The sequence below is a fragment of the Oculina patagonica genome, chromosome 3 (genome assembly GCF_052425735.1).
Source record: "Oculina patagonica isolate OP01 chromosome 3, crgOcupat, whole genome shotgun sequence".
Lineage (NCBI taxonomy): Eukaryota > Metazoa > Cnidaria > Anthozoa > Scleractinia > Oculinidae > Oculina > Oculina patagonica.
The window spans coordinates 14,639,933-14,761,276 of record NC_135760.1 but is presented as its reverse complement, the minus strand read 5'-3'; the positions used below and the strand labels follow the sequence as shown (position 1 = coordinate 14,761,276).

Genomic DNA, 121,344 nt, shown 5'->3' with positions numbered 1-121,344 from the left:
TCCCATCGTGCGCTGCGATCTTATTCTCGATGAAATTTAGTAAGCGTATTTTCTATGGCATGGTATAAAATAGTTACACAACACTTTCTCGTGGTATACTATGGAATATCCCACTTGTCACTTGTATTTTCTTCGTATACACACTCGCCTAAAGGCTCGTGTGTATACCGAGAAAATACAAGTGACTCGTGGGATATTCCATAGTATACCACTCGAAAGCGTTCAAAACTAGTATGTACACTCTCTAGCTCGATCTTACTCTCTTATACTTTTACTCCCTTAGACTTCCCTACCTTCTGTACTCTGTTATTCCCTCTTTCTCTTTCAATTTGTCAGACCTGGCCGGCCGGTCCGGTGGTTTTGAATGTGAATTAGACAGTTTCCACGAGATTTTCCCACAAATCCACCACAACAGTGTATAATGTTTATGCATTGACTGATTTGACAGGACAAATCTCACTAACAACAGAATTCTGTTCTCCAATATACCGGCAACAGAAAACTGTATCTTCATAAGTGCTTAGATTTTATATATTTTTGCGGGGCGTTTTGGGAATAATCCCTCCATCAGTCATTTCCGAAACTTTTTGAAGAAGCATGCAGCTTTGTTGTGCCTATTATGATACCGCAACAAAAAGGGTTACACAGTACCCATTTATTATTTCATTATCATTGAGAAAAAGATCGAGAAACCTGGGAACCAGCATCCAGCCTCGCGCGCGCGCTGCGTCATAAACGCTTCTTATGATGTCAAATTTTCACTTTGCTCTTTTTCGCGGAACGAGCAAGCTGTGCGTTCATCGCGAGAGGAAAAAGGTTTTGTTGCGAACATGAAGTTGGTATATCTGCTTACGGCGCTGACATTTTTCTTGTTGTTATCATATCTTACGTATCCTGCTGAACGAGAAGGTAAGAGTTTTCGTGTTTTTAACCTTTAATCTCGTTTTTTAGTTTTTTCTCCCACTCGAAAATGTTAACCGGATGATCTTAAAAATGCATTTTTATCATCATGAAATATTTTCTCTTCTTAGCAAATCATGTAACTTTTATTCGATTATACCAAAAAAGAAGTTGAATCAGTCTGTTAAAACAAGTAGTTCTTCACCTTATTAAGGCCAGCAAATCTGACTAGCAAAAAATGATTGATTTTTCGGAAAACTAAACAACTACGGTTGCTATGGAAATCTTCATGGGTGTTGCGCGCGTGCGTTCTTTTCTTAATTCTTTGAAACGCGCGCGCTCTAACGGTTATTTTACTCCGTTACTTTTTGTTTTTGTTTTTATTTTGGCTTTTTAAACGGCCAAATCAAGTCGGCTAGTTTATTGTTTTAAACTGAAACGTCATACTAGTTTTCGATAGTTTTTGTGACAGTTATGAAATTATTTCCGCAGAAACTTTTAAAACTCAAGAAAAGCAAGACTTCTTTTTCAAAGACTTCACCCACGACACGACTGTCACAGGGAGCTGGGTTGATAAGGTGGGTAAATAAGAACTGGATAATTAAAGCTAAGCATGGCAAACAGTTTTAATAGTTTGTTTGTTTATTCAATCTTAGTCACTTTAATCAATTAAGTATTTAAAGTATATCAAATATTTTCCACTTTATCCTTTTGACAAAGGTAATCAATTCTTCAAAGGTTGATTAAAAGAGATCATCATAATTAGTCTGACAGTCGACAATAATTTACTAATGTTAGTTTTTCATGTTGTAGGATTATGTTGTTAAGATGGAAATCAATTCCATCAAACTCAACATGAAATTGGTGTTCGAGTTCACTGAGAACAAAAACTCAGCAGATGTCAACAGCACACCCAATGGTAACAGGACACCCAAATACGGCAAGGTATTTTAGTAGTTATCTTTGCGAAGTGAAGTTCATGATGCGTTAAAGCTTCTGTTTCCGTTGATATGTTCTTAGTTTACAATAAATTTTTAATGCTTTTAAGAGCTTCTAGAATAATATCAATCAATATTATCAATCTACCCATACTAGTTCTTCGTACGGGAATTTTCTCATTCTTCCGTTTTATAATTTATTGTCAGATCCACAAGGCAAAGAAATACATGTACGGTCGAAATGACAGTACATGTCCCGAGTACAAACCATTCATACCCAGGCTCCCTGACTTGATTTATCCGTTATCTTGGCGTCAAGACATGACCATAAAGGTCTCACGGCTGGCTGATAATCTCTGGAATGGAATTCAGTGTTTGACCGAGTGCATTTGGAGTTGCGTTACATGGATTGGCGAGGTGATGAGAAATGGCGTTACATGGATGGGCAGGTCGATTTGCAATGGCGTTACATGGATGGGAAAGTCGATTTGTAATGGCGTTACATGGATGGGCAGGTCGATTTGGAATTGCGTTATATGGGTGGGCCAGTTGATTCGCATTGGTGTTACATGGATGAGTGTGTCAATGTGGAATTGCGTGACGTGGATGGCCGAGACAATGTGGATTGGAATTTTATGGACTGGAGAACTGTTTATTCCTGCTTTCAACTATGTTGCTGATGCTGTTGTTAAGTTTTACGATGAATATCTCGACGGTAAGTTAAGAATCTATTTTTACCCGAATCAAACACTTACATTTTGGACGTTTAACTTTCAGACACTTTTTATCTCATTTTCGGTACTGACCAACTGGTCATAGAATTAACTAAAATATTACAATAACGGTTTAAAACTGTAGAAGAACTCAAAAGAAATACAGAAAAGTCAAAACGGGCTTGGTTGGGAAAAATTCGGGAAGATTAAAACGGATTGGGTAAACTTGAAGAACGTCGCCCCGGCGGTTTTTTCTTTGTCAAGTTTTTTCCTAATTTGTATGAAAGTACCATTTACAATGCTCGAAAATCATACTTGTTGTTATGTGGCCGTTATTTTGCCAAAATTAGACTTTTGCTCTGCCAATTTGAAGTTTGGAGCTATTAATTGACGAAAACAAATAGAATTATCTAACCCCCCTTTAAGTCGATATTAGACGAAGGGAAATGAGTTTGGTCAACAAAAGCAAAGAATTTTATCTTTTTTCGAAACAACATAGCGAGTCGGCCTGCAAAACTAGAAGAATTTTAAAACAAGTCTCCCTTCATTACACCTCATTCTGGTTTTCTTCCGCGGTTTCCATTGCCTCATTATATCTACCGTTTTATTCCAACAGACTTTGTGAGTCGTATTCAAGCGTACATTGTTGTCTTAATCTGGAAGGATGTCCTTTACACGATTCTCACCGTTTTTGCTATGAATTTTACCCTCTATGTCGTTTACCTGTTGATTAAATGCACCGTCAACTTCGTCCGTAGAAAATGGTGAGTTATATTAATTCATGTTCCAAGATTCTACTTTGTTATCGATAGAGTGACGTCATAGATTTTTCCATCATCGCTCTTCGCAGACCTTTAAAAAAATCATAGACCTCGAACCAGTGGCGGATCTAGGGGAGGGGCCCCACCTTATTTTTAGAACAAATAGATACCCGAAGGTCGGAGAAAAATTATTTTCGAGAGCGCCCGCCATCCCCCCTTAGTCTAGGGTCTGGATGAACTCACCCCCCCTCCCCTCCCCCTCCCCTTTATCTAAAGGTCTGGATCCGCCACTTCGAATGACACTGCAAATGATCATTACTCGTGCAACGATAATGATTTGATTTGCACTGAGTATAACAAGGAACAAACCATTTGTCTAAGTAAAAACGTGCAACCACTGCTAAGAATGAGAGTGTTCATAATTACCACTCTGGGCTTGGTTTTGATTTCTGATTGGTTATTAAAATCTAGCGTGCCTGCTACCACTGCCCGGGCCAGGCCGTGGGTCAAGTCATCCTCGTTCCCAGGGACTTCCCTTTGACCAGCGGTCAAATTTGCTCAGTAAGGAACAAAGGTTCCCAACATGGGGTCAATTCAAGTCCGAAAATGTCGCTCCGATTGGTTAGAACAGGTTGACTGTGTGAGTTTTTTCAGGGAGTGATTTAGTTTGGAAAATTAAACACCACAATAAAGACTTTAATTTATACTACTCGAAAACCATATCGTTAAATTAATATTTACAGCTTTCATTAAAAGTGAACCTATTTTAGTGAAGTAATTTAGCCGCGTTGATACAACTAACTTATTTACTGTTTTTGTTTTTGCAGGCAAGCTCGCAAAGACAGAATAGCTGCTGCCAACTTGCCTCCTGCTCCAATTAAGCCAATTTGGCGACCAAAGCCGAAGAAAAAACGAAGAAAAAATAAAAATGACTGGTAGATATTTGAACTGTTCGTATTTCTCGTTTGAAAATAAACCTTTCTGTCATCAATAATCATTTAATGTGTTTATTAACCGGTCTGTTAAACAAACTGGAAGTCTGTGATTTTGTTTTTATTAAAGTTGGTTGTATTTTTTATCGTTTGGTCGCATTTTTGTTAATACGAATTTTTTCAGCTTTCTAACAGTTTAGAAAAACTCACTGGTCCATTTTAGAACTACTACATTTAACTCTCCTCCCCCCCGCCGGGGGAAGGGTAAAATTGTTCTGACGTACAAAAGACAGTCAAACCCTATAAAGGGTGCGGGGAAGAGTGAGTTCGGGGACTAAGTCAAACCCAAAAGCGGCCAGTTTGCGAAGTCCTGAAACTATTGTCAGTGTAATTCTGTAAATAAATCCCTTATTCATCACCTGAATCTAAAGTAGAGGTTGAGGACTTTTTAACACATTCAAACACACATTTATTACACGGTCTTGACATAATTCCTTTGTCACTAATTAAGTGACGTTTTTTGCACATCAGATGCTAATTTAGGCGCTCCCAAGGGCGTCTTGTTAATGGGCGTGTTAACGCCCATTAAAATGATCAAGATAATGCATTTATATAGCGCATTTTTCATATGTATATGTTCAAATATGCTGTATACCGACATACTGTATTTTTACAACACACAAAGGCTAGACTACAACACCAGGAGCATCGTGCCCTACTCTTTGCGAATAGAGTGTGGGTTCTTTAACGTCCCCTGCTATAAAACTGAGGATACAGAAGAAGGGACCTACGGTTTATCGTCCTTTTCCGAGAAGACTGGAACATCTAACCATTTGCAGATGAAATTACAAAGGCAGCACGTTTTCCTCAGTTATTTACAGACCCTGAGTGTTGTTCCAGTCCGGGGTTCGAACCTTCGACCTCAAGCACGGCAGTCCAGCGCTCTATTCACTGAGGTACCCAGGAGGCGTTCAACTCAACATACTTTCAAATTGAAGGAAACCTCCAAATAATAGTTTCCTGAGAAAGGAAATCATCAATGACGTAAAAAACAAGCCGAAAATATGCGAGGATTGTCACGCCTAATAAAGATTAAGACGAATTACGTACAACAAACTTGGAAAAAAAAATGGGCCAATTTTTTCAAGGTGCACCGTCTGTAATGAAGCTGCTTTAAATTCCAATTACTCTGCTAATGACTTCAGCTTGTTAACGGATTAATTTTGAGATGTTTACAATGTAAAGGCTTTCGAGTTGACGATATATGCGAATCAGAGTAAAGAACAAAAATTGGATCAAAATTCATGAAATATTCTTGGCTACGTTAATGACAGGAGTATAATATGATCAGAAATGTGTTTCAGATTTGAGTTTCAATGCCAGGGCCAGTACTGTAGGTCACGTGAGGTAGATTCCTCTAGCATCTAACCTAAAAAGACGAGCAACATCGCAACATCGTAAATGTCTGCCAGTGTTGTTACTTATTGGGGGTCCTTATTTTCGCGGGGTCGTGATTTCGCGATTTAGTATAATACTCGTGTTAAAAGGAGCTAACGAAAAGTTTTTTAATGCTGACAAACAAGCCGGGCCTGAATTGGCGCTAGAGATTATAATTTTACAGCAACAGTTAGCTGATCATATCGAAAGAACCAACAACAACTACACGGAGACGTCGACATTGTCGTTTGCATAACTTGTTATAATTCACGCGTACGATAGCCTAGTGTTTCTTCTTTTTTGTATGATGTTACAGTAAATAAATTGGTTTGATAGGTAGTGAATTAAATTTTGCGTTGTTTATTTCCGCGACAACTTTTTTGGCTTTGTGCAACTGCGAAAATCTGTGTCACGGCTTAGTTAAGTTTATTTTATAAAGTTTTGCCAAATACTCACTATGAGACTTAATGTTTACAAATTAAAGAAATAACTTCTATTTATTACAACCAAATGTGTCTCCCGAGCGTTATAATTTATAGTTACAAGCCGAGCAAACGAGATTAACTTTGAAAACTGTTCAGCCCAACAGTTATTTCTTCACTGTTTTAAGCGGTTATTTTATAAATATTTCACCGAATTTGATGGCCATTTCCCATGCATGCCTAAATTTGGCTAAAATTTGGCTAAAATCTGTGACACAGTTCCTTAAGTCCCGCGAAAAGGAAGTATCAATAAGATGTTTCACGATAAATCCGGCAATATTGGCGAATAGAGGTCTTGCTAATTTTTTTAGCCTGCGAATACAGCCATTTTTAGCTGCCGTCCCGTGGCGTCGACAACTTCGCGGTGGTCCAGGTGGTCTTTCGCAGCGCACCGAGAATTTGACCCCAAAACACTGCAAACAGTGACCGTGGATGTAAATGACAATGTTAATTAGCAAAGTAAACATATAGATGCTTTTAGCTATTTGTATACTTTGCAAATGGATTGATTGTGTTAAACGGTAAACAGCAGATCACAGCAGGAAGAAATGTTAAATATGCAAGTCGGAAAATGTAAACCTTTTATGACGGAAAAGGTATAATTTACTTTAGGCGTCCTTTAGTAAACAAAAAACGTTGTTGGTAAAAATGTATTGTGCTAAAGGTAGGTAAAGAAAACTTTTTTATGCAGTTTATTTGGTTAATTTGACGTAAGAACCTCTAATGTTGTATTTCTGCCGTACACCCCACCCATTTAATGCACTGCTTTTGTACATATTATATAATTAATTTTGTCAGATGCCAAACTCTTTTTTTTTAACAAAATGACAACCGCACGAGTTCACGGTTTAAACTCTCTTGAAGTTGACACCTCGGAAACGTATAATGAAACAAAAAAAGTCACTTTCGAATTTCCACGTGTTGAACTCTTTTGAACAGCAACGTTTTGTAAGGGGATTTGTAGGGGGGGGGGGGTGCGGGGTGGGGGAGGAAAGGGGTTCCTCAACCCAGTTTGCACTTTCAATGTTTTTCTCATACAAAATGTAGCGGTCCATTCAAATTAAAGTATTCAGTACCGAACTCAGTGAATTAAAAATCATTTTTTTAGCGTTAAGGTAAAGCAAAACGCCTTTTTAATTAAGTTCGGAATTGGAAAAAGACTGTCCGCAGCAGCCAATATTTTAAATACATCTTAGGGACGGACCATTATTTTCTTGGAGGGGGGGGGGGGGATGAAAAATTTTCCTCTGCAAACTTTTTTTTTTAGTTTATGCACCTCTGCAAACATTTTTTTTCGAAATTCTTACTATTTTGTGTTATACATATCGTGCTTGCAAACAATTTATTTTGTCTTTCCAGGCCCAGCTGCAAACAATTTTTTTCAATATTTTTCATCCCTCCCCTCCAAAAATATAATGGTCCGTCCCTTAGTTTGCTTTTTGCTGGGTGGAATAAGGAAGTTCTACCAGCTAAAACCCCCTTTGAACTCAAAATACAAGATTATAACCTTAATGCCCCGTGTTGATAGCATCACCATGTACAAATAAAGATAATCAATCATTTTCTTAGCCTCCTTCGCCGACGTTCTTTAGGCTCGTCACGTGTTTCTGCCCCACCAAACAACGTCTGCCAAGGAGGCTATCCTTTTCTGTGGTCTGAATTTGTTAAGTACGCATGAATGAAATTTAAACAATGCATATTTGTTTTTTAAACTAATCTTATTTTCAATTGTTTTAGGTTGTTAATTGACACATTCTTGAAACAATGTTTTATTTTGTAGCTTTGTGGCGATATGTTAACTTTCCATTTTTACAGAAGTGATAACAGTCTGTCTTACACGCTAAACTGAGCTGTTAAGAAAGTGAAAATAAAATAATTAGTGTTTTGAGCATAAAACCAACGTTTTTGTTTCTTGAAGCGTGTTTCCTTTTGACTCGTTTAGTTATTGTTCTCGACTTAAATCATTAACACAAGCCTCTTTTGTTTTGCGTTGAAATAGCCTCTAGCCAACTATTGCTTTTGTATCACCACGTATAAGATTAATCCATCTTTTGAACAAAACGAAAATTGCAACAAACTTAGTTTAGTATATTTGAGCTGAAAAACTTTGTTTTGCATACGTAAACTATAAAATTTCTTTTTAGTTAGGAAAGCCATAAGAATTATTACCTTTTTGTCTGGGGTAACAGAATCCTGTTCGAGTTCAGTGGGGGACACAAAAATACACTACATCGCTACGTTAAAATAATCATGCTATTAAAGCAAAATACCACAAATTCATTACTCAATTATATGCAAATGAGAGGCTCGCCAGAATTTCCTGCTACTGAGATATTTCTTGTTTTTTCACGGCCTGGTGAGTCTGATATAATTAATTGACAGGAAAATGTTAAGTTTTTTCATTTCCCTCCTCAAAAAAGCAAGGATTTGTGAGTTTGTATGATTTGTTATGATTGAATTTTGCTAAGTAACTTGTCCCATTTGAAACGATTCATGTGTGAAGCTGTCAGTTACATGCTGTGACGTCACCGGAAGGCTGGGCCGAGTTCTTTTACCAAAATCGTCTCCAAAATGGATGACTCACGGCGCTTGTCCCGCGACGTAACGTAATGGAAGGCATATTTTGGATTGTATCTTTGGCTAGATCGAATGTTATACACAGCAAGAAATACCTTAAAGCTTCTGCCTTGCTCCCCAGTGAGCTAGATGGCTGAAGCCTCAAACTACGTCAAATCGCAGGTTTGTGAAACTCGTAATTCTGTACATATTTCTTGTCGGTCTCCCGAGTAGCGAAGTTTAACGGATCATTACAGCTAAATTGTACCAAGTTTTTTCTAAGTCTTTGCACATGTCTTGTCAACAACTCCTACGCTTTCAACTCCGTAACAACTGGTGAAAAGTTAGCCTGGGTTTTGTCGTCAGCAATGCCCATGTTGTGGAAATTTAACAGCTCTGAAATTTCATACGCAACTACAAGTTATTGGTACAGCGGGAATTTATAATGCACCACAATCAGGAAAGTGGTGTGATATTGGTACGATCGTTTTGCAGGTCGCTAAATTGCAGGCCATTTTTATCCTTAATGTACCTCCTATGTTCTATGGTAAATGTTTGATAGTAGATTCGAGTGTTTTTTGAAGTAGGCGGTCTTAATTTTACTTTATTTACGTTTGATGGTTTCTTTCAGACGCAACCCACAACAAACGAAGCCCGCTCGGTGTTTTTGGAGAAAGCTAGATTAGCTGGGGAGGCTTGCTCGAGGGGACAGTTTGATCGTGCTGTTGAGTTGTATACAGATGCGATAAATCTTGATCCGCAAAATCATGTACTGTATGGAAACAGATCGGCCGCGCTCATTCGAACACGACAGTTCGAACGAGCGCTGGAAGATGGCAGATACGCTGTGCAGCTACAACCAAACTGGTCAAAGGTAGGGAGTTAGTAAGGAAATAGAATTAGCAAGATGTCTGAACAATCTTATCAGACCATTATAAGATTAAACTCAAGCTACTAAGGAACCTAGGACATTCAAAGATTGCATGAACAGGTTAGCTTTGTCAAGAACGATTTGCATAGTTCGAATGTTTGTTAGCTTTGCCTTCGACCTGCCGAATTTACAACCGATTGTGGCGTTTTCAATAGCCGTGAGCAAACAATCAAAAATGGTAATAATTTCAGCTTTTACGTGAAAAGCAAAACCAAATACACTTTGAAATAGAATCGCTTTTACAGATGTTTTCAAGTTTGCTTGTTTTTACCTCGAAGAGATGAGTATATGTTTGTACTTTTACGATCGGTAATTCTTACGATCAAGTTTTCCTCTCGACGAAATATACACTTATCTTGCACGGTTTTGTAACATTTTGCAGTATTTTGTTATAGCATGCCCGTTCGTGTTATTTCATCTGATTTTTTCAAGTATTAAAAACAACCTTCTTTCAGCGGCCTTTGCACGATAATCTTAGGAAGATGTAAACAGAAATTGTAACACGCGATGCGACCACTGTTTAAAGTTTGTTCTTCTATCGATCAATTAATCGGTGCTTCGGAAATCAAACATGCTAAATTATCCAACAAAGGTCGTGAAATATTTCTTGAATTTTCAGTGTTAATAAGATTACGGTTCCATTCGTGATCAACGAAGAATTAGATCGCTCTCAAAAAATGTGTCGTTGGTAAACATTCATTTCCGTTGTTGCATTTTCTACACAGTAAATGTTTATGCGGGAAATTGTTCTCCATTAGGCCGCCCCCATGTGGCATTTATTGTTGAACGAATCGAAAGCTACTCCGACTTTTTGCGGATTTGACATTACCTTTTGTAAGTTTAATTGAAGTTTCGTGAGTGAAAGAAATTGGATCAGAACCTGATAACCTACCTGTCTTGTAGCTTGTTTGTAAGTTACTTTACGCAAATATTTGATGAAGAGCTCTTGTTGAGAACATATTTCCAGCTTTTGTCCAGTAACTGTGCAACTTGCATGTATGATAACCTGATAAAAAACCAAGTGAGCAGCTAGAAAGAGCTAAAAACTGTGCATGTAAAAATGATTACCGTAGATTATTATTTAATAACCATCCAAAAATTATGTTACAGTCATTGAAATGAACAAGGATGTCAGTTTCAATCACCATTCATTAACCATGCAAAAATACATGTTGAGCAAAATAAAACCCTTGGCTAATGATAGCTATTTCCTTGACTAGCAAGGTGGGTTTTCTAAACTTAAGAGTGGGTTATCAAAATATTTTTTTGCATTTTAAAATAATATTGGTGAAATCTGTTACAGAGTGCAATTAACTGATATTGCCCTCCTACTTCAAAATTTTTACATATGAGCAATTTTCAGGTGAATGTCCTTTTTTTTATTTTGCTAGGTTTGAGAACTCTCTGGTCTCGGAGAGATCAATCCATTTTAAAATTATTCTGTGAATAACCACGGGATATCTTAAGCAAGAGGGATGTTTGTAAGAAAAATATAAACACAGCGAAAATCATATCTTAGCAACCATTTTGCTTCTTATAAATCTTTCAGCATTGGATCTATGTCACACGACTGCAACAGTAAAGCTTATCTCAAGCTTGTTTTAACTCCATTTTCCAATGCATAAGTGAGTGATGTTTTTAATCAGAACTTAAAAGTGTTTTGCACATATTTTGCATAGGTCTGGCTCATTAGGTATACAACTCGATCACGCTGTTTTGATCAGTAAAGTGTTTTCATCTTGTATCAGGTTGAATGGTTGCACAATATAAAACTTATCATGTTTCTTGCAGTCAACACTCAAGCTATTTTAGGCATTTTTAAATTTAACCATCCATCATGGTCTTGTGTCATGTACGGAGGTCAGTATAAGCGAAAAAAACACTTCAAACTGATCAGGTAAAAAGAGTGTATTTTTTATTTGACCCACAAGTAATAGGAATGTAGTGTTGGATATACTTTAACACTGACAGTGTCAGCTTTCTGTATACCTGATCATGATTAATTACCATTTAGATACAAGGTAATATAACATGTTTTCTGCTTTGCAAGAAGATTCAGTGAAGTGATAAAGAATATTCCAGAGCTAATTTATTGTGTTCCTGAATAGTTTTCCTATGACTTGTATTTGGCTCGGAAAACAATTTGCAAGTGTGACTGAGATATTTTTCATACCTGAAATAAATGTATCACTTGACTTGGACGATAAGAAAATAATCAATTTTCTTTATAACTTGCTCAAAGTTTGCAACAATTGCCTTGCTGAAACTAAATTGAGTTAAACTTATGCAGCAAATGAATTTGCATGTATCAGTCTTTTTCTGGAGAAAAATGCCTTAAGGGCAATAATTGCCTGCAGGGTGGTACTTAATTGTTGTTCTGTCTTGATTGAAGTAAGTGGATATAAAGTGGAACATTCTCTCTAATTATAGTCAGTAGCAAGACAGCAAGTTCAGTGAACATGACTGATGACATGTATATCCCTGTGTGTACAGGCTGGAAGTATAAAAGGGCTTTTGAACTGCCTCTTTATTGATAATTTCAATTTTTTTATTCATATTTTTATTTTACAGTCCACCATCAGGCCTCAATATTATTGAGTGCTAATTTGCTGTAACTGATCCACACATGTTCAGAATCAATATAATTGCATAAAATCTCTGCATCAAAATCAATAATTCTTCAAAGCTGGTATTAATCAAATTTTTGGGGGGGGCTTTTTTTTTTTTTTTCTCGCCCCTTTTTTTTTTTGTTAAAAAAAAAAAAAATAAAAAAAAAAAAAAAAAAAAAAAAAAAAAAAAACAAAAAGCACCATGATGTATGCGTCCGGTATAATATATATTGTTCCTTAAATATGGTAGAAAATGGACAACTTTTTAGAGTGTTTTGTCTTCAGTTATATATGTGGCATATTTTGTTCAAGAGTTGTGTACATTGAATAATGCATCCGAGAACAGCATTGAAAGTATTGTCAAGCTTGCAAGCGCTAAGCTAACCATTGTTTTTTTGTTATAGGCTGTCTTTTCTCAATTAACATGGTCGAGATCCAAATTATTGATGATAATTGATTATAAATTGAAAACAAACTGAAAGCTTTGTAAACTAATAAAAGTAAGGCAATGATTGATATTTAGTGGCTGCCAAACTGTGGGCTAATGTGATTGTGGTGCCACAGGTTCAGTCGTAATGCAATTATAAAAATTAATCCTCTCTGTTTTCTACAAATTCAATTATTGTACATGTATTTAAATGCAGTCTCAAAAATTCCACTTAACCACGAAAAATTCCTTCTTGCCCAAGACTTATTCACGGAGACTATTTACGACTGTTACGCCTGTCACTATTCGCGACTATTCAACAACTATTCGTCACTATTCGTCACTATTCGCACTATTCACGACTATTCGCTATTCGCTATTTGGGTTTTCCAAACACCCGTTTAGCCACTTAAAATAATGTGTGCACCTCATAAGAAATAGGACCAGTGGTGTTGGCCCCTGTATGTAATTAACCTGCTTAATACTTCCACTGGTTAAAAGGGACACTTTCTACATGGTTCCTAGTACGGTATCCATATTGAATAGGTTTTACAGAAGAATCACAATTTCTTGAACCTTTGGTTTCTCGAAATTCCTGAATTTCTTGAACCAATATTTATTTTTATTTCCTTTGCTTTGCTTCCTTGAAGCAATTTTCGTTTCCCCTGGAGGTTCAAGAAATCGAGATTCTACTGTACTTTGTTGATTGGGCCCTTCATGACTTGTCTAAACACAATCATTATAGGCTGATTGCAAAGTTAATGTGATTTTGTAAGAATTCCCAGCTTGGTTTAAAAGCAACAAATACACTAGGTTTTATACAGCTTTTCATTTTGCCCAATTATCATGAATTAGCATGGCCATTTTATGAGACATCGTGGCCTAATCATTAGCACTGAACTTGACATCAAGCCGTCCAGCTGGTTTAAGCCCTAGCTGGGTCATTGCATTGTGTTTGGGGAAGGCACTTGACTCGCACAGTGCCTCCCCACCCAGATATGGTATTAATGGGTACCAATGAATTAACCTTAATGCTGGGAAGTAACCAACATGCCTTAATCATACCTGCCAACCCCCAGAATACAATGTACTGGTATGAGTACTCTCCGAAAATCAGACCGGGAGATTAGATGAAAGACTTGGAGACTCCCAGGAAAACCTTGAGAGTTGGCGGGTGTGCTTAATAAAGGAGGGGGAATAGCAAAACTTCTCAAGATTTGCTTCGTGCTACTGACAGAAACTGGGATAAGCTCAGGCAATATGGCACACTTGACCTGATACAGACTTAACATAATTTTTACATTTTATAAATTACATATTTAACCTTTTGAAATAAAACAAAGAAAAATGTAAAAGGTTTCACACAATCGTAGAAGTGCTCGATGCAAATACATGCAGAGCGGAATACAATAATTAAAGATAGAAACTTCACGGACAGTTACTCAGAGTTTCACGCACGAAGCGATCATCAGACTGTGCCGTTAGATGCGGTGAAATACAATTTAAACTGCGTTCATGGAGGACGGTTGGAACGATCCTGTCTCTGATTGGCCGCGTAGTACTTGTTTTCGTGCCTGCACTTGGTAACAAGCTCAGATCTTTTGTTCAAGAGGGTGGATCTGTCAGCTGATAGTATGCAGAGCTTCTCCGTCAGACACAAATTGCAGCGTGACGGGTTTCCCCTGTAAGCCTTGCTCTCTGACAATGGACCACTTGATCGAAAATTCGGTGTTGTTGTCTTTCAGGTCCCAAATGTACTTTGATAGTACAGTGTCGTGTGAATGCTTGCAATGTTTGAACTAGGTTCAATAACCATAAGCTTTCCTTCAAACATCGCAAGCATAAAAAAAAAAAAAAAAAAAAGGAGGGGAAAACCAATGTGTCTGACGGAGAAGCTCTGAATACTATCAGCTGACAGATCCACCCTCTTGAACAAAAGATCTGAGCTTGTTACCAAGTGCAGGCACGAAAACAAGTACTACGCGGCCAATCAGAGACAGGATCATTCCAACCGTCCTCCATGAACGCAGTTTAAATTGTATTTTACCGCATCTAACGGCACAGTCTGATGATCTCTTCGTGCGTGAAACTCTGAGTAACTGTCCGTGAAGTTTCTATCTTTAATTATTGTAACCTTTTGAAATATGTATGGTAAATTGCAGCAAAAGTTGATGGCTTTAGGAAGTATCAAATAGAACTGCAATAGCATACCTTTTCAAAAATGTAAATTTTATGTCTCATTTTCAGTAAGTAATCTAGGTTTGTTTGTCATGTAGGGACACTTGATTTGAATTCAATAAATTGCAGTGAACAATACAGCTATTTGAAATAGGGCAAAGGCAAACTAATTAGCTGGAAGCTACATACAAGAAAGCTAAAAATATTAAAAACAAACATTGTTTTTAAATTCTGAACTTTGATATTAAGCTAGAAGGCTGTTAAAATTTTTTGCACTAGGAACCAGACTTCTTAGATCAAAATGATGTTTTATTTTAAATTTGCCTTGAGGAAATTCGACAAAGATAATTGGAAATTTTGATATACACCTGTGAACTGCATTTATGAAAGAAGTTAAACGTTTGTTTACTTGTGCATTTAAAAGTGCATATTTGAGACAATTCCTCAAATGCCATTAACAATACAATGTATATTTATTGAATATCACAGTAATTAATTAACAGTCTTTGCATACTCTGATCTTGAAAAATGGAAAGCTGACCTCAAACAACCACAACAACTATTTGACCTTGTACACTTGTGGTTAACATGCAGTATTGGTTCAGGTGACTGACTGCCTTCAGTTGTTTATGTTGGTCAGGCTGCCTTTGAGTTGAAAGATCTTTTGCTTAGCCTTATAACAAACTCTATCAAGATTTGGGTTAGTTTACATGTCTGTTTGGTCTAGATATGGAGGTTTTTGCTTGTGTGGCAAGCCTTGGACAATAAATTTATGATAACCTATCTTTTAATTCTGTCAAACTTGCAATATATGCAGGAATTGTAATGGGTCAAATGCAATATGATTTCACTTTTTTCTGAAGTTTAAGAGCAGTTTCATGTTTCTGCCCAGTGTTTTTGTTAAAATAGCTCTTTGCTGACAGTGAAAACATGTTTCTGTGTACAATTTTGTCCTCAAATTGACAGCTTTTTCTCTGACCCATTAGTGATAGCTTTAGGCCATAAGGGAAGAAAGCTAGAAGTCTTCTGTCATTTTGTGATTGTGTGGTCACTAAATGGGCCATGACTGAAGACACGAACTTTGCTGCTTTAAGTTTATGTTTCAAGATCCAATTTAAGATTTCCATGTCTGGTGGAAGAAAGATTTAACTTATGGTTAGGTTGCACACAAGAGACAACTAGCAAACCAAATTTGAGCAAGGAATAACTTCCGTAGTTTTGATGACCTCTTTGATGGATTTCAATAATTTAGCAACCAATGCCTACAAGGTAAGACACACTATATTCTTGAAGCAAATTATTCCTACTGTAAGTAAGAGGTTTTTTTACGCATTCCTTTGGGCTCTGTGCCATCTCACAAATGACAGTCTGTTAAAATTTTGAGTGTAGTAAACCCTCCTTAGTTATATCAGCATACAAATTTTCCTTGTCCTGGTTTCTGTCCATTTCTTACATTTATTTGATTCTCATGTAATCATGGTGCACTTATAGTGATTATTCAGTCTGTATCTAGTTTGGGGAGTAGCTACAAACTTTAGTCGATGGTAATGACCTTAAAATGTGCATCTTGATTTCATAAAACCAAAACATCATATTAAGGATTTGCAGATGGCTCTGGGATTATGCCTTTCGTTTTGCATTCTAGCAAAGTTGTAGATTTGTCCATGACGTTTTAATAATTTTCATTAGGATAACTTTGTGTCTTTTTGCCTGTTCCTGCAGAATTAAGCAACTTTCTTTTAATTACTTCCTAGACACAAATGGGTTCACCACATTGCACAACCACAGGCACTACACTTTTTAAATTACTCTTGACTACTAATATGCACGGCATAATGTTCAGTACTTGAAAAGGTCAAAATCCATACAGCAGTGTATGGGTTCATTTGAAGCTTTGAAACACGTTTTTTTGGTGTACGTGTCCAAGCTTTGTGCATGACTGACTGGACTTGTGCACGTTCATGTATGTATGGTGTACATCATCTATAAAACATCTGTTATCTTGTTCTGCTTTGGATTGCAAGTAATAGCAATGCCTATCTTTTTATCTCCTTAATTAAAAATTTACCTATTTGCTTTTGAATTCAGCTGACCTCAAAAGGCTTCATGTGTACAGTTAGAACTTTGATTCCTGGATTTTCTTCTCAGCTTTAAAGGCGGCTTTTCTCCTTAATCCATATAGTGACGGCTTCTTTTAAAACTTCTCCAAGGCCACTTCCTCTTTCTCAAATTGCCAAAATAGTGAATTGAAAAGTGAACTTTAGAATCATTGTGTGTGGCCAGGTTCTATATGACTTTCAGCTCCTGTATTTAAAATTAAAAATTCCTTGTAAGAGAGAATGTACTTTTTGTTCTTTCTTTATAAACACAAGCTTTCACATTTTTATCCATTAGTCCAGTATATTTGCTAAGTTGTGACTAAGTTTCTCAACTGTTGCAAGCTCAAGGTATGGACCGGAATATGCATCCTGCATCCTGAATATTTTTCTTGCAAAAAAGATGTAGAACTGTCTGTCAATCGGTGTTCTTCTTTCTTTATTTTGAAAACAAATTTGCTTTTAGCTCAATTTCCTGTTAATCTCAATGAATTATTGGACAAGCACATTATTTATAAGTAATTCACATTCCTTCTTATTTGTTAGTTATTTACAACTGAGCTTCTTATAAAGTATTAATTTGCTGTTAGATGATGCATGAATATTTATATAACTTTGAGAATTGCTAAGCCACTCTCTGACTGAGGTAAGCAGATCACCTGCTTTACAAATTAAGATTTCTGGTCCTTGTTGTCAACAGGGCTATATTTTGACCAAAATAATTCGAATAGCTTTTGCTATTCTTGGATCTAAGCTGTGTATTCAGAAAATATCTGCACTTCAAACTTAGTTTTTGGCAAAGAGCAAGTTTTTCCGCTACAAGCAAAAGTTTCGACAATAAAGTATGTTTCATTTGTAGTTGAGAAATCAGTTTATATTACACTGATAAAGGTAAAATACATGTATCAATCAATTGTCTGTTTTCAAAATTAAAAATTGTGCAAAACAAACATTGTTATCAGAGTTTTAGGTTGTTGTTATCTTATAATTAATTCTGGTCACGGATTGATTGAAATTTTATGGCATGTAGGCTAAAAAGAACATTATTTAGACTGCAGAACCTGAGCTTAGGCGTTTTTTGTTTCATCATTTAATTAAGAACTACCGGTAACCGAATCTCAACAAAAATGCGCGTTTTGGAAAGAGTCGATCCAGTACAGTCAACTCTCGCCTTGCGGCCCCCGCTTTGCGCCTCGCTCGGCTCCAGTCCCCGGCGTGGGTCTGGTGACTCCGCTCGCTCCGCTTACGGACCTCGCCCCCGGCGGTCCGCTCGGCTGAACTGGAGCCGAATGCTTCTAAATTGTTTGAGGTATGTTGCTATAATGTCTGCCATTTCGTCGAAAGGTCATGTGTAATAGACCCCTTGGATTTAAAGCGTGGAGTTATTTTGTCACGATATTTTAAGCTATTTTCCTGATGTACAATAAGGTACGTGTATTACAAAAAGAAACGATAAACCGAAAATAGATAAGGTTGATTACGACATGGGGAAGATTAAGGTCACACAAATTGGCCAGTTGCTTTAAGATTCTTAGTACTGTATAGCTTAATCACGATATTTCAAGTGATTATTTTTGCAATGTGCCAAACTATAAAATAATGCAATACCTGAGAGGAAACCGCAAATAATAGTTTACAAAGGTCGAAAAAAAAACGACAGAATTGATAATACAAATTTTCAAAAGGACAAAAAAACAAAAAACAAAAATTTTTTTTTTTTTCTTCTTCTAAATAAAAAAGATTACCCCAAAATTTTTTTCGCCAACTATACGGGAGTCGAAAACAACTCAAAACAATTATTTTACTGCTCCCTTGCAACGTTATACGGGGTTCCACTGTACAAATGTAAGCCAAGTAAGAAAACGCCTTGAGATGATTGCAAGATAGAAACAGATTACAAAACTCAAAGCTGGCAGGAAATCTAGAAATACACCACAACATACCGAATTTCACATCTAATCTTGAAAGCATCCAGCAGTATTTTAAATTTTAAGCTGTAAGGCCAGGTACTTTGTGGCCAGGCTCCCAACCCTCCCCCACCCCACCCCTAACACTCGCTTACCTGGTGCATGTTCATTTATTCCAGCTATGCATTCTGGGTACAGTAACCCACGGACCCTCGGGCGTCGTTTAGTGTCCGTTATGCGGTCCTTGCGGGCTCCGACCTCTTCGCCGGGGATCTGGATTTTGTCCGTATAGCGAGTGTCCGCATGCGGGGTGTCCGCAGGCGAGGTTGACTGTACTTGACTACTTCTCCTTATGAGGGGTGGGCAAAAATCTTCGCATGCAAAGCTCTGCAAGTGTGAGTGGAATGCTTGATTTGCTGTGCCCTGGGGATGAATATAATGCCTGAATACTTGAATTGATTGATATGCTTTGTGATAACTGATTACAGATGTACAGCACCAGGAAATTTGTCACTGTTATTAAAATGGATGTGATATTTATACTGTCGAGAATTGATCATGATATTTCTGTATATGTTAGAAATTATGTTTGTACGAATAAGCGAGTTTTATACATGAGCCTCTGGCTCGGACATTGAGGGACCTCGTCCCACGTGGACAATAAAATTGTATTGTATTGTATTGTATACGTGTGGAGGAGAAAGGATAAACGATCAATGAAATGATAAATGAAAGAAAACTTGTCAGTTAATACAAGCGCTAGGGAAAAGTTTCTGAGTAATCTCGTGTACAGCTATCCTAGCGTATGGTCACCTATAACCAGTTATGAAATAGTCAAACAGTAAGGATTTGCATTTTATTTTATGGCACTCATTACTCTGATGAGAGAACTTTGATTAACTTTTTAGGGTTTGTATGGGAACGTTAAAGAAAGTTCACGTTTTGTAGCCAGAACTAAAAGGAATATTTTTTCCAATACGTATGATATATTTAATGTGTTATATTGACGCTTTTTTCTTCATTTGGTTAAATTAAAGAAATTCCATACGAGTTTTAAAGTTACAACAGGAGAAAATTATAACCTTTTTATTAATAAATCGATTTTAACAATTAACACAACGATCAAAAAGAAGCATCAAAACGAATTTCGTTGATTTTTAATCAAGTTTTTAATATTCTGTGTATTTCGTGTAAGCGTGAAGTGCCTTCAGCTGAATTTGCCAGTTTTGTTTTATCAGCTTTTCAAAGGTTAATGAGCTGTCTTGATATTTTTCATCCGGTGAATATTGTACATGTGAAAAACGACAGGACAAAGATGCCGGCTTTGTTGTTGTGTTATTCTAGCGTGATGCCTCCTTGAATTTGCACAAACAGTGAGCAGTTATAACTCATGTGTATTTGTTTTGATTGTAAACTGAATCAAACTTTAACCGGCGGCTATTTGCGTGCATGGTGGTTTTTGTGCTCAAACGAATTGCCAGCTGCCTAAACTATATATGACTAAAACAAAACTATTGTAAAGAAAGTGTCATCTAACATGAATATTGAAGTTACACGAAAGAAGCTCCTTCAGATATTGAAGACTGAACAACACAAAATACATTTTTTATAATATTTAAACTTTCATTCAGACGTTCTCGATAATAGTTTTTCAGTCTCATTGCGTGGAGTTATTTTAGCGGGACGAGAAGTAGTATTTAGTATAACAACAGTCGCTCTAGGTAAAAAGAAATGCAAATTTAAAGCAACCGTTTTTCAGTTTTTGGCGAAGTTTCACGCTGGGAGAAAATAGCAAACAAAGAAGTGACTTGAAAAGAAACTGCGAACAAAACGTCATCTAACACTCGATTAACTTTTGTCTTTTAAAGCAGCTGCAAGTTATTATTTTTAAAGACAATAAAAAGGGATACCAAAAATTTTGGACAATAATTGAACTAAAGTAATCAAAGATGGCCTTAGTGTGAAAAATATTCCTCCAGTTATTTTTAGTGTGAACGTTTTTTTCAGCGTTACAGAGAATATTTTATTATTTGCCTTTGTTTCTGCCGTTATTGTTAACACGACCAGTGGACACAATGTTTATTTAGTTTTCTTTTGAGAATGAGCGTTTAGGATGAAGTTCTTTTGTCTTTTGTGCCAATTTTCCACCCTCGCTTTATCATTGGTTCATTGGCGACCACTGTTGACAATTTTTTGACTGCCTGCGAAGTTCAAATGGAAATATAGCAAGCGGCTATAAATACCTCCGGAATAGTTCAAATTATGATTTCTGTCATCAAGCTCTTGTGCTCTTCACGAACTATAAGTACTTCGTTTCGGCTCGACATATTTTCCTCGGAGCAATGAGAAATTAATATCAAATAGCAGTTATTTGCTTTGGTTGTTTGCCTACGGGGTAACTGGCCTATAGCGTTTCATTTTACGGGCTCGAGTCCATACGGATTTCGTTGTTTAAACTAGGCAGTATTCAAATTAAGTCTCGCTGAGTCTTCCTCGACGCTAGCTCGTATACACTGTGATAGGTTTCAGTGTTTTGAAGTATCTTCTATGTTTGGTCCAAAGTGTTGAAGGGGAAATCAGCGTTTGATTTCGACAGTTTCTAGTAAGACGCGAGTGTTCTTGTCGGCGGTGGAGAGACTTGTAAATACACGCTCCAGTTTAGAAGTCATGGCGTTGTTCGCTCGACTTGTTCGACGCACTAATGATGGATGCCACAGGGAACGTATCAGACCGTTATGATCAAGTTCTAAGTACAGCATCGATTTTCCTAAGAGGGACTTCCTCTCTGTTATCTATATGGTGATTTGGCGCACGGCTCTTTCACCTGCGAGGTCGACAAAGGATTAACGAGTGGAATTGCACTAAATCAGCTATTAAACTTGGACAGCAATCAACATTTCAAGGTTGTTACGGCGAAATAATCTACCCCAAGATAAGATTACAAATATTAGGTACTCCTCGAAAAATTGTGCGTAGCGACGCGTCGATGGAATGACCGCTTGCCATATTATGTAGGCTTCAAGACGCATGGAGTCATCACCGAGCACATGTAGCTACTGAATAGCTTGCCTTTTACTTGAGTTAGCGTCATGGGATTAGAATGAAACGCCATGCTTTCGTCAAGAAGAACAAAGTTCCTTCACCTAAACTCGAACGAGGATATGTTTTCGGCGTTAACAGTTGGGTAAGTCAGAACAAAAGCAGTTAAAATGTAATCATGGGTGATGCTTTTAAATTGCGCAGGCGGGCTTCGATTTAATACAACTTAAGTGTAAATAACCAGCGAAGAAAAACCCACACAATTTCAATTTAATGCTGATACATTTAGTTGTAGCTTTTTATCGGTCACAGCCGGCCTTATTGGTCTTTTTATTATATCTTATAATTTTGTTATAGTACACTTTTGCTCCTTAGGTTCATCGTTATTCAATTAAACAGCGGTGTCATGTATCTACTGAATTATTCAAAATGTTTTCATCTTCAAGCTTGACCGACCAGCTTGTTTCTTTATACGCGGGAAGATTGCTTCACCTGCGTAAAAGCTAAATCATTCTAATTTTAGAATGCGGTGTATGTTGAGGCAACACGGAATATAACTTTCAACCCTTCCATAACCTTATTCCGCAATGCCAAGCCAAAATTGATGTCATTTTATTTTTATAATTTTTTAATTTACGTATTTAATCAATTCCCTTTTGGCCGACGTGGCTTTGAAGAAACTATTAAATTTTCAGATTCATAACGTCTCACTTTCGTTGTCAGAACGACTTCTTCCAAAATATGTATGTATATTGCGTCTGAAATAATTCAAAACGTTTTAAATTATAGAAATTATTGTCTTGTTAGAAGCGTTGATGTGAGTTCTACTTCAGTTGTCGTTCAATAACACTATTCTTTTCAAGTACCCTGCTCTTAGAAATGATTTCCGGCACAATAAACTTTATGTCGATCGATCCGTGGCATGCCTTGTGAATGCACGTAAATGTTTTGGCTTTATGAATAAAGTCAAGAAAGTATGTGTAAGTATTTTAGTCGTGGAAAATAAATGGGTGCTGTAAGGTCACGCTTTTTGAGGCAATTTTTTTTCACCCACAAACTGTTGTTATTATTAGAACCAGTGACGATTGAGAATGTCCAAACGCATGAAATACTAGGTGGCCTTTCTATTTTGATTTGTACTCGACGAGGTTAAAAACCATTAAAAATTCGTAACTTTAAAGACAGTTTGTTTGGAAAGGTGGGCTGTAAAATAATTTCACATTATTTGTGTTACATAGCAGAGATTCCATCGCCAAAATGAATACTTCGCTCTTAACGCTAGAAAAGACAAGAACCTTATCTAACCAGTATATAAAAGGGCCCGATCATGCCTTTTATATTCAAATGTAGTATCATATAAAGATAACTTTTAATCATAAATTCAAGTCAGGTAGAAAAGTTGATGTTTTTATTGCTTTGCATTGAGACAATATCGAGTAATTAACAGATACATTGTATAACAACACGCAAGTTTCACCACGACACTTATAAAACACACCCAGTCTTTTAAGAGGTGTATTTTTTAGTGATCAATGTATTGTTTGTTTTTCAAATGCATTATTACCACTGCAAACGTACTAAAAGACCGCCTAGTTTTGTTGTTGTGGAGTGTTATTTTTATCCACTCATATTGGATTTTAAGTTCTTCAACGGGCATTATAAGTTACCACAATATCAGAATTTTGGCGCCGTTTCAGTTTTTTAACCCAACATCGTGCCAGTTTTCTCAGACAGAAAAATCGGACGCTACCAGAATACAAAATGAGGCAGTGATTGCGATCATTAAATATTGGTGTTATTTTATGCACCAGATTTCACCCTTACTTCATGAATTATTACTCGCTCGGATGTATCGAGTATACACGTATCAAGTTAATGTCTTTTGCTTAGCTTATCGGTAACTATGTAGACAGGACTATGATATACCAAGCGATATACTAGTACCTACGTTGTGTATATGATCTGGAAACTCTTGTTGTTATGAAAAAGAATTCTGTGCTTACGGCTTTGAAGGTAAGAATAACAATCGAGGATTTGTACCTTACATTTATCGTCCATATTCACTGAAAACTTTTTTCGCTTCAAAATATTACCTCCGGCTTTTCAAATGTAGTTAGGTTTTTCTCATTATCAAAGATTTCTTAACGACGTTAGGAGATAAGTAAGGTTAATTGATTCAATACACACAGTTTGCTAAGCAAACTGACTGATTATTTTAGTCATTAAACATTCGTAACTGTAACGAGCTCTAGAATGCGGGCAATCTCTTTCTTTTCTTACGTGTTGCTATGGCTCGTGAAGAAAGCGAAGTGCGAAAAATTTTAGCACCATTTTCGTTTTTTTACCGTTAATTGGCATAATTAACAAATTTCCGCTCGCGTGTACAAATATTAGGAAAAGAGAACGACTTGTTCCTGTCTGAATGAGCTCAGGTACGCTTGTTAGTGAAAGAGGAGGTTGGTTTTTCCCGTCTGCTCATGCGGTATAAACAAATACGTGTATTCCCTGTATTAATAATGTTTTGATACACTCCGCTTGCGTGCACGAATTTTAGGAGAAGAGAGCACCTGGTTCCTGTCTGAATGAGCTCAAAAATGCTTGTTAGTGAAAGAGGAGGTTGGTCTCTCGTCTGCTCGTGCGGTATAAACAAATACGTGTATACGTACCTTGTAGTAATGTTTTGATACATGATCTGTGCAGGCGATGTTTGTCTGTGAGCGATTCCGGCGGAATCCTTAAGTCGTCTTTCCGATCTCCGGAATAATAACATTTGCAAACCTCTTCGGCTTCCCTGTCATGCGACTTCTAATATTTTAAAATTTCGCAACGAGACAGTAGTTTAAGTTGTCGTGAGGTAAATTATGCAGTTATTTTCCAGCTTAGAGGTCTATAAAGACTTGAATTTTAGCAGTAGAGATCTTTTTATTTTTCAGAACTTTCCGTTCTAAAATTATCCTTCGCAGCAATGCGAGATTAAGGTGTCACGGGTTACTTTAGGTTTCACGTTGCGGCGGGAATTTCCTTGAACAGGAAATGCAAACTAGGATCAAAACAAATACGTAGTGAAATCATTTTACCCACTCGAAGAAATTACAGAGATCTGCCTTGTTGTCCTTCGTGTTTTCTATTCCGCTAATAGCTATACGTCAAAACAATCGCAAATTTAATTAAAATTCCCCGTTATCTTGTGACCGTTTGGGTGGTCGGTATGCTATGTTATATTCCAAGAACTCAGTTGAAAATACTTTCAAATACTGGTGTCAGCTTTCGTGATGTGATATTGATCGTGGCTTAAATCACAGAGCGTTCATTCAGTGATCAATTGCTCAGTAACACTCGGTCAGTGTAGTAAAGTTAGCGGCAGGAGCGGACCGTTATATCAACATTGCTGGCAGGCTTTGGAAATGGTTACATGTACTAAGGTTTGTCTTGGAAACTGAGGCTAATTCAACTTATTAAAGGAGTAGATTTTGTGGATTTTCATCAGTTTATTGCATTGTCAACGAGTCATAATATATTTATCTAGAAATAGGAATTATTTACAACGGAAATACTGTACGTGTTTCATACATTTACATCAGATTTTGTGCGTATTGTACATTATCGTACACCAAATGTTGTTAAAAGACATTGAACTTATAGAAGAAAGTTATAAATAGCAGCATCTAAGTATAATCTGATTTTTATTTCATCGTAAACAAGTTTTGTCTTCTCATTCGTGTTTATCATAGAGAAGTACGAATACGTTTAACGCATTGTTGTCGTTTCCAGGCCTATTACCGGCAAGGTGTGGCGTTGCAGTGCCTGGGTCGACATGCAGATGCCCTGGGAGCCTTCGCCTCTGCGCTTGCGCAGGATGACAAGAGCCCTCAACTGCTGACCTCGCTGCTTGAGGCCGCGATGAAGTCCCCGCTCAGAGGTAAACTTTTTAGTTGATGTGCGATTTTTGTTAAGGCTCCGATTAAGTGTCTCAAAGAAAGGAAAATATCATTTCTGCCTGTGTAAGTCTGATACTTAGAGCGGTTTTCACTTGAGTGTCGAAAGTAAATTGCGTTTGCTTTGGTTTTGCATTGCTACGCTTAGTGATTGGCTTAAAAATCTCGCGCCACTTTCTCAGCCAATCAGAAGTAAAACCAAAACCAATCGTGACTCGCTCGCGCACGTTTTCCCGCGCTTCGTGCCAGCTACATGTATTTGCTTCGAGTTTTGATTGGTTCACTGGATTGTCTGTATCCTTTGTGATTGGCCAGAGTAATTACTTTGGTTTTGGTTTTACGACACTCAATTGAAAACCGCTCTATCCGTTAATAAGTATTGACAGCAAGAGTAAGCGCCGGGACGAAATCATTCCGTCGATTTGAGCCTGGGTACTTCTAAGTTCGCATCGCGCGTATTCTTTTGTGAAAAGGAAATATTAACTGCAGTGCATGGTGTTTTAGTAGACTGTGATTGGATTAATTGTTTGATTACATTTTCGACTAACAGTTATAAAGAATTAACCAAGCTTTCAATATATCCTCTTGTTTAAGTGTTTTTTAATGGGGTTAAATGAAATTTTCAAACAAAAAAATGCACACCTATTCATGGATTAGATTTGGTTAATCCTCTTTGAACAGCCGAGGCTCGGAATGCAAAAAGACGGAATGAGGGTCGTAAAAACGGCGTAAAACGCCATTTTCTTTCTCAATCAATACGTGGACCTCACTGATAAAAAAGATCATTTCTCGGGTAAAGAAGTTTGAACTGAAATAAACAGTTTTGGGGAAAAGCTTCTTCACAATTTTCTATCTCAGCTGTTCGCTCTGTGTTATGAGCTTCAGGTACAGGGCTTTTTTTTGCTTCTATATTGCCGTTTGATACCTTAAACACTCCGTTGTCAGCGAAGATTAGCCTCTTGCATGTGTAAAAGGAAAGGTGATATGCGACTCCCTTCGTGCATTCGATACATAGTGGCATATATTTGATAGTATGAGATGCTAAGACAGTCTGGAATTAAGTAGTCAGTGTTTTTCCAGGATATCTGATCTTAACGCCCTAAATGAGACTGAGTGCCCTTGTTTTGCAAGAGGATTTATAAATATCGTTCGCAGGTCAAACATGAAACAAGCCGAGAAAAGTATGAAAAGTATTCAATTGGAACGCAATTCGTTGCTTGACCTTGACTTGGTGAAAGTAACCAGTTTATAAATAACAGTTTGATTTTGCCGCGATGCCAACATTGCGCTACATCTGCTTAAGTCGTAAACATTCATTTCAATCGGAAATATCCTGAATCATTTAATGTACTGAAATTGCGCGTAGCTTGTAAACTCATCGCTTTACTGCGTCTTGACCTTGTCAGGACAAGATCAAATTAGCAATTCTCCCTACTGATTGTCGAACTTTTGTTGTAATCTTGTTATGAGAATTTGTGGGTTGAAACTATGTCCCTTTCTATTTAACGATTAGACTACGAGTCCCAGTTTTCTAATAGCGGATAGTGTAACTGTTTTAGAAGAAACTCTTTTGCAGTTCAAAATATACAATTTTATGCTCTTTTAGGCCAAAAATTAAGAATTTCCAGTAAAACACGAAAGAATTTCCACTAATCGCCGGTAGAACACGATCGCGTACGCATTGCTCTGTAGGGACAATTCTTCTTGATTTTTGGCTTAAAAGTACATAAAATTGTATCTTATGGACTGCAATCCTTTAGAGTTTCTACTAAAAACAATTAGACTACTGTACTCGCCCTCGTTTTCTGTGAGGATAGTCAAATCCACTGCGCTAGTTGACTATTCGCTCATAGAAAACTCGGGCTCGTAGTCTAATTGTTGAATATATTGACATTGAAATTAGATGTTTCTCATTCGTGTTTTCGTTCGCTTTAACAGCTACCTTGGAGCCAATCTACAGCCAGCTGAACAAGATGAAACTGGACAAGAGTCCCTTTGTCATGATCTCTGTTATCGGCCAGGAGCTGTTGTCTGTCGGCCATATAACAGCGGCTGTAGATTGCCTTGAAGCAGCTCTGAAGGTAGGCACCTGCGGCTTGCGTCTCCGCGGCTCAGTCATATCAGCGCTAAGCACAGCTTACTGGAAACTCGGTAATGTCAAGAAGGCCGTGGAGTATATGAAGCAAGATCTAGAAACGGCGCAGTCTTTGAACGATAAAGCTGGCGAGTGTAGAGCGCACGGGAATCTCGCTGGAGCTTACTATTCGCAGCGCATGTATAAAGAAGCGATTGATCATCAGAAGAACCAACTCGGTATCGCTATGAAGCTTAAAGATCGTAAAACTGCTGCCAGTGCGTTGAGCTCTCTGGGGCACACGTATGTTTCAATGACTGATTACTGCAAACGCCATCTCCAGTCATAAGCAGTCCATGCAGATTTACAAGGAGTTGAAGGATAAACAAGCAGAAGCGAGAGAACTTGGCAACATTGGTGCTGTGCATGTCTTGTTATCGGATTATGACAATGCGATAAAATGTCATCAAGAACATTTAAAAATCGCTGTTGAGCTAGGAGACAAGGCAGAAGAAGGCCGAGCGTACAGCAATTTGGGAAGCGCGTTTCATTACAAGAGAGACTTTGATAAAGCGATTCAATTTCACAGACAAGTTTTGGACGTGGCAAAGAAGACCAAAGATTCTTTCATGGAGGCGCGGGCGTATGCCGGTCTGGGACATGCGTTGAGGTGCAAAGGTGACTTAGAACAGGCCAAAACTTTCCACGAGTATCAACTTGCGCTGTCGATCAAACTCAAAGATCGTCCGACCGAGGGGCGTGCACTCTCGAACCTGGGAATTATTTTTCAGCAGAAAGGGCTTTACGGGCAAGCCCTAAAACTTCACAAAAGGCACCTGGCCATTTGTAAAGAACTGGAAGACCGAGCGGGACAGGGTCGAGCCTATGGTAACATGGGCTGTGCGTATAGCGCATGCGCACGTTACGACCAAGCTATTAAATTTCACAAGCAAGAACTTATGATTTCCAAAGAAGTGAACGATCGGCCTTCAGAGGCCTGTACGCAAGGAAATTTAGCAGTGGCTTATCAGGCTATTGGAAGCCTTGACAAATCACTAAAACATTATCAGCAACACTTAGCTATTTCACAAGAAATGGGCGACCAGTCGAACGAAGCTATCGCGTTGAGTAATTTAGGAAATTTTTACTGCTCTTGTGGGAATTTCAACAAAGCCATTCCGTACTATGATAACTTTTTATCGATTGCGAGGCATTTGCGTGATCGAGCAGGAGAGTGCAAAGCTTGCCACAATCTCGGTTTCGCTCATTACTCGCTGGGTAATCACTTGGACGCCGTGCCGTATTACGAAAGGAACGTTGAGATAGCTAAAGATCTGGAGGACAGAGCGAGTCTCGGACGCGCTTACTGTAATCTTGGATTGGCGTACAGTGCGCTCGGTAAACAGGATAAAGCGCTTGAGTGTCAGAAAGAATTCTTGACTGTCTCGCAAGAAGCAATGCACGTTCAAGGCGAATTCAAAGCTTGCGGCAACATTGGGGATATTTATGTAACGTTAGGAAACACCAACCAGGGCATCCGGTTTTTTCAGGAGCAACTACAAGTCGCCAAGAAGGCGCAAGATATTGCCCTGGAGAGCGAGGCGCATGGAGCGTTAGGCAGCGCATTTAGAACAGCGGGAGATTTCGAAAGAGCGTTGGCGTGCTTCCAACAAGAATTAGAACTCAGAAGAACTGCTCACGATTCTATCGGCACTTGTAAAGCGTTAAGCAATCTTGGTTCGGTTCACACAAGCTTGCATCAGTACAGTGATGCTTTCAAGTGCTATTCTGAGCAGCTTGCTCTCGCTAATGAACTTGACGATTGCATTCTCCAAGCGGAAGCCTGTGGCAATCTGGGCATCACCAAAATGAACGCAGAAGATTATCAGGAAGCGCTGGGTTTCTTTGAACAGCAGATCGCCACGTTAGAACAAGTAGCTGGCGCCGTGCTAGAGAGCGGTCGATGCATACGGGAATTTAGGCGAGTGTTATCACTTGCTGGGTGATCACGAGGAAGCCGTCAAATGTTACGAGAAATACCTCGCTGCTGGGCAACAAATGGAGAGCGCCACTGACCAGGACAAGGCTTACCGCGGGCTTGGAAACACGCACAGAACCTTGGGAAATCTCCAGCAAGCCCTGGTGTGTTTCGAGAAAAGGTTGGTCGTGGCTCATGAGTTAACTGATTTCCGCTCTAAAGGAACAGCTTATTGCGAGCTGGGGAACATGCATAAGATTCTCGGGAACTATGAGCAAGCGCTTGCCTGCTTCCAGCAACAGTTGTCTTTGGCAAGGGAGTGTAATGATGCCATCAATGAAGGCGATGCTCTGTGCGGACTCGGGCTGGTTAACCAGAAGATGGGCGAGTATGAAAAGGCGTTGAAACTTCACGAAGAAGAAATGGCAGTCGCCGACAAACAGAAGAATCTTGGTCGTCGTGGCCGGGCTTCCTTCCACCTCGGCATGACGCACGAAATTCTCGGAAATTACGAACAAGCTGTGATCTACCAAGAACAACATCTCAACATTGCCTCGCAGATGAACGATCAAGCCGCTAAAGCACAGGCGTACAGTTCTCTAGGAAGAACTCATCACGCTCTGGCTAACTACCCACAAGCAATCTCATATCTCAGACAAGGACTTGCGATCGTAGAGGCTCTCGGGAAGAGCGAGGAAGAAGCACGAATACGTCATCGCCTGGGCTTGTCGCATTTTGCTGATAATCAGCTGGACGCATCACAGGCTCATCTGTTCCGTGCAGCAGAATTATTAGAGAAGTTGCGCGAAGAAGGAATTTACAGTGGCGACTACAAGCTCTCTCTGTACGAGCTTCAAGCCGCGACATATCAAGTGTTACAGCGTGTTTTAGTTACTATAGGCAACCACAAGGAAGCATTGGCAGTCGCCGAGCGTAGCCGCACCCGAGACTTTATCGATTTGCTCCAGGAGCGGCAGGGTAGTAATCGATCAGAGAACGGAATTTCGAAATATTTGGAGAATCCGTTGACAACACCTGAACAAATCACAGACTTGGTAAAAAGCCAGAAAGCAAGCATCTTGTACTATTCTATTGCCGCAGGACACTTGTACAGCTGGCTCATTACTCCGAGCAAAGGCATTGTCAAGTTTCACGACTCTCTGCTGTCAGATGGTGACCATGACAACGAAATGACAGTTGATTTGGATCAAAGTAGCAGTGCTGCGTATTCGCACACGTCCACCCTGTTAGACTCGTACATCACTCAAGTGCGAGATGCGCTCGGCGTTGAACCACATTTAAACTTGACCCGTACAACAAGTATGTCCGAGAGTGAAGTCGATGATGCCTGGGAACGAGAGAGTATACTCAGTACGAGCCATCTGTCGTACATGTCAGCGGATGATGATGACGCAATCAGCGTGTCGTCATTATCGCTTGGTGGCCACAGTTTCCGCTCGACCCCGAGGAATAACTTCTTGTCAAAGAAAAACGTTAGAAAGTTAAACGGTGTGAGAAATAGTAACAAGAAGCTTGGCTGGTCTGGCAAGCCACCGCTTCGAGCATTGTACGAGCTGTTAATCGCTCCCATGGAAGACGCCTTGCCGGCTTCGTCGTCTTTCGACGGCGAAGATTCTGAACTTGCGCTAGTGCTACAAGGAGATCTGTACCTGGTGCCGTTTCCTGTTTTGAAGGGAAGCCTTTCTAAAGAGTATCTCTTCCGACGGTTCAGACTTATTGTTGTTCCTTCACTGCAATCTCTTGCTACCAACATCAGAGCTCTAACATCAAGGAAGACTGGTTTAGATACGTCTTCGGTTATGGTGATCGGAAACCCGAAGGTCCCAACGACTTTTGGTCAATGGGAGTCGAACCCGAGCGCCGAGCACGAAGCTAAGATCGTGGCTGAGCTGTTCAACACCAAGCCACTCCTCGGCAGTGTTGCGACGAAGAGCGAAGTCGTCCGAAAATTGCCGAAGGCGGAATGCGTTCATTTTGCCACTCATGTCTCGTGGAAACTTTCGTCTCTTATTCTTGCGCCTCAGAATTCCGACGACAAACTCGTCACGCCCGCGGGATCACCCGAAAGAGCCAGTCTGGACTTTCTCGGTGATATGAGCCCGGATGAAGCGCCAGCGCTCTCTGAGTTCCTCCTTACCGCTGCCGACATCTTGGACCAGAAGTTATCGGCTAAACTCGTAGTTATCGGCGCCGCGCACAACCACTCGTCGCGTAATCGGATAACTTCGGACGGCGTGATCGGATTAACGAGATCGTTTCTGTCGGCCGGTGCTCAGAGTTTGTTGGTAGCCCTGTGGCCTGTGCCCGACTTAGCCTGCAAGTTACTACTAAAAGCGTTTTATGGTGGTCTGCTTCAAGGGATGCTAGCCAGTCAAGCGCTGTGTCAAGCCATGCAAGTTGTACAGAGCACCAAGCAGTTCTCACACCCATCCAACTGGGCAGGGTTTATTCTTGTGGGCGGAGACACAGCTCTGACGAACAAAGAAGCTCTGATGAGCGGCGCCATCGCTCAACTGTTGGATAATCCCGTCAATTGCAGAGATGCGCTCAAAGTCCTTGTTCATCTGGTATGTTAAACCTTTTTCTTTGCCGTGTTATGCTTGTATTATGGTTGACTATTTTCACGAGCATCTGACGCAAATTTTTGTGAAGCAATTCAAACTTAGCGTACAAACCTTTCGATAGTGCGTCTATTTTACGCCCGATCTTGAAGTGTAGTTATTGGAGATTTTGCGAATGGAACATAAAATGTTTATCTTCTGTGTTTTATAATAATTTATAAGGCCTGTTACCAACAAAGCAAAGAGAAACGGCGCAACATGAAAGCAGACTAAAACGCATATAATCCGTCGTGGGGATGCCTCCTAACAAACAAAATAAGTAAAAGCGAAAGGGCCGTGATGTAAACAGCTGTTCTTTGTTGTTTTGGTTGTTGTTGCAAGAGCAGAGGGTTTGTTTAATACACATGAATCGTTGTTCGTTTCAGCAAACCAGCGAACCAGTTTTCCACTTTAAACTTTGAATGATTAGGTTTAATTTGAACCTTTCTGATCAAAATCTACAAGAAATTAGGACTAAAAAGTTTAACAATAAACTGACTAACAGTAAATAAAAATCGTCCACAGTGTCGTGTGTTCTTTACGTTTTGCATAAGGTTGATGGTGCTTATTGACTCGTTTTCAGGTGGACAAGGCTCAACAACGCATTCGTCAAGGTCAGCGGTCGTCTATGTACACAGCAGACGCGAGCATTAATGCCAAAGTCAAAGGTGCCAGCGGTTGGCGCGAGCTGCTCAAGCTTCTCGGCTTCCGGTTTCAAAAGGCTGCCAACGGAATTCCGGACTCAGTTTTCTTTCCGTCAGTCACCAGTGGAGTGGCAGATAAGCTGTCTGCTGCAAGTGACCATCTGCATGCTTTACTGGGTAGGTTTTTTAACCCCTTTACGATCTTGCATGTATACTGAAATATGAAAAAATAAAGGGTGAAAATCTGGCAACTTCAAAGTAGTCTAACTTAAACAATTTAATGTATTTGACTTAAATTTTGTCAATCAATCCGTTAGAGATTGTTGTAATATATTTGAGCCCTAAAAACTTCTAGCTCTTATTCTCTTGATTGTCAAACTACAAATAATTTATTTTTATAGGTAAAATATTACCAAAAATGCAAATTCATGACGTCACAACTCCATATGGGTTCACCTGTCAATCAAAAGCTCATCAACTACGGACACTAAATTAGGTGCTTTTAAAAACCATAGTTTAGCATGCTTTGATTTATTTTTTATTCCGTTAATACCAGTGACAACAAGCCTTCTTAGAAAAGCTTACAAAAAAAAGAAATGTTAAAGGTTTAACCTCTGGCAAAAGATTTAAGCTGGATAACTTATAAGAGATTACACTTCCCCGATGTATACCTGTTCCTGTAGTGCAATTGTATGAGCAGCGATCGTGGTTTGTATTTTTATTTTTAATCTTATCTATGTAATTTATTGGATGACTTAATTCCCTCAGGTCTAAGTCCTACCACCCTGCAGGCGCTGGCCAAACTCGTAAATGCACACGCAGTGAACACAGCTTTAGTGGCGATGGTAAGTCTTTAGTCTTTTATAAAATTGGCTTGCAGTTAACTTGTGCGAGCAGTTATGCCTGCGTTGCAGACGAACTAAATCCCTAAATAGGACTATATCGGGATTTAGTTTGTCTGCAACGCAGGCTAGCAGTTATATGCCGTGTAAAAAGCTAAGCTTTTTACAAAGTATAGATAGATTAGTCAAAATCGTGGTCGGCTAAGGCTAAGTGTGCCAATGTTAGTTCTTTTAAAAAAGCTGTAGTTAATACAAATCAGTGTATGGAAATAAAAATAAAAATACAGGCATTTTTCGACAATGAATGCGTCATTTTGTTAACTGCCTCCTTAAATAAAGTTTAATACTGCGAGGCCTAGATATCGTACAATTTTAGGTTTCAAGTAAATTCCTCTTATGATATCCTCGCATTTGATCAGTACATTTAAAGAATAGTTTATTGTAGGTATAAAGATAAACCACGAAGCAGCACTCAAACGAATATGAAGATTATGAAGATTCTTTCACGGTGTTAATTCTGCTGTTTTTGTTATCTTACAGTTCAGCCAAGTGTTGTCGTGTTTCGCTCAAGCCATGAACAATGTTCAAGTTCCGTTGAACCTCAAGTTATGGCGGACATCAGGCTGCCATGAGCTGCTTGCTTCACTCGGCTTTGATCTGATCGGTGTTGGAAAAGATGAGGTCATGCTGCGATCTGGCAAGACCAACAGCAGGCGTGCTGTCCAGTGCACAGTGCAGGCTCTGTGTGCCCTAACTGGTAAGCTTGTCATTAACAACGGTTTTGACAACGGTGCAACATGCTGTGACTAACCAATCAGAGTAAAGGTGTTCAGTTTTTGGATCAATGAGGTTCCACATGACATCTAAGCCAGTCATATTTGGCGTAGCAATTTTTCGCGTGCTAGGCACCGTTTGCATAGTTTATTTCTACTTTGAGTTTTGTGGACTGGTTGGATTTGTCCTTACGTTATTAGAATGGTCAAGCATACAGTTGATGAGAACAAAAAAAATTATCAACTATGGGAACAATTGATGTTTGCGATGCGCAAAATTACTTTTTAATTGAAGGTAAATTGTAAGAGAATAAATTAGTTTTGTGGCTGGTCAACATCTGGTCGATCGTATGAATATTTGTACGAGTGTAGAAGCTCAAGTTTCAGTTTTGATAAGAATTCCTTGTTGGCGTCGAGTTTTGTACAAACACTTGAGTCCTGCAGTCAGGAATTTAAGGACTGATATAGGTAAGCTTTCAAAAAATGTAATTATTGTGGCTACTTGGGTCGTCACGCAACCGTATTGCACTCACAGTGGTTGAGGATTACGTGACAATCAAGTGAACACTGCGAAGGAGACTACACTGCATATCGTGCATAACCTTATGGATTTTTTTTCTCTCAGATTCAGAGAACCCAGCGGAAAAGGAAGATCCTACCTTCAAACTGCAAAAAGTTCACTCAGCATCAACTGTCATCTCTAACCTGTCACTCAAATCAGCTTCAATGGAATCCGACCTGGATGATGTTGGCGTTCGTTCTCGGGATGTTTCAGGGGGCTCTAGTATGAGGACCAAAAGCAGCATCATCGCAAGGCCCGTGAAATCCGAGGCCCAACCTTCAAGTGAGTCATATAATTCAACGAGAGTTGAAGAAGCCGAGAGAAGAAGCTTACGAGCTCTTTCCAAATCACAGCCCTTACTTGCCCACAGAAATCATTCGAACACAAACAATGCGTATTCAAGTTTTAACGGACATGTTCGCAGTGCGAAGACACAACCTACAACTTCGTCAGTCGTGGATCACTCGCGGAATTCTTCGCTACCCGATCCGTCAGATTCGGATGTCGATAGCTACTCGGACATTGTCGGACAACGTTCGGTAAATCATCAAAGTGTTGATCTCTCGGTGGTTAGCTCTCGTCCTAATTCTAGACAAGCAGTTTCAAATGCTCAGCCGCGGTCATGGGCGTCCAGTTCCAACCCAGCAGGCAGTGTAATTTCCTTCCCTGTTCAACAGCGTCGAGTCATTGAAGATTCAGGAAGAACTACAAAACAGTTGACAACAAGTACGCCGAAACAGAATTACGAGCCAGTTATGAACGGAACCAATGGCACTGCTATTAATGGGAACGTAGTGCAGCAAGGGAGATCCCACGAGAATGGAACTTCTCAAGGACGGCCTCAGAGAAGAAGCCGTAGTGAGAGCCAAGATCCAGCCCTTCAAAACGGCTCTCGGTATAGCCGATCAAAGTCGTTGCCGAGGCAGAGGGAGAATGGATCGAGTGACGAAGAGGAAATTGCGCATGTGCGAGAAAGACGATGGTTGAAAAGTAGTACGGACTTGAGAAGTAATCTTGTGATAACCGACATTAATATTACTGACAATGATACAGTCACTGAACCAGCACGTTTGAGGGTTTCCAATGTAGATTTACCTGCCAGGGCTGATGTGGTGAGGTCATCCAGTAATAGAACTACACCGCTGAGAAATGGAGAATACAAAACAAATCACGCCGATCAACTCGCAGCTGAGATGGGAAGGAGAGATTCCCTCCAAGGTAGAAGACAATCTTTACCAAAGTTTCGTGACGATTCCCAGTCGTCTCAAGACAGTACCGATTACGAGTCACGGCAGACTGCGGCAGAGAGGGCAGCGGCTGCCTTAATGAGTAATCACGTGTCGCACGTGCAGGCACCGCTGATCAACAATCGAACCTCTGCGCAACCGCTCGAGATGAAAGACATGGCCGCGGACAATAGGAGACTGAGGCGAGAACATCTGGCAAACCTGGCTCATCTCCAGTCCTCCTCCTGCTAACACAGGCTGGTAAGAACTATGAACACGTAGCTTTCTTGTTCACATATAACAACATTTCCAGTTTTACAAAGAGTACAGTCGAAGCGCGAATCGATGTCATGATCTTGATTTCGTTTTTTAACTCGGAAAATTCCGAGTTTTGGTGAAGGGCCAATTTCACTCCTTCCTCCTTCACTCCCTCACTCCTTCACTCGTTCCTGTTAGACATTTTAATTGAATTAATTAATTATATCAATTGAATATCAATTAATCTTGTAAAGCGGGTAGGGGGTTGGCTAAAATGCGAGTTTATCTGTGTTACTTTATTGATGTAAAAGTTTTTTTCTGCATTTCTCCTTGTGGTATGCTCTTCCACGTAGACCCAAGCCCATTCTCTGACGCATCGCATTGCAAATAATTTTCACAATTTACTGGAACTGTAATAAAATTGGGTTCGTTCCCCGAGTATTCGAATTAGATGGTACTAGAAAAGAGTTCAATTTGATGAAAATTCATCTATACGAGCGGTCATCAACAAACAAAATAAAAGCGTTTGATTTCCTGGTGATTACCTTTTATTTTACGCCCCTTTTCCATTTGTTGCGCAACGTAGGAGTTCTTTTTTCGCTTTAGCTTGTCCTCCTCGCTCGCTCTGATTTTCGGCCGTCGTCTCTGTGGGCTTCCCCGCTCTCTCTTATATTCTTTTTTTTTTTATCTTCGCCTCGTCCGCGCTGAACATGTCGTTTCCCTTCTCACTGAGGGGGGATAATGAATTCACCTCGTGCGACGCGGAAATCACTTGGGCGACATCTTCTGGCACACTTCGGGAAACAGTAGCTTTTGGCATGTGATCGCTTAACCAACCGGCAGATTTCTGCTTTCAACGTTTTCTGGGCTTATATATTCTGTAGAACTTCGTGATTGCATTAAAGTTCAAGATGTGTGTTTCAAACGGGCTCAATTTTATTGTGACGTCGTAGTCGGCAGTGCTTCTTTCGTAGGCGAGCTGTTGGGCTTGGATTTGGCTCGTTGTGTGTGATTTTCGAGTCATTTTCACTGCCCCCAGGCTGGCTCACTGTGGTGGGGGGCCAGCATCTGAACAGGGTGAGAGTGATTTTGTCTTGATTGGACGCGCTGAGTGGCGGTCTGGGGTTGTCTCTCTGCCTCTGGGTGGATTCAAACCTGCCAAGGCATTTTGGACGAGTTCACTTCAAAAATCATCGGTCATTGCCGGCAGGATTGGGTGGCTCTACACTTATAAAAATATGAATGAAGGTAGGAGCCTTTCCCGCCCTCCCCCTCCCTTCGGTACAACGAGGAAATAGGTGCAGCATAGCTCTTCGTAGTATGCTGTCTGCTGTGATGTGGGAAATTTCCTTGGTGAACGGAAGGGAATAGGGTTGAAGTTTGCTGCAAATGTATATTTTTGAAGTCAGAATATTTTTTCATTAAAAAAATGGAGGCAAAGATGTGTGTTTTTTGTTGTTGTCCTGTACGTAGAAAACGGGCATTTTCGTGCTGCTGAACAAACAACCATATGCAACAGAAATCAAGAGTTGTAGTCAGTTAGTTGGCTTTTAAAGCTATGAAAATTATCACTTTGCCATAAAAAGCAGTCATTACTATCATGTGCCCAGATATGTAAAAGCTAGAGATTTTTCAATCACTGCTGGTGTTTATCGTACATATGTACGATTGCCGGTTAGGGTTAATTCTTCAGAGAATGCGTGTTTGTTTGAGATGGGATTCTGAACTCAGGTGAACTGATGTTTGTCACGCGTGTGTACGGTCTGACATTCTTTTCAGTGAGTTGTTTTCAATAGTGTGATACGTGGGGGGTCTCGGCAGCCAGGGGATTTTTGTCACTCCTGGTTCAATGTCTAGGGTCTCGGCAGCGAAATACGGTACTGCATGTAACTACAGCCGAAAATTGTTAGTCAGTTAAACAAACTTATTTTCTGTGAAATATTTGCCCCTTCAAAAAAAAAGAAGAATGCAACCGATGGGAACTCTATCACTATTCGACGCTGGCAGCTAGATGACATGAAATAAGTGAAGTGATCTGAATTGTGGAAAGTTAAATCATTTGTTTTAGCAATCTCATTTGTCAGTTTGTTGTTTTCATTCTTGTTTCATAAAAATTTTCCGGTTAAGTGGCTCATAGCCACTTTGAATAGTTATTCTTTTCTTGCATTGGCCGGTCATAAAGCAGCCAGTTCTGAGAGAACTCATACTCGATAAGTTATACATGCAGTTGTTTCTTTAATGATAGGCTAAGAAAATCGGAAACCAACTGAACTATCTTTAGCGGGTGGAGATGGTACGACGCGCACCGCTGTCAACCCGACCCAGGTCCTCGTTGCTGGGGTGGAACGGGCGAGGGTTGTGTTAGAGGGGTAATTTGAACTGACTAGCTGTTGCAGTCTATTAATTTATTGTCGTATTGTTTTGCAGAATCCTTGGAATTGATATTCACGCATCAGTTTGCTGAAGACCTTCAGAGAATATCTTACAGCTTCGCGTGTTTGTAAAAGAATCTATTTTCATAAATATTCTGGACCACATTGGTTCCTACATTAGGAAATCAAATTGAAATAATAATAATCATACTGGAAGAAACCTTTCAGTGTAGAAAAAGGATTAGGATTTCTCGAGTGTTAAGTCCTATGTATAGATGATTTATTTTGGTATTCGTGTTTTCGAAATAAATTGCCGATTTCTAAAAAATGAACCTCGCAAGAAAAACGTGTTTGATTTCGTTCAAATGGAACTATTGGTCATTACACCCTGATTTATAAATCAACCAATATAGTGATAAATTTTATGCTTGTGTGCAGCACTCAACATTATATAGGTTCAATATTTCCTTTTTTATCTTCAGTTAATAATACCTCAAACGTAAATTCATAAACGTACGCTTAACCTGGCAGTCTTAGCTGCAGTGACACTTTAGGGCTTGTATAAATATTAACAATTACTGAATTGTTTGTTCGAAGGTAAACGAATGCCATTTGTTCCAAACCTTATTCAGATAAGAGTAATGACCTGGCAGGAGAGTGGGTGCGCGACCATTTATAAAACTGTCTGGGGTGAGGTGGGGAGAGGGAAAGAGAGATTTAAGTGTGGAAGATTCTGCACACCCTTGTACCACGCCATGTAACTCTCAGTGATAAAGACAACCTTAGTGTAAGTTAGGTACTCTTCAAATTTGTTGATTTTTTTCCCAGGACCTATTTTTCCCCTCGCATTTCTGTTGGAGTAGTAAAGAAAGAGCTGAATGCAATGATAGTCTCAACAATATATGCAAGAGCGCTAAGATGCGCTTCAGATTAGTTTGTAGGCAATGACAATGTGTTTCATCTTTTAGTGAAATACGCCGCGCGGGTATATCCAAAAATAACTTCTGCTCTGTTACTTTTGCAGTAATCTAGAATTGTGAATATTTGAGTCAAAGCTAAAAGGCAGCAAGTTTATGCTATACAACTGTATGTTAATTGTCGACGCGATTCTTTACACAAATCTGTTTTTTTTTATTGTCAACGGTCACGCTTCGTTGCATTACACTAATATCCTGTCACTTGTGTCACGCTACGATGCCGTAAAAAAAGGAATACCTGGCTGCCTTTTAGTTTATTAGAACCGTGTATTTCAATGGTAGAATTCTGACTGGCCTCTGATAAATATAATCACGTGGTGTCTTCTGGTCTCTTATACTCTTGAGGCCCGACATGCGGTGCAACATTGCGCACGACAAAGTTGCAGCATGCACCCACCCTATTCTGCATTTTGCGCACAACAGTCAAAGGGGTGGATACGTGCTGCAACTTAGAAACTGTGTGCGACGTTGTTCGGTGTGTCCGGCCTTTAATCACAATTTACTAACTCGACCTCTATAAGCCATTTTTGAGTTTTTTGCTTTTGTTTGAAAACGAGACCTGGCGCAAGGCCTTGCACGTGAAAACGTTTGCTCCCATATTGATTTACAAGAATCATTTTCGCGTGAGGTTTTGTTCCATGTCTTGTTTTCAAAAAGAAGTCGATGACAAATGGTTATTTTGCCTCATATAAATCCTGTTAGGCTTGTGTGGCGTATTGTAGAGGTGTTATTTATGAATTTTTGTTGTCTAAATCATGTACATAAATCTTTGTAATTCAGATTTATAAGATAGGAGGTTTATAATATATATTTAATGGACAGATACAGTAAAGTGTTGTATATATTACACCTCCTTGCAAATATTTTTATTGCAATGAATAAAGCTCGAGGTTTTCAGACACTTTTGTCTATTGAGTGCGTTCCTTTTGCGTTTCCCTTCCGTTCTGCTATTCACAACCCTCGCCGTTCCCCATAGGTACCCAGTGATTTTCCCTCCTAAGAACCTCGTGGACTCTGCTAGACTTGCCCCAAGTCGCTCGTTTTTTCTTTGCATCTATAGTTACCAGAAAGAGTTACTTAAATAAAATCGCTTTGAATCAGCGCGAAAAACCACTTGAGTAAAATCGCCTTGGAAATCGCGCGGGATTCATTTCTGTGCGCGCGCGCGAAGGAAAACAAATGCACTTGCCGAGGAATGGCTCTGAACGGCGCTCGTTCCGCCACGATCCTCCGCCATTTTGTTTCTCACGCCCGCGCGCCCTTCGTTTCCGTATCCAGCGGTCTCCTGCGTCAACGAGCGACTTGGAGCAAGTCTAGGACTCTGCGAGTCAACCCATTTGTCTGATGAGCCTACGATAAACCATTGTGTAACATCGCCGCCGAAAGGGTGATTTTCCAACCAATTATTTGCGCCTTACAAGGAATGTGACCACGTGTGCATGTGGCAAAGTCACTTCTATTTTAGATCGGCCATTATTCAAGTGAAAATAAAATGAATTAATGTTGAAACAGCCTCAACGGTACTGTCACTAATCAAGGACTGTTTTTGTTTCCGTATTGATAGTGTAACGTTTCGGCAATGAAGGGATCTGCCAGGAAATACCACGTTGCAAAGGGTGTGACCACGTGTCTATTGCATGTGTCCAAGTGTCAACGTCACACCTTTTTGATCGGCTAAAATTCGCGCAGAAAAATTTAATTGTTAAAACAATGGACGTCCCTTTAACACAATAGAAAAAAAAAAAAAAAAAAAAAAAAAAAAAAAAAAAAAAAAAAAAAAAAAAAAAAAAAAATGGAGTCACAGATCTGAAAACTGACAAAACTGGCTCAAGGTGGACCATTTTGCTCAACAGATTTTTATAACAACACAATAGACGTGGAGTCACACTCTTAAACATGCACATAATTTCCCGGGAAATCCCCGTTTTGACGGAGATATTTTCGGATGAATAATAAAACAATAGAAATTTGTAATGAGCTAAAAACAGCTCAAACTGACCATTTTCAAAGTGGACCATTTTGCTCATTAACGGATTTCTATTGTTCGAGTATTCAAAGGACATTTTCTTCGCGTATGAAAGACTTGTGACTTTGACACTTGCACACAATAGACATGGAGGCACACCCTTTCAAACGCGCACACAAATGTCCCAGAAATTCCCCTTTCCGGAGATACTCACGCATGAATATTGAAACAATAGGATTTTTTAATGAGCTGAAAACAGCCCAAACTAACCTTTTTCAAAGTGGAACATTTTGCTTATTAACTAAATTCTATTGTTTAAATATTCAGAGGGAATTTCCTCCGCGTATAAAAGAATTGTGAATTTGACCTTTGCACACAATAGACATGGAGTCACACCTTTCCAAACGCGCACACAATTGTCCGGGAAATCTCCCTTTTGACGGATATATTAAAAGGCATGAATATTAAAACAATAGGTTTTGTCAATTTTGAAAACAGCCGAAACTGCCCATTTTCTAAGTGGACCATTTTGCTCATAAACGGATTTCTATTGTTTGAAAATTCATAGAGGATTTTCTCCGCGTATAGAAGACTTGTGACTTTGACACTTGCACAAAATAGAGTTGGTGTCACACCCTTTCAAACGTGCACATAATTAATCGGGCGTGGCCGATTTATAGTTTACCCTCATTCTCGTCCCCATAGCCCTTTCGTTTCTCTTAGCCGGCTTGGCACGAGAAAACGGAGGGCTCTGGGGACATAGGATTTTTGAATTAATTCGAATTTTTTTGATTGGCTGTTTGGAACAAAAAATTCCTAAACGGAAGTCAAAAACATAACGACTCTCTCATACATTCTTTTGAAACGTCATGACTGCATACATGAAGACCGGAAGTCCTAGAATCTAGGACTGGAAATTCTCTGTCCCCAGAGCCCTTCGTTTTCTCGTGCCAAGGCTCAGCCGGCTAAGAGAAACGAAAGGGCTATGGGGACGAGAATGAGTTTACCCTTTGGTCGTCCTAGACGATAGTCTCCTGTCGGCTAAAAATGACGGGGATAGCCTGGGCCAATCGGTTTCATTTCAGTTTTGACAGTAAATCGTTGTAGGAACACTGGGTCGACTTTTGGGCTAATCTGCAATCTGGTTCTCTTCTTTGCTTCGGCGGGAGGACAGAGAAAAAAGCTTAAGGGGTAAAGTACTAATAATCACCATTGTGAAACTGTAGTTGCTTTGACAAGTTAAAGCTATTTTTGTAAATAAAAGGGGTAACGTCATTCATGTCACGCAATGTTTTTGTGGGAAACTTTGAAACTAGACGCTTTGCTGGTTTCTACAAATAGCAGTGTGATCTGGCGGTACATTTTTTTGAGGCGGACTCCACTTTAAAACTATTTTTTATATATTTAGCAAGAAGTATGTCGATTTTCATTTCCGCACAGTTGGGCGTCAAAGTCGCCTGTCACAAAGAGTAGAATGTTTGCACAACATGGTTTAGATATATTTTAGATTTGACTAGTGACGTTAGTATAAGACACTTCTCAAGACGTCAGCAAAACATTGGCAATGTACAGTATTGGTGTGAACTTGAATGGAATTTTTTACGAGATCAGTAAAGCTATCGAATGAAAAGATGACTTGAAAATGAAAACTTCGAATAATTATAATTAAATACCAATTGAATTTTAGATGAGAAATTCCGGAAGTGACATCTGTGTTCAAAATAGGAATTTTTGTAAAACTTAAAGTTCCGAAAAAAAAGACCACATGTTTTGTAAAAATCACAGACAAACATGATCAGGAAAACAAAACAGGCCAATGGGTTTTATTCACGAAAATACAACTTTCTTAAGAAAGAGTTTGTAAACAAGACAATGGAATCGAATTACATTTCACACGAAATTTGCATACATTTGAACTTGCAAAAAAGAAGTATCTCTGCCGAGACATAATAGCGAGACCTTACATTAATAATTATTGTATTCTGATCTGATTGTTATTTTTTATGCATTAACTATTTGAAAGTGGTTCTCATCGATGAAAACAAAACGGTTTTTCATTCACTGCTTGAAGTATTTATAGATGTGAAAACATTCGCTTAATCAAATTACATTCTGCACGAAATATTTTGTATCCATTTGTCCCGAAACTTTTGAGGAAATTGAAATCTTTGTGGACAGTACTGCATAAAAGCAGTTCATAGAATTGAATAAAAAGATAAGAACCATATTGATAAAGGAAATTTTAAAACTTTATTTTGGCTCATTTTGACGAAATTCAGGATTTTCAAAGACTGCCAGTAAACGACTGTATCTTGTCTGTCTCTAACGATTTTGCTAAGGTTTCGAACGAGCTAATTTTTGTGTTTTGCTGCAGCCGCAATGGCTGCAAGCAAAACACATTGAGAGCTGAAGTTTGTGCCGTAAGGTGTAAGTGCCGTAAGGTGTAAGTGCCGTAACAGAGGAGAAATCTGAACTACCGATGTCAATCAAATCCATGAACAAACAAAATCGAAACCAATGAACCGTAGCGCTGATCGCATTCGAAGTTACGGGCCAAAGTATTCGAACGCAAACCACGTTGGACACGTTGGAAAACAGAAAACCGATTTAAAAGTATATCGCATTGGGAAAGAAAACAAACTGTGGCGCGACCACTCCAGTTTTATGAGAAAATTATTCTGCAGTTTTCATCATTTACGAAAAGAGCGAAGACTTGGAACCTCGCCGAAGGTCATAAATATTTTCTCCAAAGGACCGGTTAGTGCACAGTTTGTAAACTTTCGCTTTGAAAATAAACTTACCCTCACCTTGTCTACACTGTCTACAGCATACTAGTACTGTATTAACTCTGAACTTCATATTTTAAAATAAAATGTATGAACGTGTAACTTGTCACGCAAAGACAGCTGGAAAGGAATATACCATGCTGGTAGGCTGCACCGCTAATTGTAGCTGTATTCGAGCTATATAAAAGACAGCTAGAAACGAATTAATACTAGTAACATCACAATGGGAAAGAAACTTATTCAGTGGTTCACACCGTCGAAAACAAAGAAATATTAAAGGAAGTTCTCATTCACCAGATTCACTGCATCAGATGCAACATTCGTCAGTTCGTGTTTAAATGCGTGGCGACCAGTTTGTTTACTAGTTATTAAAAAATAATACGGTCTTCATTTAATAAACAGTTCATCCTTAAATTTCAGCTTTTCTACGACTGACAGGTAGGTACTATAGTATAAGCCCCGCTAAAATAGCTGGAAAGGGAAAGTTTTTTGAAAAATGAATTTTTGACTGCCAGACGCGCTGGCGCCACATGTTTATTTTGTGAAGATTAATTAAACGCCGTGAAAAATAGAATTTGATGTCCAGCGAGCCACTGCATCTTCGGCTACGCAGTCCTCAGTGAATCCTCCAACTTCACAAATTTCTAAAACTTTAAGAAAACGAACTTTCGCAGAATCAAAAATTGGTCCTTATCGATCTTCCGATCTTGTTGTGAAGACACTGAAATTCGACGAGTGTTCATGCGTGAAGGGATGACTGACGAATGATAATAATTATTTGTAAACTTTCGCTTTCAAAATGAACTTTGCGTTACGTTCAACGCCGTCTTTCTGTTGTTGTACGCCGGTGCGCGTGCGATTATTTATAATTTCTGAATTTTGCATATTTAACTCAGGGTGACACAACAAGTTTGTTAAGAGTTAGTTGTTCCAGTGTTTAATTTGGGTGAAAGTGGTTAAAGAACCACTGTCTTGTTAAATATATCACATTGAGTTCTTATAAGGTCAATAGATTCTGTCTTTTTCGTTGTTGTTAAAACGCTACCATTGTGACAATGATTCCAAATACAACTAACGGTAACCAGTGAGATAACGCCACTAAAAGAATCACATTGAGTTCATTGAGATTTTTTTATAATGTTAAGAGTTACTGTTTTTTATCAAAGAGACAATCATGTCAGACATTACGTTAACTTACTAGTAATTAAATTATGTTTGCTGTCTTTGATTTCAACATAACATTGATCAGTAAAATTATCAGGATTGAATTAACACAAAGTGACTACAATATAGTGCAATTATTAACCTGCACACAAGTGACAGACAATAAAAGACGTTGGATTTCAATCTCGACTCACTTGTCTTTCATCAACATGTTCCCTAAGACTTTGCTCTAGCAGCAAAACACATGGACCCATTGGGGCCCTATTTTTCAACATGATATCATGGTAGCGGGCAGAAGTCGGTTCGTTCTGAATTTTTCAATACAGTATATACAGACACTCTGTACAGTAAAAAACGTTTTGGGAACAAACCATTGTGAACTTATTTTCTATGTTGATCAGTAAAAATCCTTAGTACGACATGGGGTTTGTTATCAAGTTTGTTAGCACGTTAATACTGCAAGGTGTATAACCTCAGAGAATTATTATCAAGTGTGTTTTGTTTTATTAGCGGTTTATACTCTATGGTCTTGGTATGGGAGATCAAAATTAAGGCAAATTTCTGTTATTATCTGATTGCTTGGCACAGATTAGTACGATACTGAATTGGTTAGGAAATGTAAACAAACATTAAATTGAATGAGAGTAGAAAGGGAGGGACAGGTGGGGGTGAAAGGCTAAGGAGATGGAAAGGGAGGGAGAATCCATGCTTGGTTATATCACGCAACCTTTGACTTCTGTTGTTTTCTCACAAGAACAAAACTTAAGGTGGGGTTCTACCTGAATTTGAATGGAACTTTAAGAGATTTAAAGAAGGGATTGAAGAAAAGAATGGAAACACCTTCAAACAGTTGACCCCCTCGCAAGAGCACTCCGGGTTATCAGGAGACTGTTTGGTGTCCGTCCACCAATTTTTAACTTCAAATTCAAATTTTAAAATCACATTAAATCTCCAATATTTCTTATTTGTCTAAATTTTACTAATCCTTTGAGAAAAACTATCGCCTCCCAGACATCCCCCAAAATCGTCCAAAAATTAACAAAATACTGCAAAATAAATATATATGGGATAAGTAAAGCTTTCTGGATTCCTTGAGACGCGGCTGAAATGGTTTTCAGTGTTTTCCAGCCCTTATACTTTGGGTCAGTACTACTATTCTTCACCAGTTGCTATAACAGAAATGGTATGAAACAAATACCTAATCATTGGTCAATAAGTTGTGATCATTTTCTTGACAATAGTAGTTACCTGATTAGGAGTTGTATACTGTTCCATTAAAGTGTAAGGGCTGGAAAATACTGAAATGCATCAGCCACCTAAAGCGTCGGAAAAATTGGTCTTCAGGTAAAAACCCCGCCTTTATTAAGTATTGCGAAAAAGCTGCACTTTGCTAAGTGTTACGAATTTATATTTTCTAGACGTCTAGTTCAATCGTTTATTTGTATTGTGCGAAAGATATTTTTATAAATTGAGACCATTATGTCATTAAGTAATAATGCAATCTTAAAAACATTCCAGATTTTCATTATTAAATAGAAACACGAAAAATTCAAATTTGGGAAAACAAGCCTGTCAAAATGACGTTGCCATGGTGATTTCAAGTAACTGGCACAATAACTAATCCTACCAAATTATTGCGAGATAAATTTTAGATAAACGCGCAAAGTTTGGCAGCGTTTGGTTGAATCTTGAAAACGTTATAAGCGTCCCGGCAAAGTCAGCGCGGGCCTCAAAAGCCCCCCCCCCCCCCCCGGCCCCGGCCTGAATAGGTTTAAGTGACTGTTTTTCCAGTGATTTTTATTGTACTGTACCCTGCCTTTCAAGTCAAAACAGATAGCTAATTATTAAGCGCCCGATTTTAAGCTTCTCAAGCTTCTCAAGCTTCTTGTTGTCTTGTAAATCCCCCTTTTGTCGAAGATAATTACGCATGAATATTGAAACAATAGGAATTTCTTAATGAGCTGAAAACAGCCCAAAATGACCACTTTCAAAGTGGACCATTTTGATCATTAACGGATTTCTAGTATTTCAATATTCAGAGAGAATTTTCTCCTCGTATAAAAGATTTTAATTGTGACTTTGACACTTAAGCACAATAGACATGAAGTCACACCCTTTTAAACACACACGAAATTGTTCCGGAAATCCCCCATTTGACGGAGATATTTACGCATGAATATTAAAACAATAGGAATTTATAAATGAACTGAAAACAGCCCAAACTGACCATTTCGAAAGTGGACCATTTTGCTCATTTACGGATTTCTATTACTTCAATATTCAGAGAGGATTTTCTCCTCGTATAAAAGACTGTGACTTTGGCACTTGAGCACAATAGACATGGAGGCACACCCTTTCAAATGCGCACACAATTGTCTTGGAAGTCCCCCTTTTGACGAAGATATTTACGCATGAATATTGAAACAATAGGAATTTATAAATGACCTGAAAACAGACCAAACTGACCATTTTAATAGGGGACCATTTTGCTCATTTACGGATTTCTATTGTTGAAATAATCAGAGGGGATTTTCTCCGCGTATAAAAGACTTGTGACTTTGACACTTGCACACAAACGACATGTCGTCACACCCTTTCAAACGCACACGCAACTGTCCGAGAAATTCCCCTTTTGACAGAGATATTGATCCATGAATATTGAAACAATAGGAATTTGTTAATGAGCTGAAAACAGCCAAAACCGACCATTTTCGCAGCGGACCATTTTGCTCATTCACGGATTTCTATTGTTTGAATATTCAGAAGAGACTTTCTCCGCGTATAAAACACTTGTGACGTTGACACTTGCACACAAGAGAAATGGAGTCACACACTTTCAAACGCGCACGTAATTGTTTCGGAAATCCCGCATTCGACGGAGATATTTACGTATGAATATTGAAACAATAGGAATTTGTTAATGAGCTGAAAACAGCCAAAACTTACCATTTTTAATGTAGACCATTTTGCTCATTAACGGATTTCTATTGTTTGAATATTCATATGTGATTTTCTCCGCGTACTAAAGACTTCTGACTTTGACACTTGCACATAATAGACATGGAGTCACACCCTTTCAAACGCGCACACAATTGTCCCGAAAATCCCCCTTTTGACGGAGATATTTACGCATGAATATTGAAACAATAGGAATTTGTTAATGAGCTAAAAACAGCCCAAACTTACCATTTCAAGTTGGATCATTTTGCTCATTTACGGATTTCTATTGTTTGCATATTCAGAAGGGATTTTCTCCGCGTATAAAAGACTTGTGGCTTTGACACTTGCACATAATAGACATGGAGTCACACCCTTTCAAACGCGCACACAATTGTCCCGAAAATCCCCCTTTTGACGGAGATATTTACGCATGAATATTGAAACAATAGGAATTTGTTAATGAGCTAAAAACAGCCCAAACTGACCATTTTCAAGGTGGATCATTTTGCTCATTAACGGATTTCTATTGTTTGCATATTCAGAAGGGATTTTCTCCGCGTATAAAAGACTTGTGAATTTGACATTTTCACACAATAGACATGGAGTCACAAACTTTCAAACGCGCGCACAACTGTCCGAGAAATTCACCTTTTGACGGAGATATTCACCCATGAATATTGAAACAATGAGAATTTGTCAATGAGCTGAAAACAGCCCATTTTGAAAGTGGACCATTTTCCTCATTAACGGATTTCTATTGTTTCAATGTTCAGAGGGGGTTTTCTCCCCGTATAAAAGACCTGTATGTTTGACACTTGCACACAATAGACTTTGAGTCACACTCTTTCAAACGCGCACACAATCGTCCGGAAAATCCCATTTTTGGCGGAAATATTTACGCATGAATATTGAAACAATAGGAATTTATAAATGAACTGAAAACAGCCCAAACTGACCATTTTCAAAGTGGACCATTTTGCTCATTTACGGATTTCTATTGTTTGAATATTCAGGGGGAATTTTCTCCGCGCATAAAAGACTTGTGACTTTGACACTTGCACACAATAGACATGGAGCCACACCCTTTCCAACGCACGCGCAACTGTCCGGGAAATCTCCCTTTTGACGGAGATATTTACGCATGAATATTGAAACAATAGGAATTTGTTAATGAGATGAAAACAGCCCAAACTGACCAATTTTCAAAGTGGACTATTTTGCTCATTGACGGATTTGTTGTTTGAATATTCAGAGGGGATTCTCTCCGCGTATAAAAGACTTGAGTCTTAAACACTTTCATACAATAGACATGGAGTCTTCTCAAAAGCGATTTTGATCCAGGACATGTTTTGAGAAAGAAGCGAACGTCAACTAGCGATTTTGTAGAGAAGTAAAATCTAATTGCCCATTTTATAATAAAGATGGGGGTCTGTCATTAATGTTTTTATTTAATCGGCACACAGTAAAGCGTTCTACATATTACACCTCCTTGCAAATATTTTTATTGCAATAAATAAAGCTCGAGGTTTTTAGACACTTGTCTTTGGAGTCTCCCTGTCAGCCCGCTGTCATTGAAACAAAAAAGAAACACGCTTGGAGAAACGGCAAACTCATTGCAAATACCTTACAACTCTTTAAAATCACAAATGCCTGCGAGCCATTTTTTTTTATTGAAAACCGATCGCTGACCAGTACGTTGCATATGTAAAATATCCATCTCCACCAATTTAACGAGCCAGCGGTGGTTGCTAAGTAACATGTCGTCATGACGACAAGATGATGTGAAATTTCCCGGGACTGACTCCTCGCGCAAGTAAATCGTGGAAAACAAATTTCATTCCGCAACGTTTACAGTACTCAGAAAGTTTATGTAAATGAATCGGCACCAGGCATAGCGGCCCTGCACTGTTAGAACACGTGACGATCAGGTGACGGTGCACTGCACTGTTAGAACACGTGATGATCAGGTGTCTGCGCTGACGAACTCCTCGTTATAGAGAGCCTCGGCGAAATCACCGCACACATGGTCAAGCTCATCGCCAACTTCTTGTAATGTGTCTTCTAACAAGTCTTCACTGATTCTGAAACCAATCAATGCAAACAGATAAGAATACCTAACAATAGACACAACTATATTTACGTAGTCTACACACCCGTGTTTACTTATACCCCTAGAGTGCCTAAGGTGGTTTTCTACGCTCCGGATCGAGCGGTCCTGGTTCGAACCCTCGCCGGGTCACTACGTTGCGTTCTTAGGAAGAGTTCTTAGAAAGACCCTTAAGTCTCATAGTGCCTCTCTCTACCCAGGTGTATAAATGGGCAATGGCTATTTTTTGCTGGGCGTAACCCTGTGACGGCATAGCATCCTATTGAAGGGGTGTAGAAATATTCCTACTCGCATTATGCTACGGCAACTGCGATAAGCTCCAGCCTGATGGGCCACTAGGCCAAACGCAGTCTTAACTCCCTACCATTCCATCACCCTGCACGGTAATACGGTGTAATAGTATGTATTTTTATTTTAAATTCTGTATTTTATACTGCATAGGAAAGGGTGGTATCTCTAAACGTACCTATTCACAAGTCCCCAGGGGTCAAACGTTCCTTGCTCGTGAGTAGAACTGTCCCGCAGATACTTGTTAAACCGGTTTCTATAGGACACTATACTGGCTCTCATCTCCTTAGGCACACTGAGGAGCACTGTGGGCCGAGCGCCAGTTGCGAGGGGCCGGTTTTGTGGGGACCGTATCTTCTCAGGACCTTTATAAACGGAGCTTTGAGCGGACGAGCGTTCAGTAGATGCTGAGGAACAAACAAGAAAAAGAATAACCACTGTGTTATAATCAAATTAGAGCCTTTGTTTTATTTATTAAAAAAGAAAATTTCAACAGTAGAACTAACCTTCCATAAGCGAGGAAAAGCTACTCGTTTCGCTAACTTCATCCAGTAGTCGGAGCGGCTTTCTGTCGTCTGATCGGTCTTCGTCGGGAACTCCTCGGGTATTTTCCGGCAGTAACCGATTGCTTTCGGTCTCGTCTGGTCTAGTAAACATGATAGGTTTGGGCTCCCTGGCTTGTCGAGTACTTTTCTCTGGTTAAAAAAGAAAAGTTTCACCATGATAAGAAGCTAAAAAGGTAAATTCTAGTTCTAGTTGAAACAAGGCTTCTACAAAGGCTTTCAAATGTCGTAAAAAATCTAAAATGTGGCGCATATTCGAAATGATTTTATCTTATTATAGGAAATTAACGCTTCATGAAATTAACGCGAATTTTAAAAATTCGCGTTAATTTAAGTCGCGTTAATTTTTGTTAACGTTAATTTTCGCGCCGTTAATTAAGTGGAGCGCTAATTTCCTTGACCTTAATTTCCATTATTTTGGAACCAATTTCTCGATACAGTCCAGCCGTCTTTGACACTTATGAAAAGACATTATTTCATCAGGGTGGAAATCTGTCGGATCACTAAAACTGTGAAAAGCGCTCAAGGTGGTCAGTTTCCTTTGTGTTAAAGTAAACTTGCTCCTGTTGTCTTAACAAGTCTTTTTTTTCCTTTTTGTTTGTCGCGTTAATTTCCTTCATTTTGAAATGTTACCCCCTCTTTCGCGTTAATTTCCTTTATTGGGAAGTAATTTTTCCTTCAATTCGCGTTAATTTAAGTCGCGTTAATTTCAAATACCTTAATTAACACAAGCGTTAATTTCCTATAATAAGGTAGTCGGAAAAAAGGTAGGGACAGCGGGTGTTACTTTTGGCAGGAAAAATAACGTTGCACGTGGGCGAGTGGCATGCGCATAACTGGCTCGGAGTGACACCGCCGTATTTGCAGGCTTACTCTAACCATTTTTTTCTCGTATGCTTGTAAATGATAAAGTATCATTGACGGCGCGTAGTATATACCTGCGGTAGGTTTTTCAGACGATTTCTCAACATCAGCGTACTTCACATGAGCCCAGTGGCGCCTTATCTCCTCCTCGACTTTCTGCAAACATCAACTATCTATTAATAATTTATTTAGCAACTTGCTATCTATTAACAATTTATATGAGAAACATTCAATCTCTTATTCATAAAAGACAGTTGTCGCAGTAAGCAGGAAAAAGGCTTTTCCAATGGTTTCGAAAGTAACTGTGCCTGCTTTGGTTTTAACGTGCGGCACATTACCTCGAAACTCTGCAGTCTCTGAAGAATATTTTCTAACGTGGAGCTGTTTTGTAAATTGTCAGCTTGTATTTCAGCCTCGCCCTCTACCTCTAGCCTGAAAATCAATAGGACAATACCAGTTTAAACTTTACCGATTGGAATCTATGGGTCCAGAGCTCAAGTCGCCAGTGCATTATCTCTACAAAAACAAGAACATTAATATGGTTTCCGCACAATTTTCGAGCAATACAGGGAAAAATAAAGTTACCAAAAAGACCTCTTATCATGGCAACAGTTTTAGTACAGCTAACAAAAACCTGCCAAAAATTTAGCACTCAAGCTGACCCCGCGAGAGAAAAATAGATTTGAAGTTGTCTTTATTTCAGTTAAAACGGACGTTTCGCGCCAGTTCAAAACAAAATGGCGCGTGTTTTATACATTTTTTCGAGGTTTGACTTTAATTTTCTCGAGAATGCTTTAGAATTTAATTGCGGGGTCACTAAGACAAATGAATTTCGATGAGATCTTTTAAATAGTGTACAAAATGTTGCCGTGCAATGAGTAGATTTTTGGTACTTAATTTTCGCACTCATTGCTCGAACTTTCAGCGGAATCCGTCTTAATAAGAATAACACAGATCCAACCATTTTCACAGGCTTAGCAGTCGACACTACATTCAAATGCAAAGTTGTCTTAACAGAGCACGCGTAAAAACATTCGCTGACTCACCTTTGCATTTCGAGTACTGTTTCCTCCAAAACATCGTCCAGGACTTTTTCTGCTAAAATGTCCGCTTGATTCATTGTCTGTTGAAAGGTTTTCAAAAAAGAAAAAAAACCGATCCCATTGTTAAAGGCCCGCACTATAACTAGGCGTTAAAACTTAAAGTTTCCTCAAAGCCAAGGAAAAGTTGCCCATAATGTTAAACTGGTTTCTCTGTCATAAAGCAAATAAGAATACAGCCTGATTCTAAGACAACCTTATACCCCAGCGTTATGTCAGATTGCCCTGCTGGTAGGTGGGGCGGAGAAGTACTGAGAGAATACTAATTGAACTGTTTAGTTTTAAACAAGTGCACAACACAAAGAGCCTGGCAAGTCTCGAGGCAGACGTCTAACGCAGACGTCTAACGCAATGACCATTGGGTACCACGCCCACCCAACTTAGTCCTTTCTCTCAATGAACGCGGACTCAACAGAACTAGAGACTGGTTTGCAGTTAACTCCTTTCCCGGACAAATGTTAAATTCAAATAAAATAAAAATAAAAAACCCTCAAGGATCGTTCGTAAACTTACTGTCTGTGAGGCGAGTTTACCAAGCTGATGCTGCAAAGATTTCTTTTGCTCTGTTTCTCTTTTCACCTCCGTGTCCGCTATGGCCTACACATGAAAGAAAAACGTTACTATATAAATCTAAAATATAAAAGGTTTTTGGTCAACTGCTTAAGAACAAAAGCCTGCTTTTTCGAGAAAGGAATGTTTGTACATCAGATAAATGAATTTATATCTTGCTGATCCTCACTCAATCAAAGTACAGTTCACTGCATTACATACCTCGGCGCGATCCAACAGAGGTTTCAACCGAGATCGAATGGCTTCTTCTGTCTCGGATACTAATCGCTTCGAAAGTAAAGCTTCTGGGCTGAAATAAAAAAAGCTCGGAGTTAGCCAGACAGTATACAGTTTCAAATACGGCCTTGTCGGGTTCAAGAATAAATGTATACCTTCTTCGATCCCGTCGCATATTCTCTAATCTTCGCAGTCTTTCCAATTCATGAATCTGGTTTAAAAAGATATAAAAGTATTTGAACTGGAAATGTCATTTGATTAATCATAAAAGCTAATTAAAAAACTAAGATAAACAGTATAAAGTGACATGATAATAAATCAACGTTACCCTTCTTTCTGCTTCTTCGTCAAGCCACCTTTGCCTGTAAAAGAAAACGGTTCACAGTTAAGAACTTGTTTTTTCCCTTTATTCCAGCCCCAGGGGGGGGGGGGGGGTACTCCGGGATCAAAGTGACGGGGATGATCGAATGGAGGCAAAACTCAGGACCCAAAAAAATCCCTAAGGAACCTCACCAAGAAGAACTGTCATAAACCTTTAAATCTGTTAAAAATTCGTATTCCTCATTGACACAGTTAGCCCGGAAACCAAGCTTAGGGTAGGTTTTCCTTCCTTTTTTTGCTTACTTATTTATTTATCATGTTAAATAAGAGCAAAAACAAACTGATGTGTGTTGTTTCACTGACCTCGCTACTTCTCTTTCTATCAGCTCATGGTCCACAGGAAGCATTCTGCGAGCGTACTTCGGACTTCTTGGACTTGGAAGCTAATTAGGAGGCAGGAAAACAGACTTTACGCGGCAGGAAAAGAAACAGTTTATACGAAGTACGTGATCAATCGTTATCTTTCCAGCATCCAATCTCTCCCAAAACTCAAATAAAGAATGACTGGGTACAAGACTGAACTTCGTATTGAGCTAAGATGAGATAATACGAATGAGAAAAAAGTCGAACACAGGGTCCATATAAAAACTTGCGCCATCAAAATTTTGTGACCTTGTTATGACCAAAAGAAAAAGAAATAGCTGGGACTTTAAAAAAATGAGACTCTTAGTAGTTCCTAATTTTACCCAGGGTAAGTCTAGCGCGCGAAATCACACGAGATCTCGCGAAAAAAATTATTTTGGGTCTCCTCATGAAAAGTGAGTCTCTCGCGTGATCTCCCACTCGACTGACCCTGAGAAGAACCACGAGTAGCCTATTAAAAAATGTAACTGATTCATTTATTTATTGATTTTCGCCATAAAAAATCTCTAGTGATAACTTTTTTGATGTACTTTGGAAACGGTTTATTAGAAAATTAAGTGACTAGTTTCAGTTTACTATCTAATGATGAGTTGCTATCATGTCACTCTATTGTGAATAACGTGGTTCACACCGATCAACACACAAACAAGAAACAGCATAGCCTGTTCCAGGCGTTCGGCTAGTTGGGGAGCTGTAGCATGAAGAACGGCCAGTGATTCCCCGTTCTTTGCACTTATCCGACCCCTTTTTGCACTTCTCCCTAACTAACCGAAAGTCTGGAAAAGGCTAGAGACACCACTGCCAGATTTGTGATTGATAGCAAACCTTTTGTTCATATTTTCTCCTCTGGGATCTAGGTGAAAGATATAAGTCGCCCATGTCGTGATAATGAACTCCTCTCTCAGGAGTACGAGGGCCTTCCTTTGTGGGTGTCCTGGGCGGTGTCTTTAGTTGTGTACCTGGGTGAGGTTTGTCAGGCCCTTCTGCAGGGGCTTTCTTCAGTATGGAGGAAACTGTCTCTTTTGCAAAGTGAGCCTGATCCACGGGTTGCACCAGTTTAACTCTTTTGGCTGCTTGTTGAGCTCTCTGGCGCTTTAGCTGATAGAAATTATAGCACTCATTTATTCTCCATACAGTGATTCACTTTGACTCGATAATTAATTATAAAAGTAATTTACTATTCTGTTGACAAACGTTTCTTCTGGGTGACAAAAATTAATGGCACTCATTTTTGCATTGGGTCTAAAATAATAAAAAATTTAAGTCAATAGTTTTGAGAGAAAAACACCAGCCTGAACAAGACTGAAATGGATTACAAATAGTAGATACAGTTAGTGTGTATTTACAACAAGCTGTGATAGACTCATCCATACACAAATAGTTCTAAACAAAATATTTTTTCATGACACACTACAATGATCTGTGGTTGGGGAAGTATGCCCTCAGCTGTACAGAGGAAGAATTGCAAATGAAGAGAGAGGTCTGTTTCTCAGGCTACAAAATCACACAAATGCGTCTAACAATTACATATAAGAAATAATATATTGATTGAGATTCTTTTACATACATGTACATGTACACACCTTAAGTTTAGCAGGAAGTAGCAGTGATTGCTTAACTGGTATTACGGCTGGTCTGTCTGGTTTTACAGCTTGAAGAGCAGGTCTTGGCTGGAAGTTTGGCTTCACCTTATGCAAGGAAATATAAATAATTATTATAATTATTTAATTATAATAAATGCAGTTAAATGCAAGTTAACGGAGTTAACAACTGTTACAATGCAATTTAACGGAGCGTCAGTGTTTGGATATGCTCATGCGCCAGGGCTCCATGTGCTCCGGATTTCAGGCATGTGTTTTTAGTGTTGGCCAGGCCAGTGGAGCATTTGCCCGGAGTTTAGCGTTGATTGTGTTCAACCCATTCCCTCCCTCCCTTTCCATTGTTTAATCAGTGTGACGGGTGCCTGTCTTCCCTTCCCCGTGGGGGCTCATTGGCTGGGTTGCCAGGATTTCCCAGCCATGGGAGCAGTCTTCATCTAGGAGCTGGCTGCCAATAGTGGAAGTTCCTGGATGTCCCAGGCACCCAACCTCCTCCCACCCAACGATGCAGTTGTAAATTATAGTAACTGTTAAGAAATTCATACTAAAAAACTTTCTGTGGGAGCAGTATGGATATTGGAACAAGGAACAACACGCTAAAAAACATGTCAACAGTGTGGAATAAAGGAATAAAATATTGACATACCACAGGTGTCTGAACTGGAGTATCTTTAGCTCGAAGTAATGCAGTCAGCCCAGCCTGAAGCACAGCATCCCTTTCAGGGGTGGGGTCTGGAGTACTTGTTATTGCTGTTAGGTAAATCATTGTTATAGTAATTACTTATATTATAAAGGAGCCACAGTTTAGAATCAAAGAGAGACAATCAGCATACAAAGAAATTAGTTTCTGCCCTACTCTCCTCCTTATGTGTACTATAACACCTTATGAAATTGTGTGACCCTGGGTTATATGTGCAGAATGCTATTGCAGCTATTTAAAAAAAAAATAGTTAAGTGTATTGCATCAAGCTGATTTTTATGTCCAAACCTTGTTTCATAGGAGTTTTCAATGTCTGTGTTTCCTGAGGTTTTCTGTCAGCTACTTCCTGAACAAATGCACTTGGTTTTTCTGGTGTTTTGTCTGCTTCTAACAGGCGCTCTTCACTTTCAAGCTGAATAAAATAACATGGAATTAATAAAAGCAACTACAACTTAGTAAGTCAGTCGGTTAGTGGGTAAAGAAAAGGGTGGCACAAGATAGTATAATAAATAATATTATAACATGAACAAACCCATTGCCCTCAAACCTAACACCAAATTAACCACTGCCTCGTGAATATGGAGGATGGGTGCCTGGGATACCCGGGAGGGCCTCCACTGAGGTCAGCCGGCCCTCCCCAGATAGAATAAAGCTGCCAAGGCTGGCAATCCCAACAAAACAGCCATGAGCCCCCACACAAAGACACCCGTCACACTGATTAAATCAGTGGAAAAATGAATTTATAACTAATAACAAGAAGCAGGGAAGGGAGGGAGGGAGGGGAAAAACTTGCAAAACATCCCTGAAAACCCTCCATGGAACGAAGACCTGACACCATGCTGTCATGTCCCATCCTCGTACCCAGGGTCTTCGTTCCCTTTGACCAGCGGTCAGGAAACGAGCGACCCTGTCCGAGAACGCAACGCACTGAGCCTGACAAGAGCTAGTAACCGCTGACCACCAGGACAGCTGACCACCCACTCGTTGTGGTTAACTTGGTTAATTGCTTTATTTAACTTGGTTAAATCGCATTTAACCTCATTTAATTTGAACACACTCACTGAAACATTAATTGATCAATGAATATTTTATTGATATTACCTAACATAAATGCAATATATGCAGACTGCAATTATGTAGCCATACTAGGTATTATGAAAAAAAAAAAAGCGAGAATGACAATATTTACTTGTCTCAGGTCTTTCTTTGCTATTACTATGATCATTTTCTAACATTTCACTAAGCAGGAAAATAACAGGCTTAACCTATACAACTTATAAAAAAAATCAACTAATTTCTGGGGTCGCCCACTACCTCTCGGAACAAGTTAATTTATTGGTTCTTAAAACAATAGATAACAGGTGACAACAATGTCCCTAGCCCTGAATAACAATAGAGGTAGTGTTTACAGCGGGCAAATGAAAGTAGAGGTTTCAGAGAGGTAGTGTCTTACTGAATTTCTGCAATGAGTGGAAGAAATAGAAAAAGGAAGGGATAGTTATCAAGGAGAGTTTCATGTTGGGCTTTGAAGGATTTAACACACATGCAAGGTACTGGCAAAGGGCACACCCACCTTTCTCCCTTCATCCTCTATTCCTTTCTGTTTCACGTCATCAGTGGGATCGTCCCCACCAATGTGCAACTGTGTCGCCAAAAGAGACAGCTGTCTAATGAGGGCAGACAGCTCTTGGTACATTGGTGGCAGGCCATGGCCAACCTTTGGCTGAAGAGGGGCATTGCTGACAAATGTCTGCAGTGCTCTGACGGCTCCTCTGTGCGCTGCTGCCAGACGACTCAAGGTCTGACTCTAAAAATACATTTTTTACAGTGTTAATATGGCAATAAACTGGTAATTCAGGAGAGGTGAAAAAAGAACTTCTGGGCTTGTATATGTCTTTAATGGGCAAGATAATAATCAAATACAAGAGTCCTCGTAGGCTCGATGAGGATAAGCAAGTAGTAGTACTGTACAGTTAGAAATTTAAGATGTTGTGATCAGCCCAGAATACAACAAAAAAAGCCATTGTTTCTTAAATTGAACTTGATTGAATTGAATGTGACGTCCAAACCATTAGATAGTGGGGAGGGTCTTTACACTGAAACACACCACAATGCATAAATTTGTACAGTTATTATACTGAAGATAAAAAAACCCAAAGACATTGACCTTCTTGGTGTGCTTGATTCCTCTTCTCTTTTTGTTAAGCTCATCCTCAATTTCACGAACCTAAAACAAAGAAAAAAAAGACACCTACTTGAATTTGTTTAAAAAATGTTACTGGGAATGCAAGAAGGTGGATATGAAAGTGCAAAAAAAAAGTTTGCCAAGAAAGTAAAACTTGTAATTCTTGGGTAATTACTAATAAGTCATTAACATTCATCACTCGCTGTATAATTATGAAGTTTAATCACCTGTCTCTGTAGCACATAAAGCATCCTTGCCGACCTGGCAGCCTGTTCTTCAGCTCTCACTACTTGCCGTTGGTCAACATCCTCATCAGAGAGTCTCACGTCTCCATCCCTCCTTCTCTTTAGCCTTTTATCTTTGTTCTTCAGGACTTCAGGTCTGTCATTTTTCAATCCTTCCATTTGTTTCATGTACTGATGGAGCTCTTTCCGAAGTTTCCTGATTTCATTAGCCTGTGTCCTTTCCCCTTCTGAATCAAACTCATCATCCTCCTCCCCTGGAGCTGGGTAAAAGTATAATTTATGCTGTCTCTTAGCTGCCGCTTCCTGCTTTTTTACAGTGTTATGAACTCTTTCACGCAGAGTCACACTTTCTTCTGAGGCAACAGCCTGAGATTTCGATTTACCACTCTTCACTCTAACTTTCTTTCCTGAAACTCCTTTTTGCTTTCCTGTAGCTGTAACATGCCTGTTCTGTGTCTCTTCTTCTTGTGAAACTAAAACATTATCAGTTCTGACTTCTTTTACCTTTTTAACATCTTTCTTGGCCAGATGAACGGCAAGTGCAAGCCGATCACTTGTTAAAGAGGAAGAGACTGACGACATGACAGGATAAGCGACTGGTGTGGTTACGTGATTGTTTGGTACTATATGCGATGTTTGAGTTTGCTCACTTATTTTTTCGATAATGATAGGCTGTGGTTTTCTAAACCTTGTTGTAAATTGCTCTGTAGATGTTGGTTTTCCTAATTTAAATTGTAGTTGATTCATTTGATGAGAGGCAGGTCCTCCATGTGGTATCGGTATTGAACGTTGAGGGACAGTGACTGGTTGACTCAAGCCCGAAAAGTTAAAACCAGCTTGGGTTGGTTTCCAGAGAACACCAGCTGCCATGATCCTAAAAGATATATATTCATGAAAGGCATGAAAGAATGTCAGTTTAATTAAAGTTTTTTTTAACAAGTTATACTTTAGAAGGATTTTAAGAAAACTTTCTTTTTTTTTTTTTTGAGGGGGGGGGGGGATGTAATTTAATCTTTAACAACTTTCATCCCGGCCTTACCAATCGATCAAAATCGATGATCGCAAATCAATCAATCAATCGATATCAATCGATGATGGTTAGTTAATTGATATCGATTGGTATCGACCAATCGATCACCAATCGATAGTCACAAATAAAATTTCCTTAATTACATTGATTGCTATCGATTTTCATCGATTGTTATCGATATCTTGCGGCGTACTTGGGCATCCCAAGGACAATTCTCCAGGTTATCCGGAAATAGTTTTTCGCAATCCTAAAACGACATGTTTAAAGAAGCGGATAAAGCCGGGGACAAAGCAATGGACGTTATGGTCAAAGGCTACCATGCCTGCTACTTCACCGTTGAAATTGGTGAGGAGTTTGTGGCTACGAGAAAACGGGGAGAGCGTGGGAACGCGTTTAAAGTTTCTAATCAGCGTGAACAATTAGGCCACCTACAAACTGAGCTGGTTTCTCCTCTCTGGCCTTAAATTGTCAATGGAGGTCGCTACTCGAGAAATAGACCCGGCAATGAACATTCTACAAAAAAAATATCCGTGGATTATTTTTTCGCTATCCAGTTTATTACTTCGATGCGAAGAAAGATCGACTGTGGTATTTGCTTGTTCACTTGGTTTTCCTTTTAGAGATTATAGGAATCTACCTAGACCAAGCCACTTATCTCCAAGTTATTTTCCTGTTGCTGTTTATTCAAGTTTATATTTCTTTGGCTTGTTTAGCTTACGTCATTTTATACATGCACATAACACAACTTTTGCTGTTGTATTTCTCAAGTAATCTACGCTGGTGTAAACCTTGCCCCATTCCTTAATAGAGTTAATAACGTTGTTTTTGATGCATAACAGGCACAAGTACTAGTACTGATCACGAAAATGTCGAAAATGAATAAATGAGGTATTGATCGCTTTTAAGAGCCACTGAGTTGATGTAATGACACCCATATTGAATCAAACCAAATGAAAAACGATCGATCGATGAAAATCGATGACAGTCGATGAAAATCGATGAAATTAAAAGTCACAAAGTTTTCCGTCATCAATTGGTCATCGATTTCCAATATCAATCGATTAATTGGCATCGATTATTATCGATTGGTATCGATTATCATCGATTATCGGTTTCATCGATTGGTCAGGCCGGGCTTTCATTGACATACAATCTGGCTCATCTTTCTTATATACTCAGTACAACAGTATAGCCACTATAATGACATCTAGGAGATACCAGTTGAATAAAACTTTTCTAGCAATGAAGATCTTTGTACCGACCGTCAATCTTCGCTAGAATAGCCACTTCTCTCTATCTGTCTAGAAAAAGTTCGAAGCGGTACAACAATAATAATTGATCATCTTTTATACTAGCTATCTAGAACATCTGTTTTTGAACTTCTGACAGCTATTAATAAACAGTAAATGACTAACAGAACGTTTTAGCTTACACGAGTTTAGTTTTCAGAGTTTTACCTCTAAAATTACAAAAAAATTCGCTAAACAGCTAGCGCGAGCAAGAACCGTCAGCTCAGTTGTAGCGCAACCGTGTTTATGCTTGTTTTCGTTTATATATATTTTTCACTAACGCTACTTACCTGCTTATTCTTGGAAGTCTCCCCAAAAACTTTAGTTTTGATGGAATGGCAATTTGATTGGAGAAATCAGAAGAAGTTTTGTTAAAAGGACATTCTAGCAAACCGCCATTTTGTTTCAAACAATCACGTGATCAATCTTCTCGGTTTCAGACTCTCTCGACCAAACAAGAATGCGCGCTGAGCACAAAGAAAAGAGGAAATAAATTACGTTTTTTCCGGCGTTTCTCTCAGGCAGCTGATCACAGTTTATATGTAAAAGTCCGATATTGCTATATCCTTGGACTCTAAGTTATGTCCGATTTCTAATATTTAAGTTTGTTCGAAGGGGGGTATACCAATGGGGTGTACCTTGATGGATTCCCGGGGGTACTCCCCCCAAAATACCGACCAAACGGAGTCGTGATTTGGGGTTTTCGATGAAGAACGGAGTATCCATTTTAGAGACGATTCTTAGAACGGGGTATGATATTTCGAACGCGCAAAAGTTTCAAAGCGGGGTTGACCTGTTTCTAGAAAGGGGTATCATTTTGAATGCAAATTGTTTCTAAAACGGGGTACTACTTTCCCTACTTTGGAGACTCGAGCGGCACATACTGCCCACCCAAAACATGCCTGAGTATGGGGGATGATGTCTAGACAACAAACTTTCGCGAAATGTAACAAAAACCCTTCTATCAGCTTAGTCCTCGAAGTCCAAAGACGGGATGCTTCTGAAGCATAAGTCTCACTTCCAAGACTTTTCAAAAATGTCTCAATCAATATTCTTGTGGCGGTCGTGTGCAGCCACACGGGAATTCGTTGTCAATAAATGAAACTTTTCCGAACTTTACACGGCTTATGTTCGGAGCTAAAAGGGAAGATAATCTTGACATACAAAAAAAACTTCTATTCGTCGATTTAGCTTTTTGCGCCGTGGGGAATCTAATGTGAAAATGAAGGGGTTCTTTATGTAAAACTTCACATTCTGGGCAAATGGTGCCAGGATGGTGTCCTATGCATGCAAAAATTCCGACGTTGTGCACGAAGTAAGCGATACCAAAACACATATTTTTACACGCATCCTCGTCAATGCCATGTACGGAGTTCCTTTCGGAGATCTCCAATAACCTCCAAACTGGTCTTTCTACTGATAAAACAACACAAAGTCGCACTCAATTGATAAAAGCCAAATTTGGCTTTCTCTGACAAATTTATTATTTCATCTTATATTATCGTTTTAGAGTTACAAAATACAAGTAAGGAGTTTACAGAAGGAAGAAAATATCTTTACAAACCACAACCTTGAGGACAAAAAATAATAAGATAACCGCTCTCTTCGCTTTAAATAATTTTATTAAATAATTCTTCAACCCCATTTCGTGGCTGTTGTGCGTTTAGTGTTACGATAGTACGATATGTAAAATAGAAAAGCTTAAAGAAATATAATAGAACTAACAGAGATTAAAAGTTATTTACAATTTTGAGGAATAAAAACGACTATAACCTATGTGGGTAGTCATTCTAGCACTACAATAAAAATGTGTCCTCTCTCGACAACAGAATAATTATTGTGTAAATTTTTTATATCAGTACAAATCTTTTTTGCCTCTTCCTCTAACTAATGCCTGCTGTCGACGTTTCCTATCGGCAACATTTGCAGCACCGTTTGGGCGCAAAACTGGCAAAGATACACTATCATGTACAACATGCATTCTCCCAGGTGCCAACCTATGAAATGAGAAAAGAAATGTAAAAATTAATATATTGAAAGCAGTTAAACAACGAAAGCAAGAGGGAGCACGTAACATTTCTGTCAAATCATCAAACTTTAAAAGTTTAAAATTCTCATTCTCCAACAAAAAAAATACGAGCACCTAGAGTACTTCAGTCCGAAGTTGTCTTTTCAGTATGGCATGATAAGGTTGACCCTTTAAGTCGCAAGAGTGTCCAACATCAAATTTCTCCTTACAATATCAATACTTCATTAAGAGAAAAGGTTACGAGAATTAATAAAATGAGCACTTAAGGTGATTCCACTGAAATAGAAGGAGTATTAAAAATTTTCTGAAACTTGATCCAGGTTACAATTATGTTATGAGCTTCAAAAAAATGAAATAAAAAATGGGGGTCACCGCGCTAGTTTTTGTGTAAATGGATGGGCATTATAGTAAATATACGACCCGCGCGGTAGATATTAGGAACCCTAGTAATTCGAATGGGGAACTATTGTTTCTAGAAAAAAATCATTTTTGATTTTAGGAACCCTAGTAATTCGAATGGGGAACTATTGTTTCTAGAAAAAAATCATTTTTGCATTAAAGTATTAGTCTATTTCAACAAAATAGACTTTGATCTTATATTAAAAACTATTCTTATTGTACAGGAATTAAGATAACGAAAGAAATTAAAGATTTTGCTTTGTGCGCACGTTAACGGCACTACCTAAAAACGTGTTTTTTACGGCATTAAAATATAAATATCTCAATGTAGAATTTTAAACTTTTCTTTAAATCGCGTTATATTGTAGACAACCGTATGACATTTAAATTAATGCATTAAAAAGTGGGGGTCACCGTGCTCGTTTAAGAGAAAACGACCATTTCTTTCCCTACCGAGCGTAGGCTGAAGGGAATCTCGTAGTGTTCTGTGTGCGCGCGCGCTCGTGCGCGCGCTAAATGACGCGAAAACGTATGCGCAGCAAGGATGCACAATGCAATTCCGTGGAATCACCTTAATGGTGGATTTCCACTGACGCGTAAATTTTTACGTGCGTGAAAAAAATTAGAGACAATGTATGAACGGCCTGCGTAAACGTGTACGCAAGCCGTTCATACATTGTCTCTAATTTTTTCACGCACGTAAAAAATTACGCGTCAGTGGAAATCCACCATAAGGGAAATTGCTTTGATCTTTTAAGGTCATCGCCCTGTATTGCATTGCGCATCCTTACTACGCAGAATTTTACGCGTAATTAGCGCGCGCACATAAACAAAATGGCGGCTTTTTTTCTATTCGCTTTTTTCACGATCCCATAATACATCTTGTTTTATTTAAATAACCCCCCAAAATTTTTGCATAAGCATTGTTTTCAATTTCTCTGGGGACGATTGCACGTCACTGTAAATCCCAAGAGAAATTGAAAACAATGCTTATGCAAAAATTTTGGGGGGTAAACAAGATGTATTATGGGAACGGTGAAAACAGCGAATGCGGCTTAGTCTGCGAGAGAAGTAAACTGTCGCTTTCTCGTAAACGAGTCTGGTGACCTATAAATTTTGTCTCATAATTTGGGTGTAGCGATCAAATTCGTTCTGTAAAATGAAAACAGATTAATTCTTGTGTTTGAAAAATAAATTATCGCTAAAAACGTGTACTTTGCTAGTACTCGCAGAGGAATTTTAAAGGAATTATATGGAATATACATGGTCTTCCCGCTCCTAAACGAATCTGGTGACCCCCCTTTTTTATTTCAAAATTTACGTTCCCTAAAAAAAGTAATAAACCAGTAGGCGAAGTTTGGTTAAAAATCTATGTTCAGTTCTATTTCAGGGTAATGACCTTAACAAGTTCTCCCAACTAATACTATAATCCTATAAGAAAATGTATGGAGATCAGTCAGGAAGTTTTTATGTGGATATTGGGGCTAAAAGGGTTAAATTCTGTTGCTAGTCAAGAGGTACATATACCTCCCCCCATCCATGCTCAAAACTTACTATTTATAATAACTTACTTATTAATAAATCAAATCAAATTTTATTTATACAGTCATGCAACACTAAGAAGTACAAGTTAGAAATCTCCACCTTTGACAACAAACGGTCAACAGTGCAAGGTTGTAATATTAGCAAACACGTGGGAAATATCATCTTCTTCTTACAGTTTTTAATAACTTACCTTCCTGAATTTGTTTGTTCCCTTGAATGAAGTCGTGGAAGAGATCTGGTGGCAGGTGTGTTTTGTCTGGAAAAAATCAACATCAATAAATATTGTGTGTGTTAAAAATTTCAAAATTCATGGGTGTGTGAAAGTGAGAATGTAAGGTAAGGTAGGTAAGGTAAGACTTTATTTAATGATGTACGACCGTCACGCACCTTGTATTAGTCGGCATGTCGTCAGCCACATAGGACTTTGCTAAGAGATATGCATCTGGTGTCCACTTGTCTGAATACAGTGCATCATTTAAGTCTGACTTTAATTTGGAAAGCTGAAAAATTAATGATAAATTTACTAGTTACATGGAATACAATGTACAAGAGCATTCACGACACTTGACTTGCATTACAATTAATTTTCCTTTTGAAGAACAACACACATGATCATAATCTATCAAGTTATCTTCTGAGCACTTTGTGAAGACATAGTCTCCTATCCCCCTTCAAAATAGAAAACTGGGTTTCAATAGTTTAAGAGTGGAGTTGATAGAGTCTATTTTTTCCCAAACAATAGGTTGTACTGTTGCCTGCCAAATACAACAAAGCTGAGAAAGTTCCAAAACTATGGGTGCTGGACAGAACAAGTCAACAACTTTGTTATCACTGTGGGTGGTCTCACCTCTTGTTCTTGCCTTTTGTTTGTTTCCTGTTGATGCTTGATAATAGCCTTGCACTCCACCAATGTAGGTGACCTTGGTGCGCTGTCTGTAGGCATATGAACTTTAACAGTCTTATCCTTGATTGTAACAACCAGAAGTGATTGTCCCAAGGGAATGCCTTGCTTTGCCGCCGTCGCAGCAGGTGGTGTCGTAGATAATGAGAAAGAATATGGTGAACTCAGATTAGACTGTTTCTCAGGCTGTTGATTGTTAGATTTTGTCTTGTGTTTTTTGCCTGAACTCTTGGGCTTTGTAGTTGGTCCTTTTGCTGACAAGGGAGGGGTGGGTGTAGATGTTGCTGTGGACCCCATTTTTCCAGACCCATATCTAAGATGACAGATAAAACAACAAATCATTGTTTCCCAGATGAAGTAACCAATTACTGTTTCCCCAACGGCACTAGCTAACACTTAAATTCAACATCAATGATTCTAAATTTCAAATACTGAGCCTCTTTATGGCTAAAGACTTCCAATCTTCACTAGCCTTTTCCAGGCTCTCGGTAGTTGAAGGGGAAAGCGAAAAACGCAGGCGAGCGAGAAAAAAACGAGGGGGGACAAAGGCGAGTGAAGGAAAGAGAGCCTGTAAGAATTTCTTTAACGACCCTCTTCCGGTATAGCAGGAGCTGCTATACCCTCTGATTGGCTGATTTTGACAGTAATGTCAACACCTAGGAACAAGCGTCAGTCAGAAAGATAAGCGAGCGCGGTTTACGTGCGTGATTTCGGGGAAGCCGAATTGTGTTCTAGTTTAGAAGGTTGTCTTTGAGATTTTCTTGATATTCAAACGTTTAGAAAGGAACAAGAAATCTGCCTGAATTGTGAACCAAGCTTTATTGTGGAAAAGAAGTTTTCTCTATTTTGCCAACTGGATTCAGGAAAAGTTTGGTTTCCTTTGGTTTCGGTGATAAGTTGAGCAGCTGAAACAGCTTGGATTGTCGGCGGAACTCAATCATATAGAAGCAAATATAATGGGCAAAACAGGCAACAGGCTTGTGCCTGTGAAAATCTATATTTGAATCATGCAGTGCCAGAATGTAACGCAACGAACACGGGAGGTAAAACCTTGACATCATCGATCTCAAGAGACAAAGCGCTTGATCAAATTAATGCAAGAAGCATAACCTTTACAACACAGAGTGTCTCTCTGAAACCAACTTTAATTTTTCTCGAAGTAAAGCCTCAACAGTCTCTGGAGAAGCCGCACAAAGATTTACTTAATTGTCATCCGTGATATGATACAAACAAACAGACCCTGCATCGCAATTATTAAATGCAAGTAATCACGGATAAATTACTGACCCTGTCCTTCCAAAACAAAGATCTTGAGAGCTTAAAGCATATCTTGCAAATAGAAATGAGCCAAAACAAACCGCACAAGCGAAACCTGTAGCAAATATAATTCATGACTCAGTACTCTACAAACAGGAAACCATGCGGCGCAGACCTTTGGCCTTGCGCGAGATACAGGAGAACATCTCTAGCTAATTGACAGGATGTCACTTTTACTTCTCAACACCTCATTATCTGAAAAGTGGGCGGAAGAGGGTCGTAAAGAAATTCTTACAGGCTCTCCTTCCTTCGCCTTCGTCCCGCCTCATTTTTTCCTCGCTCACCCGCGCGCGTTATTCGCTCTCCCATAACTACCGAGAGCCTGGAACAGGCTAAATCTTCACATGTATGGCATCCATTTGACAACCAAATCATCACTGTTTTAGACAAATTTTTGCAAGTCTGCTTTATTTTCAGCAACTAAATCAAGATGACAGCAGTGAGGCAATGACTTGACCAGGGATTTATCATTTTGTCAGATATTCTTTAGCAAACAGCCAAGACTTCAAATTTGTCAGAAAAAACACAGAGATTTTTACATTTATATTACTTTTATTGTGAACATGTACATATGTACAGTCAAAGAACAAAATATCTCCAGAGGTTCCAAGTGCGAAGTAAGAGACTAACCAGCCTAGACTTGACAAAATAAACATGAAAAGCCTATGCTGGTATAGTGTCTTACTTCACTGGGCCACATTGTTTTAATCACAGGTCTGTGCTAACAGGCCAAGTGGGCCATGTATAACCAGAGGTAAACCAGATTTCTTAGTACTGCTACTCCCAATGCATGACATGCAAAGTCCGTCAACACAGCGACCTTCCAGCCTTATTGTCACATAATTTGCCCTAACAGTTCTTAGTATACTGGTAGGGATTTTGCATTGCCTCAATACATGCAGTTAATGATAATCAATTAATGATAATCAATTTATATAGCGCATTTTTCATATGAATAGTGTGTGGGTTCTTTAACGTCCCCTGTTATAAGACTGAAGATACAGGAGACGGGACCTACGGTTTATCGTCCTTTTCCGAGAAGACTAGAATGTCTAACCATTTGCAGATGTAATTACAAAGGCAGCACATTCTCCTCAGTTATTTTAAGACCCTGAGTGTTGGTCCGGTCTGGGGTTCGAACCCACGACCTCCCGCACAGCAGTCCGGCGCTCTACCAACTGAGCTAACCAGGCGGCAGTTACAATCTATTTGAAATTATATTAAAATAAAAACTAATCAATGTAAGAATTGGGGAAAGTTATACTGTCTAGTTAGAAATTCAATGGTTAAAAATACAATGTGTTGTTCCAGAAAATACATGTACCTGTACCCCTCCCATGGAACGTTTTTTGGTTTGAATCCCCCCCCCCCCCCTCTGGAAATTCCAGCTAGGTCCCATACAGGTCTTTTAAAATTTTGGCTTTTGAGACCCCCCTTCCCCCTTGAAATTTCCATTGATCTTCCATGGGGTGGGTATGGATATTTTCTGGAGCTGCACAATAACATGAAATATTGGAGTAGTAAGAATAGATGGATAAAGACCTTTTGCTTTTCTTTTCACTTGAGCTTGAAGCTTGCATAGTGCTTTTACTGGAAGACTCCTTTATTGGCTGCTGGGAAGGCTCCTTCTCCTCCTTCTTAACCTCTTGAATATTTTGGACTTCACCTAATGTCTCACTTTTTCCGGTCTCATCTGTAAAAATAAATGAAATTACATAACAATGTTATTAACACTTGCATATATTTTATGATGCCCAAGAGCATACAGTACTGCTCAAGAGTAAGTTACCACCCTCTCATGAGACAAGAATCACATCTCGCATGACAAAATTCTTGTCTCAAGAGACGAGACTCTCATCTTGTGAGAGATTTTAATTGCATTTTGGGAAAAAAAATTGAATGCTGTATAACGAGAATGAATTGATTAAAAGCAATTGTATAGTGTGTAACTTGCTGAGATGTAAAGAGAAAACATAGAAATATAAATCACCTGGGCTGGCAGATTGTAACACATTACTTTCTTCTGGGCTTGGAGATGTCACTCTATCTGTTGACAACAAGAAAAGAAAGCTTGTAATAAATTGGAATACATTATTGTTTTTCCAATCAAGGTAGGATCAAACCAATGTGCACATGTCGTTGAGATACTTCAACATATTCTGATTGGAAGAATGGAATTGAAGAGGGCATTATAGATGAATTTGGGATAGAAGTTGTTAAGGTAAGAATTCTAAACAAAATAGGATGTAAAGCTTTTTTATTCACACCATGTATCCACCAGCCTAGAGAGCACATCAGTGCTCAGTTGGTCAAAGAATGGAAAATGCTATCCACTAGATGAATTGTTATCCAGTGGATAAGTGTTGACAATTGGAAAACAAACTACATGTAAGCCAGGCTGCATTCTACGCAGGTTAAGCTGAAGATCTGCGGTGTGGAATTTAAGATTGTGTTGTACACTGTCGTGCGATCATAGTCCGCATGTTTTAACTGGCGTCCAGTTGACTTATTTAAAGGTAAATAAAGGACCCTGGCATAGACTTAGAAAAACCTTGGCATATCTTCGGCATGGCATGTACACATGCACACTAGCATGTAAGCTATCCACTGGATCATAGTGATTTATAGTACAGTGTTATCCAACCTTTGAACAACCAGGGAGATTACAAGTCTATTTTGGTATTCATCTAAATTAATTATTAACTTGTAATTATTCAATCTGAATTAAATTTTCATTTGCTCGTATTTATGTATTTTAAATGTACTAATCGATCTGCCATCCCTTTCATTCCTTATGTAACATATTGAAAATTACAAAACCTCCAAGAGATCAGACAAAGAGTCAGTTAATGCTAAAATGTAAGAAAAACATGGTATTTACATATAATATCCACTCAGATCATTAATTCTCACTGTGAAGTGGTGGCAGACCAAAGGAATGCAATCAATTAGACATGACCACTCTTTGACCAAACACTCACTGGTTGTGTTTTCACTTGGCCGATTAACTAGCTGAACATTCTTTCTAGGTGTTTGCTTACAGACCGACATTAACTAGTTAAACGTGACAACTGTTTTTACTGTGAAAATTTAAGCCGCTAACTCAGAAGATTCAAATTACAAAAGCGCGCAACAGTCAGAAAATACGGGAGACGAAGCGCTTTTAATGACTTCTCGTGCAATATTTACGCAAAGGAGAAGGACTCTCCTTTATAGGATGCAGTAAACGACTCAAAGTATGCGACGATATGCTGTTGATCCAGCAGCAAAACAACATTAAACAATCCTCGCCGAAAGCGCAAGACGCGGCGCCGTGAAATAGGAAAGGTCTTGACCTACGAACTGGAAAATGTAACGGAGCTAGTGGAATTGTAAATCGAAAGAAACGGGAACAATTTTTGAGCTCATTTGCCGCTTAAAAAGTTTTGTTTTGCAAACTGAACCATGGGGAGAGCGTCTGGCAAATAATATTTGGCAGATCATTTGGCAGGCATCTGTCACTGCACGCAATGCGATTGGCTGCGGTATTTACCGGGACAAGTTAAACCATCTTGCGAGGTAGTATAACTCTGCATGAATTTCCTGTAGAAAAGGCGAGAAAACCCTCTGTTTTTCCTTGTGAAAACAGTTTGCATTTTTAACTCGCTTAACACTAGACAAAGTGTTTTCACTGTATTTCCGGACTTTTCCAAGTTTATCTAGCTAAAATTGTCCCAGTGAAAACACAACCACTGTTGCTAAGTGCCTCACGTATGCCAGTTGTCATTAATTACACAAATCCGAGAGAATGACAACAAGTTATACTATATGCACAAAGATCTGCAATTTACCTACCCTCATTCTTGTTGACTTAAAACTAAATCTCTCTCAGTAACATTAGAACTATGGTGCAGCAATCTGCCTTAAATTTAATTAGGCTATTACAAACTGACAGATAGATCACAACTGATAAAACTTACTCTAAACTCGGGTTCGATCAAGGAATACCTCACTTTTAATATTAGGTTACATATGTAATTGTAGTTAGCACCATAGTAAAAGATTTAATCGAGAAATAACACCTTATTCGCACCCGTTTTATGAACATTTTTAATAACGATGGAGCGAAAACATCAAATGGTAATTTCAGCTGTCAAAAATATCAACAAACCTTTAGGCAGATTAACTCCTGTTCGAGCCATAACCAGTTTGAAATTCAGCTCTGAAAAACGAAGTCAAACCATATTGATAAGCAGGATTTCAAGAGGACGAGTCTTTCCATATATAATGTTAAGCTAAATCAACTATTCAGAGTACAGAAATAAGATCAAAACATTAACCTTAAAGTGTAATTAAAGGATGTGTCGATGAAAACATTATCACATTTCCCTCAGCTGAAAAAATATTCGACGTGGATGCCTTATTATACGACTGATCTTGTTTTTCCATCGATCCAACATTTCGCAAATCTGATCAGCAAAACCGAATGTTGTTTTCGGATATACTCACCCTTGTTTTCAGCTTTTAATTGTTCTATTTCGCTGTGTAAATTAGCCAATGTTTCGGCATGTTGAGTGCGTAGATAGTCTAGTCTTTTTTCTATATTATCCATTCTTTGAGTCTGATCAAGTATATGCCCTCGAGAAGGGGCAGAAACAATCCTGCCGGAGAAATTAGACTTCTCGTTCGATTTCTCTTCCGTGCCTTCGTCCATTTCCTCTCTAATCGATTTTATAGGCTGTAAGCGGTCACGAACTATCGGCCGCGGCTGTTTTCTTCTTCCCAAAGCGTTTCTAGACCACGAAGGAAGATTTTGGAGAGGAGGAAGGTTGGCAGGTTGTGTCGGAGCCTTTGACATGGCTTGTAGAGACTGCATTGCGGCTAAAGATAGTAGTCTTTAGTAGCACAGCTGGCAGCCAATGGCTAGAGCGTGAAGTATAAAAGTGCCAACCGTTTGTGACGCACAGCGTTCATATCGACGAGCATTTTCCCTTTACAAATGTTCGCCGTACATTGGAGACGTTTATATTCCTTGCAACACTCCCTTGAAAGTGAAAGAACGCAGATCGTAGCACAAAATGAATGGTGTTATTTCCTCAATTCAACTCAACAGCGAACAGTGAAAATTTCCCAAAGCCGAGAACCAAAGCACGCATGACTACCAAACAGCGTTACCATGGTGAACATCTGTTGAGAATCTGTATTCCAATCACGCGGAACAATTAAAAAAGAAAGAAAACAACAGATTTTGGCTTGATTTCCTGACTAAAAAAATATTTGAGCCACAAAAGAATGATATCTTTGGCTTGGCTATAATAATATTTTTCTAAAGCAAGGGATTAAGTTGCAATAAAGCCTGGCGAAAGCGTTTTAAAGCATAAACAACAAAAACACAGCAGGGTCAAGGAATATTCCCGAACAAGTGGAAACAACGGAAAGATTCAACGTGATATATACAACGTTCTTCTTTTATAATCAGTTGCGCGAAAAAAAAAAACCAATGTATTCAGTAGTCAATTAGAAAAATTACGATATTAAAGTACTAAACTGAATTGCTTGAAAAGTTCAGTTTTCGGGATCCTTCAAGATTCAAAGCGCCTGTATTTTCTATTTTAGGATTGTTATAACGAATTTATATCTACACCGCAGTGTCGTTTCCATTGAAGCGTATATGGGACCAGGATGGAAGACGGGGGGGGGGGGCGGCAGATTGACAAAAATACCTTACTAAAAAATTCTTTGCCGAGAAGGTCGGACCCCTCCCCGCACAGAGCAAACCTAACAAGCTGGAGGAGAATGATTATAACATTTTTTTCATTTCGTTCTCTATTCGATAGCCTCAGAACTTGGGCTGGGCTTTTTGCTTGTATCTCAAATAATGATTCTATCTAAAAAAGAAGAATGAGCCTACATGTTCTTAATCCGTATTAATCTTCGCCAATCTTCACCACCTTTGTTCCAGTTTTGTTGATATTCACTCAGTTTGTGCTTTTTTACCTTGGTGAACTATTATTTTAGGTTTATCCTTCGATTCGTTGGATTTAAAGGTATTTTAATACAGTCATCGCAAAATAAAACTTATATGCTATGACATAAGGTTTATACTAGCATCGTCAAAGACGCTTGCCTTTAGACGCCGGCTGATACAAGAGAACCGCCGGCTTTGATAGCTGGCAAAGCCGCGGCGAGCATGTAGAAACCTTGTCTTGAGACGCAAATAGACGCAAGCATTCAACCTGCGTCCACTTGTGTCTCCGTTTGGCCAGGTCTTGCGTCCACTTTGTTCGAGTTCAAATTTGCACGCAAGTCAACGCAAGTTTTTCACCGTTTGGCCACCCAACGCAAGTCAATGCAAGTTTTGCTGTTTACTTCAAGTACTGAATTGCAGCGCACGCAGTAGCATTGAAATGGCTTTTTCCACAACTTGCGTGCACTTGCGAGTGAACTAGCGAGTCCGTTTGACCACCCAACGGAAGACTGTACGCTAGTTCAACTTGGCCAGAGCTTAGGATCACAATCAGGTGTAGAATAAAAGCAATCTTTGCGCAGCGCAACAACTTGTTCAGACGTTTCCAAAAACAACTTTTATTATTATTTATATTTGTTTTTATTATATTCCTAGCAAAGTAACAGGCCCCGCCCACGTCAACGCGGTTTTGTTGATGTGCTTTCTCTGTCCACACGATATGATAGGACTCCGTTTATATAAATGCCTCCACTTTGAACTGAACGTTTCAAATGTTATGCATTTTCGATGAAAACGAAGGGCGTTTTCTATCGTATCGGTGAGAACAGGCGAGAGCGATAGGCGAAAACGCATTTGTTTGGAGGGGGGCTAGATTTTGCCGTTTCTTTGATTTAACCATCAGGTTGTTTGACCCAGCCTTGCTCCACAAAAAAGTTGTACATCTTTCTTGTCTTGTTCACGTCAATACGGATAAGAGTGCGAGCTTGTGCGAGTCTCAGTGATCCTAGTTTCTCGTATTCCTTGATCAGTATTGATTTGTAGTTCTGATAATCATGCGGCAACAATCGCAAGCTACTGCACAACTGTTTGAAGAAAAAAAAACAACGGGAAAAAGATTAGATTGATAAGCCAGAAAGTACTCACAAGTTTTAAGAGTGCACAAAAATTCTGTGTACGAATGCATTGAAGAACAGACAGCCGATAAGAACACGAAAGACAAAAAGAGTACACAAACAAATGAACAAAGCGATTACTTTCTAAAGGTGGATTTCCACTTACGCGTAATTTTTTACGTGCGTTTACGTGCGTGAAAAAATTCAGAGACAATGTATGAACGACTTGCGTTATCGTTTACGAAAGTCGTTCATACGTTGTCTCTAAATTTTTTCACGCACGTAAACGCACGTAAAAAAATACGCGTCAGTGGAAATCCACCTTAAAAAGCTGCTGTGGTGTCGGCGGGGCACGTGTCCCTTCACTAAACGGCAGAGCCCATTTTAGCAATACTTACAAATTTATTTCACTATCATCGAAATCCTTTTCTCGTAACAAAAATGTATGTCAGCGAGCAAAGAACGAGAGAAAGTTCTTTGCCCGCCAACTCGTAACTCGTGGCTTTGCTGCTGGCGCGGTGCACCCGAAGAGTGCCTGCTCGCAGGCTCGGGTTCGCCATAACACGTGATTTTACCCACCTCTCTCTCCATCGGTCTGAGCTGTTCCACTCCAGGGGTACCACTAATGTCCAAACGAGCTGCAGGCTTACGACCTTCGAGAACAAGAACACAAGCACTTGCATTTGTTGTACGGGAATTGACTAGTTCGCGAAATTATTTCTCGCAATGGAATGAAGATGTAGTGTGTTGAATACGACACATAAGTAATAAAATATGCTTAATCCAAATATTATACTTACCTAAGCTAGGGAGAGGAAGGGGCGCTAAGCTTTGTCCTGAATCTCTGCAAAAAAAAAGGTTGATAAACGTTTTCAAAATGAAAAAGGATAAACTAAAGCGCAACAAAATACATTCGATAAGTACAGACGAACTGATCTGAAGGACCGAATCGGACCGACAACGGACGGACCAACCGACCGAAGATTGACGGACTGACTGACTGACGGACTGACTGACTGACTGACTGACTGACTGACTGGACTGGACTGACTGACTGACTGACTGACTGACTGACAGACTGACTGACTGACTGACTGACTGACTGACTGACTGACCGACCGACTGGACTGACTGACTGACTGACTGACTGACTGACTGACTGACTGACTGACCGACCGACTGGACTGACTGACTGACTCACTAACTGACTGACTGACTGACTGACCGACTGGACTGACTGACTGAATGAATGACTGACTGACTGACTGACTGACTGACCGACCGACTGGACTGACTGACTGACTGACTGACTGACTGACTGACTGACTGGACTGACTGACTGAATGAATGACTGACTACAGTAACAGTAACAGTAAATCTTTATTGTGCCTTACACTCCAAAGGGAGGTATTGGTCTAGTTACAATAAAGGTGTTATAGCAACTATGCTAACAAATTACTTAATAACAAACAATGAAATTACAATGCAAACGTTTACGGTAATTATTGGACTATTACTTATACAACTATTTATTGATATAACTTTCAATTTAAAACTTCTTTTCTTTTTTGAAACATTAGGAAGATATATTTAGCTATGATTCTAGAGGTAGCATAATTATCTAGTTTAAGAAGGTACTTTATTTTTTCATGATCAGTTAAATCTACAAAGCGAGGATCAGTTTGTGACACGATTGAATGAAGCTCTTTTCTAATATCATTATACCCTTTGCAATACATTAAAAAATGCTGTTCGTCCTCTATGTGGTTTTCCTTACATACCAAGCACTTTCTTTCTTCAACTGGTATGGATGCTCCTGCATTTTCATATTTACCAGTCTGTATGCGTAGGGAATGTACCCCTAATCTTAGTTTAGTTATTTTTATTCGATGCGCTGGATTTTTAACTGTAGTGAGATACTCTTCTAATTGGTAATCTTTTTTAACTTCTTTGTGAGTGAATTTTTCTCTAGAGCTAACTGACGCGCAATTTCGGACCTTTGACCAATTTTGGAAATAATTTTTTCTTAATCTATGTTTAATTTTAGAGCAAGAATTCGTTGAAAGTTGTGGGGTTGATGTGTCATTATCGGAGAGAATTCCTAATGCTTCATCATCATTTAATAAACTAACAGATTTAGTATGTTTTTTGGCGTAAAGAAATGCATGATTTAATATGGGATTGGTTATCTTATGTTCTAATCTTTGAAAATAGCATAAGATAGATGCTTTAATGTCTATTCAGGGTCCGAAATTGCGCCTTCCTGGTCGCCAATGCGACTAAATATTGAGAGCTGGCGACCAGAATTTCACAACTGATCGCCCACTGGCGACTAAGTTGCTTTGTAAGAGTATTCAGAGAAATTGATTAAAAATAAAATTCGGAGCCGTTTTTTAACAATTTATTGACTCACTTTTTATCTTAGTGATGTCCTTGAGATAACACTGAAGTAAATTTCTCGCTACATAATGTATAAACTCCCCAACAGCTCAGCCAACAGCTGCGATCAACACGATTCGAACATTGCAAGCCGCCATGTTGTTTTCCTCAGCGGTTTTCCCCATGACACTATTGCGGGCGCGCCCAGACATGTGCTTTCTTTCGCATGCAATGGTCCATGCAATGAATATTCATTCTGGCGATGTCATGTCCGCGGACACGCTGAAATATTTCCGTCATTTACTTGAAAGTGGTAAGGCTACAGATGCAAAAAACTTTGTGGAAGATTTAGATTTTTCCAATTACATGCCAGGCTACTAAGCTACGACGTTCCACGAACGCAACACGTTCTTGTTGTCACTGTGTTGAATGAAAAACTACCTGTCGAAATATGTCAGAAAGTTGGTGGAAATGATGTTTTTTTATATTATTAAAGAGCGGCATGTTTGGGTAAGACTGTAAAGTATTTTCCGTTTAAATGTTAGAGACCCCGTTAACATTCGATAAAGAAGACTTTTTAAGACTCTACTTATAGGCGGGTACAGCATTTCTTTGAGTGATTGTCATCGTTGTTTTGTGGTATAAGTAAGCTGTTTTTGAGCATATGAATGGCCAAAAATACACAAGAAGAACAAGTGTTTCGTCTTTTAAGTGTAAAAGGAAAGTCAATCGAAAAACATTGGCGACCAGAAGTTGCCATCTGGCGACTAAAACTTTCGGTCCGGTCGCCAGGTGGCGCCGATGTAAAAAATTTAATTTCGGACCCTGCTATTGCTAAAGGGTATCGACCTAGTTCTGCTCTACTGACTGACTGACTGACCGACCGACCGACTGGACTGACTGACTGACTGACTGACTGACTGACTGACTGACTGACTGACCGACTGGACTGACTGACTGACTGACTGACTGGGCAAAAGCTTACATTTGAGCCTGTCTGTGTAGCCATACTTGACAAGCTTTTTCATCCTGCAAAAGAAAATATAACAAAAGTGTTATTTAGTGCTCGTTCTAACATTTTCTAAAAAGATTGCTAGCAGTGAAGCTGTTTGATGATTGCTCAATGATCAACAAAGACTCTCAACAACACCGGTATAAACTTTGCAGGAGCAACTCAAGCTAAATCACAAAGTTAACCTTCAACATCAAATGCCACCATTTCTATGAACAAAGCGATTTGATTTTTAAGAAACTTGCGCTGCATTAGCAGACAAGTGAAACACATACCGGTAGTTGATTTTCAAGTTAAAATTGATAAAGGTTATTTAACCGCTATAGCGAATTTGATAAAGGTGTCGTTTTGAGCGCCGGTTAGCTCTTCACTTTGTTCCGTTGAAGGGCCAGCACTTGAAACGTCAGCTTTTCCAATACAGCAGTTCGCTATAGCAGTTAATTTAACAGTTAACGTTTCTTAGAGTTTGTTCCCCTTTCAGTGCATTTCTGCGACGATAAAACGAATTCAACGTTGTTGTTTTTCTGGACATTACCTGAATGTGAACTAGAATATCATCCAGCATTTTCCTACGCGCTTTATCTTCTTGGCGATGTCTATTCAGTCGCTCATAAACCTCAGCACCTAATAAAATGCAAGTTTGGTATAATTTCAGTAAAGAGGCATACATAATGATCACATCCAAATTCCTCTTAATGTTTTCACACTTTTTTTATAGTTTTCCTTGAGAGAACTTTATTTTTGGTCAAGATGTTTTTTTCCCAAGATGATTAAAGCCTTCATTCTCATGCACTTGCTTGCTTGATTTTATTATAAAAGGTAAAGAGAAGTCAGATTATAATCACTACCTGTTAAGATCTAGTTTCATAGGCCCACAATGTGTGCAAAGGCCGTCAGCAATGTGGCCTTCTGTATGCATTGCGTGCCTAATAGTTTTTTATGCTGGTTTTCACTAGCGACAGAGTCGGAGTTGCAATCAAACGCGCAGAGTGTTCCATTCTATTCTATTACAATCTAGTTAGGCTCAAACTGAAGGAGCCTTAAGCAGAGTTCTGATTCCGCTTACGACTCTGCTGCTTATGATCCAGTGAAAACTAGACTGACAGAGTCACAAGCAGAAAGAAAGCACTCAGAGGGCGAGGGAACTAGCATTGTGATTGGTTTGTTCTTCCATTTCTGCTTGTGACTCCAACAATCTAGTTTTCACTGGATCATAAGCAATGGAGTCATAAGCATTCATGGAGGAAAATGAAAACATTCTGATTCTTTCAACTCCAATTCCATCGAGCTAAAAACTCCAACTTTTGATTTTCACAAGGTCTTGAGACATCAATTACGCCTCCGACTCCGTAACTAGTGAAGACCAGCCTTTATTAGGGTTCAAGAGAATCAGCCATAAAATACACTTGCATGTATGTTAGAGAGATGCTGAAGGACAACCTGAACTTTTCAGATTCCTTTGTCCTAAACCAGGAAGCAACGAAGCAAATAATGTATCACGATAATTATTGTCTTGCTGATGAACCACTATATTCTCACTTAGAAAAGTTTGAGAATCAGTAATGAGAATTGATATTTTTGATCTTGGAAATTCTGCACATACCTTTTCTGGTGCAAATCCCTGCTGACCTGTATTCTTGTAAGCTGACAATTTCTTTTTTAAGAAAAGATTCCACTGGAAAAAAAAATAATGAAATGTAACATGGTTTCTCACCCTGGAAGGTGCCATGGTTCTACCCTTGATTACTGAGTTCACAATATATGCACAAGTGCTATGCAGTAGTTAGCAGATTAACGAATGCTTATGGTAAAACAGGATCTGATGGAGGGAGCAAAGGAGTGAAGGAGTGAAATTGGCCTTGCTTACCAGAACTCAGAAATGGCTTTGCCATTTTCCAAGTCAGTAAAAAACCAACAACAACATAATCTTTCTCTCTTTGCATATAACATAAAGATGACGTATTACTAGCCTGCGTAGCTAGCGGTTTGTGTTTGGGGTTTAAAAAGCACACAAGCAAGCGGTGAAGCTGCAACAATGAGCGGCGAAGCCACTCACAGCTTCGCCACTTGTTGTCGCAGCTTTGACACTTGCTTGTGTGCTCTTTAAACCCTAACAGAACGGTCAGCTATGCAGGCTAACATATTACACTCATCTTTTTGATATCAAATACAACTTGTAGAATTTCAAATCTTACTCAGTAATCCTTGGACAAACATTTCATGTTCATCAGGTGAATGAAGACGAGCAAATGGCCTGAGGCTGTCACGCAAGTCCCTAAGGGGAAACAGAGAAATTAGCTAACAACTAAAGGAACTCAATGACAATTTTATTTTTGCAGGTAATGGCAGGGGACAAAAAGAGAAATTAATAATAAAATCATTGCAGTCAAGTAGTCTCATTATATCGTTTGGTAAATTGGTTGAAGGAGTATGACAAATACTAATAAAGTACAAGGAAGGGTTACTATGTGTAACACAAGTATACTATTCAAGGCATTTTACAATACAGTCGAAGCTCTTGTAAGCGGACACCCTCGGGACGTGAGAAAAGTGTCCGTAACTGGAGCTGGCCGCTTACGAGAATGGTTCTCGTAAGCGGCCACTAGAGGTGAAGGGGATAGTTGGCCGCTGACCGGAGCTTGCTCAGCTAACAATAACTGGAAGCACCTGGATGACGACAAAACAAGCACCGAACCAGTTGTCCTATAATTACTGTAAAATCATTGTCACGAACAGCGATGTGAAGTTGATTGATAAAAACAAGATACAGAGGTTGTTAGTAGGATTTTCTTTGGGGTGTCCGCTTACGGGAGCTTAAAAACAAAGAAAAAGTCTAAATCGTAATCACTGCAAGTGTCCGCGGCCGCTTACGGGAATGTCCACTTACGAGAATGTAAAAATACAGAGTTTGTATGGGAGTTAAAACGGGGTTTCAAACAGGGCGGCCGTAAGTAGAGCTGTCCGCTTACGAGAGTGTCCGTTAAGAGAGCTTCGACTGTATACAAAAGTACAGTATGCAATAGCATGAGCCATCTGTAAGTTGCCTTTTCTTTCTGTTTCAAAAGGGATTTCTTTCATATGGATGCATATTTGATTTGCAAGACAGTGAACGTGCAAGCAAAACTCATTTCCGTATGGAAGGCTGTTCACTGTGACTCATTTTGTAACAGAGAAAAAAGTTATCTTGGAAATGGCGCAAACATAGCTGCTATTCAACTGATCTGTTGTCAACGGCTTTCGGAACTAGACCATACTAACAACGGCTAGACAAAGGGAGTGGGCCAAGAGGGTGGGGATTCTTAAGTGATCTTTGACCAAGTCTGGAGTGGAACATACCTCTCCGCTTTGGACTGCCTTCGTTCTGCAGCTAAGTAAATATAAACAAAGAAAAACTTAGTTTTTTAAACTCATTTAACTCCCAAAAGAAAATCTGTCAAAATAATAATACATACTTTGTAATTTTCTGATGTTGATGAGTCCATATTTCCTTACAATGCTGTTAATAAAATGGAAAAAATGTCACAATGTGCTAAAAACTGTCCTTTCACTGGTTTAACCAAACTTGACCCCAGGAAAGAGGAAAGAGGAACTCAGGGAGGGGGGGGAGGGGGGGGGGTGAAAGGTGCGGGGATCCTCATTCAAACAATTTAATTAAACCCCTTAAGGGAGCAATCTGTTGTACTGATCCTATATTTAGTTGAGACATGTTGCAACTATAATTTAACAATAACAAAATTTGTTGGAATGTACTTTAAACAACCTACTTACTGTTTTCTATAGAATCTCTGCCGTAGCCTTGACAGAAAGATTTCAACAGCAGCAATTTTAAGTTCTGCAGTAAAAACAAAAACTGGACTTAATAAAATTTGGGTTGGGTTACCAACATTAAATTGTAAAGAACATAGAAGTGTAAAGTCTGTGGTCAAGTCTCCATGTGGTACATCACACTAGAGCTTATTCCAGTTTCTATAGCATGGAGTGACTAGGAGTATTTCTACTCCCAGCAACAGACTAGCATCCCATATGGGGGGGGGGGGGGGTGTTATCCTACAGCATTACATTTGCTGGAACCTGAGTATATGTACACCCCAGGGGGGGGGGTACTCAGGAGTTAAAGTAACGGAGATGATAGAAGGATGTTTTGGGGGTTGAAATTTTCGATTCCGGGATTTTTTGGGTAGGAAAACTTGGCAAGTATTTTTTTGATTAAAGCAGGGATTTTTTTGGGTATTTAAAATGATCTTAAGATTTGTGGTAGTGCTTTTGCTGCATAGTTCTGCAAATCAACAGAATAAAGTACAAACAAACGCGTTTTGCTGTCGATTTCTTGGGGGTTATTTTTTGGTTAAGGGATTTTTTGGTGTAAGCCCTAGGGATTTTTTTGGGTCTTGATTTTTGCCCCCATTCGATCATCCCCGTCACTTAACATCCCGAGTACCCCCCCCCCCCCCGCTGGGATGTACACCTGGGTGGAGAGAGTAAAAAATATTGCCCAAAGACACAACACAGTGACTCCAGCCAGGGCTTGAAACCAGAAAGCTCAATCTGGAGTTCAGAGTGCTAATCATTGATTGGGTGACCATGCCTCCAATACACTCATTTAATTGTCCTTAAAACGGCAAATTATTTATGATTTACTTTATCGCAAAGCTTTAAGGGTGGTACATATATACAGAGGAACCCCGATATAACGATATGCCAAGGGAGCAGTAAAATTATATCGTTATATCGAAGTATCGTTATATCGAAACTCCCGATATAATGATATGGCCATAAAATAACCGGAAATATAGTTATATCGAGGTAAACCCAACATATACTTTTTAACTGGATAGAGAGACTTAGAATACAGTATCATTTTCTTATATCATCGTATAAAGCTGTTGTCAGAAACGTTAGAGATTACTCTATTACTTTTATGCTATTGTAGTAAATTCAATGTTTTGCTTAAATTGTGACTGTGTACTGATAATATCGTTATATCGGGGAAGATTTTGCGCTCAGTCCGCTAAATTCTCATCGTTATATCGGGAATATCGTTATATCGAAGATCGTTATATCAACGTTCTGGTCCATACATTTTACTGTAACTTTTGCTGGAACATAGAATATTCATCATTATACCGGGAATATCGTTCTATCGAGGATCGTTATATCGGGGTTCTATACTGTATTGGATGTTGTCATATGCATGTATCTCTTAGTTACCTTGAAGAATGTCTGAATCAGAAGAATCAAAATCAATGTCTTTTATATCAACCTCTGCATAGTTGTCGTATTCCTGAAGGTATAAGCAAAAGGTAATGTAAAAACTTTTATTAAATATTTATAAAGCAAAAGAAAGTAAAGGAAAAACCAATTTAGGCTACCATAATACTATGCATAACTTACATAATTATTACTTTGAAGGTTTGAATATCAATTTCTTACCACATCAAAATCTCCCCTGCACGGCATGTAACCTGACATCTCAAAGCTTCGTGCTGAATCCATTGGAGGGCGTGGTGGGTCATCCATTGCTGTGAATAACAGCAATTATTTCTTTAGAGTGATAGGGTATGTTTAATTTATTCCTTTCCAAACCACAAGTCAAGGAAATGTACTGCCACCAGATCTGGTATTTATCCATAGTTTTAAGAACAATTAAAACATCAAAAACATTGGAGCTTGCAAATGTGCTACCACAGGTACCCCAAGCTCTATGGGAGATATAGACCATGTGACCTTTGTTCAGCGTCGTGTGAGTGTTGTAATTTGAGCTAGTTTTTAATTAACAACACCCTACCTAAAGTCCCCTGTCTGTTGTTCTTTCTCCTTTGTGGTTTTTGGAACGATTCAGCGCGATTCCAGTGAGTTTTAGTTCCATTGCCTTTCTCTCTATAGATAAGACAATGGAACTAAAACTTACTGGAATCGCACTGAATCGCTCCAAAAACCACAAAGGAGAAAGAACAACAGACAGGGGACTTTAGGTAGGGTGTTGTTAATTAAAAACTAGGACGTTTCAAAACCCCACGGCCGCCGTGACCTCAAATTACAACACTCACACAATGCTGAACACAGGTCACACGGTCTATATCTCCCATAGAGCTTGGGGTACCTGTGGTGCTACGGCATATTTTGACCGACATGTTAGTGATCCATTGAACATATCATGCAAAACTGAAAGCAGATGCATCACCTTTAAATGGAATGCCAGCAGTGGATGGTGAGGGTGTACAGATAGCAACTGGCTTCAGTTCTGAAAGAAAAAAGGGAAAGAAAATTAAATCAACAATACCCAGGTTAGGAAGATAAGGTCTTCGAGACAACGCAATTCATAGTGACCGATTAGGTATACTGTAACATGACATCAGCACCAAGTCTCTGCATAAGCCAGTGTCTGAGCTCCTATAATCGATTCAGAGAAGTTCTCAGGAAAATAAGATACAACAGAGTCGGCCAGGCGATAAAGTGCTATACCAATATACTTGAAAAACCTATATACCCAAAATTTCCCTTCAAAATCATACAAAATACCAAAATTTGAACAAAAAAAAACCAGTATACTTTATACCCATAGAAGGCCCACTTTAGGCATAAAAATACTGTATACCCAATTTAAAATCCCCATGTATACTGTATCCCTAAAAACCCTGGCTGACCCTGATACAATGTATCTTTGATTTGTTTTCCCACATAATTATGCTAATGTTTGAGAACTTTAAAAATGCTCCAGTGCATGTTTTGAATTCATTTGTCTGCTACTGTAAACTTAACATTTTCTTCAGATGACACTGACTTTACTTTTTCACCACCTGCAATGCTGTATCAATTTTAGTAAAAATTATAACATCATCGACCGACAACAACTTTTCACTTGACTGTGAAGATGACTTCCACTCAGGTTGTCGAAACGTCAGTCACCAACAACAGTTCTTCTCAGAACTACTCTCACCCAGACAATCTCACTATACGACCTATATTCACTTTCATGACTATTTTATTGAACCAACATGAATCCAGCTCAAATATTCCAGCCTGTAATATGTCCTTCTTCACTGAACCAAAAGCACAACAGTGCCTGAAGTCCACTGACAACAGTTTCATGAGCTTGGAATGAATGTTATCACCTCTTGTTTTTTTAATTAGTTTAAGCAGTTTTGTCATATGTAAAGTTAACACACAAATCTGTTAAGAATGAGACACAGTCGTACCTGGAATCAGAAGGGCTTCACAGGGCTCATCAATGTAACACCTCATGTAATGATCCTCACATTCTGTAGGATCACATTATTATCATGATGTTAATCACTGGATGGAAAGCTTAATTATCAAAAAACAATATTCAGTCTTCCCAAAGAATTGAATTTTCTAGTCTACGGATATTATTTAACAAGCGACAAGTGTAAATAATTTTTAATTAATAAATATAAATCTGTGAAGGTCTGATAACATTGGCTTTCCATCTTTTTTCTATTATTTCGCTGATAGAACGTGATCGCAATGTTTGATTTTTTGTTTGAAATATAGGGGTGTCGAATGGTAGATGCAACACTTTGCGAGATGGCGAGACTGATATCTTTTCTGCGAGCCCAAGATCTTTTTAGCCTTGAAAAAGAAATCAAGACTCCGAGAAGACGTCAAAGAAAAATTCGAGGCGACGAGACCCATGAAATTTGGCTAACATTTTGTCAGTTACAGATTTTTTGAAGGACCATTTACCACCACTAAATATTTTGCTCAGACAAATTAGATTTGTGGTCTTGAAATATTGTAACAAATGATAGAATACTTTATAGGCTTCTGTAAAGACTCACAGAAGAAAGATGAAGGACAAACTTTAAACTTGCCTTCTTCTGTTTTACTTTGAACATGCTTGGCAACCTCTTTCCTATAACAATCCAGGAAAACAATGTCTATTTAACACCGTGACTAAATACTACGTTTAGTTTTAGGAGATGCACTATATACCATAGACTGTACTTCTTGAAGATGTTAGCTACTGATATCTGTTAGCTACTCTAAAATGTGAGACAAAATAAAGTTGATGTTATGTTATGTTAACACAATGTTAGTCCTTAATGTAACCATTATTAATAGTGGATAATTACAGTGTTTCTTCTGAGAAGTACTACCAATGTAAGCAGCTCTTATATAGTAGTTCCCAGGTGTATCATGGGTACAGGCAAATTAAATGTTGGAGAGTAACCCATGCAATTGGCTGGCATTCCTTTCAGGGGAGTAGAAATACATGCTGCGGAAACTAAGATAAGCTCTGCCTATAGTATACGATCCACTTGGCCAATCTGACACAGACTTAACCTTATCTCTTATCTTACAGCCTGCTTGATGGCGCAAATAACTAATGTAAGGAAAATTCTTGAAGTCTTCAATCTCACCAATTTTGAAAGCCACAATCAGAAATGCCATCTAGAAGATCAATTTCCTCTTGAGCATTCCAGTTCTTTTCCAAAACAGGAAAATTGTTGCTCTAAATAGTCCAGTAATAAACAACAGACAAATTGTGTTCAGCATATATTTCCTGCAACTTCAGCAAAGGTGAATGGGGGGGGGGGGGGGGGACTCCCATATGAAAGGGAAGGGGATGCTCAACATCCCCAGGGGGTACTAGGATTTTAGTGATGGGGATGATCTAAGGATTTTTTTGGGTTTGAAATTTTCGATGCCGGGTTTTTTTTGGGTAGGAAAATTTGACAACTATTTTTTGGGTGGCTTAATTTAAGTAGGGATTCTTTTTGGGTATTAAAAACAATCTCAAGATTCGTGGTAGTGCCTTGACTGCATAGTTCTGCGAATAAAGTACAAACACTGAACGTGTTTCTAATGTTTTTCTTTGTGTTATACTTCAGATCATTTAATGGGTTGAAAATTCAGCATGGGATTTGTTTGGGGGTTGATTTTTGGTTCAGAGACTTTTTTGGGGTATTGTTGGAAGCCCAAGGGATTTTTTTGGGTCTTGATTTTTGCCCCCATTCGATCATCCCCGTCACTTGAAATCTTGAGTACCCCCCCTCCCCCCAGTCAAAATCTTGCTTAGGGGTGTAAATTATGGATTTTAATCTCACTTAGGGTGTTCAGGACAGAATGCCTATATTTTTAGCCATCAAGATCTTGTTTAGGGTTACATACAGTAAAAAAATAATAAAATATTGTTATACTGTGTTTACAACATTAGTTTTTGGTTTGGGTTAGTCTGCAGTCTGCTTTTAACACTGATATTTCACGACTTGAATAATGCATCAGCAGATATGTCAATGCTCTGACGAGTGTGGGAATCTCTTTAAAATGTAAAAATGTAAATTGCATACAAATTACAGTAAACTTACTTACAACTATTTCATAGCAGTGGTCACTGCGGTGCTCGTTTTCCTCACCACCTCTTGAGAAGCACTGAAAGTGATAAGTTTATGCTCAGTGCATGTTTAGTTTCCTTGTGCATCAACTAGCATAAGTCATAATCAACGCCTTTCTTTGATTACAGGTTATTTTTCTGAAAGGATTATAAACTCTCTGACTACAAGGCACAAAACACATGGGGTACAAAGTGGGTGTTATGGGAAGATTTCCCTACAACTCCATACTAAGACCATGTTACACAAGGTAATTTTTCTTGCAACTTGCAAAGCAACAAATATTGCATATTTACCAGTTGCAACTGTTGACAACGTACAACTTTCGAGAACACAACTCAAACACAACACTTTATTCGCAGCCGACTCGACAGCCAACACACGGCCATGTTGGCTTTCTACACACACTCTGGCGATACCGCTGACCCCCTACATTACTGGATAGAAGACTCCTGTCAACACAACACTTGCGCAACTGAAATGCTTGTGCAAATTGGATGTGCAGCACCGCATTTTTGCAACCTACAAATATGCAACAAAATGTTGCATTGACTTGTGAGAGCAAGAAGAGTATGTAGAGAGCTACATCACAGGTAGTTTTGTATGGGAATATAATGATCGTAAAAAATAATTCAAAATAAAGGGAAAATAACTGATAAAATCAACTTACCTATCCTCTTTTATGTAAATCTTGTGTTTCTATGCCGTTTGGGGGCGTTTTGAAGCGATTCCATTATATATAGAGAGGAAACCAGCGAACCTAAAACCCACTGGAATCGCTTCAAAATGCCCCCAAACGCTATAGAAACACAAGATTTACATAGAAGAGGATAGGTAAGTCGATTTTATAGGATATTTTCCCTTTATTTTGAATTATTTTTTACGATCGTTATATTCCCATACAAACCCTTATAACAACGTTATTACGCAATGTCATATGTAGTCTATATGTTGACGGCTCCACTAGGAGCTTGGGCTACCTGTGGCTACATATATATATGCTCTACTTTTTGCAATGTTGCGTGACATCTATAATACTTAGAAAGCCTATTTACTTCTTCCATTAAAATAGACTTTTCATTCTAGATTCTATTTCTAAAATTAACACGCTCAGACACACTGTACTCAGACAAACGAATTCAAACCTCTAAACAAATGTCCACTGCAGGACGACATTGACAGCACCTTACAAATGGTTCTTTGGCGACTCCACGGCACACAAAACACTCGTGACTGTCTTCACAGACTAACTGAGTCTCTGGAGAAAGGAAAATCACCTTTAACTATCAAAATTTACAAAAATTCGAACAGTTTAGAAAAAAATTACTACAGCAATTTCGGATACTAACCTTCCACGAGAACAGCCATTTTGAGATCCGCGCGTCTTTTCATGTGGTGGAGTCTGGAACGAGAGCTCAGGCTCCTCGCAAATATCGCACATCTTTCCAGAGGTAGAGGGGTAGGGTAACAATATTTGTAAAAGAATCTCTCCCTTCTTTAGTACTGTTATGTCTATGATCCCTATCTCAGCCCTTGAGTGATCTCTAGGTTTACTTTTTCTCAAAAGGATTTTTTCAATGGAGTCTCTTCGGATGGGCTTTTACGTCGGTTTAGTTGGCTTCTGTGTTTTTTCTGTGTTATAACAAGTCAGTTAAAAAACGATCTAAAAGCCCTTGGGATTATATGGAAGGTATTTCAGGAAAGCATAAAGAGATTTTGGAGTTAATTTTCCAAAGCAGGAGACTTGGGTGGCTCTTTTTAATTATATATTCTAAAGTTTGAGGATAATTATAATCTCTGAGGTAGCTCAGCAAAGTCGTAACCCACACCGGCCAGCAAAATTAACAGACTGGCAAAATCTTCCTTCAGCTATTTTTATTATTCAATCTTCTAAATCAGGAACAGTAAAAAGATCGATAGCAAAACGATCATGGGCTTTGATTGTTGTCTTGTACTGAATTTCGCGTTCTTCCAAGTCTGCGCCTTAATCTTTCCATTACTTGTGTGAACCGCTGGTTTATGGCCTTCAGTGAAGTTCTCTCTGGTGAGGCCTGGAAACCAAGTGGGAAAGAAACCTAAAGCCTACCGCACACTAAAGCATCTAGCTGAGCTAACCGCCTCGCGTGCCGTTTGCTCAGCAGATTCTCTCGTGTGCGGACCGTTTTTCGTGAGAATTTTGCCTCGCGAGGCCTTGAGGAAAATATCTATCGTGTTTGATATTTTTTGCCTCGCGAGGCAAGATCCTCAATGTGTGTGGGCGACATGAGAAACTTGCTCAGCCAGATATATCAACTGACCAATAAACACACGCAGAATGCTCACGTGCTTCAACATGGCGGCTTCCGAATCAAACTTGCTAAGCACTTTCCTCACTTTCTGCGGCACAATGTGCAGTGAATAAATGGCTGAGCAAACAGGCACGTGAGGTGAATAGCTCAGCTAGTTGCTCTAGTGTGCGGCTGGCTTTAAGTCCTGACCAAACGGCAACGCAAGTTGAAAATTTGCGTCCACTTGCGTCTCCGTTTGGTCAGGACGTGCGTGCACTTGCGTTGACTTGCGTTCACTTTAGTAGAGATCAAATTTGCACTTAAGTTAACCGAATTTTTCACCGTTTGGCCACCCATCGCAATGCAAGTCAACGCATTTTTTTGTAGTTTGCTTAAAATACTGAATTGCACATCGTAGCATTTAAAAAGACTTTTTGCAAACTTGCGCGCATTTGCGACAAACTTGCGTGTCCGTTTGGCCACCCAACACAAGTCTGTACGCAAGCTGAACTTGCGACTACTTGCGTAAAATTAAGGAGGGTGATAAGTCGATTAACTCATGATACATCTGTAAGCTTTGCCTGCGCCAAAAAGTGCAGTATTTTAGCACTTTTGATCGCATTTTCTGGACTGAGAATCAGATCACCGAAATACAAATTAAGGTCGTTCGCGCGAAAATCTTCTAACATTGATTTTTTCCTTAAACTTTTATCACTGTAAGATCAGGGGGGGAATTCGTTGCGGAGATAACATGTCTAAAAAACCACCCTATAAATCTGAAAAATGACGCTTCCGTTACTGAATTATGGTTGCAGTGTCCGTTTGTCCAAAAATTATTACACATAATTCCCTTAAATTCAATTGTCTCTGGCAAAAATTGTTCATGTGGATATATTAATCAAATTGATTCAACTTTTAAACTCAATCTTATCATTTAGCGATCGCAATATCTTCATTTCTAAGCTTTTGTGCAAAATTGTTTTTATACCTACTATTTTTATTCTTTCCTCCAGCGTTTGTCGTTCCCTTTGTTCTTTCTGCAGCTTGGACTGAAGGAGTTTTACACTGTAAGAAAGCTCTTCTTCCTTGGCAATGTGTTCTTGTCTTTCTTTCTGCTGAAGGATGATAAGAACCTTGAGGTACTGCATCACTCGCTCGCTCAGTCATTACGGTATGCAGGAATTAAATGATAATGATAATAATGATAACGAATTTATATAGCACATTTTTCATATATATATATGTTCAAATGCGCTGTACACATACTGTAATTTACTACACAAGGCCAGACCACAACACCGGGAGCTTCGTGCCCTACTCTTTGCGAATAGTGTGTGGGTTCTTTAACGTCCCCTGTGATAAGACTGAAGATACAGGAGACGGGACCTACGGTTTATCGTCCTTTTCCGAAAAGACTAGAATGTCTAACCATTTGCAGGTGTAATTACAAAGGATGCACATTCTCCTCAGTTATTTTAAGACCCTGAGTGTTGGTCCGGTCTGGGGTTCGAACCCACGACCTCTCGCACAGCAGTCCGGCGCTCTACCAACTGAGCTAACCAGGCGGCGGTTGCAACGAATCAATAATATAGAACACTCCAAATAAATTAGCCTGTTCCAGGCTTTCGGTTTGTGGGGGGGGCGGGGGGGGGGGGGGTGCGAAAAACACGGGTGGGCGAGGAAAAAAACGAGGCGGGACGAAGGCGAGAGAAGGCTCGACATCGTCCCCCTTCGTTTTATTCCTCGCTCACCCACGTTTTTCGCACTCCTACACAAACGAGAGCCTGTAACAGGCTACAAATAAGTAAGACACCATGTTCAGTTTCACTCCCTAGTTAATAGAGCGGTTTTTATTTCAGTATCAGAGGTTACCCTGGGTGTCAGAGGTGACGGCCTTCGTCCACCGAATTGAATCCATCGCGCACGTAAAAAATCCTCTGGTACCCAGGGTACAGGGATCAATGAATTGTCCGTGTCCCCTGTGATTGGCTAGCTAATGGTGTGATTACTTTAGTTTTGATTTTTTACACTAAATTTGAAACCGCTTTATCGTGTACATTGAGCGTACAATCACTTTACCATTGTTGCTGTCAGCTTTTCATTCAACTGATTAAACTTGCATTCCTCTCCGCGTAAAGTATCCCTGAAGCCACGCATTTCATGCTCCATGTTTTTGATTCTATTCTTTAGGTTTCTGTTCTCTACAAGTAGAAGAAGGTTACGGTGTTTCGTCTTTTGCAGGAGCGAATCTGCAAAAAAATGGAGTCAGTTTTTAAATAACTTAGAAAGACTAGGCCCATATTACCACGGCATTACCGCTGCATTCTCTTTCTTTTTTTCTTTTTTCTTTATTTACAACACAAACGTACTAATACTTACATATATATAAGATATTACAATACTTCTCTTTCTTCACGGGATTCAGCTACGATCACCATATTCCACCTTGACTTTCATAAACGCGCCTGCTACCCACGGGTAAGCTTTCTGCTGGGGATAGAAATTTCCTTCTCCGTATCTATTCCCCCAGCCGGTCAAGCAAACTAGTTTCAGTAATTAACTTAGTTAAATTCAGTTTCCCTAAAACTAGTTACTAAAATTTTACAATTATCTCTGGTCGTGCACGTTGCAACTAAGCGGCCATCACAAACAGACTATAGATCAGACTCAATATCGCGCTGAGATGTGTCAGGGGAACGGCCGCCTAATGACTCCGACAGCAAGATCGTTTAGTTGAGATATTAAAAGCAAAAAAAACGTGAAAGGTGTGCAAAATAACTTACACCGAAATAAAAATGTAAGTATTTACAGGGAAATAAAGTCGCAAATTAAAACAACCTAATGGAGCGAGAATCAATCCCCCAAAAAGCGTTCTAAGATGTACTGACTTACCACAGATTTCATATTTTTGATCACTGTTGAGACCTTCCCAACCTAATGGCAGCATACTTTCTATCATGATTGCGTTCCTGTATGAAATTACACCCTGCAACTGACCACATGACGTTTGCAGAAAGCAGGAAAAAAAAGAAATTATTCTATTTTCCCTGTAGCTAATATTAATAAAACAGTAATTTATACTAACATAAAAAGGTATTGCGCTAATGTAATACAATAAAATGCATGTTCTCAATTTTCTCGATTTGGAAATCCGCACTTATTTTAGACTTTGCGTGTGTAAGAAGCTTGATGAAAATGTCTTTGCATCTAAGATTAAATTACTTCAACATGAAATGAACCCAACAACTTTTCATAAGTGGTTACTTTTCATGTATTCAAGTTATCCCAGTGCAGCAAGCAAAATACTGATTGCAGAGTTTTAGGATTAAGAACTCAAATCAGTCTCACTTTGAGCCAATAAACTTGATTAGATAACATAAGTTAAGCCCTTTCATTTTCCGCCGGAAAAGATTGTAACGGTATATATTTTACTTAGCTTTAAAACAGAAATAAAAACAGCGACATACACTAAATTGGTAATTGGAAACCAGTTCCAGTAAAGCAAAATTCGCTTGCAGTAACAAACATACCTGAGTCAGCCCTTGTAAATCACAAAAGATTCATTGGTTCTTTTGTGACGTCACATAATTGTTCTCGTTTCTCGGCATCATTTGCTGCGCGAGCGAAGCTTCCTCTTTGCAATCTTTTCACGTCTAAGAACAGTTCAAAAAACAGTTCACTTCGGTTAGGTTTGAACTGTGGACTTCACAGTATTCTTGTTTTGGTAACAAGAATTCAACTGCAAAATGAAGTTTTAAATGCTGCGTTTTAGCGCGTGTAAGCGCAAAACACAATTAAATTTCCAAGCCTTTGACTTATATGCCTGCTTATCTCGAACCGTTTGCGGTTTCTCTTGAGATCTAGTTCTAACCTAAAGACCCACTTTCTCATGCTGTAATAACGGTGCTGACTGAACAGCTAAATCTTAGCTGGAGAGCGGATTTCTAACACCAAACAGATACTACTTAGATAATACGTCCTATGCAATGAACTCGATCTCGCCAAAACTTTCAAAAGCGTGTTTTTTCCGACGGCTCTTTACGTGGGAAACAGTTTGCGTTCGCCTTTTACCGTGACACGTGGTTCTTGGACTTTGCCCTCGACCCCACAACATGGCGCCAACGAACTTGATTTTGCGAGAACCTTAAAAAACGTTCTTTCACGATTGCCCGAGGGTAAAATCGTTTGCGCGCGTCTTGCACGCGTTTTATAGTGACGCGTGGTCCTTTGGCTGCGCTATCGGGCCACAAAGTGGCGTCAAGGCAGTCAAGGAACTCATTTGCGCCAAAGCTTTCAATAACGCAATCTCTTGACTTGCCCCAGGAAGGAAAATCGTTTGCGCGCGTTTTGGACGCGTTTTATAGTGACACGTGGTTCTTGGGCTCCGCTATTGGCCCACAAAGTGGCGTCAAGGCAGTCAAGGAACTCGTTTGCGCGCTTCCAATAACGCAATCTCTTGACTTGCCCCAAGAAGGAAAATCATTTGCGCGCGTTTGGTCCTTCGGCGACGACGTTGGACTCACCAAATGGCGTCAACAACCTCGATCGCGCCAAAACTTTAAAAAACGCGTTTTCTCGAGTAGAAACAAGAGGCGAACTCGTTTGCGCGGCTTATGGACACGTATTATCGTGTCAAGTCTGCCACGGGGTCCTTGGGTTACGACCTCGGACCCACCAATTAGCACCAAAGAAAAACTCGCACCGAAACTTGGAAAACACGTTTAACCTACTAGCCCCAAGAAAATAAATAGTTTGCTCGCGTTTTGGACGTTTTTTACCGTGTCAAGTCTGCTACGTAAATTGCACCTGGTAAAAGATGAGATTGCTCGTTCTGGGAATGCAAGTTTTTGCGTTCAAAACCCAAGTTGTAACAGATAACATATTTTATGGCATGTAACGTTCTCATGTCCTATGTCCTACGTACTGTTGAAGTCATGGGAAATTATTACAACATCATCATAAGTTCTAATTTGAACAGATGGAGAAACTCAACATTTGCAATTTAATCGTGTTTGGTCAGCTTGGGCTGTTCAATTTAGCATAAACGTATTATTTCTTCTCCTACCTTACGTTTCAGGCTTCAATAACACAACTCAAGACCAAGACAAACTTTATAACCTCTTTAGCACTTAAAACACAAAGTATAATTATATTTTTAGTAAATATTTTTGGTAAAATTATTCAGAAGTTTTAAAAATACAAACCTAAAAGAACAAAACTGCCTTCAAGTGAGCATCATGTTATTACGAAAATAATGCAAACGTAGAATTGATGGGTACAAATGAGTAGTACTAATCGAGAATTAACTTATACCAAAACGCGAGATTAACTATACTTTAAAGTGTTTTGGCTGCTTTTGCATGCTTGTGTGTAATTTTTTTTGTGTGTGTGAGAAGAAAATTAAAGAACAGCTAAATATAAATAATTTTTAAGATCGAGTATTCATTTCAGTGTTATTTAAATGCTCTCTATAATGACGTAAATATCATAGCTGCTAGATTTTAATTAAAACGAGAGTTACAACTGACGTTAATTTTGCACGCAAGTGCAGTAATTGATTCAGATTTCACGGTTGTGATACGACACACAGCTGAACTAAAATGTACTCCACTGTATGCCTTGTTGTCTTGAGCCTATTTTTCTTCCCATCCCTTTGTGAAGGTAAGTATCAGTTGTCGAATTTAAAGGATCTTTATCAAGTAGTCTCTCAGTGAGTCTCCGTTTATCAACGATATTTATAGAAAAGATAGTATCCCCTCAAGTCCACGAAGATGGACTGTGATGAAATATAGGTTCTAGTCTCTTTCTTAGCTATTTAATTATTATATAGGCCATTTGTAAAAATACCATAATATTCTTTGTCGTACCTCCAAAATTTTGGATAAGCATTGTTTTTAATTTCTCTTGGGACAGCAAGAGAAATTGAAAACATGCTTATGCAAAATTTTGGAGGGACAACAAAGAGTATTATGGTGTATTTGAAAATGGCCTATTCTTTGAACGCTACCCTTAGACACTATTATCATGACACAGATTTTAAATCGCCGTGTTTATGTTATTGTTCATTTAACATTTGTTAGATGATGGATAAAATAAATGTGATAATTATACACACTATTGAAATTAAGACACCAGGATTTCCAAACAGTTTAAAGTTCAATCATTCTCACCTTTTAAAAGTTGTTCCACTAATATGTCACTATAAGGTTATTTGGTATCACACCAATTCTACGAGAAGTAAGGGGCTTGTGGCAAGCCAAAGTGCAAGTCATTTAATGTTACAAAGAATAAAATTTGATCAGACAGCAGGAAACTTTACAATAATTAGATAGAAAAAAAGGAAACTAGTCGCTCATAAAGGAGTAGGGCTTGTTAAGACTGGAGAAGAAAAAAATTAAAATAAATTGTGAAATCACAAATTTTCATACAGCCGGAACAAAAATAAAATGCAAATTGTTTTTTGTAACAGCAGAGATTGCTGGTTCTCGGAATCCATGTTTCTTGCGTTCAAAATCCAAAATGTAACAGTTATAATATATTTTATAGTATGAAACGGTCTCATGCCCTATGTTAACGACTGTTTATGTCAGGAAAAAGTTTCACAACAACATCATCATCAGGGCTGATTTGATCAGCTGGAGAAAGTCAAAATTTGCAATTTAATCGTGTTTGATCGATCAGCCTTGGTTGTTTAAATCTTATCAGCATCGAGTTATCAGTTCTACTTCTACTCTACATATTAGACTACAATAAATTAGTTCTATGAGGACAAAACTGCCTTGAAACGATGATAACTAACTAACTAAATAAATAAATAAATAAATAAATAATTAACTAAACAAAAAATTAAATAAATCCACCTTTTAAAGCTTTTGCTAAAAGCAAGAAACAGATAAAAGGATAGGAAAAAGTATATTTTAGTATTCCTAAGTTTTGTAAACTGGTAAAAGGCAACGTTTATTAGTGAACGCTTATAGTTACCATGGCAACAGATATGACGTCATAAACAATTTCAAAGCTCAGTTCAGCAAAAGCCCCACAAGAGTATACGTCATTTCTACCCGTGGTTAGAGCCAGAAAATTTTAATCTTTCACAGTTTTACATTCCGGATAAGAACCGTAAGAAACCCTTTTGAGCCTCCTTTACATCCGTTTTGTTCCACGACCAGGTTATTGGGTAGTAAAGGTTATAATCCCAGCAAAGGGCTTAAGGCGGAATCCATCCGGAAATCGAGTAATTTAAATTAAATTTAGTTGGGCAAAAATCGAGTACCAGAATAATTTAAATCCTATTGCTTTGTTTTCTACCCTTTTTAAAAGCTAAAGATGTAAGTAATTATTCGTGATAATTCCAGCAACAATGTCTTATCAGAGTCTGAGAAAATGAATTTCAAAGTTCACAAGCTATAGCCAAAAGCTCACGTCTTTTAAGCGATTCAGTGGAATTCAGTGGAACTTCGAAAATTGTTTTTGATGTTTGTTGTTGTTAGAAAAGATTTATTTGGATAAGATATTTGAAGCAGTAACAAAAAGGTTGCAATAAGGCGAAAAATTTTGGTACAAATTTTGTCCAATAACTACTCAAAGTCCTGGCGGATTCCATCTTAAAACCTCTCTTCACGTTAATTGTTAATGGAGTTCTGTGATGTAAATAACAATTGTATTCTTTCCAGGTATGTGAAACCGGAAAAATATCCGCTCTATTGATGAAGCATAAACTCCGAAAGGGTCTAGAGTGTTAAAATCCACGTCTAATATTTAAATCTTTTAAATGGCCAATGACAGTAGCAGTAAGATAAACCTTACAGTAATTAACAATATAGCTGATTATCACTTAGCTCGATATCAGAAGTTTGCGACCTGAGAAATTATGGCTTTTGTAAGTTTGCTTGTTTCTTTAAGTTTGCTTCACTTATCCGGCGTGTTTGCTCAAGGTGAGTATTGTTACACAGTTATATTACTTGCATGCAAAGCAGTCGTACAATATTGCTAGTGATTTCAAGCTGTCACTTTGAAATTTGTATTTAATTAAGCCTGGTTTTCACTCGGGGCTAGCGACTCAAGCACAAGCGCGATCACCCAAAAAGGACAAATTTTGACCCTTGTACTTGTGCTTGCCGCAAGCACTAGCAAAAGCATCCAAATGCAATGCGCTTGTGCTTTTGTTTGCGTCGAAGCCTTTTTCACGGAGAAATAAGAGCTGTTATCCTTGCGCTTGTGCTTGCGTCGCTAGTGAAAACCAGGCTTAAGCAAACGACGTTGTATCTGAAGAGCGAGGATAATAATGTTCGACCCCAGTGTAACATAAACAGTCCCCCAAATTGCAAGTGCAGCCCTAGTCTTGCTGCGACAAAAAAACGCTTTGGAGCATTTGCGAGCATTCCTAGCAGAAGCGTAATTTTGCGAGCACTGCAAAATTTTGAGGGACCATTCATGACCCCGGCTAAAAATACAGGGGTTGATCAACGTTGTACCCTCTCGTGGAAAACGATGGGAACTTTTATTGTGAGAAGTGAGCCATGTCGAAATGATTTGCATCATTTGCGTCATGAAAAAAGATATTTCAAGGGTGTATGTGTGTGTGTGGGGGGGGGGGGGGAGTGAGGGGGTGTTCAAGGAACGGCTTCACGAAACGGAGTCCGTTGACAAACGACTCATAGATATAAAAAAATTAAACTAAAATATTTTCAATGCGCTGAAATATAAAATTTCTCGGACGTTTCGAGACTTCTGTCTGTTCTTCAGTGTAGAAATGCCGTTACCTAAAAGCACGCGCCAATTAAAGTGCGTCTTCGACATATATAACGACATTTCTACGCTGAAGAAGAGACAGAAGTCTCGAAAATCTAAGGAATTTTATATTTCAGCGCATTAACAATATTTAAATTTAATTTTTGTCACATCATACATGCCCTACACAGTTTTTTCCTGAATTGTGTGTCTCATAGATAACCCGGTAACGCGTCACGTGACGTTTTAGACCTTCAGTGAGCATATTTTATGTCTGGAATTTTCTACCGTCATGACCCCTCTGTAACAGACCCAGTGGAATCTGAAAAAAGTTTCTGGGTTGGCCAATTTCCCACTGGGTCGGCTTATTTGGGCCCTTTTTTTAATAGGTTTATTCGACATAAGTCACACCGCACAGTCACTGGGGAAGCACAAAAATAGGCGGGTAACTTTCAAAATATTCGCTGGGTACCGGGGAGACTAAATTTTCACTGGGTAGGGGAAAAAAATCCACTGGGTCGGGTTCCACTGGGTCTGTTACAGAGGGGTGTTCCATGGGTATCAAACTTTACTAAGGCTTATTGTGATGTTTTCTTCACTTAGAACTGGATTCTGCCTCTTGTGGCTTTCTGCAAACGAGAGGTTTCTGCCCAAGTGTTGACATTCAATCTAAATGTCCTGCAAACTGCCCGCCTCGTAAGTATTTTACTGAGAAATCATCGTAGCGATATTTCACGGAGAGTTTAAGACGCAACCGTTGGGAGGCGCGGTGGCCTAAAAGTTAGCGGGTTGTTTAGACTCCTGTTCGAGCGGTCCGGGTTCGAGCCCCGGACGGGGTCACTGTGTTGTGTTCTTGGGTGAGACACTTTACTCTTAAAGTGCCTGTCTACACCCAGGTGTACAAACGTATGAGCAAGTTATCAAGGGAGAGTGAGATTACTCCTGTCGCGGGTCGCTTCATACGAAAAAAGACAAAATCCCAGCGGTCTCGGCCACTTAATTGTAGAACATGAAACATGAAACTGCAAGGCTGATCGAACTGCGTAGAAAACTTAATGCGGCAGAGACATGATAGAGACCAATCCGAGAGTCAAGAATGCATAACTGTAGACAGCTGTTTCGGACTCTTTAGTCCTCGTCAGTACAGTATAATGCCACAGAGAACAGACTCTCGGATTGGTCTTTATCATGTCTCTGCCGCATTAAGCCCAAAAAAAACCCCTTAAACTACCTTTTCTACGCAGTTCGATCAGCCTTGCAGTTTCACGTTTCATGTTTTTCATTTGTTGGCTGATTAGGTCTTCTATAGATCCTGCGTACACTAGCAGCATTTTGTTCGCGGCCCAGTGCAGTTTGTTCGTTTACTTAATTGTAGCACAGGGGACACCAAACAAGGAACAAACACGCGAGGACTGATGCGACGACGGGAGCCAAGAGATAACCGGTTATGGGACCGTCGATAAAATTCGGAAATTCTCGGAATATCCGATCGCGCGCCGAGAATAATGAAGCGTTCCGAGCAGTTTTCAAAGATATCTAGGTTCCAGACCTCGCATCAGCTGACCGCATATTCAAAATTCAAAATTGCCACCATAAAACAAAAGACGCGGCGATTTGATGCAAGCCGCCCCATCCCCCCCCCCCCCGTGTCGTAGTTTATTTATTTATTTATTTATTTATTTATTTATTTATTTATTTATTTATTTATTTATTTATTTATCTAGGGGCAACCGCACAAACAAGATAGTGACAATCATTTTTTTTGTGATTTTCGTGGTCGGTTATAACATTTAACATTATTTTACTGTTATTGACTCTCCGAGATCATCCGTTTACATGTAGTTAGACAATACCATGAACGCCACATCCATGAAAGAGGAAAAGTAGAGCGGTACTACTTATTCGGGGAGTGTCACGGAGACAATACGGAGCAGGATATCCTCTTTGAGACGTGTGCCCGTGTAAATGTCAAATTTTGAAAGAAACATCTTCAAACTGATAATGGATACGGAGTGTCCGAAACATGTCTTTGAAATTTAGAAGTGTGTTTATTTTTTCAAATGTTTAATTTCGCTCATACTTTTATGAAATTTCGCTAATATTTATTTGAAAGGTGCGATAGTCTTTAACTTTCTAAACATGCACGATAGTGGCCCTACACCACTTATATATCAAACAACGTAGCTCCTAGCTTCCTAGTCAGCAAAGGAATCAAATTGTGTACAATTTTTGCTGGACGCACACTCTTGGGACATTTGCCCAGCAAAATTAAGATAAAGATATACGAACGAACATTTCGCTCGCATAGCTTGATTTCTCGGTGGTGTTTTTTTTTTTCTACAAGCGTTCCAATTCTATTGACATCAGCGGTTGAAGTCTCACTGAAATAGCCGGCGTTCGATCTCAACATACTGAAATATAAAAATTTACTGTTGCGTTTGTTCAGCCTTTAAACTTTTAAATAAAACGGCATACTGACTTTAAAAAAAAGAGAAAAAAGAAAAATAATGACTTCCATTTGGATTTGAACCAACGACCAAGGCATACACAACTTCTGTAGAAGTGTTTTCTACCAACTGAGCTATCGTAACTTCGTATGGTACAGAATATTTTGTTTTGTATATTTTAACTGATATTATATTTGGACGCGCTTTAAAAAAACATGTTTAATTACTCGGTTATGAGTAAGCAAAACACTAAAAAATCGCATGGTTTTAGTTTGTCGTACAGAGATAATTTTCACCAAATTTCTGCACTGCATGTTGCAATAATATTCAAGCGTAGCGAATGATTTAAATTTATGCAGTTACAGAGCATTGCATGGGCACGTTGCACAGAATTGCTTATTTCTCGACTCTTGAAAGATCCACACCAAAAACAAAAATGTAGGGTTATTAAGAGTCATACAAAGATACTTCATGCCAAATTTTAGAATGAAAGGTGTAATATTCGAGCGAGAATTATTTAATCACAGAGATGATTTACATAATTACAGAGCAATGTATAGGTACATCACATAATCGCAAATTTCTCAACTCTTGAAAGATTTTTATCAAAAATAAAAACGTAGGGTTATTAAGAGTCAAACAGAGATACTTCGTGCCAAATTTTAGACTAAAAGGTGTAACATTCAAGCCGTAGAATTATTTAATGGTACTTATTTCATTATTAGTTAGGAGCAATGTATGGGCACGTTGCACAGATCGCAAATTTCTCACTCTTGAAAGATTTTGTCAAAAATCAAAACGTAGGGTTATTAAGAGTCAAACAGAGATACTTCATGCCAAATTTTAGACTGAAAGGTGTAATATTCAAGCCGTAGAATTATTTAATGGTACTTATTTCATTATTAATTACAGAGCAATGTATGGGCACGTTGAATAGAATTGCTAATTTCTCGGCTCTCGAAAGATTTTCATCAAAAACAAAAATGTAGGGTTATAAAGAGTCACACAGAGATGCTTCATGCCAAATTTTAGACTGAAAGCTGTAATATTCGAGCCGTAGAATTATTTAATCGTACTTAATTATTTAATTATTTAATTTTATTTATTTTATATCTTGTTTGTGTAATTATGTTTATATTTCAGCGTGTGCAAACTATATGTCTGATTCAGGATGCAACATTATTAAAACTAGCGGTGGATGCCGACCTCGCATCAGCTGACCGCATATTCAAAATTCAAAATGGCCGCCATAAAACAAAAGACGCGGCGATTTGATGCAAGCCGCCCCCCCCCCCCCCCTCCCCTGTATCGTAGTTTATTTATTTATTTATTTATTTATTTTTATATTTCAGCGTGTACAAACTATATGTCTGATTCAGGATGCAACATTATTAAAACCAGCGGTGGATGCCGCAAAAATGCGCTTTTTCCACTTTGCCGCAAAGCTTGTCTGAGATGTGACGGTAAGTAGAAAATAAAAAAAACACAAGTTCAATCCTTTAAACAAAAGTCGATTCATGTGGTGAAAGTAAATGCTGGCGATCCCACGATATATAAAGTAGGACATAACAAAGCATTTTTTTATTATCATTATTAAGCGTAAACCCATTCAGTTCAAACGAAAAATAGTAAAATTGCAGTCAGGAGTTGACATAAAAAATACTTTAAAAATTCTGACACTGACTATGATGAACGTAAAACATTTAGTTCAGTTCTTACCTTTTTGTATTCTTTAGTCCAGTCTCTGAACTCTTGCTACCTTATCCTATAACGCCTGGGTTCAACCTCAATAGGGCAGTCAGAGTTCAGGATTTCGGAACCTGATTATTTTGCATGTCTTACTACAAAAAGCCAAGGAGCTGTTGTCAATTGACTATATTATTAAACGGAAGGAAGCGAAATTGAACTACTATTTCGGTGAATATCGGCCGCCCGAGACATGCTAACCTGCGATCAGGCGTTCGTTTTTATGTAGGGAGGGAGGGCATGATCTCAGGTTAGAGAAATGCAAGATTGGAAGACACGACAGCAGTGTTGCTATGGATAATTAAAATAACAAAGCCCGAGCTACCAGTTGAAAGCGAAATTGCATGTGTCAGTTACTAGTGCAAGTCGTTTGATTAAAGGTGTCAGTGAATTAACAGTTGAAAATGAATAAAAATCGTCGCCTTTTTTTAATGTGCTGCTAGAGGAAGGGACATCTGTTGCAGGCGCATTTCTAGATCTCAGCCAAATGATGCAGGAAGAAAAAACACAACGTGTACAAATGTAAAATATGTAGCAGGGACATGCTGCAGCGACACGTGCCCTGAAAATTATCAGCACGCACGAGAGGACCTGTCGCTGCAACATGCCTCCGTAACATTTTCGACCTTCAGATCGGAGTACGAGTACGACTTTCGAATTTCGATTCAGTTACGTTCCCAGAGCCCTCAATTCTCTCTGTTGCTGACCAGTTGAAAAGGAAACTATCAGTGCGGGATAAGTGAGAAAGGTGATAGTCGACAGCATAAGCACTAGGTTTGAAAAGTCGTACTCGTACTCAATCTCGTACTCGTACACAATCTCGTACTCGTACACTGATCTGAAGGTCCCTCAGGACAATTAGAGTCAGTAATATCTGTATCTCGGGAAATAAAAAGGTTACGTCAATATATAATGACTATAATGACATCTTTGGTGTGAAATTTTAAGACGGTTTCGCTAAACAATAAAGCCAATAAAGGCAAAAATGACGTTACCAAAAACACCTCATAGAACGGTTACATTTTTAATGCAGTTAAGAATAACTTATCGAAACTTAAGTCTCAAGCTGAATCCGCGAGAAAAAAAAAGAATTTAAAGTTTTTCATATTTTAACGAAAACGGACGCTTCACATCAATTCAAAACAAAGCATTTTAAGCATTTTTACGAGGTTTGACATAAACTTTCTCGAGAATGCTTGAGAATTTAATCGCAGGATCAAAAAGGCCCGGACCAAACGTCGAACTTTACATGAGACGAACTAAACTGAGCGAATTAAGCTCATAATAAGTTCGACGTTTGACTCAGCTGAGTTCGTCCGATCGAACAAAACGTGTGAAGATCGACTGTGGGAAAACCGTCGATCTTTTCATGAAACGAACTTAACCCTCGGACGTACATCTTGTAGAGTTCGCTACGGGCTTTCTACTAAGTGCAAAAATATTTCGCTGTGCCTTAATACGACGAAAACTCTGGGGAGGGGTTCCATCCACCCCCCCCCCCCCCCTCTTGTACTATGGTGGGGGGTATGAGTTTGATTCTCGATATTCGATTTTGCTGCTCTGAATTTGGTTCGACGGTCGGTTCGACAAATTATGTTCCACGTTTGACCCAACAGTCGACTGAATTTACCTGTTTAAGTCGTCCAAAATTGCAATTTAGTTCGTCCCATCTGAAGTTCGACATTTGACCATCCTTGTACTTGTTGCTGGAACTTTCAGCGGGATCCGTCTGAATTTTGTTTTCAGTTCGGTTGCATATCGCATGTGTTTATTCTTCTTTTGCAGTTCTGTACACCTCTGTGGGCTGTTTCATTGATCAAAACGCGGACCGCATAATGTCGACATTTCTGCATGCGGACTTCAGCGATCCAAACATAGTAAAAGTTTGCTCTCAGAAAGCTTCTGCTCGTGGCTACTCTGTGTTTGGAGTGGAGGCTGGTGGCCAGTGTTTTTCTGGTCCAAATGCTGGGGCTACTTTTCCGAAGCACGGTCAAGCCCCTGACGGAGAATGTCCCAATGGAGAGGGGGACAATTTCCGAATGAGTGTTTACAAATTTGGTAAGTAAAGTAAAGTCTTAGAATTCAGTCGTTATATGACATCATTTTAGCGGGCATTCTTGGTCACGTGCTACAGTAGTAACTTATGCATTAATACAGGAGCCCACGGTAAAGCAGCGGATAGTTTTTAGTATCTTTTCGAGCTGTCATGCAATTCTTAAATGTCTTTATAGCTTTTGAAGCGCAAAAGTCCAAGCTGTTTCGGATTTATGATTATGAATACTTTCCTAGATAAAGACGTACTAAGGAAGAAAGATTAATAAATTTATTCCCAACAGGAAAACAAAGATCTTATAAAAGAATTTTCAGGTACTTATTGATAGATGGCACCAAATTAGACTTTTTCGTTTTTGAGGGAGTATATTTGGTGGTACAAACAGAAAAATTGTTGATAGAGATGATGATGATGATGATGTTTTATTCACTTAATCCTCTTTCCATTTCATAAAATTTCAACCATACTGTTCCTTTAAAGCGCAGATAGTTGCCTGTGAAAATTTAGTTATTATTTCATTTCCAAAAAAAAAATCTGAATTGGTAATGATACGATAAAAATATCACTTCTGTAAGTAATGCTTATATTTCTGTTTTTATACAGATAATTTGGAGGACGGTTCACAAGGTAGTGTGTTTTTATTAGATTAAGAAATGGTCTTATCTTTAGTTAACTTGAAGGCTCATAGTAGGGTTTCACATCTTGAGGGCTACACTAATATTTTCCAGTCCTAATGAGTCTAATGCTCCTGTCCATCCCGGTAATAAGCCCATCTGTGTGCTAACAAAACGACCTGTCCCCCCCATCCAACTTTTTCTTATTAACTTACTAACGTTTTCCTCACAAAACATTGTACTTTAAGGCAATGAATAATTTTGCAAGTGGATTGTAAATCAAAACACTTAACCATGCAGAGTGAACTCATGACTCATTGACTCATTTGATCCTATTTCTTCGTTCAACTTAGCTGTTTCGCTTAGGTTACCACAAGATTTTTGCAGCTGACCAAAAAAAACAATCAAGATCTTGAACATATACAAATCTGTCAGGGTGGTTGAGTAAAAAGATGAAAGGTTCCGCATTATTTGGTAGAAATATTGTTTACAGCACAGCAATGCAGTTGCGGCAAGTTTAGAGGAGCTTACTGTCAGTGTTGTGTGAGATATCCGACATGCAGTCAATTCTTGAGGCACGATTTTCACGCCTGCCACGCTTTCCCATGGCGATCCACAAATCACCCCCCCCCTTCCCCGGGGGGACTCCTCTATAAAAATGACGGGGGTGCTTGCCGGTTAATTTCGAAAACACTCCTAAAAGGTACCAGAATCTCATTTTGTGGGCGTGGACCAAACCCATTTTCAACCCTTAGAGGTACCAATTCTACAATAACAAATTAACTGGCATTGGCAATTTTATGACTGGTTCGCTGTTTTCAAGTAAATAAAAGTTATTTGCGTAAGAAATGCGTTACCGTTACCGTCATTTTAAAGGTACCGCGGTAACTCTAGCAGCATTCATTTTAGGTTTTAGCACCCTAAGCGGTACCAATCCACAAATTTTACCCCCTAAAAGGTACAACGAGCACCCCTGTCATTTTTATAGGGGAGTCCCCCCCCGGGACATCACCTTGAACAAGATGTTATAATAGCTTTATTTTCTCCTGTACACAGAATGTCCACAACCTCTTGGTATGGAAAACGGGCAGATACTCGATTCTCAGATCACGGCTTCATCCGTGTATGACAGTAACCATGGCGCTGCAAATGGCAGATTAAATTTTGTGGCTACAGGAGGTAGGACTGGGGCTTGGTCTGCCAGCACCAATGACGTCAATCAATGGTTGCAGGTCGATTTGCTCGGAAAACCAGAAGTGACAGAAATAATGACGCAAGGACGATCGGATTTTAGCCAGTGGGTTATGACCTACACAGTCTCCTATAGCAACGACGTCACCACATTCACAGACTACACACAGAACAATCAAGTCAAAGTATGGGGCGATATTTAATTTATATGACTTAAAGGGGCAGTATTACGAGAAGTCTCCTAAGTTTTTGTGTAAACTATGATAGAATTTTGAGGGTGCACTCAGTGATTAACAACGTAACCTTTGAACAACAAAAGAAAGGCATTGTCATTCTTCTAGGTGTGAATAAAAGTAATCAGCGATTTTTAAGTGATTTTCTTCCAAATAACACCGTCAAAATTGAAAACGTCGGCCCGACGTTTTCAAGTTTTAGGCCACTACTGTACTGTCCTATCCGTCCGCAGCCAAACCACATTTTCAGCCAACTCAATTTTCATGACTAGTGCAGTACGTTTTAGCAAGGCCAGGCTACTATCAGTGGATTTCGACACCTTCATTTCCTTTTAAGTAGCACTAAATCATGGTGACACTGTCCCTTTTTTAAATCTTAGTAGATTCAACAGGTGTTATACAACTAGAGGGCCACAGGGGGCTAATATTTTACTTAGATGTACCGTAATGCACTAATGAGAGTCGACACAAGTGGAATTTCCACTTCTCAAACCTCAAAGGGAGACAAAAATTAGGGACGGACCATTAGTAAAGTGATGGGGAGGGTGGGGTAAAAACAAAAACAAAATCATGCAAGGGAAAATGCAAGAAGAAAAATTCGTGCAAAGGGGAAGGCAACAAAAAAAAATTCATGTAAAAGAAAAATTAAGCACTAAAAACACCTGTCATTTTACACTTGACGAGATCAACTTTCCGACGAAATATATCAGGGGGAATAACTAAAACGTTAAAAACGGGGGAGCAATTCTTTTTATTAATTTCCTCATGGTTTGTCAACTGTATATAGCCCCTTATGCATCATCTCTCCCCAATTTCTCCCGAATATTACTAAAAGCTATGTTTTTTCTACAATTTGAAGGTGTTCCAGGGAAACTCGGATCAAAATACCGTTGTCTCTCATGTTCTTTCACCTGCCATCTATGCACGCTACATTCGTGTAAAGCCGAAAACTTGGAACGGACATATCTCCATGAGGATTGAGTTGAGCGGTTGTCACACAGGTCAGTAACTACACTTAATAGAAGATTCTTGTTGTTAGTTTTTTAAATCCCAAAAGACTGAGTAGAAGGTCTGACAAAACTTGTAAGCTTGATCACCAGACAGATTGTGTGTTAAGGGGGCATTAAACCTGAATTTGAATGAACTTTTAAAAGGTTAAAGAAGGGATTGAAGAAAGAAAAAAATGGAAACACCACCAGATAGTTACCCCCACGCAAGAGCACTCCAGGTTGTCAGGGGATCGACTGTCCGGTGTCCGTCCACCAATTTTTAACTAAAAAATTCTAATTTCAAAAACACAATAAATCTCCAATACTTTTTATCTCTCTAAATTTTACTAATCCTTTGCGAAAAAACTATTTTCTACCAATATTCCAAAAAATCACCCAAAAATTTACAAAACAACGTTAAACATAGGGGAGCGTTTTTGTATTCCTTGAAACGCGAACGAGATAGTTCCGTTAAACCGTGAAAAAACGACCTTCGGGTACAATTCCTCCTTAAGAGAATTGTATTTTGCGAGAGAACTAAGAAGGCGTAAGAGAAAGATGACAACAACAACAACAACAACAACAACAACAACTTTATTTTCACCTATTCATTCAATTATTAGCAAAACAATAAATAAAATAAATAGAGTTAAGTGCATGGCTGCCCAGAATAACCACGATTGGCTAACAAGATTGGGCAGCCATACTTAGTTTTTATCACAATAATTTATAAAAAGGTCAGGTATATTTAATATTTACATAGCAAACTATACAACACACAAACACACAAAAACAAAACTAAGTAGGCTTAAAGAAAAATTAATGGAAGAAAGATGGAAAATGACGTATTATAGTTATAAATATAAAAGAAAAACGAACATAAAAGAAAAACGAATATAAAAGAAAAACGAACTGATCTAGTATCATTCGCATTTTCTCAATAACATTAAGATCCATTAACGTTGCTATTTGTGAACTTTGGCCAAAAGACCCTCAAAACCATCAGACCACCACTCCACCCAGGTTGAATTGTGTAAATTGTTTTCTAATTAAAAATTAGATTACTTAAGAAACAAAAGAACAAAGATACAGGTTATGCAAATAACACCTACTTTTGTCAGTTGCCCGGCTAGCTCAGTCGGTAGAGCATGAGACTCTTAATCTCAGGGTCGTGGGTTCGAGCCCCACGTTGGGCGCAAGTCTTTTTTTTTTCGTAAGTTCTTCTTCTTGGGATCCCGAGTTTTTTATTTAAACAATAGAGTGTTTCTGTCGAGTTACTATCGGCTGATAGTTGCCTCGCGGAAAATCGATGTTCTTAAAACAAAATCTCGAGCTCATTGTCTAATTGTTAAATAGAAAACAGTAGAAGAACCAATCAGATTGGCGGATTTTCAATAGAACACGGCTGAGTTTCTAATAGTATCTATGAACTGAAGGTGAGACCCCAGGCACGCGCATTAAAAGAATGTGTAATTTAGTGACGTTATGTTTTATACTTCACTTAGAATTGGATTCTGCCTCTTGTAACTTTCTGAAGACTCGCGGTTTCTGTGCTACTGGTGATATTCTGGCTAAATGTACTGGACAATGTCCGAGTAAGTATTTCACACCCCGGGGGGAGGGGGGGGGGGCACTCGAAAAAGTTTTATACGGGGAGGCTCCGCCCCGAGCTCTGACCCCTTACCATTTTATATACCAGTTTTGAGAGAAATTGTACCCCTTTCGTATACCTTTTACTGAAAAAAGGTACCCCTTTCATATACCTAAAAGACATGGCATAGAATTAGAACAGGACGTTTTCTTGTTATTTTTACGTAGCGCTTAATAAATTAAAATAATACAGCCGTAAATTGCGTCTGTTCGAAATATTTTAATTAAAGGCCCTTTTAAATACCTAATCGACAGATTTCCATACCCTTTCGTATACCTAAACTTGTGAAATCCCTACCCTTTTATATACCTTAAGCCTGAAAAAGGTACCCCTTTCGCGCGGAGCCTCCCCGTATAGGCCACTATAGGGAGTACCCCCCCGGGTTTCACACCTTGTAGTAAAGTTCACGTTTTCTATTCAGCAAGTTATTATTTCAATAGAAAAATTGGGAAATTAGCTATAGTTAATTGGCAGGCCTAATTGATATAAGCTTTTTAGTTTGTTTTAGACCTCCTTGCCATTTTTATAAGTTACGTTATCTTCGCAATTGCTATTTTATTATCAAACTGTACTCTGTAGAGTAAACATAACGCGCGAAAACGAGTTCAAATATCCCGCGATATTGTATGGTTAGCTGTTTTTTCGGTTAGTTTCTTAGTTGTCATGGAAACAAGTCGTCAAAATTTAAGTCTGTTTTGTTGTTTCCTTAAACAGGCGGAATTCTTTTGGACCTTAATTAAAGAGATCCTTGTTATTCTCAGTAGCATTTGTAATGACGTGTCTCTCGTCACACGCTTGATTTTTATCAGGGTTTTTGTTGATATCAGTTCTAAATGACAAACTGAAGGATTAACCTGAATAAATAAAGGCTTTACAATGATCAATAAAAATAAACAACTATTTTTTTCCTATTTTAAAAACTATTAACGACCTGTTGTTGTTCTTGAGAGAGGGTAACTGTTCTTTGTAATTCACCATTCGTTAATATTTTTGCTGCCTTTAGGCTTGCCAGTTCCAACCTGTTCGAACTATATGCCTGACGCAGGGTGTAACATCATTAAAAAAAATGGTGAATGCGACAAAAACTTCCCACTTTGTCGCAAAACTTGTAACAAGTGTGATGGTAAGTGTGATCTCAAACTCGAGCCCGCGATAGTACAGTGTAACTGCGCAATGATAAAGAACATCTGCGTGAAGAGTATGCGTGACTAGCATTTACTAATCCAGTGAAATTTTCTTTTGCGCATGTTTGCCGGTGCTTTCGTTTCTATGTAGTAAGACAGGGTTTTAGAGTCGAGAATTGCGTAGCCAGAACGTCCAGTTTTTCCACTCTTTTTGGATGGCATGAAGAAGGAGAGAAGCGGGAAGAGGAGAGAGTCCGGGGTGGGAATGTTAAGGCAGCTCGAACCAGTAAACACATGTAAGGGGGCTTTCATTAATTAGCTAGTGCATGGGGTTGGGGGTTGGAAAAATCACTTGGAGTGGCCTCCAAATATTACCCAACCCTCCCTCGTTAATAGGCAAAAATGTTACATTCCCCCAAGTAATTCACCCTGTTTTTTATTTTTTATTTTGTTTTTTGCCCATAATTTGCTGTACCCCCCCCCCCTACTTAGCTTCCCAAAATAACGTAACCCCCCTACAATGATTTCTTTTATATTCCCTCATGATCACTTACGCGCGTTTTAGTTTTGCTTTTCTTCTAATGTTTATATTATTTATTTGATGTTTAATGCGATGTTTACATGCGTAAACCGGCTGTTAGGTACTCTGCAAACAATTTATTAGTTGCTTATTTTATTTGTTATTTCACAGTTCTGTACATCACAGTGGGTTGTTTCATTGATCAAAACGCGGACCGCATAATGTCAACATTTCTGCACCAGGACTTCAGCGATCCTAACATTGTAAAAGTTTGCTCTCAGAAAGCTTCTGCTCGAGGCTACTCTGTGTTTGGAGTGGAGGCTGGTGGCCAGTGTTTTTCTGGTCCAAATGCTGGGGCTACTTTTAAGAAGCACGGCCAAGCCCCTGACGGAGATTGTCTCAATGGAGAGGGGGCCAGTTTCCGAATGAGTGTTTACAAATTCGGTGAGTAATCCTTCTCTGTTGAAAACATAAAATCACTGGCTCATAAAGGCATTCTTTATAGATAGATCAATGAATAATACTTCAAAGAACGTCACATGATCTGAAATGGGCAATTTACCCGCGAAAGTTAAATGGGTCTATTGCCAATACATGTACAGTCGGGTTAACAAGTGCCAATTGGTGGCGACATCACTTCTCCGCGAAGTGACTTAGCCCGCAGGTTTTCGCCCTAGGATTTGCTAAGCAAAATGACGTATTTGTACGCGCGATTGCTTTCAGAGTACTCGTGAGCGCTCACGCTAGTTTTTGATTGGATGAAATAATTCGGAAATACTTCGAGTGCTTCAACGAAGATTTGCCAAAACTGGCCCCTATTCCTCCGACTGAATAAGTAATTACCACTGATCCTTTTCTTTGCAGTTTGAGGTACATGCCAAACGAAAGACCTTTTGCTGTTAGCGGTTTTGGGCAAACTTGCGTTTGTTGAGTTATTTTTTGAGGATAGGTGACAATATATTAAAGTCCGCCTCAAATAACGCCGCTTTTGCTGTACTCAGTGGTCTTTGTTGCTTTAATAAAGGGATTGTTTTACTCATGATTGTCTGTAGATGTGTGATAGTAAACAAGAGAGATTTCCCTGAATCCTCTAATGCATTTGAGCAACTAACCTATGACGTCATGGTATCACTCGCGCACACGCGCAGCTTCTCCCTTGGTAATTATACAACCTGGAGTTTACTTTCACTCACTATTTTCATTGTCAAAATAACAACGGATTTAGCCTGGTGTCTTTGTTATTCCTCAGGGTAGTTAGAGTCAGTGTTACACGTGCCTCTGGGGATTCCATTTGTCTATTTAAGCAAATTAACTTGGGTTTTCGGCCTCTTTCTCCAAGTAACGCCGTGAAGGACCAGTGAAATTTTTTTTTACCCTCCCACCTCCCCTTCGGCGACGCGTTCTGCTTTCTCCCATCTTTGTCTTACGACCTCCTGCCATAACTCCCATAACCTAGTATCGCAAAGGCAGTCAGTGGTTGTATTGACAGTGAAAATGGTCTACTATCATTTGACCGGTTTTAAGTGAAATCGTATACGAAATTATGTACATAAGGACATTCATTCACAAAGAAATCATTCCTTACATTGAATTGTAGGACAACGAAGTCGACTCAAACTAGAGTTGAGTAAGATTAAAGAAAATATATGTAAAGGATTACAAAGAATGAACAGCAAGTATATTTTGCGAACATTTTGACAGCTATCTGAAAACTCTCTTGAATCACAAGATTCCTTTGTTTTATTGGTGACAAATATTTTCACTTGCTAGAAAATTGAAAAAGAAGTTTAAATTATTTGACTGTGATGAAGCTACTCGAAAACGAGTTGGAACAAGTTGTAAAACAACTGGTTTCTACTTTGTTTTATTCTGGGTGCATGAAAGCAAAAAATTCTAGCGATTCCAGCAATTTCTCCATAGGGCAGAATGCATGGACATGATTAATTATTCATAATTAGCGAAGCGGCAAATTTGAACGCGAGCGCGCCCACAATGAGAGAAGAAAGGGCCAAAATCGGCCCAGTAGCGTTGATAAAACTTGCTTCTCTGATTTCAGGAAGTAAATATCTAACAATGCACGAGCGGATCTTTGAAGAGGAATGTTGTATCTAAGGCTAAAACGAAGAAGATTGAACGAGCATAAGGAATGTTTTTTTTGCACTTGAATGTACAGTAAAATTGGCCTTTTTTTGTATGGAGGCTGTTTTTAAAAGCGAATTTCTGAAAATTATTATTGAATTTAAAAAATGCACGCACGGAAAATGAAAAATTGGTCTTTTCATTACAAGAATCCGTTTAAAGTTTCAAATTGGCGAACAGGAACCACTGTTCTTTTCGGTTTGAAAACTGCTAGTTGGATTTGCGTTTGAAAATGGTGCGTATCGAGCGAGTAAGTTACTACCGAAACAGGTAGAGCGCGAATTCAAAAACATGCGTAACGGTTGTTTTTGGCGCCAAACGGCAACGATCTGCGTCACGTGGCTTTGCTTGTCAAATGAAAAAGGTAAACGCACGTGGTTACATTCCTTTGCGTTCTGACTTCGTTGTTCGCGCCAAAAACAACCGTTACGAATGTTTTTGAATTCGCGCTCTACCTGTTTCGGTAGAATGTGGTCCTTGAGCCGCCATCAGCAATAATCGTGTCGATTATACTGCCTCATAGGCCGTCATCGATTGGTTTCCTGATATAGATGTCCTGCCTTTGCTGTTTACAGAGAACGCCATCATCGAAAGCATCATCATATGTTGAATGAAACGTTCAGGAATGTGACTGCGTACGTTTACCTTTTTCATTTGACAAACAAAGCCACGTGACGCTGATCGTTGCCGTTTGGTGCCAAAAACAACCGTTACGAATGTTTTTGAATTCGCGCTCTACCTGTTTCGGTAGTATTGTTTTAAGCCTTCGACTGAATAACAATGGCACCAGGAGTAAAACAATACCCATTTGAAAAAGGCACTCAAGTGGAAAATGGTTTACACTTGCCACGAATTTTAAAACTGGGTTAAGTGTACCATCTGACTCATTCGAACAGCCGACCGCAATGGAAAACATCGAAAACGTTAGTGATCGGGAGCTCTTTTCAGAGCTCTTCATGGCTCTTTGACCACTCTATCAATTCATTACTTTTCCATATGCTGCCTCGTAAAAAGATTTTTTTTCCAGCCATGAAAGTAAAATAAAGGATAGATACTCCAAAGATTGAAAAACTGTTTTCGCCCACCTTATATCTATACCATAGAGAGATGTCCTTAACTAAAAACTTAAAGCGCGATGTTTTAAACTCAGCCGTCACAAACTAAATATTATCTTAAGCATTTTAAAATACACTTTCTGTTAAGATTGTTTCGCTTTATTTTTATGTAACTGTGAGAAGAGGATGACTCGAAAGTCCAATATAATGGTTTCTTTTTATCGTTTTTGTAATGATCGTCAGAAACAACTACAAAATAACATTCTTTTTCTTAGAATCAAAATTGCGTGTAACAACAGCTGTTTCTAATTTTCACTTTTTCTTGAAAACACGAGCCGTCGACTCTGTTACCACAGCTACTTTGTTGGTGTCTTGACACCTTTGAAAACAAACTTTTAGACGTGAAGAAGTCATAAGCTCGAGAAAGCGATTTCATCAGCGGAACTCTCTTGATGATCTTTTGTTGAACATTAGCGCATGATAACTATTCAAACCTGGCCCTGAACCTTCATTCTGGTGTAATACCTCGCTAGAAACGTGGCCGTTATACATATAAAACGTCATCGGTAAGTATAGTTAACATCGAACACTTATTATGTTAGTGAGCCTTGCTTCCGAGACCTTTGATCGCCACGAACGGTCTCATGCGGAAACCCTAAAAGTTCATTCTGGACAAAGAAAAGATTTTAAAGCTAATATTGCATTTAGATTATTATTTTTTTTTCTTTCTACGGACCACGGAGAATTAACAAAAACAGTGCATACCAGTAACTTCAATAAGATCGACAAGTGAAACATGTCGTCGACACGTAAAAGTTGGCGAGGCTCAATGAGAGCGTGCGAGAGTTTTAGACGGATTTTTCAGGAAATCGAGTAATGTGGAATTCAGTCGAAATTCGAAATTTGTTTTCGTTGTTTGCTGTTGTTAGAAATGATTTCTTTTGAAAAGATATTTGAAACAGTAACACAGAAGTTTGAAATAAGATGTTAATAATTTTGGTACATAATTATCGAAGTCCTGGCAGATTCCGTCTTAAAGCTAAACTGTGACCTAACAATTAAGCAACATGGGCGTCTTTCGGCGATATCAATGCTAAAGCTGGCTTACCTGCGAAATCTCCTGTAAGACAGAGGCATAGCTGCCTGTACACCGATACGAACGTGCGTGCCTGTAAATGTAGAAAATAAAACAGAGATTTCTGAAAAAGGAAAAAAACTGGAATATATGTACATGTATTACGAAATCCGTGATACATGTTCATGAAAATATGGAAAAGACTGAAAAGACTTCGCTGACTAGCTGGGACGAAAGAAAGACAGAAGATTAGCTCCGTGGTTGTAACAAGAGACCAGCTGGATATTTTTGACTTTGATGCCATTTTAGATCAAGAGAGAACGCTTGCAACATAACTCCACCATAACACTCAAAGCCTAAACAAAATTTAAACCAAAAATTTATTAGGGAGGCGTTGAGACTTGAGGGGAAGGGAGGGAGAAGGGGGTAATTTGAAAAAATTATGCATACCTCTGGAAAAATCCTGGCTACGTCCCTGCTTACCGGCTGTTTTGGTTACAAAAGTTAAAAAGTATCCGAAGACAGAACCAGAAAGGTTGTCTATAGTTCGTTGCTGCTTCAGTGCGCAAACTGCACACAGCGAAGGATTTATTTTATCTACGACGCAATCGTCTTGCTCGAGCAGATACAATGAAATGCACTTTGTTTGAGCAAAGCTAATGAGCAAATAAATATTGTCGCACGTTCATAGCAACCAATGAAAACAGCTCGTTCTGAGCATTAATGAATAAAAGCAAGCGTCATGACAGATCCATACACTTTTTCCAACTGTAAGTAAATGTCCCGAGAACAATAACCATTCTACGATCTGCAGCTTTTGTATAAAAGCAAAAGAAACATTTTAAATAAAAAAGAATGGATAGTCTGGGTATGAGGTAGCCCTCAACCTCGTTCCCAAGTGCCCATGAAACTATATCCCGGATGACCAGAACCCCCTAACCGGAAGCTGGACAGGAATTATGTGACAAGCTCCATATATTCTTCATGTCCTTGATTTAGTCATCTTGAAATTGATTTTAAAAAGTCTTCTGATTTTTCTCCCGCGGTGCAAGGTGTTTGAAGACGAAACTGAGAAGACAAGATGCTTTGAGCAGCCTTTGCTGATCTCTATATGAAATGTAAGCGAGAATTTTTCATGATCGTTTTGCTTTTCAGTTATAGGGTTATATCCTGGCCGTCAGAGGAAAACTTTCGCGTCTGACGTTTCCATATTTTTGGAGACAGGTTTGCCGTCGTTAAAAGGTTGGATTCTCTTCCAAGTCAAGTGCGTTTGTTAATTCAACCAAATATATCTAAGATGATCATAAATATTACCAAAAGCACATTGCCTGTAGTTAACGCAACTCAACAGACTTTCGTGTCTCGGACAACAACAGCAAAACAAGAGAAGATTAATTCAAGCAATACCACACGGTCAGATAGTTGCCGATGTTGGTGCCGCATTAAAGCGGAAAATTCATCAAAACCTTACTTCTTAACTGCTGTCCTGCTTGTACGAATCTATGTCAGTGATCTTGCTCAGTTAACAACAAGAGAAATGAGACAATGGTTATACTATTTACGATACGCGGGGTTCGAACATGTTTATGTGTACGATGCCTTTGTGTCAACTAAGAACGAATCTCAAGTACGAGCGCTGAAGCCTCTAATTGATGAAGGATTTGTTACATATGTGGACTGGAGCCATAGGGCTTTTCCTTATGGTATTGATCGCACTCAACAGTCTGCTTATCAAGACTGTATCAACCGGTTTGGTCATGAATCTTTGTGGCAGGCTGCTATAGATATTTAACAATTATCCTGCGAAATCGCGCGGAATATCGCCTGATACTTAGCCGACGAGGCCGTAGGCCGAGTTGGCTAAAATCAGACGATATTCCGCAAGATTGAGCAGGATAATTGTTTTATTATTCAACAAATTGTCAACGAAACACATTTTGCACATAGAAAAACTGTAATTGTGCCGCGCTTTACAAGATTTCGGACGAATCTTCGCAACCTACGAATATTGCAGGTTATCTGTTATCTACGGATGACAGATATCGTTAACATTTTGACCATATATGGGCAGCGCGCGCATCTGTTGAATAATAACGATGAATATCCGTTCAGCCCTACAGACCAGAAACCTTTATTCGTGCAGAGGGCTATAACAAAGTTCAGCAAGCAGTTACCTTCCGCTTCAGAACTAACCATGCAGAATTTCCTGTTTCTAGGAGAGCCTCTCGACTCCAACGAACATCCACTGCTCATCGATAGACTCTGGCGCAGAACACATGGTCCAGCCAATGCGCTTGTAAAACCAATCTACAAACCGAGTCACGTGAAAAGAGCAGTAGTTCATCATAACGCTCTTTCAAAGGGACGATCGATGAACTTTCCTGTGGATCTGCTTCGTTTGAATCACTACTGGGGAGCCAGGTTGCAGAACTGGGAAGAAGACACACCAGAAATCATCGCCAAAACAGAACCAGATAACTCGATGGAGCCTATCGTGAAAACCTTGCAGAAGTGTATCAGTTCTTGTCTCCCAAGCGTGGATTTTGTTTATCATAAGCTGTGGAACTAATGAACTGTTATCATAAGAACCTCTTTGTACAATTTAGGACTAATAAATCCTAGTGATGACTTGAAAGTTCTCCATGGAACCTAACGTAAAAACCTTGCACAATTACATCAGTTATCGTGTCGCGGGTATTATAATTAACAAAAGAACCACTTTCTTCTAGGATCGTCTTGTGGAAACATTTACGAATTTCTTTTTTATTTTAATCATTGATTCTTTTGGTTCTTCAAAAATTTGTTTTATTCGATATTCAATCTTTACTCCCGTTGGGCGCTCAATTACAACGCTTCTTATTAAAGCGTGAACACTTAAAATATGTCTGGAATGTTCTTTGTGTTTTAACCAATCACATGCGAGAACTTCAGACCGCAGAAACCACAAACAACGAATGGGTTTCCATCGGTCACGGAACGATAGTCGGTTCTCGTTTCTCTCCAATTTACAAGTAAACACTAACTGTAATTCCTTCCTTTTTGAGAACATTCACTGCCCTACTGAAGAATATGTTTGAGTGTTTTTTTTTATAAAAAAAATGAAAAACCGATGCGCCCGACGCTACGATTTGCCCCAGTTGCCGGCAATTTTCAAAAATTGTAACGAATTCGTATCTGCAATTCGTATTTGATACACTGATAGAAGGAGGGTTCGTTTTTTCGATAACAGCGAAACGATGGCGGGAAGGAAAAGCGAAAATTAAACGATTGAGCGATTGAGGTGTTTACTTTGCACCAATCATACCAACATTTTCACTTATTTTCGTCTGGAGCCTTTGCAGTTTGCAGTCTTACGATCACGGAACCTCTTATTGTTTAAAGGTTGAAATCGTTTGCCAAAATAAATCGAATCCCTTGTTCTACTGAAAAGATTTACAATCAGTAACGAAAACTCCACAATTTTGTATTTTATATTCGGTTTATCGTGTTTACATCTTATGTCTAGACGTGTCTACAACATACTGCATGCGCTGAACCATGTCGTATAACGTCGCTAGAGAAACTGTCCTTTTTTTTTTCTTTCAAAATCCCTGAAACAATGTTCTGGATGTGGCCCTCGATACGAAAGAATAGCAGTTCTTTAAATTCCTGAAAAAGACAGAGCAGGTATCCTGAAACAAAATATGAACTTAAGTTGCTCCGTGACCGATAGAAACTCATTTATTGTTTGTGGTTTCTGCGGTCTGAAGTTCTCGCTTGTGATTGGCTAAACACAAACATTCCAGACATATTTTTAGTGTTCACGCTTTTATAAGAAGGAGTGTAACGACCTCGAAAGAGTATAGCTAACTGTCGTGGGTCGTGGGTCGTGGGTGGAAGTCGTGGGTCGTGGGTGTGGGTAAAGTCGTGGGTGTGGGTAAAAGTCGTGGGTAACCAAAAAAAAAATAAAAAAAAATTGAAATTGAAAAATCGCTTTGTGTAAAGGAGATAAAATATGAGTATCGTATCTAAAGAAAACAATACGACAAACAGGTATTTATCTGATCATTGACAGACTTCTGTAAAGCAATTTGCATTGCCTCTTCCTCGTCTTCAACTTGGAATTTGAGCCAGCAGCTGTTGCTTAGGCGCGGTGGTGAAGTTCTCGGAGAATCTCGTTTCACTACATCCGCGTACGAAATAGAAGAGTCGCTATCGGAATCCATTATCGATCGACCTAATTATACAAATCTGAAAAGGGTAATTCTCAGGATAACTCGCAGCACGTTGTTTTCTTCTTTTCGTCGGTCGAAAAGGCGAATGATTTAAGTTTTACTATCCTTTGTTCAGTTACCATGACGCCTTAAAAATACCGATATGAGCGTGCAGTGGCCGTGGGAAAGAATGTCAACCTCAAAAAAGGACAGACAGAGGAATTGGAACCTAGGAATCAGAGAAGCCGGTGCTCTGTAATAAAAGCCTAGCCCTACCGTTTAAGAAGTAGCTTTGTTTTACAAAGAGAAATGTTTTCAGAGTGAAATAATGTTTTTTCTTGTGTCTGTTTTAATTTTCACCTCAAAAGAAATAAAAAAATATAAAGCTCTTTAAAGTCTTCCTCTCTTTTACGCCACCCCCTCACTCCCTCTCTAAGGGACGGACCATTATTTTGGAGAGGGGGGGGGGAGGGGGTGAAAATATTTAAAAAAAAAATGTTTGTCGGGCCTAGAAATCCTTAATAAACTGTTTGCAAACACGATATTTATAACAAAAAAAATAGTTTGCATTTCGAAAAAAAAAAATGTTTGTAGAGGTGCAAACACTTAAAAAAATTGCAGAGAAAAAATTTCATATCCCCTTTCCAAGAAAAAACACTCCGTCCCTCATTAGCCTCGGTCGGGAAAATAGATTTTTCTGAATAAACCATCGTGGTCATAAAGGTATTATTTTTGGAATAAAACAGCTGTTATTCAAGACAAAATCAAGCTGCTAAAAAAATTTAAGCGGCGCTACTCTT

The 121,344-nt window shown here is 39.0% G+C and overlaps 8 protein-coding genes and 1 non-coding gene across 13 annotated transcripts; 5 read left to right on the top strand and 4 right to left on the bottom strand.

Moving 5' to 3' along the window:
* The first annotated feature begins 780 nt into the window (after nucleotides 1-780).
* On the top strand, nucleotides 781-4,606 carry LOC144645664 (uncharacterized). The gene is made up of 6 exons (XM_078505218.1): nucleotides 781-909; nucleotides 1,393-1,478; nucleotides 1,714-1,845; nucleotides 2,046-2,553; nucleotides 3,168-3,315; nucleotides 4,140-4,606. The coding sequence occupies exons 1-6, from the start codon at nucleotides 831-833 to the stop codon at nucleotides 4,249-4,251; spliced, it is 1,065 nt and encodes a 354-aa protein (XP_078361344.1). The 5' UTR covers nucleotides 781-830; the 3' UTR covers nucleotides 4,252-4,606.
* Nucleotides 4,607-8,723: 4,117 nt separating this feature from the next.
* LOC144646832 (uncharacterized) lies at nucleotides 8,724-50,628 on the top strand. The gene is given in 12 exon segments (XM_078506524.1): nucleotides 8,724-8,902; nucleotides 9,351-9,593; nucleotides 25,678-25,825; nucleotides 27,780-28,240; nucleotides 28,242-29,879; nucleotides 29,881-32,481; nucleotides 33,098-33,335; nucleotides 33,927-34,003; nucleotides 34,541-34,757; nucleotides 35,399-36,822; nucleotides 39,247-41,058; nucleotides 50,550-50,628. Coding segments are annotated over 10 exon segments (7,071 nt in total). The 5' UTR covers nucleotides 8,724-8,869; the 3' UTR covers nucleotides 36,814-36,822; nucleotides 39,247-41,058; nucleotides 50,550-50,628.
* On the bottom strand, nucleotides 50,453-62,932 carry LOC144646833 (protein moonraker-like). The gene is made up of 19 exons (XM_078506525.1): nucleotides 62,814-62,932; nucleotides 60,187-61,078; nucleotides 59,942-60,001; nucleotides 59,348-59,581; nucleotides 58,063-58,186; nucleotides 57,721-57,824; nucleotides 57,060-57,164; nucleotides 56,302-56,574; nucleotides 55,417-55,496; nucleotides 55,061-55,094; nucleotides 54,888-54,943; nucleotides 54,718-54,805; nucleotides 54,460-54,543; nucleotides 53,893-53,969; nucleotides 53,185-53,278; nucleotides 52,921-53,002; nucleotides 51,926-52,114; nucleotides 51,598-51,826; nucleotides 50,453-51,105 (listed from the first exon to the last, which is right to left on the bottom strand). The coding sequence occupies exons 2-19, from the start codon at nucleotides 61,072-61,074 to the stop codon at nucleotides 50,988-50,990; spliced, it is 2,919 nt and encodes a 972-aa protein (XP_078362651.1). The 5' UTR covers nucleotides 61,075-61,078; nucleotides 62,814-62,932; the 3' UTR covers nucleotides 50,453-50,987.
* Nucleotides 62,933-63,964: 1,032 nt separating this feature from the next.
* On the bottom strand, nucleotides 63,965-73,855 carry LOC144646831 (uncharacterized). The gene is made up of 8 exons (XM_078506523.1): nucleotides 73,203-73,855; nucleotides 72,865-72,915; nucleotides 70,705-70,761; nucleotides 70,257-70,407; nucleotides 67,344-67,710; nucleotides 66,884-66,996; nucleotides 66,687-66,752; nucleotides 63,965-64,520 (listed from the first exon to the last, which is right to left on the bottom strand). Exons 1-8 carry the CDS (start codon nucleotides 73,567-73,569, stop codon nucleotides 64,379-64,381), a joined length of 1,314 nt encoding a protein of 437 aa, XP_078362649.1. The 5' UTR covers nucleotides 73,570-73,855; the 3' UTR covers nucleotides 63,965-64,378.
* A 1,388-nt stretch (nucleotides 73,856-75,243) lies between these two features.
* On the bottom strand, nucleotides 75,244-89,982 carry LOC144646835 (transcriptional adapter 2-alpha-like). Its single transcript, XM_078506527.1, has 19 exons — nucleotides 89,867-89,982; nucleotides 89,663-89,775; nucleotides 88,498-88,557; nucleotides 87,546-87,637; nucleotides 86,997-87,037; nucleotides 86,361-86,423; nucleotides 85,346-85,405; nucleotides 84,595-84,683; nucleotides 84,373-84,445; nucleotides 82,933-82,996; nucleotides 82,617-82,660; nucleotides 82,501-82,531; nucleotides 81,360-81,439; nucleotides 80,768-80,839; nucleotides 79,700-79,788; nucleotides 79,138-79,181; nucleotides 76,574-76,617; nucleotides 76,353-76,426; nucleotides 75,244-75,743 (listed from the first exon to the last, which is right to left on the bottom strand). The coding sequence occupies exons 1-19, from the start codon at nucleotides 89,907-89,909 to the stop codon at nucleotides 75,552-75,554; spliced, it is 1,368 nt and encodes a 455-aa protein (XP_078362653.1). The 5' UTR covers nucleotides 89,910-89,982; the 3' UTR covers nucleotides 75,244-75,551.
* A 409-nt stretch (nucleotides 89,983-90,391) lies between these two features.
* LOC144646836 (uncharacterized) lies at nucleotides 90,392-94,407 on the bottom strand. Of its 5 annotated transcripts, none has more exons than XM_078506528.1 (5): nucleotides 94,315-94,407; nucleotides 93,677-93,776; nucleotides 92,864-93,033; nucleotides 91,773-91,899; nucleotides 90,392-90,568 (listed from the first exon to the last, which is right to left on the bottom strand). In XM_078506528.1, exons 2-5 carry the CDS (start codon nucleotides 93,741-93,743, stop codon nucleotides 90,408-90,410), a joined length of 525 nt encoding a protein of 174 aa, XP_078362654.1. In that variant the 5' UTR covers nucleotides 93,744-93,776; nucleotides 94,315-94,407; the 3' UTR covers nucleotides 90,392-90,407. The 5 variants fall into 5 exon arrangements, with proteins under 5 accessions (XP_078362654.1, XP_078362655.1, XP_078362656.1 ...); XM_078506529.1 differs by having other exon boundaries at nucleotides 93,677-93,753; nucleotides 94,315-94,374; XM_078506530.1 differs by having other exon boundaries at nucleotides 91,773-91,896; nucleotides 94,315-94,373.
* A 1,944-nt stretch (nucleotides 94,408-96,351) lies between these two features.
* Nucleotides 96,352-113,113, top strand: LOC144646834 (uncharacterized). The gene is made up of 11 exons (XM_078506526.1): nucleotides 96,352-96,445; nucleotides 100,118-100,210; nucleotides 103,314-103,424; nucleotides 105,493-105,765; nucleotides 106,364-106,387; nucleotides 107,431-107,750; nucleotides 108,658-108,799; nucleotides 110,293-110,382; nucleotides 111,442-111,561; nucleotides 112,254-112,526; nucleotides 112,947-113,113. The coding sequence occupies exons 1-11, from the start codon at nucleotides 96,385-96,387 to the stop codon at nucleotides 112,949-112,951; spliced, it is 1,512 nt and encodes a 503-aa protein (XP_078362652.1). The 5' UTR covers nucleotides 96,352-96,384; the 3' UTR covers nucleotides 112,952-113,113.
* Nucleotides 109,911-109,983, top strand: Trnak-cuu (transfer RNA lysine (anticodon CUU)). The gene has a single exon. It is a non-coding gene; the product is annotated as a tRNA-Lys (tRNA).
* A 4,451-nt stretch (nucleotides 113,114-117,564) lies between the features above and the next one.
* Nucleotides 117,565-119,192, top strand: LOC144647511 (uncharacterized; the record flags this gene model as incomplete). The annotated part of the gene is made up of 2 exons (XM_078507309.1): nucleotides 117,565-118,139; nucleotides 118,446-119,192. Coding segments are annotated over 2 exons (1,050 nt in total), but the record flags the coding sequence as incomplete, so codon positions are not given.
* Between the last annotated feature and the right edge of the window lie 2,152 nt (nucleotides 119,193-121,344).

Coding starts and splice junctions, on each gene's coding strand:
- LOC144645664 (XM_078505218.1), top strand. CDS start 831: ATGAAGTTGGTATATCTGCTTACGGCGCTGACATTTTTCTTGTTGTTA. Junction 1,479..1,713: donor CAGGGAGCTGGGTTGATAAG/GTGGGTAAATAA, acceptor TTCATGTTGTAG/GATTATGTTGTTAAGATGGA. Junction 3,316..4,139: donor AACTTCGTCCGTAGAAAATG/GTGAGTTATATT, acceptor TTGTTTTTGCAG/GCAAGCTCGCAAAGACAGAA.
- LOC144646833 (XM_078506525.1), bottom strand. CDS start 61,074: ATGGCAGCTGGTGTTCTCTGGAAACCAACCCAAGCTGGTTTTAACTTT. Junction 60,002..60,186: donor TTTATGTGCTACAGAGACAG/GTGATTAAACTT, acceptor TCTTTGTTTTAG/GTTCGTGAAATTGAGGATGA. Junction 58,187..59,347: donor TAGAGGATGAAGGGAGAAAG/GTGGGTGTGCCC, acceptor TATTTTATTCAG/CTTGAAAGTGAAGAGCGCCT.
- LOC144646831 (XM_078506523.1), bottom strand. CDS start 73,569: ATGCAGTCTCTACAAGCCATGTCAAAGGCTCCGACACAACCTGCCAAC. Junction 70,762..72,864: donor AGGAGTTAATCTGCCTAAAG/GTTTGTTGATAT, acceptor TGTTGTCAACAG/ATAGAGTGACATCTCCAAGC. Junction 66,997..67,343: donor ACAAAAGGCAAGAACAAGAG/GTGAGACCACCC, acceptor TTAATTTTTCAG/CTTTCCAAATTAAAGTCAGA.
- LOC144646835 (XM_078506527.1), bottom strand. CDS start 89,909: ATGAAAAGACGCGCGGATCTCAAAATGGCTGTTCTCGTGGAAG. Junction 84,684..85,345: donor TGCTGGCATTCCATTTAAAG/GTGATGCATCTG, acceptor TGTTATTCACAG/CAATGGATGACCCACCACGC. Junction 81,440..82,500: donor AGGCAGTCCAAAGCGGAGAG/GTATGTTCCACT, acceptor GTTTCCCCTTAG/GGACTTGCGTGACAGCCTCA.
- LOC144646836 (XM_078506528.1), bottom strand. CDS start 93,743: ATGATAGAAAGTATGCTGCCATTAGGTTGGGAAGGTCTCAACAGTGAT. Junction 91,900..92,863: donor AAAAGCTGACAGCAACAATG/GTAAAGTGATTG, acceptor ATCATCCTTCAG/CAGAAAGAAAGACAAGAACA. Junction 90,569..91,772: donor GGAAAGAATAAAAATAGTAG/GTATAAAAACAA, acceptor CTTGGTTTCCAG/GCCTCACCAGAGAGAACTTC.
- LOC144646834 (XM_078506526.1), top strand. CDS start 96,385: ATGTACTCCACTGTATGCCTTGTTGTCTTGAGCCTATTTTTCTTCCCA. Junction 103,425..105,492: donor AGCTTGTCTGAGATGTGACG/GTAAGTAGAAAA, acceptor CTTCTTTTGCAG/TTCTGTACACCTCTGTGGGC. Junction 106,388..107,430: donor TTTGGAGGACGGTTCACAAG/GTAGTGTGTTTT, acceptor TCCTGTACACAG/AATGTCCACAACCTCTTGGT.